Genomic DNA, 144,179 nt, shown 5'->3' on the forward strand with positions numbered 1-144,179 from the left:
AATTTTAACAGATGCTTTAAATCACCTGCCAGTTGGTCCTGCCTAGCAGTGATTCTCTGGCTGAAGCTGAGCATCCACCTTCTCATGCCACCATACTGGAACAGAGCAGCATGTGGGCCGTGTTGCTGTTGCCATTACGTACAGGCTCCTACAGCCGTAGGTCTTCCTGGGAGCTTAAGCAGATTCTGGTTTTTGTTCCTGCTGCCTCACGCTGTCTTTGATCTGCAGTTGTAGCAAATGGGAGAGCATGGCTGGTGATCCTTGGGTCTCTGGGTAGCAGGAGTTTTGGAGATGAGATGTTTCTGCTGGAACAGAAATAAAGAATGATACACAAAACCACTTTGCTCCATGTATCTCATGCTGTCTACAACCTCGGTATGCAAAACTGATCACCATTCAGTTTGTGGTGCAGACAAAAGCATCAAGCTGAGATCAGCAGAAAATATTAAAAAAAAAAAAAAATCCCATCTGTCAGAGCACATCACAGGAGAAACTATTGCTTGCAGAAGTCTACCCATGCAGTCTCAGCAGTTGGTGTAACCAGGCATGTGGATGTATATTGTCTTCAGAAAAAACAAATATTTCTCAGTTAACCCTGTACTGGCAGCAACAGCAAACCTGGTTTCTGCTTTTCAGTTTTGCATTCCAAGGGAAGATGGGGAGCAGTGAGGCCTGACTGCTGTGGAGGGATGCCCAAGAGCTGTCTAGTTCTGTGTCACAAACGCTCTGCACCAGACATGCTTGGAAGCTGTTTTTCCCTCACGTACTAATCATCTTGGCTGGTTCTCATGTCTCTTCCCCTTCACGTTCCAGTGAGAAAACACAAGGGTGTCTAGTCGGCAGAGCAGCCGCTGGAGCCGTGTGCTGGGGTCGCCTGGGTGCGCATCTGGCTCCCTCCAGCTGGCTGACTGCAAAGGTGCTTGCATCTGTAACTCCTTCACAGTTACAGAAAGAGGAGGCCACTGGAGAGAAATGTGGTGAAACTATTTTCTTCCTTATAGCTGCCAAAAAAAAGGTTCTTGGGTCCTTTTAACCCTTCAGAAAGCAGTTTCTGTCACAGGCTTGGTTTTGTCCTGCTTGCAGGGGTGCCGTGTCAGCGTTTAGATTGTCTCGTATTTCAAAGTGCTGATTCAGTTGTCCTTTTTCTCATCAAATATTGCAGTGTGTTGAGTGGGTTCTGCCTAGTGTATAAGCACAATCATTGCCTTGCAGTGTTCTCATGCAGGAGACTTGACCACCTTTGGCTCTCTGAACTGCTATAACATGGAATTTGGGAGTTCAGTGGGGCCTAGTCCGCGTGCTTTCAGACACAAGTGATCAGAGGATGCAGGTTTGTATCTGAAAGCTAGGCAGGATGGCATTCCGCTTGCCTGCTGTAGTGTGGGCTGTAAAATAATTACTTCCTCAGAAGGGATGTGATCTTGATTAGCTGGAATTAAGAGAATAAATAAAGTGTCATTTCTAGTATGTCGCATGGATGTGCTTCTGTGCATCTCAGAGAGGTTTAAAGCATGCCCAGAGGGTCCTGTCCCTGTGCTGCTCCACACCTGGACTTGGAAGCTGCATGCTGCTGGGCATGCACCGCTGCAGCCGGCTGCGAGGAGGCTCGCAGGAGCGGTTGTAGCGGATGATCAGCTTCTGCTTGCTGTCTGAATGCGTTTATTTCTTGTGCCAAAGGGCTTCAGCTCTTCTAAATGTATCAACTGTGTGCCATATGCCCTTGGTAATTCCTGCCGAATTTTTATTTTATGTATAGTAAGTCCATACCACTCTTACTGCATTCCTGTTTGATTTTAAGTTGGCAACATATGCTCAGATACTCTGATAATGTTCTTTTTAAATACTACTTTTTGTATAGCTGTAATTAAAGACAGAATTTGCCCTTTATAACTTGTTATTTCGGGAGCTGGAGCCTGGCCTGCGCTGTTGTTGCTAGCAGGCTACAAATGCCATTGTCCTGGGAAGCCGAGCGCAGCCGGTGGCGCTGAAAGGCAGCTCTGGAATTTTACTTGGCTATTTTTAGTTGGTGGTGAAAAATTGCACTTCCAACACTTTTGAATCTTTGTCAGTGCTTAAATAAATCAAAGGGCAAATCCTGACTTCTTGCTAATGAGCAGGACGAGGAGGTGACCTTAAGCTGCTGTGGAGGCTGAGCTGGTGAAAAGGTGAGGTGTGGGTCGGCGGGAAGAGCTCCAGCTCTGCCCAGCTGGGTGCTGCCTTGCTTGGAAGGGGAAGGGGCTGCGAGGGCAGCCGTTACTATGCTGGGGTGGCTCCTGGTTCCTTTCTCTTCTCCCTGTGCCCCTTTCAGGGCAGGTTCCCCTCATTTCCCTCTGCTTCCCTGGGTCTCCTGTGTAGCTCCATGGTGGTGCTATTGGTGTAGGTCTGTTCTCTGTCGAGCCATGGTGGTGGCTACCCTGGACATGGTGGCTCTTCAAAAGCCGGGATCTGGAGGCAGGAGCTCCTGAAGGACGCTGTGTGTAAGTCCGGGGGGCTGAATATCAAGCTGAAATGTTTTCGATTATTCCCTTCAACCCCAACCACCTCCACAGCTGTAAGGCAAAACCAGCTTCTAACCTACAGTTTCTTCTTTCTAATGCCAGGGCAGGAGTTTCCTGAGAAGCTGCTTCATCTCTTTGGCCACCAAGTTTCCACACTGGCACAAAGAACCTCATTCTCTGGCAATAGGATCCTCACAGCTGAGTTTTCTTGTCTTGGTGTTCCCTGCCATGTGCTTGGAGAGCTCCAGGCTGCTGCTGCTTTGCTGCTTTCTTCCCCGGTGCTCTGACTCCAGGACTTGGTTTGAATGGGGAGACCTTTAACTAGGCTTCATTGTGGCTCCCATAGCCTCCAGTTACCTGAGAGCTGCTCTGCACATCGCTTTGGCTCCAACGGGCCCATGGAGGTAAGATGGTACTAAGGGCAATGGCTCCTGGAAGGAGAAGTGCAGTGACCCTGGCCATGTGCGGGCTGTGCAGCTGCCAGAAAATCACGGCCGTCTCCAAGACACCCTGAAGTGTCCCCAGGGGAGGAGACCCACAGCTGGCTCCAGCCGGACTGACTGCCCATGCTGATGGGTGCTGCACAGCTGAGCACCCTGGGTGAGCCCGCAGCAGCGGGCTACCACAGCCAGTGTGCACTGCCTGTCTGCCAGCTCCTGCCCTGTCCTGCTCCTGGGGCTGGCAGCTGCTAGAGTTGGTGAGCTGGAGGGTGCTGCTGGATAGTAAAGCCCCAGCATCACAGTAGAGGATGCAGCACAGTGGAAGATGGTGTCGGGAGAAATCAGAGGTGGCGATGACTTGCTGTAGGACCACTGATCACCAACAGTGATCCCATTACACTCAGGATGCTGTGGTTCAGTCCATCGTACCTGCTGTTGTCGGTGCTGAGGTTCCCCCACTTCCTTCAGCCCACCGAGCCTGGCTGCTCCTCTGGGGTTATCTGCCCCTTTTTGGGATTTGCCTGGGTTTGGAGTCAGGGCGCTGTTCTGAACATCTGTGTGTGGGGCCCTGTGCTGTGCTGGGAAGCAGCTGGGCCCCCACAGCCCCACGGGAGGCTTGCCCTGCCCCTGGGCACAGTGCTGGGCAACCCCTGGGCACAGTGCCGCAGACAGAGGAACTTCACCCACACTCACAAAATCCCTCTGGTTCTCTCTAGCTGATATCTTGGGAACTGCTTTCAGCCCAGTTTGCTGTAATTTAGTAGAAGAGTTCCTGAATGCTCCTGTGTTGCTGCTCATGCTGCTCCTTGAAGCCCCCTGGGGAATGCTAAACACCGAATGATGTTTAACTATCTGATCTTGTAAAAGGAATTGCTCTTGCCAAATGTAACCTCATGCCTGCGCCTCTTGCTTGAGCATTTCTCCCCACGTGCAGCCACGTAAAAGCTCTGTCACATCTCCTCTCCATCTTTGTAGACTAAACAAGCCAGCTCCTTTGGTCCTTCCCTGGGGATCAGGTTGCACCGCGAGTCTCTCCCCTGGCCGCACGCCCGCTCGAGCATTTCTCACTGCAAGGGGCTGGGCACAGGATCCAGCCAAGGCTGTGCAGGGCGCTCAGCTCACACACTTCTCAGCCACGGGTGGTTTTAGGATGGTGTTGGGGTTGCACAGGAGGACACTGACTCGGTGGACTGGTGTGCGGGAAGGACACGCAGAGTACAGACCTCGGGCCACAGACACTCCCAGTGCAGGGGACCCCGGTCACGGGGTCCCCAGCTGCTTTCTCGCTGCTGGTGCCCGGCTGAGATGGAGGAGCCTCCCTCCTGCACCTTCTTGCTTTTTTCCTGCTGATGTGGTGCCTCCAGCTGGGCACGGGGAGGCAATGCCACAGTCCTTATCGCTGGGTATTTTGTGGGTATCTGCCTTTCAGCGCAGCACATGGCTCCCACGGCTCCCAGGTTGCTCCTCCAGGCTGAGATCTGAGCTGTGCTCAGAGAAGCCGGAGCTGTTCAGATGCCTGGAAACATCCGTGATTATGTTAGAAAAAGGCAATTTAGTAACCAAATGAGATCCTACAGGTCACAAACTAAATGCTGCCTCCAGAGAGCTGGGAGTATGCTCCCTGGCACTGTTGGAGGCTTTGGTGCCTTCCCAGGACCATTTGGCCCAAGACAGACCCAAACCCATGTATGCCAGCACCGAGCAGCCATGCCCCCCAAGCCAGCCACGCTCTGGATATCAGCACCTACCATGAACTTCCAAATGCTGCTCCCTGAATTTGGAGCCCCTGCAAACCACCTGCCCGGGCGGGGGGGCAGTCCATGTTCTGCAGCTTTCTCCACCACCCTCATCACCCCTTGTTCTGCAGGATGTGGGCATCCCTGTGGCTTTGGTGGACATCAATGGATTGAAGCCATTTGGGTCAGCAAGCAAGATGGGAAAAGTTTACTTAGAGTTCGTCTCTGTTTAAAGAAAGGATTTTCGTATCTATTTAGTGATTTGCAAGGTTTGCTCAGTGCTTAGCTACACAGAGGTATCTGGAGTAGTCCATGGGACCCCCACCATGGGGGCAGGCAATGGGCACAGGCAGAGGGACCACTCCCGCTCCTGAGGCCAGTTTTCATTAAGAAAAAAACTCCAGTTCTACACTGCCCGCAAGGACCGCCCAAGGAAGCTCCCACTGACTCAGTGCCTGAGGAATGCGGCAGGTAGCCAGCTGAAAGGACAATGTTCATGCTTTGCATACAAGATAAAGCATGAGGACTTTCCTTGTGAAACACAAGCATCAGAGGTGTAGCAAGCAGTTGCCGTAAGCTGAAGTTGGCTGCCTTCACTCAAGTGCTGCTTGGGAGCCAAGAACATATTTCTGGAGGGTGGGGTGGGAAGGGAGGATGTTTTAAACCTGCATCACAGGTGGCAGCGGGCCCTCGGGACTGCGAGCTGCCAGGACACCTCATGTACCTCTGTGCTGGGGTTTTTGCTGTCATTCCCACTGTCTGTCACACAGCGAACGTGCCCTCTCTCTTCCTCACCCCTCTGCCTTTCGCCACGCTGACTTCTAGACTCCACTTAACCTGCTTATTTTGTATGCAGGGATGGATTTTGGGTGCATGTGTGGCCGAGTAAATCTTAAACATCTCCTTCTGTGTCCTCTGTGCATCCTGGGTGTGACCGAGGTCTGTGCAGTTTTCCTGAGCACATTTAGGGATGGCAAAGACATGCTCTACAAATCCAGGGAGGACAGGGGACCTTCTGTAGGCACACCATTGCGTTTCTCTCTCGAGACAAGCCTTGCTGCACTTCGGCCCGGTTTGGTTTAATGCCTGGGTCATGCTTGTTTGCTAGAGCAGCTCCAGGAGGAGTGTCCCAAGGGCATAAGGAGGGCGCCGAGGCAGAACATGCATGTGCCTATGGTGCAAGGAGTGTCAGGAGCTGCCCCCCAGTATTGGCTTGGAGCCACTCCAGCACATCGGGGGATGCTCCATGTGGAAAGGGCAGATCCCATGGGGCTGCTCTGATGGCTCATTAGTTTTCGTGTAACATCTTATTTATCTTGAGTATATCAGATCTTATTCTTGGAGAATGCAGGGGCTGGGTTCAAAAGACTGATACACGTGGGAGGTGAGTGGAGATGGTACCAGGGCCAGCTCTTCTGCTGTGAGCGTAGCTGAGGGTAGTTTCAGTTAAATTAAACTTATTCTCCTGCCCTTTTCCGTGCTGAGGTGGAGATCCTCTCACTGCTGTGGTTTGAGAGGTGCCCACGTGCCACATCACCCCCCATCTCATCCCCTGCAATACAAGCTACCAGGGATATCAAAGAGCTGCCGTAAGTATGTAAAAGTACACCTGAAACTCAGAACTGCTGTACCTAAGCCTCTGTCTGCAAAAAGCTGAATTTCCATTGGTTTCTGGCCAGAGAGAGGGTGTGGAGGTTTCCAGGGCTCTGCATTGCTGTAGCTCAGGGGGCTCCCAAGTGGGCTCCTGAAGCCCAGGCTGCACTGCCTGGGGCAGAAATCCAGTCTGCTGGGTGCCAGCTGGGAAAGCAGGGTTTGGGGGGGAACCCCAGGGCACTAAGTCCACACAGTTGCAACACATGATAAAAAATAACCTGAAAATAAATTCTGATTAAAACCAACAAAAGGGCTGGGGCTTTCCCTTTCACTTGCAAAACCAATGGGTGGTTTAATGCCTCACTGCCCCAGTACTGGGAATAAACAATTGCTTTTGTTCTCACTTTCTTGCTAACTGGTTAACTGAGCTGCTCGTAGTCCCTTGCTGTTTTGCTTAGGTAGGTGGATGTGCCTGAAGGGTGCTGCATTGTGAAGCAAGTCTGTTCATAGCTTTATTGTCATCTCCCAATTGATTATTGGCTCCATGAGGCTGTCTTACAGTTGGCAGGACACCAGCTTCCCAAATGCCACCTCCTCCTGTGCAGGACAGAGCCACCACTGCCTGCCTTCACCCATAGGAGCTACTTTCCTGCTCTTACAGTCAAAATTGTATTCTAAGTATGTTGTCTGGTCCCAGGCAGTCCATTGTCAACTCTTCTGTCTTGCTGATGGGTCTGTAAATTTAATTAAATACTGAGGACCGAGCTTTGCTGCATATTTGCCATATACAATCCACTTCTGGAGGGCAACAACCAGGTAATTGCGCAAACCTAAAGCAAAGCTGGGAGCACAGCGAGCTGCTGCTTGCCCTATGGTCTGGCACCTCTGCCGTTCCAGCAAGGAGAATTCATTACACTGGGGTGAATATGGTCAAGTTCAAGCCGAGCCGAAACAAGCTGAAACCAAGAGAAGTCCTTTGGGTTTGTGGTCGGCTGATAGCAATGGCACTGCCATATTTGGTGCGTGACAGGGCTGCATCGCAACCCGCCTCGGCACCAACAACTCCAGGCTGAGCTGCAGTAAAGAATGTTTGGTTCTGTTTTCAGATGTTGAAGTGACAGCAAAGTGGAGGGTGATGTGCCAGGCGAGGGATGAAGAAACCTTTTTGTCCCATCTGAAAACACAGGTGAGAGCCCTGGGAAGGCTGCAGAGCAAGGCTGGCTCGGAGGTTAAAGCAGGGATTTTGGTGCTGTTTTTTTTTCTCTCCATCCAGCACAAGACGAAAATACATTTTAATTTCTTAAGCATCCAAAATATGCTGAAGGTGTCAAGAGAAAATAAAGACATTGCTGGAATAACCTGACAGCGTGTCTACTGAGAGTGTTTGCGAGTACAGAAACAGATGTATTGCAGACATTCAAGGCAGGAAATAATTAATTAGAAGGGTGCATAGGGTTTGGGGTTGGTTTTGTTTTGTTTTTTTTTTATGTTGGGGCACCAGAGCTTTGAAACAGCATTTCAGTCACCCCAAGGTGTCTCTGAATGGTGCAGATAAGTCAGGAGAGAAGCTGGGCTGGGAGAAGATGGAGCAGGGGCCAAGGATCGCCATGGGGTGCCTGCCTGCCTGGGGCAGCCCCCCTGCCAAGGCCAATGGGGTTTCTGGCAGGGAAGGATGCATGCAGTGGGGCTGGGGGACGCTGAGCCACATGATTCCCCATACCAAGCTCACACAAGGGGCTGCAGGTAACTCTGGCCTCGGAGGTGCTGTGCAGGGCAGCGCAGCTCCCACCCCAGAAGTGCAAGCAATTGTTTGAACAAAGTGAAATGTTGTCAAAAACCTCAGTTAAAGGGGTGCTACAGTATGTAATAGTCTCAGGACTGGGCAGCTCTGGTGAACCAGCTGGTTTCAAATACGGTTTATTAAAATTTGGGGTTGTATTCTTAATAATCAAACACTGACAATGTCTAAACTACACCCAGTTTGCAAATATCCTTCTGAATTGTATGAGCTGACCTTTTTTTTTTGGTAGTTTTCATGTGACAGGAAATGTATTCCATTTTCAAGACCAGGTCCTGCCGTACAAGGGGGCTTTTATATTATTGGATTCACCTGCCTGTGTATGAAAAGAGCAACGATGTGCTGTTTTCTTACACCTGAGAATGGTTTCTGGGTTTTTTGGGAGACCTGAGGAGCGGTGCAACTTGTCTGACCTGGACGAGTAGAAGACAAGAGGGTCTGTGGAAGAGTGTGAAGGAAAGCAGTGAACCTGCAGGATGCAGAGGGTCAGATGTTAAACCACGCTTTGGAATGGGATCTTCGGGCTTTCTGATCTTTGGACCACAAATCACGTCCAGCTTTATCATGTGGGATGTGTCAACTGAAGCAGCACAACATGAGTGTTGCTGGAGAAGGTGAGCTGCAGCCATGAGTCACAGAATCCAGGCACCGCAGCTGGCAGCCCTCTCACTGCCTGCACCTGCTTTTCCTCTTCCTTTCTCTCTTCCTTATCTCCAAATCTTTATCAAACGAACAAAGCCACAGGAAAGAAAAACTGGGGTGCTGGATTGGTCGGGAACGTGGGTCCCGACCAAGCCCTGTGTGCTCTGTGGGCATTGGGTGCCCCATCGCCCCACAGCAGCAGTGCTGCCTGTGCCATGAGCCCCATGTCCATGTCCTCGTGAGCCCCGTGGCCATGCGAGAAGCAGCCCTGGGACAGCCATGTGGGTTTTGCTGCTCCGTGTCCCATGTAGTCCTATGGCAGGCGACACCTCCTCCTTCACCCAAGGATGTGGGGGCTTTGCACTGATATTTTTTCTTCTTTATTTACACATAGTGGTATTTTGAGCCCCACTCACTCCTAACCTCGTTATTTTCGGTGCCGTGGCAGAGCTGGATAAGGACTGGCTGCTTCCGTTTGGGTGGCGCCAGAGTTAGTGCATCTGTTACTGGGCAGGGGTAAGAATCCTTCTGAACCTGCTCAGGTTTTTTCCAGATCTTTAAAAAAATCATCAAACCTGGTGTCACCCAATTTTGGCTACAAAATATATCTCTGAAGGAAGAATAAATGTTTTCATACTTCAAGTGCAGTCATCCCTGCCTTAAGAAGAATGTTTATTTATATCTTATTCCTACCAGCTGTAAATTCAATAATTATTTTTCCAGCAGGAGCATTTGAAATGTATCTGCCCTTGCTTTTCTTGGGCTGTAGCTCGTTACTGGCCATTGAGTAACCTCTGATCCTTATCCAAACAGCCAAATAAATGATCATAAGATCCTAAGAGGAGGGTTTTAGTGAGTAGACTATGGTAGGCTGGGGATTTTGGGAAGGCATCTGAAGTTTGGGAAATGGATACTCACGGAGCTGCCGGAGGATCCGAGCAGCGAGCTCCTGCCGGCTCCATAGCAAATCCCAGAGATTGTGTCGTTTTGCCACTGCCTGTCTCTCATGTTTCTTTTTTTTTTTTCTTCACCTGTCTGCAGCCTTGCTGGATCCCAGTGGGACTGTCCTTGCCTGTGGGTACAGAGGAGCCTGTCTGCTAGGCACCCAGGCCGGTCACTTTTATCCTCGTCCTGTGGGTGTCTAACACCAAGGGGGGGCCCTGAAATAAGAGACAAGCTGACAGGATGACTGCCATCTGACTGGGCTATTTAAGGCCTAAAAAAATTGCAGAAGATTAAAACAGGCTTAGAAATAAATAACTTTATACAGAAAAGATTTGAGGAGAAAAAAATTGAGTTGTGTTCTAACTGGGAAATATTTCTATGTTGTGTCAGTCCTAATATCCTCCCCAGGCACTTTGGGGTGCTGGTCCGTGCCAGCGTGACCTGCAGACAGACCTGCCTGTATGGGAGGAGGGGTTGGAGGGGATTAGTGAGCAAATCCTCTGTGGGGCTGGGCAGGCTCCGGGGCCAGCCACATGGCTACCTGCTGGGCTCCCCCTGTGCCACCTGCCTGGTCCCGACGCAGTTTGCCCTCTCCATGTGTCTCTCCTGGAAAATATCTGTTGAAAGAGGAATCCGGTACATCACACAATGAATGTAAGGAAATATGGCCTTAAAATGATTGCTGAGTTTCAGTATAGGTCCCAGCCCAGGGCTGATGGTTTGGGATGTGGCTGCCTCCCGGCACATCCCCAGCTCATTGGGGCAGCTTCTCGCCCCCTTGCAAAGCGGACATGGTGACTCGGATGCCTACAGCTTCTGGAGAAGTGCTGGTCTTGGGACCCACAGTACAAGCTTTCCAGGTTTTTTTTTTAAACACACAATTACTTTTGCTTCATTATGGTGAGGATGAAATCAACCTCAATTAATTCTTGCCCCGTTGCACAATGTGGAGGTATCTCTGGTTTGTTGGTGCTGGTGCTTTCCCTCTTCCACTTCCCCCTTGTCCTCAACCTCGCAGGAAAACTGGCAGAGCAAGTCCTCTTAGGCTGAAACTGCCCCACCACCCTGGTGTGCTTCCACCTGAATAACATCATCGTGAGAGCTTAATGACCAGCTTTGTACCTACTTTGCTGCTGTGCAGACAGGTGACAGATCTGTCTGTAAAAGGTTGTGCACACATGCACACAGAGGAGTTACTGATACAGCGTCAGTGTCAACCCGAATTCAGTGCACACGCCCAGAGACGTGCTCCTCAAATTATTGCAGTCATGCAGTTCACATAGTCATGGGAATACAGTGCATGGCTTAATCAGAATCCAATGGGTTTTTATCTCGGAATAAATTGATCAGAAACCTGATTTTTCATCCATCCCATTAGACCTTGCCTTAGACGCACCGCTCAGTCCTCACAAGTTCTTAAGTCATGAGTTGCTCAGAAACAATTTTACCTTAATTTACAGATATAAGGATCGATATCCCCTGCTCTTGCTCTTCTTGGTGTTCTGCACTAAAGCAAAAAATTTGATTTTTTATAATGCTTAATTATTTTCAACACTCTTCTCTTTCATTTATATCATAGAAATTGCTTTTTCCACACGATTAAAAGCAGATTACAGCAACTCAGGTTCCATCCGACAGCTTGTGCCCGTTTCAAAGACCGATGCCTGCTTCTGCAAATGTCTGTTGTTGCCATGCATTAATCATTCAGACTGCCAGAATGAGACCACAGATTTACTCTTTCTTCAAATAACTGGAGGAATTTTGCCCTTTCTTCTCTCTCTTCCCCACCCCCCTTTCCCCCTCCTTCCCTTTTTTTATCTTTTTCTATGTCCTGGGCACTCCTTTCCCTATTCATAAAACTACCCTGACTGTACAGCTGTACTTCGGAAAGCGCCACATAAAATAGTATTGTGGTGGTTAGTGAATCTTTTCCCTGATTATATTTAGACTGACATGCTGATTTTTTACTTTGGTGTCACAAAGAATTATCTGCTGCCTTGTTTGAACTCTAGAGCAAACATCTGATAAGAGGGAGAGCAAAAGCAAGCTGGATTTTGTCCCACCTTGTTCTTGGTGACACCTTTGCGAGCTCGCCGAGGTCGGTGCCATTACACAACGTGAAGGACGGGGTATAATTTGACCTGTAAGTCCTTTGTTATAGGTCGTGATGTGAAGGAGGAGGGAATTCAGCTCAGCTGTCAGCCCGAGTGCCCAGGTTGGACGAGAAAAGTCATTGGATGTTTTTTCACATGGAAATGGAACATGTCTGACTAAGGGTCAGCAGGTGCTTGCACAGACCAAGCTGATATTAGCACTGGTGTGCGAGTTCAGGCTTTGTAGTCCCAGTTAGAGGGACTTTGGGGCAATGGCATGTTTGGCATTTGCTTTGTCCAGAACAAGGTAAATGTGGCAGCTTTCAGGATGCATCAAAGTTTCACCCCCAGACTCTGAGCAGCAGCAGTTGTTTGATGAGGAGGGAGACCTGCTACTCTTTCTTTACATTTTAAATGCTATGAAAAGAGTGTAGACTTCACTATAAGTATTCTTTTAAGCATTTTCGAATTAATAAAATACATTCCTGCTGAGACAAATGTCCTGTAAAGCAGATGTGTTGTCAGTAAGAAAGGACTTTGTACCATCTCCATTTGTTCATATTCTGTTTCTTAACCATTTGGCAGAGATTTAAACAGGTAATGGGAAAAAATGCTTAGTGTGACGCTACCGAGTCCATTTTCTTTGCAAGCACAAGAGTCGCTAGTGCTGTGCTGTTACACCAGATTGCTGCTTATGACATTTTTGCTTCCAATTGTCAATGCCTACAAATGCATTTGGTCCCTGCTGTGTCATCAGAGCACAGCCTGTGTGCCCTTGGTCACCCAAAGCACCTGAGCTTTCAGTGTTGCTGATGCTGTGATCCCACCTGATGCTCATTCCAGCTGGCTGCCGGCAGCCTAAGCCCACAGATGCTCTGTGCCTCCCCACGACAGTGGTAGCAGAGTCTGGCAGCATGCCACAGTCTGCCAGGAGGATACAGTCCCTGAAGGCTGAAAAAGCTGCTCGCTGTGAAGGGTTGAGATTAGCTAGATGGAAATGCCACCACCTTAGCCAAGTGTTTCCTCACAAGTATGGCACATTTCCTTTTCAAGCTTTTGTATTTGACCCTCTCTGTCTTCACCAAACAAGACCGAAAGTTTCCACTGGCAAGGACAATCTGTTTATTTTCCAACTGCTGTGCCTGCTGTTGGTCAGCATTCAGTAAATAACCCCATTTCAGTATAGCCCTGGTGGGTTGGATCTTCACATGGTATGGGGCTGGCCTGCTGAGCAGCTGGAGCAGCAAAGCAAGCAGAAATAGGTACTCCGCTTAAAAGCAGAGACTTGATTGCCTGACCAAGTGATGCCAGCAAGGCAAGTCCTGCGGCACCTGACTGGACAGAATGGGACTTGTTAAATAAAATTCTTTATTAAATAAACAGCGCAGCATGCAGAATCAGCACGTGATTCTGCGTATCGTAATGCTTTCCTAATTAAGCACAGTTTGCAGAAGCTGGCATTTTTCATGGGTTCTGTTTTCATTTCTTAATGCTACTTAAGGAGAAAAACACTAGGAAAAAAACATCACCTCTTGATAGTTTGGAAATTCTAAAAACCATCATGCTAACAAGTTTCTGTGTATTCACTGTTTTATGGGGAAAAAAGGTAAAATCAAAATAATGTTGGTGCTTTAGTTTGTTAAACAAATGAAGCCCCATTCTCCCACCTCAGGGACTTATACGCTCAGGGACTTATCCACCTCAGGGATTGATACGCTGCATAAACCTACAGACCAATTCAGACCACTGTCCCAGGCAGCGACGCCTCCTCCCCTGTTATGCGGTGGCCGTGCTGGAGCTCAGGCAGGGAGGCTTCCTATTTCCCAAGGTACCCAACTTCAACTTCTCTTGGGTTTTTTAGCTGTCATTTGGGAGTCGGCAGGTAACACCCAGCTCTGCCACCAAGAAACTCAGTCAGAGGTGCTGTAACAGTTTGCGGCCAATAGCTACAAACCCAACCAAAGTACTGGTCTTCATGAAAACATTACCCTTTGTAGATCCTAATATAAATGTTACTGAGACATTGACTCGGTCGTGCAAATGTTGGGCTTCTCCTTCTTACCCAAGTGTTTCTAGTTTTTAATCAAGAAAACAGTCCTCAGCTGCGGCAGAACGACCAAGCACCGATTTTCTCTCTGGGTGTGTCAGAAGGACGGCGAGATGCTCCGCAGCTGACGCAGGGGTTCTCCTAGGAGCTGGCCGCCCCAGGGTTTCGCCCTCCCTCGGTCTACGTACCTAGGGTCGTAGGTCGTCCTACCTCGGTCTATGAAAGTGAAATTAAGCCAACTCTGGGTTCAGCACTAGGAAATTGAACCTGGCTGAGACAGCATGGATTCACTGCGAACGGGATGAAGTTGTGTATCGAAATCTGTGACTTGGCAGAGCCGGCCGGGATACCGGGAGGGCGGAGACGGACGCTGAGGCGGTGCGGCGGGAGCCGAGCGCGCGCTGGGCTCTCAGAGGCTCCGGCCCCCCGAGGTCCCGCACCGCACCCTGCGCCGCCCCCTCCTCCGCAAACAGGCGCCGCAAGAACGGGCCGACAGGCTCGCGTCAGTCGGCTCTGCGGCCGCGGAGAGGGCCCGCGCGCCAGGGGGTGACGCCGTCGTCCCCCGACCCCTTCCGGCCCTCCCCGTTCAGTCGGTCACCGCGGCCTCCCGGTGGCGGGAGACCTCCGCCGCTCCCAGCACGCCCCGCGCAGAGCACGCCGGCAGCTGTAGCCTGTTACTGAGAGACGGCGCGGCTGGAGGCGGGCGTTTCTCTTCTTCCGGGCGCCGTGACGTCCGGGAGGACGCAGCGTGCGTGCGTCGGCGCGTGCGTGTGCGCGGCGGGGGGCGGGCGGACGAGCGGCAGCGGCGGCGGCGGGGCCTGGCGGGCGCGGGGAGGCGGCGGGGGCGGGCGGGGCGCCGCGGCGGAGCTGCCCGCCGCTATGGAGCCCGACTCGGTCATCGAGGACAAGACCATCGAGCTGATGGTGAGTCACCCCCGCCTCCCGCCCAGCCCCCTCCCCGCCGACCCCCCGTCCGCCGGCAGGCCCCGCCGCCGCGCCCGGGCCTGCGGGGGCCGCCGCCACGCCGCGAAGGTGACTCTGGCGAAGCCGCCCTCGGCCCCGGGCCCGCCCCGCCGGCGGCGCCCCCGGCCCACGCCGCGCCCCGCTCCGCTCCTCCCGCCGCTCCCCCCCCCCCCCATCTGCCGGGCCTCCCCGCGCAGGCCGGGCCGCCGCGAGCCCTCTAGTTGCGTTAAAAAAAAAAAGCCTCTCCTCCCCCGCCGCCGGCGGCCCCCCCTTTGCCCCCTGCTGAAGGCAGAGCCGGTGCGGGAGGCATGGAAAATCGCGCTGGTGCGGGCACGCTGCATAAACCGAAACCGAAATGCCCCGCAGCACCCCGGCGGTGCGGGGCTTAGGCCCCGCCGCCTCCCCCCGGCTCCAGTCCCTTCTCTCCGGCCGGACCCCCCCGGTGGCCCCTGCGAGAGGCCGGCGGGCCGGGGCTCCCCGAGGCGGGGGGTTCTGCGTCCCAGCGCCAGGACGTGGGGCTCCTCCAGCAGCCCTGTCGCTCGGGTCGGTGCTGGGGGCAGCCCCCCTCCTCCCGCGGCAGCACCGGGCCGGAGCTGCGGTCCGGCAAACGCGGTGTTTCCTAACTAGACCTAATTGGCGTATTCGTTACACTCTCTAATTAATGCTTACGCCGCTAAATTCGCGTTAGTGGAGAGGCGGCTAGATGGAAGCAATAGAAAGAGGAGTTTAGGGTTTTTTTTTCAATACAAGCAAATCTTAGGTCTCTGTAGCCGTTAGGTCTCTGTATTAGGTGCCCCTAGTTTTAATTGCCTCTAGGGATGAATAAAATTTAGGAGCTGAGAGAGAATAATAATCAGTAAATATCTTCCCATTTATTTGTCATGGGCGTAACATGCTTTCACGTACAAAATTTCATGCAATACTGCAGAACTAAGTGGTAAAACACAAAAATTTGTTTTTAAGGCACTTCGAAGGTGAGCTGGGCTCAGTGGAGACATTAGATGGGAATTTTAGCCAGTAGAGTTCTTGCTAAGCTACCTGATCTGGAAAATACAAACTTTCTTTGAGTGTTTTCTGCTCTCAAGAAGCAGAAAATAAAAAAAAAAACAACACACCAAAACCCAAAAAACCCCTTGCAATTCGTTCTGTATTTGTCTCTGATCACTGAGGCCAGGAGCTTAAAAGCTGTTCTTAGCAAGCCTCCTTCCCTGATCCCTATCGATTTGGTGATCTTGCACTGAAGCGTGGATGACATCAGAACTGTTTCCGTGTTAGTGGACTGCAGCATCGAGGATAAAAGCTGGGGGCAGCTGTGCGGGTATCCGTTTCAGGACGTATTTCCTACAGAAAAGATGTCTGCTAAATTTCTGAGGTCTAAAGTGAGTTCTAGTGGCTTTTTTTTTTTTTCCTACCTGGAACAGAGAGTTACTAATACTCCTCAGCCTGGGGTTATGGGAGGTGCTAAAATAGCGTTTGAGGCTGGAAGGTATGCTTGCCTTGCTCAACTTTCCTGCTTGTCTTTTTGTAAATTCTCTCCCGTTTCAGAAGTCTCTTCTATTTGGGGCCAAATATGTTAGCAGGTGGGAGCAAATGTAGCCTTTGCTGATAACTGTTGTACCCTCTGTTTGCAGTCAGACCTGGGAAATGTGATAATCAGTGCAAACGTTGATGGGTTATTAAGATTTTTATTATGTAGTAGGAGGTTTAAGAAAGAATTTTATCTTTCACAATAAATTAATAAATATAAAATTTTAATACAACAGGCAATTAATTCTGTAGCTTCCAGTACAAAATGGTACTCTAAAATGTAGTTGGTAGCTGAATTTAATTTCAACCTTAGGGAAAGCTTGCATAGAAACCCTTATGTTTGAGTGTAAATGTTTCACTAAAATCATTGAAAGTCGTTCCTAAGTGAAGACATGGCTCGAAGGTTTTGCCTTCTTGTGTGTTGTGCAAGATAAGAATCTCTGGAAGGTTTGTTTAAATACACAAAGCAGAAGCTGTATTGACAGAGTCTTCAGTCAGTGATTTCAGTATTATATGCTAACTCTTGTATCGGCTGTTAATGCTGGTGGCAAACACCCCTAAGCCAGGGATCATCTTAGCGTGTCAGACTTAGTGGGCTGCTTTTCTTTTTAAGAGTATTATTGTTTACTAAAAGCAGGATGTTTTATGCCTCTCTTTGATACTGGAGATTGGTTTTGGTGTGCTTTGGGTACACGATCACTCCCCTCCAATGCCAAGGATGAATCTATAGTAAATACAGGAGCAAATGTATTATGCAAAGGTTCTGAGGAGCAAATACAGTATAATTCTGAGTGGCTGATAAACAGGAGATAATGTGTCAACATGTTAATTGCGTGGAAGTTTCAGAACATGATGTCCTAGCCCTCAACTGTGCCTTCACTGGATAGATCATTTGCATTTATTTAAAGAAAAATCAGTCATGGAAATAATACTGTTCTATTTTTAAAGCTGGAATCTAAGAAAAATATTTTAAGGTTTCAGAGTGACAACTTCCATTTGCTGTATAAAGTTTTAGCAAGTGTTCTGAAGTCGCTGTATCTTTTAGGGCAGCTTTAAGGCTTTGCATGTCCTGTTCTAGTTTGTAAATTGTGTATCTAGTTGTTTTAATGGCGGTGAGCAATTGATTTTGTGATGACATTTCATGGCTTTCATTTGCAGATGGTATCTACCTCTACGGGCAAGATACCCACCCATTGCGTAGAGGTGATTTCATGAGGCCTCAAAGTTTAACTTGGCTTGGCTGTGGGAGGTCCAGATTTGGGCTAACAATGGATCTGACGGGGTTGTTTTTGGTTTATATACCTTCATACTTAGGCTGTCTCAGTTAAATGCTTTGCGTGAGTGGGCAAACTATTAGAAAATAAGTGGTAAGGAACTAATGCAGAACAGATGGAGGGCTAGCCAAAACGATTGAAAGGGCTCTTTCTTCCCCAGGTTTTGATTTTCTCTGTGAAATTAGATAACTGTAACCTCTTTGCTCTTTTAAAGAATCAAACTTTCCTCTTTTGTAAGGTGAAGGACCATCAACAATGCTTTGCGAAATAGGTTGGTTTTTTTTTACGAGCAGACTAAGTTCTGTGTACAATCTGTATTGTTCAGTTGCATCAAACCTGTATACGTATTTGTCTTCGATACCTGCTAAAAGCTTTGTCTTTCATTTTCTCAGAAATCTTAGCTGAACCATACTTTTGTTTTACCAGCAGACTTTCAGAGTTAGGGGGTAATTAGCTCCTCAGTTTGTATTAAAATGTTTCTAAAAGGATACATAAGTGTGGCAAGTATGTTTTTTATACAGGTTAAAAAGTTGTGTGTTTATGGAGTGAACGACATGCAGCATAAGATGCAGATAGTATTAAAAAAACAAACAAAAAAAAAATCCCCCAAACCAGTTCTATTACTCCCAGTCTGTTGTACCCACCAGACACCTATGGAACATGGTTACCGAAGCCGGAAGCTGTGTGTAAATTCTCTCACTTACTGAGCTTTTATAATCATCTGCCTTTCCACTGTGTCCTTGATGCGCGTGCTGTTCTCCAAACACAAATCCCCCTGCTGCAGAGTTGGCAGTTTAAATTCAATATAACACTGCTCCGTGGTAGTAACTGAAAGGGTTACGGAAAGACCATGCCTAGGAATAAAACCATCAAGCACTTGTTTACATTGAATTATCAATTCTATCTTAGTTATGTACATGGAAAAATATTCTTCCTGATATACTACCTTCACTGTCTAGAAAGTCTCTCTCTGTCTCTCATAAGTGTCCAGTGTTTAAGTGCCTCTGTAAATAATAAATGAAGAACTATAATTGAATATCTTGCCAAAAGTCTTCCAGTTTCTCCTGGCAGAACTTTGATTGTTCTTGTGAGCTGAAGGTCTTCAAATTCAAAAGGTAACAATCTCAGAATAAAGTATTTCATGTAGGCATGCCCTGCCAATAGCAACTTCTCTAAGTTGTGCCAGCAGTACCTGAAGTTCCTTGGGTTACTGCAACTGGAGATGGCTGTGCCCCCAGACTAACGCTTTACAGTGCAAAATAAATCTTAGCATTCTGTTTGGAAACTAAAATACAGCTGCTGTATGTATCTCAGGCTATAACGTTCTGGCTTTTTTCTTCCCTCTCTGTCTTAGTCATTGCAAGCGGAGCAGGCAGTTACATTTTTGTGATTTTTTTCCCATGTGTTCTTAGAGGACTCCTTCAAAGAGTCTACTTCTGTAGCAGTAGAGATACAGAGGGAATAGGCAATAATCATATTTGCATCTGAAACAAAGGAGGTACTGTTCTAGCTAAAATGTGACTGGTTCTTCATCAAAGGCTGGGAGTAGATGGAGAGTTAGTAAGACATTTGTAAACCTGTGTGTAAACTAGTTGTGCTTTCTTCAGTAGGATAACAATCTACTTGCTTTGCAGTTATCTCTCTTTTCTATCTTCAGTAGCTAAATTAGAGAGCTGCATGTCAGATGTTTAAGCATGCAGTTGATGATGTGCTGGATGGTTTCATGCATGGGGGGGAGGGAATGGCTAGAGCAGGTATGTAACAAGGTGGTGGTTAGGTGGTTGTTGGGAAGTCACAGATGATCCTTTGGGGCAGGGGAATGCAAGATCTGTGCTGCTGCTGCACAGGCTATCAGTGACAGTCACATTCTGGAGGGTGCCTGTAAGAGGCAGGATGCAAACATAGAGAATAGATTGCTGTGACTTTGGCAGCAGTGCAGAAAATGGAAAGAAAGAGCTTAAGAAAATTAATTGGAGCAAGACAACCAAATTCAGAGCCAGCAGAGTGATGATGAAATGAGGGAAGTGGACAAAGAAGTGTGGAAAGCTGTATCTTTTCGGAAGGGTTTGATGGAACAATAGACTGAGAGGGGAAATGGGGTGGTGAAGGGAAGAAGAATACAAAGATGCGGAAGAGGTTACAAAGTAAAAAAATTACCTGATCATTATGGCCACAGCCAACAGCTTATACAGGTGAAGGAAAACTGCAGATGCTCCATTTGTAGGGAAAGTTCTGAAAATAAATTGCTTTTAGTTCTTAATAGAAAAATGTTAGTTTCTTGGGGAGACTAAATGCTGGTGTTTCACCAAAGGCTTTTTAAATCTCGTCCACGATTCAGAGACTCTTTTTCGCCTCACAATGCAGTTAAATTTTCTAACATTACTAAATTTTTCAACCTTTGCAGCAACGCTGAGCGAGTAAGATGCAGCAGAAAAGTTCCCTTTCTGCCTGAAACATGTGTACAGCTTCCTGTGCCCGTGAGCACTGCTGGGTAGTTTTCAGGGTGATGAGTTGCCTGTGAGCTCTGGCTTGGGACCGGGAGGTCCTGAATTGTGCTCATAAATCCAGTGTCCAGGTGTCGCCGTGGAATGATATCCCATCTCTGTGGGCATGCTGGTATGTGCACCAGCTGTCCTCTCTGAAGTGTTATTGGGTTGCTCCTTTAAAAAGTTGTAAAGCATGTGTATGCCATTTCTGCATTTCAGACCGTGCTGACTGTATCCCTTAGGCAGAGTTGTTGAATGTTGCTAAAAATGTGGGTCACCCATAAGCATTGCAGTAGCATCTCAGGAGACAAACTGCCTTGTTATGAATTGTAGCCTTAGAGAGACTTGGGAACGTTTCTTGAAGGATGGGTGTACCTTTTCATATCGTGTGTTTTCTAAAACACCTTCACTACCTGTTATATCAACTTGGATGTATGTCTTCTGATGCGTTACATTTTATTGCTGCGGAGTTGAGGTCACTGTTTCTTTGGCATTTTCAGTTTCATCTTCCTGTGCTGGTTTGACTGCTTGTGCAGCCGCGTGCAAAGTGAGATTGCTGATGGGCTTAAAATGAAATGGATGTTGCAGCAAATGTGCCAATGTGAGAAGAATGATGTGTGGGAGACAATAAGAGACCATGGTTATAAGAGGGCTGCTCTGTTACAAGTAATTCTTTTGTTGCAAGGGAGAAAAATAAATTGAAGGCAAATGAGAATATTTAGAGTTGTTCAAACTAATGCTGATTAATAACAATACTTATGTTCTAGGTTTTTTTCTCTGGCACTGTCTTCTTTATACTAATGCCACTGTTTATGTTGTTCTATAATCTGATTTCTCGATTCGATTTTTTGTAGTATTGATAGTACTTAATTATTCACAGAAAATCCACTTTTTTCTGGAAAATCCCTTCCTTCCCCAGTTTATCGGTGTGTTTATGACCTCAGTGGCGTGACATCTGACAGCCTACTCCATTTGCCTGTACTACTTCCACACATTTCCTGGTATGAGTAGTGCACAACCAAGACCAGATAATGAAAAATAACTCAATGCCTTTCGTATTTTAAGAACAAAAAAGCTCTGACTCTTTCTGGAAACTTAATTTGCTTATCATGCAGGCTAAATTTACAACGGGAGCATTTGAAGGCGTGCTCTTTCTTTATGGCGTTGTTAATCCAGGTCCCCTCAGGACTTGCATCCCTCTACTTCTGCCCCAGGAAAAGAATGTTTTTATTGGGGATCAAAGAGTAGTTCAGCTTCCTGGACCCATTTTTTTGTACAAATACAGGCAGAAATGTGTAAGATGTAGGTAGGTACCTGCTTGCCAGGAATAGGGACTGATATGCTTTCTGGTAAACTGGTAAAAAAAGCTTTTCAGATCAATCTTTAGTTGTGGCAATGCTACAAGATTTTGTTTTGTTCATCGACTTGGAGGAAAAACACAACTATATATTCAGTGTTACAAGTTGTGGGGCTGTGTTCTGAGTTTCATCCTGTTGAGGAGTTCATGAATACATTTTGTTCCAAAAGAAGTTGTGACAGCTGGCCTTCTTTGGCTTTTTGAGGCATTAGGATGCCTTGCATGGTGATACCTTGTTCAAACCTTGCCTCCTTTTCAGTCATGCCAATTTAAAGATTTCAGACAAAAATACATACAGCTTTTTGAAAATCTGTACTCAGAATCTGTTGCAAAATTTGAGGTACAATTACAGCTTGTATTTGATAGAGAATCTTTTAGGCCGTTCTATTTGGGCAGCAAAGGACTAGCCAGGGGAACTTTATATTCAGGCTGTCTCCATTCCACCAGTACTTCTCTAGACAAAAATCAGACCTGTGCTGTAACACTTGCAAAGACATAAGGAATGCCTTCGTGGTGAAGTGCCTCTCCTTCCAACACCCTGCTGGCTCTGTTATGACTTAGCAAATCAGTACATTTATGTAATTTTGATAGCTGGCTTCTTACCGAGCTATGTTGTACTCTCAAAATTCTGAGTCATATGCCTTGACATCTTATCACTTTACTTGGCAGCCTTAAAAATCCTAGATTGGACACAATATCAGGCTCACAGAGCTGCTTTGTCCTTGAAATGTCACCATATAGTTGACTATTGCTTTACTAGTGGTAGAAAAGCGGAAAATCACCCCACGATGAAGGTGCTCCTTTCTTTGGGTAGCTCTGGGCAGTCAGGGACATGGCTGTCCTCATCAACACAGTTTCTTGGCACAGCTGTGAACAGTGGCAGTTTCTCCCACCCTTCCCTGAGCTGCTGGTGCTTTGAGATGTGGGGCACAGTTGTGGAGGCTAAAGAATGCTTGGTTCGGAGCTCTGGACGGGTTGGAGAGCAGACGAAAGAGTGAGAGACAGCAGTGGCATACTCTTCTGTGGGTGTTGCAGCTTTATGTTCAAGAAGACATTGCTGTTGCTTCTGGCTGCTGTTAGGGGAAATTTTGTAGGCCATATCTCAAACTTTTTTAATATCTGACTGGAAGGTGCGCAGTCTGAGCCTTCTAGGGTACTCTTTCTGTTAGACATAGTATAGGCTTTCTGCAGACTCAGTCTTCTCTTAAGTGTTATTGTTAAAGCTGCTTTAAATTAGTCACACTCTAAATGTACTGCTGAAAGTACTGGATGAAGGCCTTTTATCATCTTGCTCAGTAAGAGGTGACTTCTTGTCTTAGGAGTGGCATGTCTTGGCTTACTCTCTTCTAGTTCTAGATTGTTTTCCAGAGACACAGTGATACTGAAAATTCACTGAATTCTTTGCTGTCATTCAGATAAGTGTCTTGAAGAATCCATCTTTGTGCTGCAGATACGTAAGGCAAGTTGGATCATTCTGAGTCTGGAAACAGGGAAATAATCATTGCAATAAAATGCTTCAGAGCATGTATACGGCCAATTAGGAGAACTGTATTGGACTGTTTTGAGAACCTGTGTGTTACCATTCTGGCAGTTCACAGAGCAGGCGTGTGAGGTGTAAGCTGGTGGTTGAAGCCTTAGCATTGGCTTCGTTATTTGCCTTGTAGTTTCTTCTTCATCTTCCCTCATCTTTGCAAAGTGAGCTGTAGCCCCAAAACACTTGTGGATTGGGTGATTCAGGGCAGGGGAAAGAGCAGTTTCTTGTCTGTACAGCCATTTCTTTGTCTTAGATCCACCAATCCAATGACCCCACTAATGTAGTCATTACTGGACTGGTAAGGTGTCTAGGCTGCCTTGTCTCTCTAACAGCATTAGGAGTACGTAATTGGGATTTCGTTCAAGAAAGAAGTAGGTACACCAAGCTGAAGATGATTGGCTGCTCTCTTTTAACAGACAAGTCTGAGAAGGAAAACCCATTCGAATCCCCTTTCATTCTGGATTGGTGGATCTGAAGCCCAGAAACAAAGTTTCAGGTAAGAAGTCACCCTGTACTATATCTTGCTGCTTCTGCTTAGATGAGTTTGTCTGCAAATTCAGTATCTTGCTTTAACTGCTTAATGTCCCTCAAGTATTAGAACACACCAAGTTAGCTGCTGAGGTTAGGGTAAGAAATGGCATATTCAGTAAATCCATGTGCGCTTTATCAGGAAATCGCAGATCTAATCTGAAAAATGAACCTAGGAACATACAGTATGTACTTGTCTTCTGTGGAGCTGGAAAGCAGTATCTACAGGTACAGGGTCACTAAGCAAAACGTTTAAAAATCCTGTTTCTGACAGGGGAAAGCAGCCTTACCAATGACTTTGTTGAACTTCTCAGTTGAGTTTGGGAAAGTAATAGCTATCCACTCTGATTTCTAGCTACCTTCTCTGAGTTCATCAGAAATTTAGAGAACTCCTCTAGCTGTTTGTAGTACAAATTCCAGTAGCTTTATCCTCCTGAAGTGCCATTTAAAATTCTGTTGTAGGCAGCACTTGGAGTCAGCCTTTTAAATCCTTCATGAGATTTCAATGTTCTGTTCCTAGCTGTTTTCAAAGCATAGTTGATCCAGTTGTAAGGCATGGTTTTCAAGAGGAGCTTTAAAGTTATAGTGGGTTTATTTCAGAGTAGGGGAGTACGATTGTATTTTGAGTCACATTCATCTGAGATTTGGAAATGACTGCAAAAGGCTATACCATGCTATCTTAAAGATAGGTTTGGAAGGTGTTTGCATTACGAAGGAAAGCTGGGTCCCTGGCTGATAGGAAAATACAGTTGTGAGTTAAGTATCTGGTGTGAATGGGTGACCTGCACCTCTCCTAATACCCAGCTTTATTGTAAGTTAGTGCTTTAATGAACTTGGCAACTTATTTCTAAAGTTAGTACGAAGCAGTGTTCCTCACTTCTTTTTGATATTAATAGCAATAACACTAAGCCGCTTGAGTGTTCTCTTTTGTAGACACCTATTAAAGCGAATGTTAAGGCCTCAATATTTAATCTACCGTAGAAGAAACTCTTGTAGGTGCTGTTGATCTCATGTATTGTTCTAGCTCTGTGTTTGTTTTGCTGGCGTGATATTTTGTGCAAGAATTGTACTTGAATTTAATTGATTGATACATAATGAATTGTGCACAGGGTACTGTTGTTTTCTGGTTTGATTTATTGAGTACTTGAATTTTATTTGGTCAGGGTGGAGAAGTCTTGGGCATGCTTTTTAGTATAGTTCTTTAAAAAAAATCTGAGGGAAAATCTAAGGGAAATACGCATTAACCTTAGTCTGACACATTTCTTGCAGTCTCGTCTAATATCAAATTGAGTTTGTCCCACATGCCAGTCAGACTCACCTTGGAGTGAACACTGCAAAATAACATCTTCCTGTGGAATATTTGCTGTTCAGGGTGTGCCGCCTTCTAAAATGAGAGAATGGGGAGGCAGAAGTGAACTTGGCATCTTTAATGATGAAAACTGAAAAGAGGAAATAATTTAAAATACACTGAGGGGGCGAAAAGAGGAAGCATAAATGTGTACTCCTGCTGATTAAGATCCCTGATGTTATGATATTTAATATTGCTTAACCTTTTGAAACATGACAGTCCTATCAAAGGCAGTAGTAAAGCTAAGTTGAACTTGAGTGCAAGTATATGCAGATTGGAGGCTTAGTTCTTGCCCAGGTTTTAAATCTTATATTTCAAAAGTAAAATGTAAGTCAGCTATCAAAGGCTATGTAAATACTCCTCTGCAGCATTTGATGTACAAACCCTGACTGTGAAGCTAGCATTTCATTATGTACTGAGCCTAGATGTCATATGCATTTAAACTCTTCAAGTTCAAGTGCATGCTGCCTTGTGTACACTAGATTTTTAGATGGGTTATTGTTTTCAGATTATGTTAGGCCTTGTCCTTGAAAACGTAACACAGAAAAGAGTCTAAGACAACTTTTAACATTTTAGACAAATTTCAGCCACATTTTTAAGTGTTTAACTTATTCACTCAAAGTTTCTACTATTGCAATTGGCAGTGCTAGCTCTCTTTTCACTGTTTCTCTTCTCTCCACTCCCGTTATGATTTACTGTGAGCAGGTATGCTACTGTCTGTAGATGTCTAACACCTCTGTTCCTGCTGTGTAAGAGCGTAGGAAAGCCATTTTCCTCCTGAAATGGCCATAGGATATGTTAATGCAGAAGGGAATATCACACTTCTGGAGTTTTGAAACCGCGGAAATTGGGATGCATGTACATGAAGGAAGCAAGGGTTAATTTAAATACTGTGTGTTTTGGAAAATGTAGATGACTTCAGTTAACATTCAATGTGACTTAAGTAAACTTGCTAGGATTTTCTTCCTAGTCTTTTATATCTTCCTGAAAATGAGATACTGCATCTCATGAGGCTTATTCTGATGAATAAATTGTAATGGAGTAAGATTGTTGTTATATTCAAAGAAAGCGTTTAATCTTTTCTCCACTGAACCCATATTCCTTTTGTAGCATTCATTTTGTTGTAGCAAACGCATACTTTGATCTTCAGGAGCAGAGTGGGACTGCGTTATCGATCACCCTTCTGTGAATTCATTGTCCTTTCTAGAAGAGCGGTGTGGTAATAAGGAGAATTTATCTGATAAATTATTTTCCCTTGTCTTGCTTTAAATTTCCTGATTCCTCACTTAGTATTTTTCCCCAAATGCAAGAAGCTTACGTGCAGATCCTGAACGGCTTTTGGAAGGTTGTAACATTGAATGATTTTTATTTTGAATGGCAATCACGTAGCTGAACAGTTTTTTTTCTAATGGAAGTGTGACTTCGCTACTGGTTACTTTTTTTTTAGAATGATCTGATAATAACAAAGGAATAATCAAAACCATTTCACAAGTCAAAATGAGTTTACTACTCTGTGGACACTTACTTTTGAGAAATTAACTTTTGCATTTGTAGTTTGTCGAAGGGCAGAAATGCAAGAGTAAATTACATTTAAGATAACTTTCTTGACCTAAGAATGTAGCTGTTCTTAAATCAAAGCAGAATGCTTGAATACATATATAAAACTCCATGGATTTTGGAAATGTATGGTATGAATGGTACTCAAACAGCCTTCCAAATCAGACACTCAAGACTGGATGTGAGATTGCATTTTGGATGTGGAAAAGGTAGTGATGTGATGGCACCGATTCCAACAAACTTGTATGGAGCATGTGAATACACTGCATCTCTCAAGGGACAACTTGGTTTTGAAATGAAAATAGGAAGAGCACAAAGTACTACTGTTGGTCTGATGTAAATTGTTTCTTTGTTTTCAAATACCTCAGCAAAGATATTCAGTGTTGTGCCAAAATGTGCAGCGTAATGAATGTGCTATCATGCCAAGCCAGGCTGTCGCTTGTGGAACACGCGTATTTGTTACATGCATGCCCCCACACTTTATTTCCAATGAAGTATTCACACTTAAGACTATATTTTGACATTTTTACTTTTCCACCTCTTGCAAATATTCAGATGACTTGTACGGATACATAGTTGGTTGAACACTGTTCTGCTTGTCACTGTTTTGAATATATCACTTAAGGTAAAAATACCAGGTAAGATCTGGATGATATCCCAGCTGGCAAAAAAGGTGATAGAGTAGTTGGCAACTATTCCCTGCCAAGTGTAAAATAATACTGAAGGCCTTTGAACAATGTTACAGCTTTATATATTTTTATATTTTATTGTGGTTAATGCTGGTTTTTGAGAAACTAAGACCTGAGCTTGATATTAAATTTGACTTGGGAACATACAGCTTTCATGAACAGTCATACTATGTTTAAGTTTCCTTTTCAGAGTACCCCTTTTCGTAGCATTAAATCTGATCTACCGGGGGATGTGCCTGTCCTTCCCATCCATGGAGAGGGTTTTAAGTAACAGCAGTTACCCCATGGATTTATCAATATTAAGTGTTAATGGAAATAAAGATGTATCAGTTCTGTTGGTCCAGGCCTAGGTTAAAGTAAACTAAACAGTAAATTAGCAGTGTGGTATAGCATGTGAGTTTCTTGTAGCGAAAAACCTGAAGAGAATTCAGAATGAAGGTTGAAATTCTTTGGTTGTACCTTTTTTGCCAGTCTGAATCTATGTTCGTAGCCCTGTGGACATCCAGAACATGAACTAACCATACTGAGGAGCTCGTTTGTTGTCATGAGAAAGTTGAAAAAAGCATTCCAGACCTTAGGATTTGCAAACTTGAAAGATGTGTTAGCTTCTTATGATGAATTTCATTTTGCAATAAACTGCATGAGAAAAAAGTTGTTGCAGGAGGAGTAAATTAATATAATTAGTCATGCTCCTTGAAAAAATGGAGTAAATTAGCTCCCTCATTTGTCTTACTGGATTTTTCTTTGAAATTCTGAAATACCTCCCCTTGCCAATCTTTTTTGGACTCTGTCTAGAAACTGATTTTCAAAGCCAAGGATATTTTTGCCTTCAGAACAGTGTTTCCCAAACTGTAAACATACAAATAAATTTGATTCCTTAATTAACTTGTATAAATAAAATTCATGTGATGAAAAATTCTGAGGTCATAATTTTAATACTTTATAAAACTTCCAGCAGTAAGGCATGGTTATGCATATGCTGTCATTTTTAGTTAGGACATTGCAGTATTTCCATCACTGGATATCAAAGGTATACTAGTTCCATCAGGAACACAGGCTATAGTCCATATTCATTTCTTGAGCAATTTAGTAGGCTTTATAGGATAAATGGGGGAATTTTTTTTTAAGGGGTAAGAAAGTGTGAGGATTTCTGTTTGAATGTAACTCTTAATTTCAAATGCATGGAAATGGAAGGTTTCTGGACAGTGCTTAAACAAAATAGCAGCACTGTACACCAATGAGAAGTCCAAAGTGAATGAAAACTTTGGATTGTTCAGAGGCTGATAGACTTTTTTTGGTGCCTCTACCCTAAAGGTCATCACCTACAAAGTTGACTTATTGGAAGAACTCTGTGCATGCTTTACCATAAATATAAGAAGTTCTTAGCATCTGACCTGTAAAGATGTTGAAGCATATTCTTTTTTTTTACTGATACTACTGAGAATTTAGTGTTGAATACAAATGCAAGCATTTGCATAGGCTTCTTAAATCTGAGATTTAAGATCAAAATCTAAATATTGAAATGTAATTCCTCAGGCTGGACCACCGAGGCAGCTCTTTGTGTGTAGCATTAAAACAAAGCATTAATAATAAAGCTAATGAATGAATTTTTTCAAACACAGGGCATCTAAAAGATCCAACGAGGGTTTCTCTATTTGTCTTTATTCTTTCAGCATCATTCACTCCTTGCCATGAAGCTGTAACCCCCTCTTTCATCTGCTAGCTCCTCCTCTGCAAGTAGTGCATTCAGATGAACACACAGCTATCTTAATGTGAGTTGCGCTGCAAATTAGTTTGTTCCTTAAAATTTGAGTTTTGATTGGCCTTATCTTAACCTGTGTGGTTCTGGTCTTGATGCTGGTTTGTATGTACATTTAATATTATGACCAGTGTCATTTCCCCATTCCCAAACTGTATTAACTAGTGCTGCAGCTCCCTGGGAGCCTGATGAAAGGTGAGTGGAAAGTGGAGGCATAAGTTCAGGTTCTTGTTATGCAGAAATTAAATCTTTAGTCCACTATTATGTTTTTACTCATGACAGTTCCTATGCAAGCAGGGACAAGAAATAACATGTCAATGAAACACACAAATATTTGCACATTACTGTTTTAGTGTGAAGTAGAATGCAATATTTAATTTGTAGTATTATGCAATATCATTGCTACAGCTAAGTATCCAGTGATTTTTATAAATCCTTTTATTCAGGGTTTCGTAATACTGAGAAACGTTTTTGTGTGCTTAAACTTGGCATGGAAATGGCCTCTGTGTCTAATGTTATTTTGAAATAAATTTAAAAATTCTTCCCAATTTACCCATGTTTCTCTTAAGTTCTTAATATTCAGCTTATTCAGCTAGAGTAGTTGCTAAAAGAAAACACAGTCTAATAACCTAAACCAGTGATTTTTAGCTTATAATTTGTGGATTCCTGTAGGTGTAGATTCATTATATGCAGAGTGTTGTAGATCTTATCTGAAAATCTTAGGAGAGAAATTTGTTGTGTTTCTTGATCAATGACTTCTGCTAAGTGATCTGAGCAGAACTAAAACTTTTACTGGGCTTGCGTGTTAAAAATGCAAAAATTTATTTGGGCTTTAATAAACACCTGCAGTGGTGCACTGAATTTTAGTGTTTCAGAGCTGTGCCATTCAGGTATTGTGCCAAATAGGATTAAATAATGAAATAGATTAGAAAAGAAGTTTCTTGAATTATATATGCTTGTTTTGAAGCAGAGCTGTAAATGGTCTATATAAGATTCTGCATCTTTAATATAATGATCAGTGGGTTTGAACTGTACATCTTATCTTTAGAAATATAAAACAATCTTTTTTTTTCGGTGTCTTGTTGAAATTAAGGTAGTTTCCCCAGCATCACTGGTTGACTATCTGAGAACTAAATTGGAAGTGTTTGTGTGAGGATCCGTTGAAGTAAATTATTGCAATGTAATTGTAGATATACTGGATTAATTACTTGATAGCTAAGTGAAAACTCACATTTCTCTAAATGGTAATAAGAAACTTTTAATAATAGAAAACTGATTTATTTTTATATTGCAGGAAGAATAATACAATAGTGCATAAATTTATTTTTACCTCTGTATGTAAGGTCTATGCACCCACTCGTGACAGCTGTGTAATATAAGACATCCATATGGAACTGCAACCTTCCTGCTTGATAAGTGGAGAGAGAATTCCAGTGTATTTTGGTTATGCTAGTGTTGTTCTTCTGTTTTTGGTTTAATTTCTCTCCTTAGCATGGAGACGAAAATAGAGGCTTTCTTTTGTTTTATTAATAAGATATGAAATTAAAAAAAAAGATTTTTTTAACCTCTTCAGGTGCTCTAGGCTCCCTGCTTCCCAGCACAGTAACCACTTTCCCTGAGCCTCCACCTCTGGTTATTCCGCTTTAAACTTTGATCCGTGTGGGATTTTTGTTTTAAAGATTTAGTGTGTGTTATAACTAAATTGGAAGCCTGTGTGAGAAATAGTGAAAACTAAGTCTGTGCCAAATTTTAGAGCTGGGTTTGTGCACTCATCGATAGTGAGGAACTGAATCCTTTTCCCAACTGTATCTGATGGTAAAACAGTGTATGTACTATTATGTCCTTAAAAGGTATGGTGAAATAATACCATGGAGCTATAAAAGGTTTGGGGAGTCTGTCTCATTAAATTTCTCCAGCTTCAGAAAAGAAGCAAAAAGGATTTCCTACCTTTTCCTAACTACTAGTGTCAGCAATGTGGAGTCTGGTAGTTAAGCTTGGTTCTTTTTGGCTTGGGTGGTGGTATGAGTAATAAACATAGGGTATACTTTGGCTTTAGGATACCCTCAACTGATGATACAAATGTTTTTCCCCAATAACCCATTTAATCAGGGTACCATGCATATTGAGTAAGCAGAACTTGGTCTTGCAATTTGAACGTAGCTAGGTGTCATTCCTCTCTAAAAAGTACTTACATTTTTTGGTTGTCAGTGTCCCAGCACATAGACTGTAACCTCAGAAGTTAATGTTGGCTCTGCTGTTGGAATAAATAAGCACAAATTGTTTGAGAAAGTTGAGACAGTACAGGGTGCCAAACCTTAATGACTGAAGCGCCTCCAGGTTGTATTCTAAAGACTTGTCACCCTAATGAAAAGCTCCTGTGCTTCTGTTCCCCAAGGGTGACTGCAGAGGCAAAAACCTCGCTAGCAACTATGTCCAGGCCGGTTTGCTGAGTAAAGCACCTTCCCCCACTGCAACAGAACTTCTTTTGTCAGTAGCAACATGTGGATGCGTTGCTGAACTGATGGACCCAAACTGTAACAGCTCTGATACTGCTGGTAGTAAGTTGAAATGTTCAGCTGGGCACTAAAGGCAAGCGGTTGCAAATGAAGAAAATCAGCTCGTTATCCTTGATAGGACAGAGGGATGGATGGCTTATTTTCTGAAAAGGATCTTCAGTTGTTATTTTACCCTTGGCTGCTAACCTTGTGCTTAATGTAGAAATAACATAGATAAGTATCCACGTTAACATACTAATGAGTTGCCTGCCTTGAGTGATTTGTTGTGGCATCTAACTGCTTCTTCTCTTCCTTCCTTTTTGTCACCCTGCAGTGTTCTGTGCCAAGGTCTTTGTGGCTAGGCTGCTCCAACCTGGTAGAGAGCATGTGCGCACTGAGATGCCTGCAGAGCATGCCCAGTGTCAGATGTCTCCAGGTGCCTTTCTTCTTTCTTGTTGTAAATGTTATGCGTATGCTGTTGAACATTTGTTAAAACTCTCAGGACTCTGTTTAATCAAATTGTTAAGTCTGCTAAATGTTTTTTGTGCATCCTTTTCTGAAATCTTCTACTTAACTGCATTGTAGGAGTGAATCTTAAGAGGGCTTTCTGTACAGTAGGCACTTGTGGGGGGGTGGTGAGCTTTTGTGTTTTATTGCCTGTTTACTGAAGTTGTGATATAAGTAGCATAGTTGTGCATGTTGCCTGCTACGTTTTGCTTTCTCATTGAATTAAAAAAATTAACATAATGAGCTTTGCCATTTCTTTTAAATTGCAGTAAACTGACTAGCCTGTAATATCTGTGTGATTTAATTTAGAAAGGATAAGCTTTTTATTTTCTAGTAAGTGTGATCCTGGTTATAGCCTTACATTACAGTCATTGCACATGTTTGAATGCAGAATAGTTAGCATGGAGTCTTGGAGCTCTTTAGGTTACTCTGTTAATTTAGCTTCTGAACTTTTAAAAAGTGAAGAACAAGGGATGGGGGCTTACTCTGCATAGAAGACCACTAAATCTCAAGTTCTCTGTTTTTCTTATAGTAAGCTGTTGAAGCTGAGCCTGCGTCATTTGTAGATGGGGGAATTGCTGCTGTTCCCTCACTGGTTTCGGAGGGATTGAAAACGATAAAAAGGGAGACTGATACCAGTTAACAATTTTGAGCTACCAGGATATTTGCCTCGGAAAGAAAATTTAGAATATGTGGAGTAACTGTGTGGCAATTCCTGAAGTGTTTCTGAATGTAACATTTTTAGCAGAACATAACTATTATTTAATATTAGTATCTTTTATAACATAATAGCATTATTCAGTGTTTCAGTCTTTAATGTGCACAGAATGAATACTTAAAAGAAATTGTTTTTTGTGAATGAAAACTTTGAGGTCAGTCCATTTGAGTTCAGACACTGGAAAACATGAATGTCATGCCTTAGAGAGTAACCACGTGTTTTAAAACCTCTCCTCTTGCCTGCAAAACATGGCCACTTGAGTTCCAGCAAATTTGCATTTCAGAATTAAAAATTTATTCAAAACTTGTGTTAAAAGTACAAGAATTTTTTCTGTTTGAATGCTTTGTTTCCAATTTTGAAATACTATTCAAGGGGGGGGAGTCCCGTAACCAAGATAAATGTATAGATGGATAATACAATTTTATAGAAATGGGCACTGCATCATGGTCAAATAATAGTTACAGTAGATGCTTATGATCATGATAGTGCAAGTCACAGAGGCTTGGTGTGTGTCTTGGGAATATTTACAAGCTAGTTCTAATACAAGCTCTTCCTGCTCTTTCCCTGATCCTCAGCATTTACCCCCTCACTGGTAAAGTAAAATAAAACTCTTTTCAGTGGGAATTCTGATTTTTTTTTTTTCTCCTGAGACCTAACTTGTCAGTGGCCAAAGAGCATCTCAGAATTTTTCAGCAAGTGATCATAGTTGTTTTTAAGATAACAATGTTGGGAGTAGTTGGATGTAGCCTGGTGGGATGGCCCAGTAATCTTTTCAAGGCCTGTTAATGAGCCCTGGTGAGGGATATGAGCAGTGAGCTTGAAACAACTGCTGCTTTGTTGTTATGAGGCTGTTCTTTGGTGCAGACCTAGGGCTGCAATCCTACGCTTTCATGCTTAATTTTTTTTCCTCCTCTCTACCTGACTTCTGGATTTGTGACTATGCCTGATTGTATAAGAGAAATTTGAGAACTATTTCAGGATAGGAGCAGGTTTGCTGTTAACTTTTTTTTAAATGGTAGGTGTAGATCTTGGTTTCATGGACCTTGAGGCTTGGGGAGGGCTAGCTGCTGGAGCCAGCATGAATTTCAAAAAGACGTGCATTTCTGCAAATAGCTGGTGTGGGAACTGCAGGGACTCCTTAATGATGAATCTGAGAACTTTGACTGCCCCGACCGAGGTTCTTATAAATCGGCTCTTTGGAAATTTCTTATCAGTTAGCACATTATAGCAAATGAACTGTTTCTTTCCCAACTGAACTTTCTGTTAACATTACAGGGAGAAAAATACATATATTTCATTGAAATAATAGTAAACCTGTTTATTGTGAACACTTTTTTCTGTCTGTTGCAGTATCTATCAGTAGGTTAGTTAACACAGTGGTTAACTATAAACTGAACAGGTGAAGGCTAAGGCCAGGTGGTAAACTAACTGATGTAGAATACATTGTATTACAAACTTCTATTGACAATATTGATTACGTGACAAAATACAGAACAGTTTGTTCATGAACATACTGATTTATACACAAGATTTTTTGCAAACCTGTTATCACACAGATGTGGTGTCATATATAATTAAGAACAATAGCTAATGCAGCTGTTATGTCAGGACATGCCACTTAGAAAAATTTCTCAAACCTGTCTTGTTTTCAGGAACTGTTACGGATCTGTCAGCTTTCATGAAATCCCCATTTGAAGTACCAGTTAATTTGTGAAGTTAATTTTTGCTCCATGTGCCTATAAGAATTTAACAATCCCAGAACATTTTAAACTATATAATTGTAGCAGCTAATGGCAAACAAATTCTAGTAATAAAGTATGTCACTGCAAGGACAACCACATTGTTCGAACTGGTGGGATTGCTTTGAAGCTGTCAGGATCTCAGTGTGTGGAAAGAAATAACTTCATGTATCCAGCCTGTTGCTCTTCAGAAGCTGCTGAGGAGGGATTTCAGCAGGGCGTTTGGCCCCTCGTGTGTTGCAGGGCTTGTGCTTTTCTGCTGCCTGCACCCTCCTGATGGGTTGTGTGGAGAATAAGAGGGATAGCTGTCCTATTTTTTTTTTTAAAGTCTGCTTTTTGTAGAACTGCAACCAGGAATAAGAGGTTTTAAAACTTTCAGAAGCATCTGTGGGAGATATTTAAAACAAAAAACCCAAAAAGGTTCTCCTTTCAGGCGTGTGACTCAGTGATGCCTGAAGGGGAACTTGGAAGTGAAAGTGACACCAGCTGCTTTTCCCCATTTTTTTTCACTTTTGCTACCATGACTTGCACTTCACTGTTTCCTGAGCTATAATCCCACATGTAAAAACAGGTAGGGCTTGTATATCAGGAGACCTTAGTTCTGTAGCACACATTCAGTTAGCATAATGATGATTAATAGGAAGTTTTAGAAGGGAAATATAGAAGCCCTTTGGTGATTCACAGAATTTGTCTGGCAGTTGTATCTGTTCTGTGTGTTGTATGTGTAATTAGTAAATAGACTGGGGGGTGGGGGGGAATCTAGTCTTAAATCTGGAGCCTTGTAGAATTTCCTCAGGAAGCTCTTATTCAGTCTTAGTGCTTTTTCAAATGTTTAGGCTTCAAGAGTAATCTTCTGTCAGTCTGAAAGGAGAAAGCTGAGATTAGGTTTACTCTTGCCTTTGCATAATGTTGTTAGCAGTCATGAAACCGAAGTAGGCTTTTCTAAAATCAAGCTGTAACATTTAAGCAAATATCCTCTGATGCCAGTGGATTGGAGGTAGTGTTCCAATTCTCCGCACTTAGTCTGGTTTTGTATCCTGTGCATTTTCTTACACAATAAAATACCTTCATAGTTCCTGCAGTTTACTGGAGAAATATTTACTTTATGCAGCTATTAGTGAATAGAGAAGAGAGATAACTTATATTTAAAAAAATATTTAGTCCCATTTGTGGTCCTTAAAGTTTGCTCTCATCTATTCTGATTTTCAGCATAATTAATATTATTTGGAAATAAAGTCCTTGGCAATTATTATCACTTGTTATTGTTGTATTGAAAAGCGTATATTAAATGCCAGTTCATAATACTTGAAACTAGTATAGATTATGAGGCATTATTTTTAACTATTATATTCAATAATGTTTTTGTACCAAGGAGCTTACCATTATAAACACACTTGAATTCAAATAGCTACTGTTTTCATCCTCTTTATGGATTTGACTGCAAGACTAAAAGCATGTTGGTCTCTTATTTAGGTGTTTAGATAAACTGGTTCTGTTACCAGCTGTGTAATGCAACCGTATGGATACATCAGCTTCCATAACTTAATCCTCATGAAGCATTGCAGTAGTTTTGAACATATTTTGTCACGCTGATTTGGGAAATAGCTCCAACAGCACTGTCATGCAAAGAGAAATATCCAGTGTTCTTAGTTCTGTAAGTAAACATCTCCAGTGTGAATTGAAGACTAATCATTAAGCAACAGCAGATAAATACTCAAGCATTGCTTTGAATTATTGCATCATGTAGGATTTGATGAAATAATGCTTGGGGAATAAATTATTAGATAGGTGTAATGAAATTAACCTAGTAACCAAATACTGCTCAACCCACTCTTTATTGTATTCAGTTATGCTTTTCCTTGACTTTTTTGAGATCATCGTATCTCTCAAAACTCTGCTTAGTTTTTCCTTGCTTATGTAGACCCACCCCAACATATTGGTTTTTTTCTATACCTTTCCATTTATTGTTCTTAAAATTTTCAGCTTAATTGTATTTAGCACCCTGCTCTTCCTTTTATATTCGCATGTGGGGTATATAGCTTGGAAGCTTTAACAGGGGACTGATGCACTACAGGAACAATAAACTTGTCACTTCCAGAGCTTCCAGTGTGAGAAGTGGACTTGTTCCTCCAGAGGTCAGATCTTAAAATTAACATAGGGCCTTTTTCAGACTTGAAGCTACCGCCTCCTCCCAGCCCATTCGTCTCATGGTCCGTAGGCTTGCGATAGTGCGCGTTGCTTTACCTGTCCTTTATCCTTGACTTCTGCACAATGGGATGTCCAGCTCTATAGGTTTTTCTTCATCTGCGTTTTCATTCTTACACCACGTGTCCTGGTGATGGACAAGTAGTAGAAAGGTGACATTGGCTTAGTCTTGCCAGTGTCGTTCCTGCTTATAGATTAAAACAGGAGTGTATTGATTTCCTCTCCATAACTGGAAGCTGTCTTCAAAAAAACGTGGTCTTAAAAGCCTTTTGAATTGGATGATTCATAATTTATTACTGTTCAGAAGAACTTACTATTTGCCGGTGGCATGTGGGGTTCTGGAGCATTAGGGTTTTAATATTTATTCCTTACAGTAGCATTCCCTGCAAAGGAAATAATTTCTTAGCAATAAGGAATCTCAGTGCTATCACAGCTGAGCTGGGGCACAAAGAAGGAAGTTTATCTTTCTATTTATTGATGAGATAAAATTTAGCATTGACTTTCTTAAGCTTCTGTTTGCTATTCTCTATTAATTTTGAGCTTCTGTTCGTTGATGGTTCTATTCAGATTACCAGAAGAAAATACAACAATGGAAACTCTAGTTGGAAAAAATTGTATTTGAAAATGAAGTCCTGACTTACTGACATGAAAACTCCAGCATTCTTTTTCATAGCAGTACTGTCATTTTCACAGTACAAATTCAGGCACACACATGAAACAGTATTCTTAAAACGTCAATGAGTGCAGTAGATGCATTCTGCTAAAACCTTTTCCTACAGTGCATGAAATCACAAGTCGGAAAATGATGAATAGCCTGTCGCTGTGTAGTCTGCATCCTTTTGAAAATTCTGTTGTTCTATGCAGCTGTTAAAATGAGTTGTCATAGCCAGACAACTGCTTTGCTTCTTCTGTCAAGTATTTGTAAATTACTTTGAACCTATTTGACATGCTTTCTGGTATTTTGCCTCAAAAGAGTGGGACTGTTACCATTTCTTTTTGGAAACAGTCCAACAGGTCCATTAAAAAGAAATACATATTTGATGCCTTTTCTTTGAAGGAACAGAGTGTTCTCTCCAGTATCTGAAATGTTTGTGCTTGTCCCTCTATTTTAAACAGATTTCTTCCTGAGATGGAAAGCTTTAAACCCAAGTATAGTATTGTAGAAGCTATTAAAGATATCTGTGCAGTAGGCCTGTTGCCATTTTGTGCAGTGAGATGGCCTGAATTGCCCAGTTCGTAGATGTTAAAATGTCCAGTTTCCATTCTGTAAAGCAGCAGTCCTTCCCAGTATTGTTGTTTCTTCTAGCTGAAGCTGGAGTCTCCTCTCAAAATTAATGGCAGTTTGGATTTTGTTTTCAGCAGTTTCTTATAATCTTGGTTGGTGGGTTTTTTGGTTTGTGTGGGTTGGTTGTTTTGGGGGGATTTTTTTTTTAGTTCTCTATATGTGTGTGTTGCAGACTCTGAGGACTGATGTGACAGCTCAATTTAGTGTTGCTTGCATATATTACAACTGTTTTGCAAGTATTACCACATCTCATTTTACTTTTTTCCCCCACTTTTTTTTCCTTCTCCCTCCCCTTCCTCCCCGCTCCAGTGTGTAGCCGTCCTGGTGGTCTCTGCCAGACCACACTGCAGTATCTCAGTGCACTTATTGTAGTGGAGTGCCCAAGACTGAGGCCAGTACTCCGGACGTGGTCTCAGGAGAGCCAAGTACAGCTCTCCCTGCAGTCTCTTTCAGTGACAGCATCTTGTTGCGGTGCTTCCTGATGGTGCAGCCACGGTTTGTTGCTAGGCCTAGACAGCAATAGTAAATGTAAAATGCAGGGACTGTTTTGGTTTGAGTTTTTTTCTCCCCCGCTAAGTATGATTTATTATCTGAAGGAAAGTGTGCGATAAGCACTTTTATCAGTCATCCTTTGTGTATTTGAGTGCTTTCAGTTTTATGACTTTATTAACTAAGCCTCTTCCTTCTCAGAGGCAAGAAGAGAGATCTTCTCTTTATTGGGTCAGTTCATATTGTTTATTTTTAAGTAGAAGAGTGTGGTTACTAGATTACTTTAAACTTCAGCCAGTGAACTAGTGTTAAGCTACAAACCAGAGCTCTTCCTCTTTAGTTTCCTTAACTGAGGAGCTAGAAGTGTGTTCCCTGATATCAGAAGACAAGCAAATGGACTAAATATCTGTAAGTTCTGGTTCCTGATTTTCTCCAGACATGACGCATATCAGTCACTTATAGCTGACTATGGCTTCTGCCTGTGGGGTCCGGCTGTGTTCATTCTGGTCTGTGGTAAGCGTGTGGCAAATGGCAGCTGCAGGCTGGGAGGCGAAAGGCAGGCTGCGAAACTGCTGTGCAAGCTGGGGTCATCTGCTGTGTCTTCTCCAGGGTGGGGCTGCTTGAGAGCTGCGAACTGCTAACCTTTCTGCTTGTGGGTAAAGAGTTTTGCTGGTTTAAACAACTTTGTATATACGAGTGCTGCTTTTTTTTTTTATTTCGTTGTTTTGAGCAGTTTTTAGAGAGCACTAAGGGTCATACTCTTTGTCCCCATGTGGCAAGCTTGCTTGAACAGAAGAGTGACTTCTTTCAGGAGCCTGGTTCTCTTTCTAAACAGCTTTTCAAGTTATTTCACCTGTGGCTGTTAGTTGGTGGGCAGTTCTCTCACCTTTATTGTTGCTTCAGAAGTTGCTGGTATTCAAAAGTCATTAATTTACTGAATCAGTAATCTCTACCATAGAGATTAGGAGGAAGTGGTGATGTGACTCCCTTTTGAGATATTTCACTAAGCTGCTGTCTGCTGCAGAAGGGACTTCTGAACGTAGGATAAGTAATGTGAGTTTAGAGATCTGGTCGTTATTCCTTTAGGTGACTTGCTAGCCTTCTGCTAGTGTTTCTCTTGTACCATTTAGTCCTCACAGTCTGTCGTCTCAGATTGGGAAGGATATGTCCCTAAGGAGGCAAGGACATTTCTTCATGATGGCTTCATGTATCAACACAAGATACTAGGCCTTGCCTTAGTAAAGCCAGAGCCATTGCTGCAACAGATGAGCATAATTTCAAACATAAATTCATGTTCCTCAGAAAAGCTAAGCCAATCACACTAAGCTTAATATATTTCACAAGTAGTGGGCAGGAGCTGTTATTACTGATACCTCTTAAAATGCATCTGCAGAAGACTGTGTCTTGGAGTGGAGAGATGTTGTTAGACACACCTTTGTGCTTATGCTTTCTCAATGTCCTTTGGAAAAGAGGACTTTTGCTGTCTGATTCTGTTATGGTGCAAAGAAATTTGCTCGGTCATGTGCCCTGCTCTCTGCCTGCCTTCTAGTAGTGCCACACTTAGGCTGGGAGGGAGCAAAATCTTTCTTAGGAGAAGGAAATGCAAGGCAGTCTATTCCAGGTATATTTGGTATAGTCCTTTTCCTTGCAAGTATTTGGTCTATTTGCTACACAAGTTTTCAAGGAAACAGAAAATTATAATAAAATATTTCCTACCAAGATTGAAATTACATTTGTGCAGTGTCTTCATGCAGTACTGTCAGATTTCTTACCAGAGTGTCACCGGCAGAAGGATCGAGTGCCTTGCTTGTGGAGAATTAAGCAGCAGTCTTGATATCAGTGTTAGTAATGATTTTACCAATATTAATATTTCCACTGTAAGAGTCGTCACCATAAGGACATGTATTCTTTCAGTGTGAAATGTTCCTGGGGTGCTTAACAGGCAGGCCATTCCTAGGCTTCCTTGGGCCTCCTTTATTTGCAACTGATGAGTTGCCCTGTAGGCCTTCAAGGCTGTGGCATATGAGAGTCTTCACATAGGTGGTTTGGCTTTTGTGATCCTTTGAAATTGTGGTAGAATCCAAGTAAATCAAAGGAGGTGTCGGAGTCAAGGATGGGAGAGCTGTCTACAAACCCAACGGCAGGATTGAGCAAATTTTACCAATACCCATTTGTCAAGTATGGAAGAAGTGGTACAGCAGAGAAAGAAGAAACTATAATCAAAATCTCTTACTACTTAATATTTTTATGGCAAAATAGTCATGTTTGCAAAGCACCACTGCAGAAAGTCTTGACTTTGTGGCACATTATGGTCTCCCAGTACTTTGGACAAGTGAATTTTACAGATAGTTCAGAAGTTTTAATTGACACTGCGCTAGAGAAATAACACAGGTTGTATTAATCCCAACCTTTTAACTTACTTTTTAAGCATTTAATTCTGTTCAGTGGCATTGCACTGGTGTTTTTAGAAACTCTCATCTGTTGAAGCTGAACTCTTCGCTTTTTAATTCTTACATGTTTTTTTTGCATTCCTCAAGTTCACACATAATTTTTAATGCAATTATTAAGCTGGGCCTTAGGCATGTACTTTGGATCATTTCTCATATGGTTTTTGTATTTGTTTTACTTTTTTGTAACCTTTTTAAAGAAATAAACTGCTAAATATTTACTATAAAGTATTTGAATTCAAACATCTTTGGGTATGTGTATGGACACTTGAGTCCTTTTCCCTTGTGTGTTGTAACTGATAAATGTTGAACATCGTTGTACTGAATGCATATAGGCCATTAAAGTTTAAATTTGGTAGAAAAAACCCCCAACACTAATGAATAAAAGTGGACTTAAGTTTTCACTGTGAGTTATTCAGTAGCTAATAATTAAAAGCCCTACTTGAAAAATCACTTAAGGAAGGATCAAGTGAGGATATCTTTAAAGTTGTATAGATGATTGTAGAATTTGAATGCATACTTGAATTTTGAATATTACAGTACTTCTGTCTGCTTTTCAAGATGCTTGAACTGGAGAATTTATTCAAGGCATATAATACCAAAAAGATATTTAATGGTACAGGAGTCCATGTACAGTTCCGTACACTTAAGCTCAGGTTGTTAGAGCAAATGTAATCTGAAAATATCAAGCTTATATGTAAGTATGTGTTTTGGGAAAAATGGTAAGAATTAGGCCGAATGCCTTTGAATTCAGTGCCAGAACAGTAAAAATGCAGGATGCCTGCTGCTAAGTGATTGTTGTCACTTTACTACAGAGACTTTTATATTGTCCTGCAGTATCTATTAAATTTTTTTGAGCCCTGCTAACTTCAAAGTTATCCTTCAGTGCAGTTTGTTGGAAGCAAAAGCCCTTTCAGACTCTGAATTGGGCCACAGAAACCATAGCTGGCACTTTTGTATAATGCCATCCTTTTGTTCATAAGTAAAAGAAACATGTAGCAGTTTTCCTATTGAAGTGACATCAAACCCAACTGTCTTCAGGAAGTGAGATACGATTGCTGGCACGCTGTGGTGGTCACAGCTTTGGTTTCAAGGCTTCGTTGCACAATATGTTGGTTTCAGCTGTCCCCTGCCTTTCTGATCTGCTGCCCCATACAACAGCTTGCCACCTTTCATTTACACCAGTACAAGATGGTGTTCTGTAACGTAAAGTCACTGATGTGATACAGAATAAAAATAATCTTCCTGAAAGAGGAACATGAGATGTTGGGCAACTGTTCCTCCTGTTCTCAAATCCTTTTCTGTAGAGTCTTATAATGATGTGTTTTTTTGTATTAATCAACTGTAACTTGAAGTTGTAGGGAGAAGGGGTGCTGGCTTTACAGGTCAGGAACATTTAGACATCCATTATATAAATAATGTGAAATCTAAATTATACAATTGCACATTCCTTTTAATACCTAGGTAAAATCAGCACTTGAATGCAGAGTGTCTGGCTAACACTAGGTGAGGCTGAGTGGATATTTGAAAAAATGATTTGGGTATATTTTTACATCGTGTATTACTGAAAGCTTCTTTCTTTAGCTGAAGTTAGTCCACAGCCTTTTTTGAGATAAAGCTTTCTCCAGGCTTTCGGTTGCTTGGATATCAGCAATTTCAAAAACACAATGAAATTGTGTATAAGCAAAAGATTGTGTTTAGGAGAGTGAGTAATTGGGATTTCCTAAATAGTTGTGATGGACTGATAGAGTTTCATGAGTTGCCAAATCTGGACTATATTGCCATACATCTTTGGAGGAAAAAACTGAACTTAAAACAGCACTGGATTCTTTCTTGGAATAGCAGACTTGTTTTAGGCTTTAATTTTATTGACTATTTCATTGTAGTGGCTACTTCTTCTGTATTTCTTTTGTGTGCAAATACCTTCTCTTTTGCAAAAGACAAATACTGGAGGGTTACTGCAATTTTATTATTACAGGCTCCTCAGTGTTTTTGAGTAACCTTTTTGTAACTTTTACAGAAAAATTTTGTATAGAAACCTCTTCAAAATCGGTTAAGGCTTTGCTAATCCTTGGGGAAGAGCAAAAACCAAAGAAAGACTAAATTCTGATGTAGTTCTGTTGGGCAGGGGAAGTAAGGAGTGATATAGAAGATGAAGTGCCAGAATCTGGTCCTAGAAAAATTGGAGAAAATACATAGGTGTGCTTGGAGAAAAGTATTGAATGTTTAATTGAAGCTTATAGCTTCTTTTGAATCTCCAATCCTAGTATATTAGTATTTAATACCAGTGAATTTGTGGCTGTAGGCTTGTAGTTGTTTGCAGTTGCTTATTTTTAAATTATTCTTCAGTTATGTGCGCTTTGATATATGTGTGTGCTTAGCCATTTTTTTCAGGCTGGAAGTATGGGTCCTCTGCTTCTCTTCCCCTGGTCCATTTTATTGTTTTGCTCAAGGGTTAAAGGGCTGCAGATCTTTTCTAGATCTTTTCTAGATCTTAAGGGGAGAAAAAGGTAACAGGCACCAGTGCATGGGTTAAACAGTAGGGAATATGAGAAAAAAAAATTGATCGGATTTTGAAAAAATGGCTTAATGATCTTGGTCTTTAACTGGCTGCAGTGTCTGTATTTCTGAAGCCCATTAATGTCCTGATCTTCATACAGCTTTTTAGACACCTTTGTGCTGAGGGTTGTGCCTGTCTTCCAGCCAGCGTGTTGAGGTAACTAAATTTGGGCAGAGCTGGTTTCACATGGAACCAGCAGCAGAGATCTGAACCTAAATTTCCTCTGGGAATCTAGGAATAATCTTGAAGTATTTTAACTTGGCAGCAGGCAGCCAAGTTGCAAATGTAGTTAATCTTAACACAGACTAATTTATTTTTGATGAATCTGAAGTAATCTAATTACTAGTTTAGCCTGAAATTTGCTTCTGAGATGTTACTTGTTATACCTTTAATCTGAAATACTGTTAACAGGCTTATTAATTGTGCAGGAAAGAGTGGTGTTTTCTGCCTTGTTTACCCATGAACACAGTGCAGAGAAAAATGTACAACTTACAGCTTTTGTACACAGCTGTGTTGTACAGCATGAAGTGTAATTTGAATTTTGCCTTGCGCCTGACTTAGGGTGTCCACCCAGTGCAAACACTTCTGGTAACGATACTCCATTTGAACTACTTGGCTTTTAGGAGGTGTGTGCAAGCTGGCTCAGGGCTTTGAAACTGAGTGCTAATGTAGAAATACTGTGTTGCAGGGATGCATCCATTAGCTCTAAAATGTCTTGGCTGCTTATAGAGTCCTTGAAGTCAGCTGCTGTTTGTATGCTTAAATTCCTTGGTTAAAGTGGTTCTGATGGATGTACTAATTTGAGCAGTCAGCAGTGAAATGCAACTTTCTAAAGAGTTTGTTTTCCTTTTACAAGTCCTATAAATGAATAGATGAGTGAATGTGAAGAGGTTTCTTTGCTCTGGAAGGAAGAAGCTCTTATAATCTTGAGCCAGTATTTGCCCCTCAAGTTTCATTTGTGGTGTTTTTTATATGGGAAATAAAAGCTAAAGGGGCTCTTTACTAGGTATTGAGACAGTTTCTAAGGTAGTAAATCCTGCTTAATGTTTCCATTATACCGAAAAAACCCCAATTTTGACATATCTAATCCTCCTAGCTTCCTAATAAAATCCAGTTATTTAGGATAGCTTTTGGTATAGTTGTAGATGCAAATGGTCTGAACAAATCTGGAAGCTCTGAAAACTTGTTGCCTTTACTTCAGTAGTTCCAACAAGTTCACTGTAGAGGTAACATGATTTGAAGTTTCCCTGGGGTCCTAAATGTGCAGAGGAAAAACTGTTTTACTTAGTGATGCATTAAAATTAGACATGCAAATAGGTTCTACCTAAATAGGTTTATTTGGAAAATTAATTAGGTGAACCGTTAGCAATATTGTTAGTGCAAAACCAATAATAGTAATTGTAGCTGAGAACTTGAGGGACCTCCTCTTAATTAAAAAAAAACAAAAAGAAAACCAGTACCTTGCTCCTAGTGTCTGTGTATGTTTCTACAGCCAGTTTGTCACAGCTGTATTTCTGATAATTCTGATGTAAACATTTTTCTGTTAAAATTGTTATTTGCAGGCGGAAAGGATTTATCTTTTGGGATATCTGTACTCTAGAGTTGTGAAAGTTAATTCAGAAATGTTTTAGGAAAGCGATTGCAACCATTTGCAGTGATATCAATGATAAGCCTAATGATCACTTTAATATACCATTTAAGTATTGAGATTTTTCTGCTTTGGCAAGAAAGTGGATTACTAATGTACTGTACACATATAGTATCTGCCAAGAAAGGCCGAGTGACTGTATAGTTAAAGGCATGAACTGAGACAGCTGAAAAACAAGCCACACTTATAAGCTGAAAGTATAATTAAACCTCCTGTTAGGCTGGGGAAGGGCTGCAGAGTCCAGCTGGTTAGTAAATTAAGCCAGTTTTCATATGAAGTAAAACATGATCAGTAAGCCTCAGGTGGAGCATTGCAGCAAGACTTGCTAGCTGCCCTTACTGCTGGATGCTTTCACAACCTAAGTTTTTTTTTACTATTATTATTATTGTTTCAAAATTTTTTTTCAACTACCAGCTTGATATGAGCAAGGAGACATTGTGAAAAACATAACAGCAAGGCTTAACGTAGCCCCCAAACCTTGCCTATCTGAATTTAAATCTGCATTTGCCTTTTTTTTTGCAAGTCTGCATAAAACTAGTATGTGCTATTTTTGAGGGACAGGTGAAGAGAAAGTGATTAAAAAAATACATATATATATACACACACATATATATACACACACGTGAGGCTCAATTCAGCAAAACAGTTTGCATGATGTGCAAGTTTTGCAAGCCTTCACAGTTCAGTACTTGGAATGGTGCAGGGATGAGTCATCAAATTGCTATAATTACACAATTCAGTACTCATTGTCCTTGTAAATTCAACGTATTAATATAGGATGGATACAAGCAGTTTTTGATTACTGACTCTTTACTCCAGACACTCAGAAAATTAAATGGGTCTTAGGGTGTGTTTGAAACTGTTACGCAAGGACTATATTAGACATGATCCCACAGTACCTGTTGAGATAAGCCTGCCCCTAAGAAGTAACAAGCTATTACATATTTACAAAAAAAGAGGGGAAAAAACCAACAGAAACAACAAAAAACCCAACCCAAAAACAAAACAAAAAAAAACAACCCATGGATTACTCAAATTGGCCGATGGATCAAAAACATCATCCCCATTTAATTCTAGTAACTATACCTGCTGCTGAAAACACTGGATGTTGCTTGATTTTTTTTTTTCTAGTGATGTCTGTTTGCTGAGTGGAAATACATGCGTGCTTGAAAATAGCTGGTAGCACATTATTTTTGTTACATCCTAAATTGACTGCTAGTTTAATCAGTGAAATTTTTTTTTTAATGCTAATGTTTATGAGAATCTGTATTGCACTGTTTCTGAAGTTCTAAAAGCCAGCAGGGTGATTTTGCTCTTATGGTACTTACTTCATCAGCAGTTGTGCTTTGCAGGTTGGTGTATGAATTACCAAATTAACGGCTCTAGGGGGTAGTTTCAGACTGCAGTTTGTACATGCAACTGCCTGTTAAAAGGATGTGCCATCACCAAAAGCTCTGTGATGAAGTTGGAGCCCTTGCTTAGCGTTTCGTAGAATTGGATCAGAATAGTAATTGTGAACTGCTGATAATTTTCATGTGTAACTTCATTTTGAAAACAAGTTATGTAGTTTAGTCCTCTGGACACAGCCTATGCTGGTCTGACTTCTGAGACTAACTTTGTGTTAAGTCAGATATACGGAATGTTAAGAGAATGCAGTTAGATATTTACAGAAGATCAGCAAATTATTTTGTAATGAGGTTAAGGTGAAGACTGATAGGTGAGAAACAAGGTTAAAATAGTGGTACTAATTGCCAGTCATCAAAGCATTCGTGATTAATGAGAACCTGTTTAGTACCTGCTTGTATTCTTTTGAACCTGCAAAAATAACTGTTCTGGAACATTTAGGTGAAAAACTACGTGAAATTTTCTTTGAGCAGAGAGGCAGGAGCAGGTAACTGTTGTTTTGGGGGGATTTACTGATCTGGACAAAACTTTCTTAACAGTAGAGTAGGCCTTTGAGAGGTGTCAAACTGGGTATGTATAAATATTAGGTGTCTTAAAAACATCACATCTACAACTTGTTGTCAAACTACAGTGTGTGTTTTTAGAGACTTTAAACACAAACTGGGTAACTGTCTGCTGGCACTGAATTTACGCTGTCTTCTTGTAAACTTCTTGATGGTTAGTCAGAGGCCAAATAAAAATTATGCCTTATTTTCGGTATGAGGGTTTTTTCTAATTTTGCCTTCAGCTGTTGGATCTTGGTATACTCTTTTAGTATTTCAAGTATATTTTTGTTTGAACTTCCAGCAATAACTACACTAAAATAAAACCTGGCAACTGGGAGAATAGCTAGCTAGGTAAGAAATTATGCATATTGAGCTTAATTTGTGCAGATCCCTAGTGCTTACATAAATAGTTTAATTTAAGCTGAAACAAGCAGTTCCTAATACATATGTCAAATATAGACACATCCATGGTCAGCAGAGTTAACTTTCAAGTTAGAATTATAGAATACCTCACGTTGGTAGGGATCCATGAGGATTATCAAGTCTATCTCCCTGTTCCTTGCAGGACTACCTAACCTTGGAGTTTTGTTTTCAAAGTACTTTATAGTGTCACTGGACAGTAGATTGAGTTTATCGACCATCAAATATTTTCAGAAACTCTTTATTTGGAAATTAATTTGGCTGGGGGCTCTATTTTCTACTTTTCTCAAGGATTTTTTTTTATTTTCCTGCATAAATGTATTATCTCACTAAGTTAAAAAAAAACTCTGATATTTTATCTTGTTACATAGTTAATGGAGAAATAATGCAAGGAATAATTTTCTATAAGCAACATGAGTGAGGTTAAACCTGCAGCTAGAGGTATATTGTTGGTGGTCCTGTCTTCTTTGTGAAGCCAAACATATTTATTGCCCAGATTTGAATAACTGTCCATACCTTTTTATGCCTGCTCCTTTGATATGGCAATCTTTTATGGCATTCCTCTGCACATAGCCTATGGCTATGATTCTGAAGAAATTTTTTGAAGTGATGAATCTTTGCAGTGCTTAGTATTAGCACACTTTGTCAGTGACCACCTGTTTCTGACTTGGTGTTTGAAGCAATGTGTTTTTATAGACTGGTGTATACAGATTTCTGAGGGCTGTGGGAAGTAAGGGATTTGGTCCTTGCTGTGAGAAGAGTTGGTTCAAATCTTGTGCAGTTTAGGTTTGTGGTTCTCCAACTTTGTTCAGAGTTCGTGCTATGGTACATTGTTATTAAGAGTATCTTAGTTAAAAGAAGAATATCCCCTCTTATCCCTGATGAAGTATCAAGATGTTGTTAATAAACACTGTTTAACAGGCTCCTGGATTAGAAAATGGTGGCCATTATGCTCTAAGGAAAGGCTTGCATTCATTTTGAAATGCTTTAAACGATTCAGGGTTTTCTCGCTATATTAAAAGCAGGAAGCCATGAGGGACATGTGCTCATTGCTTTTAGATGGTAAAGATGTTTACCCAGCCTTCTTCCTTACTGATGTGGTCCAGTTGTCACATAGGACAGTGGATTCCTCTCCTCCTCTGGGTGAACATGTAATTAATACCTTCAGCAATCCTTGTGCTGGGAGAGCTGGTTTCAGAAGGCAATTTGAGTATACAGAGCTCAGGCTTAATCTGCTGTGTTTGACTTCAAGCTATCCAAGTATGTATTAGTTATATTTTATTGTTTCTTCAACTTCTCTAAAGTCAGATGTAGATGTGATTTGCTAAAGGAGGTCAGAGCATGTTCAGCTGAACTGTTTTGATTAGTTTTGCTTATTTTGTAATTTTAACTGAAATGTCCTGATATCTTTTCCAGGGAACAAGAATTTTCTCAAAAATTAAATTTTTGAAGTCTTGGCTTGATCTTTAAGTCAGGTCAGAATTACTGGTGTAGTCTCAAGGGTAGTGGGAAATAGGCGTTCTTGTTTTCTATCATATTCTCTTTCATTATGGCTGGAAATATAATAATTGAAGACGGGTGTTCTTTTTTCAAGGTAACACAGCTATTGTCCAGTTTTGTCCATCCATCCTTTGTATACTGACAATCCATTCTTTGGTAGGGAGAAGTGTTTCACTGAAGAAACGTAGTGAAGTCTGCTTTGCTGGATACTACTGCTGCTGCTTGTGTGTCTTGTCCCAGTTCCCAGGATTACTGCTATCTCTTTATAATTGCTGTCTCGATACTGGAACTAAAACTGGGTTAAAGAACAAAGCTGCACCATGCTGTTTCTCTTCAGAGTCAATTAAGTGACTAAAGGCACTCCCAAGTCCTGAAGCATGGTGGAAACCTAAGTGTTACCTGCCTGTAGCCAACACAAATCTGGTAGAAGTCTGGTTAGCCTGCACAGGTTTGGTAGATTTCTGCTAGGAAAGATACAGCTTTTTTTCATACATCTCATGAGTGAGATGAGCCTTGCAGGCTTAGTGCCATTCGTCTGCAGAAATTTAGGTGCTTTTGCCCCTAATGTCACACAATGTGGAACTACTATGCTTGAGATGCCAGTTTCAGTTGATACCAAGTGTCTAATGATCTTAACTGAAACTGATTTATGAAGTTTTATAATACCTACAAAATTTTTTGCCTTTAGGCAAAGGTTCATGGTTGTTTTCACTGTGGAAGGTTTTCATAATCTCCAAGGAAATGAGCTTTATGTAATTATGCTGCTTGTCAGTACCTCTTTCTCCCCAAGTAACTTCTGAACCTGTTTGCCATGTTCATCTACATCTCATAGAAATCCCAAAGACTTGAGGTATTGTGGAGCAGAAAGACTAAAGAAACCTTGAAGTTGCTGTAGAACTAGGCGAGGAATATGGGATGCAAATCTTCAGGAAACAAGGTTTTAAAATTCTACAGCTTGTAGAGCAATTTGTAAATTTTACTGCTATTGCTGGTTACCATTAGTAAAAACAAAGGCAGAGGCTTTCTTCAGTGTAACTTTATTCAGCTGAGTTATAACAACTATAAGGCAATGGAAAACATCTATCCTTAGACCCATTGTTATCACTTTGCTGTTGCTGCCATTCCCAGTAAGGGAGGGAGAGCGCTTATTGCAGGCTGACTAATTAAGGAATGACAGCTGGTTGGAAATATCATTCTACTTTTGCAAGAGCTGTGAGCAACTTAACAAGAATTTCTGGAAAAAATGAACTTATAAACAGGATTAATTGACAATATTTAGAAGCTACACTTCCACTGTGAGAAGCTGTTAGGCTCTTGTGGTTGTGGCGGTAAAAAAAATCAAGCCTGTTCTTCGAGTCTTCAAGTGCAGGTCAGTCATATTGCAGGGGCTCATGGCCCTGCCAGAGTAACTGAATGAGAGGTCATTGTTTGCACCAGGTCTTGATGCTGTTCAGCAGCAGAGCTGCAGAGAAATGGAGTGTAGTCCATGTCCATGTTAAATCCACTTTAAAGCTGCTTGGGAAAACTGCAGAGGCGGCCAGCACAGTAGCTTTATGTAGAGGGTGGGTGGGGTAAACAACAAGGTACACATGGAGAGAAGAAAACAACCTGATGGAGGGAAGAGTTGAATTTGTAGATGCTTATCTTCCTTCTTGCACAAGAGCTTGGGGGCCTTCCGCGAGGGCTAGTGACACCAGCTGTTAGGAATTTTGAAATTACTCTTTTGCCAAGTGCTGTGGATGTACAGGACAGATTAGAGTTGTCTAATTGCTTCTTCCAGACACCAGGACAAGATCCACTGATCATCTTTTAGTCTTCAGTTAGTGGGCTTAAGTGCTTTAGAGACACATTAGAGTCTGTGTACAATATGTAAAATTTGTTAAGTTATGGTGTATGTGATCTGGGGAATAACCCCAAAAGTTAAGTGTTTTAAGACAGAAGTAGAGAGAATTTCTTAGGAAGAAAAGATATAATAGGGGAAAAAAGCTATATATTTGGGAGTAGAAAGAACCCTCAAGCTCGAAAATATAGTAAGAAAACATGGAGTGAGTTTAGGATGGGAAAAGAGAAAAAGCAATAAACACACTGGTAGATACCATTAAATTAACGCAGCTACCTATTTCCCAATTAAATAGATAAATACAATGTTATTTCCAGCCTAAAACTCAATCCATGCAGTCTGCCCTCATGTTCATGGCCCAGATGTTGAGAAGTCATGGAGCTATCTCTCAGCACCAGTACTGCCTGTGCCAGGTTGCCCATTTGTGGATCTGAGACATTGTCCTCTTAGCCAAGACTGTGCTCTGATACTTTGAAGGAAGAGGTACAAGTGGAGAGGGGTAGGAGAAATGCAGTTTTCCTACTTCTCCCTTGTATCAGTGGACATGCCAAAGCTGTAGCATCTCCTTGAAGTCTGCTGCCTAGTTTTCTTTCTCTAGGCAGCAGCAGAGGCACGGTAGAATTCAGCAGGTGCACACTGAAGATAAAAACTTGCTCTGCAATCAATAGCCTAGTGTGGAAGTCTGATCACTTTGAAGTATGTGTGTTTGCACACTTTGCATTACAGTGCTGCTCTGCTATAGCTTTATTATATGTTCCTAGAATGAAAAGATGTAACATTTAGGAGACAGTTCTTTGCTAACTCCCTGGGATATAGGCTATGATCTGAGACATTTACCAATAAAAGAGTGGAAGAAAGCAATATCAGAGTCTCGCTGTGACTTAACAAAGGAAAGTTAAGTTGGGGCTAAATTGACGTAATGTGGGATTTCTGCCGAATATGCTGACCCAAGCCATCCATGTTTGATATTCTCCATGAGAGTTCCTGTTCCTTGCTCTTAGCTCACAGGATTGGTGCAAGTATTTATTGTTCTACTAAAAAAGGGGATGAGATGTTCCTTACTCATTTAAGCACATAGTAACTGAAAACAACATATCACTGTAATGAGTATTTATACACATTCAAATTTTAAAGTAAACTAAAAAACCCAACACCCAACCAACAACAAAAACACCCAACAACCCCCCCGCAAAAAAACAAACAAACAAACAAAAAAAAAAAACAAAAAAAAACAAAAAAAACCACACCCCAACCAAAAAACCGTGTGTAATTCCCTGGAGCAATGTTTGCTGGTGTGGGCCAGTTGGGTACCAGTAAGTCTACAGCTGATTTGTGCTCCCTCTTGTGGCACTGTGCGGTGGGAGAGCATCATTTGCACATTGTTTGCAGATCAGTGACAGTACTGGTTATGAACAATGTGTAGTTATGAATAACTGGAGTGACTCTCAAAAGACTGTAATTTTGAAAATGTGGAAAGGGTAGTTTACTTTTCCAGCGTTACTGCTCTATGTAGTCCAGAAACACTAAAATACATGTATCTGTGGAGTAACACAAAACCTTTACTGCCTTTGTCCATGTTCGGATTCCTCACTAGCCGTGTCCTGGGCTTGTATTTGTCATTATCATGTGCATCATAACCAGATAGACTTGACTTTTCCCATCACCCAGTGGACATAGTTTTCATAATGCAGTCTTGTCTGTGTTGCATGCTTTTTTATACCTAAGTGCAAGGCAGAAAAGGGTTCAGGGTAAACTTCAGACAAAGCACTGTAGTCAGGTGGTGGAGGAAGGCTTGCCTGTCAGGGTAATACTGTTAATTTTTCAAGTTTTCTGGTTTTGGTTTGGTACATCCCTTACACAAGAAAGAGGAGATGAAGTGGTAAATGCTTTTGAGGTGGAATTGTGTTTTGAATGGGGGTTGAATGTAGTTGTTAAGGGGTTAATCCATAATCTATGATGGCAAGAGTAAAGGAATTGTGTGACTTATTCCATCATGTGTTTTACTTGAGTGCATTGTTCCTCTTTCTGCTGAGACAGCTGGTAACGGGGAAAAAGGCTGAAATGAATACAGACAATGTTTTAAGACTTTCAGTTTTTCATGATAGCCCTCTGCCAGTTAGCCAGTGTCTCCTGGGCGTGAATGGCAGAGTGGACAGGGTTGGTGGGAAGCTAAATGAGCAGTAATTGTCTACGTGTGGGGTACCAGTGGGTAGGTGGAAATAGGTGGTAATGGTGGTAGGACAGCAAAAGGGAGCAGAAAATTAAAAAAGAAAAAGGGAAGAAATGAGTGAAAGATTTTGAAAAAGTGAGGTAAGCTCTAAAAGAAACATTTGCAGCTGAATGTTTATAGAAATTCTTACATCTTGTTCTTGAAGAAAAGCAAAGAAAACAGTAAGGAGGAGCAGTTATGATGTGGGGAAAGCACTGTAATTAAGTCAGGGTGAAGAAAGATGGTGAGTGCCAAGGGTTATAGGACACAGACTGTGGCAGTGAATTAGAGACGTTCTGCAGAGAACAGTCCCTCCTCCTTGTGGTGAGCTAGAGCTGGAAAAAAAAAAAATCATATTGTGTTGCATGTAAGTAGTGTATAGTGATTTTTTTTTTCTTCAACTAGACATATGCAATTTAACTTTGGCAGAAAGTGCTAGTTGATTACTTTGACACATTTAATTACTTTGGCTTGAGTAGGATGAAAGTGAATTTATTTCCCAGTGAGAAGAGCGTTGAAAGGCTACATGAAAACTTGTCAAAGGAAACTGAAGAGGGGTTGGGAGTTAACTTTACAGTAAATGAAATTGATAAATATGTCAGTTAAAAAGGGAATTTATTTACAATACCCAGGTTTTGTGGCCAGAAACATTTGATAATTCTGTTCACTGGGAAAATGAATTTTATCTGTTTAATTGATTTGCATTTTCATAATGCTTGTAGAGCAAGGAATTGCCATAGAATAAAAAATTGAAGTCATAATTCTTCTTTTTCTTCCTAGAACACGTCAGTAATGGAGGATCAGAATGAAGATGAGTCTCCAAAGAAAAATACCCTGTGGCAGGTAGGACTAACATTTGCATAGAAAGAGAGTTGGCATGTGTTTATATGTTCCTGCTTTTGAGAAACTTCCAAATCTTGCGTCTGCATAATCATCCTTGTATGTAGTTGACTGTATCATCCTAAAATTAGCTCAGCCTTCAAGTGAAGGATGACGCTGATGAATAACACTTGAGAAATTACTAGATCTTCTCAGATTTTGTAGTTTTTGCTGACCTCGAAGGGACAATTCTGCATCAAAGGACACTTGGGAGTACAGTTCAACCTTTCTGAGCACGTGACTGTCATTGAAAAGGAAAAATTCAACACCTTCTCATGGCAAGAAGTTCTAACCAATTTGCTTTGAACAAGTTTGGGAATATTTCAGAGAGCTGGCAGTTGTTCCCCAGCAGGCATCTTGGTCTCCTGAAGGGCTCAGAAGAGCCTGGCATCAATTTTTGGTTCTATTGACTAATTAGCTCTAAGTCCTGGGGTGGTGTTCTTGTAGCATCCTTAGTTGTATCTAAAGCTCCCAGGATTTTAACGATGTTTTTATGTGGATGCCCCAAACATTAACATGAGCTGTTTTTCAAAAACAAACTAAGGCCGTGACATCGTGTAATTCTCAGTTTTCACTTATAGACAAGCAGCTCAAGGCTGACATGAGGGTCTTGAATTTTTGTCTTAGGGTATTAGTACCTAACTTTGGTATGTCTCTAAATGTGCATTGTTTTAGCTGATGGAACCCATGTAAATCATTTGTGGGGGCAGACTGCAGTATGCAGTAGAGGCAAACTGCAATGTACAGCAGAAACCACTGGCTTAATCTGGAAAAGTTTGTTTTAAGAAGAATTAAATTTCTTGATGCTTAAATGGTAAGAGGTGTAAGGGAATTGAAGTCTTTCAGTGTAAGAAGTAACTTGCAATTATGAGCAAGGTCCTTTCATTCATCTTTATTTATGGAAGATGAAATTTGTATGGCATAACTCATAGCTTTAAGAATGTATTTTAGAATTTAATTCTGTTGATTATTTCTTTGCATCTTCTCACATTTTCTTCCTTGAGAATTCTTCTAAAGCTGTTCTTATTCTTGTTTATATTTAAATACTGATATTCCTTTTCTAAAAACAGATAAGTAATGGAACTTCATCTGTGATTGTCTCAAGAAAAAGACCATCGGAAGGAAACTACGAAAAGGAAAAAGACTTGTGTATTAAATATTTTGACCAGTGGTCTGAATCAGATCAAGTTGAATTTGTGGAACACCTTATTTCACGAATGTGTCACTATCAGCATGGACATATTAACTCTTACTTGAAGCCCATGTTACAACGGGACTTCATCACTGCGTTACCAGGTAAATTAATATCTCTCCTACAAGAGGTGCATTTATAAATACCTTTTTGTGTAATACTTCAGGTGTATGCAAACTTTTCAGAACATCCTCCAGTTTTAGATTGTCTTGTATAAATAAAGTGATTCCTAGTCAAAAGAAGTGTAGGAGGGTAGCTGAAGTAATTCACTTCTGTGATTAATTGAATTGGCCACTGGATGCCAGTGTTGTTCCATGTAAAAGTAGTTGTGAGTAGCATATCCTGAAGAATAGTTTGTGTTTAAATTGGAACAGTTATAAAAGTGTTATCTCTGCAAGCCCTGGTCTAAATTCCTTTTTCATACAAAGTCTTTAGGTATAGAAAATACTATAGAGGTGTTTTTGTTTGGAAAGACTTTATTATATTTTAGTTTTGTTCTAAGTTTCCCAAATCTTAAAAAGCTGCCTGCTTAGATGAGTGAATCAAATTTGTCTGGTCTTATTGCTGACTCAAGAGCAAAAGTGCTTGTGGATTTTTATTGTGTATTCAAGCCATTATTCCTTCCTTCAGTTGATCAGAACCTCTTCTGCCACTGATTGGTGTAAACCTGTATCAATAGTTTGATTGAGATCTGTTTTTACACTTGCTATGTGCAGTTCTTAAAAAAATATACAGAGCAGTAATAACTGGGTGTATAGAATCTTTAGCTTTCAGTCTCCTGGTAAGTTGTATATATTTTTCCATTAATTTCTGGAAGGAATTATATCCCTGGACTTTGGCTGCTGGAGAAGTTGAATTGTTTGTTTATTTGAAAGGTAAACATGGATGTTGTTTCCAGAGTGGGAAATAAGCATGAAATAAATGATCAAAATGTTCTGTTTGCTGCTGTCAGTACAATAGCGCAGATTCACCCCTGCAGTGAGTGAGTAGTCTGTGGATGTTATCCCAAGAATTCCAAGACATGACAGCAAATGCCAAGGGCAGTTGAGGAGGTGATACAAATCATAAAGGGAATCAGAAACCGGTAATTTTCTGAGCACAGGGACCACTGAAGTAAGGTTCCTTTAAAGGTTGGTCATATTACAAGCTCTGAAGCTTTTTTAGCCATTGGTGTGCTTAGGGTGGTCTCAAAAGTATGGACTTTCCGGGTATCTGGGACTGAATGCTGATTGCATGCTATGGGCTTCTGTTCTATGTAGTGCTGCTATGTTTTCACAAGATCTGGAGGAATTTAACTTTTGGAGGCGATGGGGGGATTTTGGCTCATCTGTGAAGCATGGTTGAAATGAACTTCTTAGTAGATGGGGAATGACGAATGTGGGGTAGGACACAGGAAGTTAACAGAATCTAATATATGCTCCATTTTCTTAAAAAACAGGCTTAAAAATGTGAAAGAGGTCTATGGAAGGGAGGGAGTGTCCTTTTCCCCCACATCTCAGTTTCATGGAAGTTATTTTATAGAAGACTTAGCACATAAAAATGTGCCCCTCATTTTGACTGGAGAGCTATCTCCTTTAGGTAGTGTGGCTGTTTCTGCCAGCTTGTTTTCAAAATATTGAATTTCGATTTCTCTAGGGCATATCTGGGACTAACTAAAAACAAAGTGAAATAGACAGTCATGGTCATCATATGCAAGTATGAGCTTCAATTATAATTTTATTTTGTTTGCTTTCATTTTATACCTCAGGGCTGATACCATGGAGATATACAGTTCTTTCATATGATATATTTATTCCTAAAAAATTTTGGGGAGCTGCATAAGCTGACACTTATTTACATGACATTTGTACATATAAAAATATATTTATAACTTTTGTTGCTTTTGAAGATGTAAATACTGGGGCCTGTTCCCATACTCAGCATTTCCTAAAGATAACGTGGTGTTTGAAAAATGTCTGTATAAATTTATGCAGGAAGTTAATCTGAGTTGATTGAGGTCAATCCCATGTTGGACTAACATCACATTAAAAGATAGCAATAAAGTACTACCTTTTAAAAGATAGTTTCACTTGTCTTAAAGAAGTGAAATTATTTTAAATGGAAATAGTTTCTGCTTGCTACTGTCCCTACTGAGTTTAACACCTGTGAGAATGCAGGAAAAATGGAAAAAGCTTGTATATGGCTTCGCTTTGCTTCAGTGGAAAAAAAGTGATAATTCTGTTGTACTTCTCTGTCAAGTGGTACAGAATGTTTAGTCTGCAGTGCCTCTTAAAAGTTGGGCTGTAGTCAGGGTCTTTCCTTTACTACAAATCATGATCCTGGCGTGTGGCTAGCTGTATCAGCTACAGCTGTATGGTGTATAGTTGTATCAGCTATTGCGAGTCCCATTGATCATGTGGCTCAGAAGTCTATACTCATCATTTTTTCCACATCTGCCAACGGTGTTTCTTCTAGCTTGTCAAAAACAACTCTCAAAAGGCAGCAGTGTATAATGGACAGCATAATTGCAAGGATAACTTGTCACCTCTGTGCTTTTGATTCTCTTAATTATCTTTAAGATGTTAATATTACTTGCATGGTCTCATCCAAATTGTGCCCTTTCCTGAAATGAATTACAACTTTGACCCTTGAGTACTACCTTGTCACCCTTGATTAAGAAAGTCCCTTCCATATCTGTTTTGTGTGTTAAAACCATAAGAGAACCATACACTGTGTCAGGCAAGGAAAACTCTGCCAGGCTTCTTCTGAAATTTGTTTCTAAAATAATAAGTCTGTGCAGTTGTATGATCTAAGTGACTGCTTCATATCTAATGTTAGTCAGTTTTCTAGAGTTGACATCCCACATTTGGGTTTCATTTTCATACAAAGTGATATTTACACATGGAGCTTTGAAATCCCTGTGGATTTTAATTGTTTTAATTTATTATTGAAAGTCAACCAAACCTTCATCTGGTACCTATAATCAACAACAGCTGTAATTTTTCATCATTTCTGTAAGACTGCAAGTGCTCTTGTAGAAGCATAAGAGTTGGGAGTTATGTTTTTCTTTGAAAAGTGTATCAATAAATCCTAGATGCATTTTACTAAATAAAATTGATAGATTTTAGTATCTATTTCAGAGACTGTTTATAAAACTAAACGTTCACTGTCTTTTAATGTAAAATAGGTATATGAAGCTATTTCAGGCCTTAATATGTCTTAAACTTAGTCCTACATGTTGTCTGAAATAATTATAGTGGGCATGTCTAAGTATCTGTGCTTTGGACCTGCTCCTACTATGTTAATTAGGGTAAATATTTTACTTCATGTCTTACTCTAATGTGAACAATTTAAATCTGTGCAATTTTGCAAGCAGTAAAAATCTTAAGAATAGACTTGGCAAAGCAAAGCATGTGTGTATTTGTGCTCAGTATGCAACTTTCAAGGCTCTTTGTGTTCACAGAAGACGAGATGGCTGTATTTTAACATCAGAAAGCACTTGAGGTTTTGACTTTTAAAAATCTGTTTTTAACTGTGACCAGTGTTATACAGAATTTTGAAAATTATCCATGTTAATAAAGGGCTTCTGCCTAGTAATTAGCAGCTAATCCTTACAACTCAATGAAATATTGGCTTCATAATGAACAGGTTGTACGTGTTAAAAGTGTACAGTCCCAGACTGATGTGCATACGTGTGTGTTATCGCTGTTGTGGATATGTGGTAGCTGATTGCAGTTAGCTTTTATTGAAAACCTTGGTTTGGTTCACTTAAACATTAATGAGCGTTTAGTAGTAGGATTACACCACAAGCAAGAGTCTGAAAAAGCCTTGCGTTAGTGAAGTGAATAAAAACAAGCTGAGGCTTGTCACTTGCCTTTTGTCTCTCCAAACACTTGGTCTAATAGTTCCATGAAACATCCTTCTGCAGATAGGCAGTCAAGTCAGCTTTCTTGAGAAAAAATTCCTAACCTGTAGAAAACAGGAGTTACCTTAGGAAGGTAGATTTTCCTTGTGCTTTGAGTTCATGTGGACATTTACTCTCCTTAGGAACTGTGTTCTAGCCCTGTCTCTGAATGCTTGGTATGTATGTTACAGTGAAACGATTTTCTTAAAAATTGGATTTTGAGAAGGAGCTGGGTCTTAGCCTGATACTTCTGAGTTCTGCACATGCCACAGAAAAGCACCAAACACATGGTAATACCCAGTCCTGTTTGCAACCTGGTGCACAGTCTCTGTCACACTGTTTCCCGAAGTGGAGGAGAGAGGCTTTGAGTCGGGATGCTGGGACCAGCTCTCTGGTGGCACGATGAGTTTTGTGTCTCTCTGAGGCAATGGCATTAATGACTCCTGGTGCCTCAGCAGCGGTTTGCTGGCTCTTCACCTCTGCTTCAAATCGTCTTGTTGACAGCCAGAAATGGCAACGTTGATCTCTCCAAGAAAGGCTTAATTTTTGGATGAATAGTTGGTGGTACCTTGGTTGTTTAGGTTGCATTTCTAGACTTTAAAGCATGAGAAGTGGCTTTGGATCTAGATTTCCACAACTGTTTTTCAGAGGATTGTTATGGCTCTTTCAAATGCACTTGGGTGAAAGACCGAACAATTGCAAAACGTTCCTTGTTTGTCATGTATCGGTTTTCTTAATCAGTCTGTGCAACTGCATTTAATCTGGAGAACTATATTTTTGAAGAATAGTTCTCTTTTCCTTATGAAATACTAAAAGGAATTGAACACCATATGCTGATGAATACACACATTGTAGTACTCAGACATCACATTCATTTCTAAATAGGAAATCATAAAACCATGGATTTAAATGACCCTATGTCTACCTCATGCTAAAAGGTGTTAGGGTAGAAAGCAAGCCCTGGTTTGTGCTGTCTACCATCCTGACTGTGATCAAAATACTATTTTTTAATGGTCTCAAAATTGTTATCTAAATCAAAATCTTCTGAAACTACTTAAATGACATGTACATTTTAACTCGCACAAAAGATTTAAAATGCAACATAGGGATTTATATTAATGGAATATGCTGTATGCTAAATATGAAACTCCTTAAGTGTTTGTACTTGATTCAAAAACACTTGCCTGCTATTGAAAAACAAGTGATGCAGTAGTCCTAACTCTGAAAGGCATTTCAAGTTCCACTCTCAAGCTGACCTGTTCAGTGTCTTGTGAAAGATGATACAGGTCTTCTAGAATGGGGGGGGGGGGGGGGGGGGGGGGGGAAGAACCAAAACCACCCCCAACAAAAACAGAGCTGTGCACTTGTTGAGTTCAAAGGATGCTGTGCAGTGTAGCCTTTTGATTAGGTTGGTTGTTGGTAACTTTACAGCTCCTCGGAGTTCTCATGTCTCTTTTGGGGGAGGATAATTATTTAGTTTGTTGCCAGGAGATGGCAGTAACAGATAAACTTTAAAAATATTACTTAGAGCATGAACATCATTTGACCATCTTTTATTTGTCTGTCACTTTCTCCCTTGGGAATTGCTCATTTCACATCTGACATGTTCATGATCTTTATTTCAAAAATTGCTCAAAACTGTAAGCAACATGTTAGCAATATATTCAAATGCCAGTGTGGCTACTTTGTCCATAACCTATCTTTATGTATATGGTTGAAGTAAGTGCAGAGTTATGGTTCGCTTAAATGCATTTAGCCAAATAGTTTTTCGTTTCTCCCTTCCAAGAACGTTATTGTACGCGTGTGATGATTGCTTTACAAAGTTATACCAATTAAGCAAAAATGTACTTCTTGGCTTTGGAATGAGAAATGCACCAGGTAGATGGGTGGGTATCTGTTCAGCATGGATCCTGCTGTCCCATCTTTACAGTTACTAGAGATATAGTGGTGTTTTGACCAAAATGTGCCTGCTAAGGACAGCTGTTCCTTTGGCTGTATGACTAGTTCATTTGATGAACTTTGCATCGTTCATTTGCTCGTACACCTGCAATCTTTCACGTGCATGATTAAAGAATTTTACACTTTAAAAGTGCAGTCATTGATTTCCCTGTCATCAGTGTATCTTGTGCTACTGGCTTTTCTGGAACCCAGGCACAGCTGGAGAATGTTTTTCTTCTAACAAAGAGGAATTGAGGTCATCTGAAAAGGTTCGTTTGATGTGTGCCTCTGCTCTTCTGCCATGGCACCGCTGATTAAAAATGCCTTTCATGCAGAAAGGACAGGACAGCATCCTTGTATCTCTGGGAGAGCTGGAAGCCAAAAGTCAGTGCTCTTGTTATTCTGCCACATTTTGCAAAAATACTGTTGGCATTGGAGTGTCTGCATCTCTTTTTAATAATTTCTGGGTCTGCTGGTTTAACTGTAACCTTCTTCGGTTTACTCTTAGTTTCTTCTAACAACTTCTAAACTTTGCAGTTGTTCATTTCTATATCTAATTAGTAAGCTGGAAATACAGTAGCCTGATGCTGTTTGCGCTGAATTATCATTTCTGTCACTTCTTAGCACAGCAGTTTCTTTTATTAATGATTGATTTGACTAAACATTCCTGTGTGAAATGAATATTAATATACCTTTATCCCTGAACTACAGTACACATGCAGGGAGGACAGTGAGCCCACTAACTTAGTACTCTGGAGAGGGAGAGGAGGGTGATCTAAGCTCAGATATTGTATAATGGCTATTGAAAGAAAAATGGTGCAGTGAAATGGGAGCCTTAAACACCTTTTATACAGGAATCTCAGTGTACTGCTCTACTAATACAGAGTTTGCAATTACGGTTTTTAATTGCCATATCCTCTGCACTGTTTGCTTTGGGAACTGCAATGCTTTATGTTGAAAATTCTTGCTCTTCAAAATGTAGCATGCTGGGAGCACATGTTAGAGGACTGTGTTGTATGATTGCAGCATTATGGATGTACTAGACAGTCACTTGCTCTGTATAGGTTGATCTTATGTTGTTGAACATGACTATTTTGTACTGAAGTCTAAAATAACTGTTTAATCTGTTTCTGCTAAAGCATGTGTGCCCTTTTGATCATAGCTGTAACCTTTGAAATCAGACAAATGCTCACTCAGCAGACCTGTTTGTTTTCTTTATTTTTATCTAGCTGTGTCCTCCACTTTGCACACTGAATGAGCTTGTCTTCTTGATACCCAAGGATTCATTATTTTAAACTCTCTAAAATGACCTTGCAATGATTATATTTTCCAGAAAAACCTTGAACTGTTTCAAATCACGTTAACATCACAGTAAGATAAATATATATCCTAAGTAAACAGTATTTAGAATCTCAAAGTTGTTATTTACTAGAAAGATCGAAATGTGGCAGACTGGAAATCACTTTCACAATGTATTTAAATGCCTTGGTATTTTCAAACTGCTGAAGTAGGAGATGGCATAGCTTAAAGCTGCTCTGAGACATGGCATTGTTAGGAGAGGATTTGCTGGTTTGGAAGTGGTTAGATTTGAGATCCACCAGTTATTTGGAGCTTGTTACCTTTCAGTTGTTTGGTTACTTGTCAGTTATTTGAATCTGTTCTTATGACTGCTATTGGAAAACTTGTATAAACCCAGTTTACGTTGCAGGAGAGTTCACCGTTCTTTAAAGCCTTTTTGTAGTTCTATAAACTACATAGAAGAAATGAACAAAAGCTTTTCGCAACTACATGTATTGACTTCTCCTTTCTATTGCTGTTTGTTTTTTATGAAGGCCATGCTGAATTTAACATGGAGTGGAAGGCTATATGAACACAACTTGTTAATTCTTTAAAAAATTAACAGTAGTTTCTTTGATTTTTCTGGACTATTTGAAGCCTAAAGTAGGCTGTCATGAGATAAAGTGGAAAATTAAAAAGGTCATCATCTCCTAGTTTGAAAGATTCTTTTCATGCCTGGCCAACTGGCATACGTTATTCACGAAAACTAAGTTATTCTAGATCTCTGATTTAGTGGCATTTTTGGGAAAGCAAAATTGCAGGCCCTTTGAAATAAATAACAGACTTAACAGTGATTCTTTTTTTTTTTGGTGGGACTAATTACACTGTAGTTGGAATAAGAACAAGAAAAGTTTGACTGCTATTTTAAATTTAGTGCAAGTATATTATCTAAGTGGTTTTTATGTATGTAGCTTTACTCAACTACAATCATGTTTTCAAATCTAACACCTTCAGCAGGAGAGAAGATCTAGGCAAAGACCATAAGCAAATGCATGCAGTGTTGCTCCTCTTATGTCTTGATAGATCTGTGGTGGCAGCCTACTGGATTAATCATCTTTATTGATGTACTCTTTCTATCTATCAGCTTCAGCTTGAGTGCCTAGCGCTTTAGGATAAGTATTAACTGATATTCATTAAATAATATATCACAGCACATTACCTTACACAGACCTGGATCAATGGGCAGGACCCCAGTTCTGGTATATTTAAACTTCTGCTGGCGAGTTGAGTGCATTGAATGTGTAAATCTAATCCTGTAATGATATGAAAGGATCACAGGGGTTAATAAGCTGCTCCTGGTAGCTAGGATCTTCATGACGAAAGTCAGTGTTTCTCCAGTCCACTGTAACTGTTGCTTGTTTAGCTACAGAGCTTATGCTGCAGGTGCAATTAGAGCATGAGAGTTGCCCAAGCAGATGTTGCTTCTGCAATGTCTAAATACCGCCAAAGGGCTTTCATCTGGAGTAATGTTGTTTTACTTGGGAGTTTTCTTGTGGTACATTGCTGAACTCATTCTCTGACCCAGTAAAGCTAATGTCAAATCAGCAGTACGCAAACTCACACATCACTGTAGTGTGCCCCAAGGGTGGGAGAGCAGCAGATGCAGGAAAGATGCAAAGACAATATCTGTTCATATGGTTGTGGTAAATACATTGGGAAATCTTTTGTGCAGCTAAACTACATTTACTTTGCACTGGAATTTATGGTGCAGAAGCTGAGCTGTCACCTCTCATTATTTGAGAGTTGCTTGACTCCTGGTGATCTTGAGGTTTCTTTGCTGATTCTCATACTAAAAACAATTGCATGCCTTGGCCCCCAAATAAATGCTATATTGAATGTTACTCTTGAATGATTTACTCAACTTGAAATTGTTTCAAAAAACTTGTCCCTCTTGAATTTTCTTCTAGCTAAAGGAAGCCTCAAACCCCCCAACTTCTGGTAAAAGTCTTTCAGTAATAATTTCTCAAAGTATGGAGTCTAGTGATGGTGAACCATGAATGTGGGAATAACTGCCTTAGATGTTAAATCACTGTTTGCAATTAACGAATTACTGTCAGACTCATTCTCATTGATTTCCTCTTCCTGCACCAGGCTGCAGGGCGCAGTGTCTCTGGCATATGCCAGTGTCTTGAACAAAATTCAGGAGCGGACTTGGCATTTGCAGATTGTAGAAAGAGCTTAAATAGAAAAAGAAGTCCTCACATTTGATGCAAGAAAGTTTTTGCAGAATCTTTGCTCGTGCTGCTACTGGATATGTCTGCATTTGTTCCTGTGGAGTCTTGTCTTTTGCTAGGTTGAATTATCTATTCTTACATGTAAAGCAATAGTAAAATAATCAATAATTTATCGCTGCTGCTTAGTAAAGCATCTGCTTGAAGGTGATCATCTTGGATCATGTAGCCTGGTGCATTATGTGCTCAAAAAGTCCAGGATTCTGCACCCAGAAGCAGCAAAATGCTTTCTGCTGCTTGCATACGATGCTGAATTTTGATTTGTGCTCATTCTCACTCTGTGGAAATGGGAGACCCCAGTAGGCACACTGGACTACAAGAAGAATAAGGAGTTAGATGTTTTGGCGTACCTGTTTGGATTAATTTGTAACTGGTGTTTCTATGTATCGTAATTTAATTATTGTTTTGCTCCAGTGCCTTAAAGCTGTGTTGGCTTTCTCTGTACGTATTGCAAAACTTGTTTAGTAGTTTACTGTGAAGTGATTGACATTTTGATTGCCTTCATTTCTTTGTAGAGCAAGGCTTAGATCACATAGCAGAAAACATCCTTTCCTATCTTGATGCCAGATCACTCTGTGCAGCAGAGCTGGTATGTAAGGAATGGCAGAGAGTCATCTCTGAGGGAATGCTATGGAAAAAATTGATTGAAAGAATGGTACGCACAGATCCGCTATGGAAGGGACTGTCAGAAAGAAGGGGTTGGTAAGTACCTTGAAAAATAATTAAATTTACCTTTTACAGTGTTCTCCTTCACGAATTTCCCTAATCATGAGCTCTGCCAAAAAGTAAGTTTATAGTAAATTGGTATCACTGAGATCCTTACCTCTTCCCATGGATTAGTGGGGGTAGCTATGGCGAAAGCTGTTGGCTCCTGTTTCTACTTTGGCTTTGTCTCCTGTCCTTTTTGTGCACCAGTGTCTTTTCAACACTTGCTTTCTTGCGGTAAGTCTGTCTGCAAATCTGTAGTTTCTATTTTGCAGGGAGAACTGACATGTAGAATCAGCTCACAAAAAGAAGCAACAACATGTTTTGCAGGGCTTCTTGAGTGAAGTATTTCCAATTAAACTTTTTTTTTCTTAAAATGTAAAATAGCTGATTGGGCTACAGAAGCCCCTCTCAGAGAAACCATTTATATCTCTGGCAATGGAGGTTTTCTATCCTTACGAGTATCTGAAGACACAGGTTGTTCTGCTTTAGAAACCTGCTTTTCTGTGCTCTCTAGTGGTGTGCCTAAGAAAATGCAAGGCATATTGTAAAGAGCAAGAGGACAACACCCTGCTGGTTAAAAGTCTTATGAAGCAGTGCACCCTAATCTGGAAAACCATAAGGACAACACCTGTTATCTGTTTAGTCTTGGGCATTTTAAATACAGCTGTCAAATTGTAAAGTCACAAGGATTGGAACGGCAATATGAAAATTTCTTACAAGTATTCTGTGAGAATATGTCAAGGTTTTGTTCTGTGCAGATTTTTAATTCCTTTAAAGTTTGGATTCTTTGTGGTAAATTGAAAAATATGTTTCTGGTTCTTTCTAGGGATCAGTACCTGTTTAAAAACAGACCAACAGATGGCCCCCCCAATTCATTTTACAGGTCCTTATACCCAAAGATAATACAGGATATAGAGGTATGTTTTCTGATATATAATATCTGGAGGAGAAATAATGTTGCATATTGTTAGTGTTTCAAAGATGGTGCATATTGGAGCAATGAAGCATATCATGTGTCTGTATCTTTACTACTTTGTGAGCTCTGGCTCTTCAGACAATGTAAAACATACCCTCAGCAACTTACTGCCGCAGTACGTGCATTAATGTGTTACTCTCTGTTCGCACCATCTTTTTTGTGTTTAAAGATTTTTGGAATTCTTCTGGGACTATGGATTTCAATAAAGTAGTTGTTTTAGGAAACTTACTACTCCAGGACAATTCCATGTACTGCTGAATGTTCTAGTACGTTGGTGATGCTCACTTAAGTGATCTGAGGGTTAACACCTGAAACACCAATTATTTAAAACACTACTGATTTAGTAACTTATTACTCCTAAAGCAGTTCCTGTTGCAAACACATCTTTCTTCAGGGTATGGATTCTTTTTCCCCTTGAGTGGTTTGATAAGAACAAGCAGTCCTGCAATGATAAACACAGTAGGGCTATTGGTGGTAAAAAGACTGTAGAAATTACTACTTTGATATAAAATTTTGCTTATCTTGTTTGAGTTACAAATTGGGCTTGCTCACTTCAAAATGTTTCCAATAAATCAGGATCATCTTGGTGTTCTGCCTACCAGCAGACAATCTGTCTTGCTCAGTTTGCTGTGTACCCACCACAAAACTCTTAAGTTATACCACAGACTGTACTGGATTTATTTCAGCCATGTGATGGATGTGAAATTATTTTCTGAAATTCATTAGTGGGGAAACACATGTTTTGATGTTTAAGACAGATGTGAACTAATGGAATCATTCTGCTGTGGCAAATGTGAGTTTATGTTGCTTGGCAGTCAGTAAACAAAATTACTCAAAACTCTTACCGTATCTGTAAAATGTATCTGCTCGAAAACATAATCAAATTTTCAAATATTTGTTTATAATGCTTGCTATGCAATTTATAAACACTTAAAGATAAAGAATTAAGCATGAAATGCAGCCTAGTCAAAATAAGATCAGACTTGATATTTACTTGTGAGTTGAATGATACCTATTTTATTTGGAGGGAGATGTCTACTCTCCGTAAGGAATGACAGAGTGATATTGCAATCATTGCAAGCCCGTGAGATTAAGGAGAACTCTTAATGTGATGGTTTTTTTCCTTCCTGCAAAAATCAGGCACTGTTCAGTAACAAAAATTGTCAGGAAGCAGTGTGAAAAGATGACCTTTGAGATGATGCAGAACAGTGAAGGTGGTATTATATAGCATTATTATGACCCAAATTTTTAGTTATTTTTCTGAAATTCATTTGTTTAGGTGTTAAGTGGAACATTAGTATAGGAATTACTATTAGAAATAGGAGTGTTCCTTAGAGATGTTCTGAGGCTATTCAGCCTTTGGCCTGTCACAATCTGCTATTTAATACTTTCATTCTTTAGTTGCTGTAGACGTGCTAGTACAATGCACAGAAATGAAGCTCCTGAATTGGACAGTTTTTGCTAGCATAAAATAAGCAGGAAAAAACCCAAAACCCTCAGGCGTTGCTTGTTACTAATACATTAAATATTAAATTTTTCTGTCTCTAAATATCTTGGAGCAGGAAATGAGTATGCCACTAAAAATATAGTAATGAACATGTTACATATATTTACTGTCATCTTGATTAAATTTAGTTTTTCAAGAAACCCTCAAATTAGGAGAAAAATTTGCACTGCACTGCCTGAAAAATAAGGACTTATATATTCAGTATGTACAGAAAATGCATCACTGTTTAGAAGTCAAGGAACACAGTTTTATAATATTCTTTTGAACCCTAACTTCCTTTCAGAGTTTCAACTAATAAATTTTTATTTTTCATTGTGTAATGCTCAGGTGGATGATGTGATAAATGTAGAATATGCAGAGTAAGGGGTTATCTCGTGTCAAGCTTTGAGATGGAGCTGGAACGGTAGAATGTGCTATATGCCACTAGTACTTAAAAATAGTAACGTGAGTAATGAGCGTGGGAAAAGAGTTGTCATTTCTGCGGTGTATGAGGAGTAAACTGTAAGCTGTTGCCATAGTTTCTGCTCATGTTCCAAACTGGCTGGTGATACAGCTACTTTTAGATATGATTTCCGTAGTTTCTATCTAATGCTTATATAATTAATGATGTTAGATATTACTGGGGTATGTGGGAAACTCCTGTGTGTTTCAGACTCGGAGGGAGGCAAGTATAGAGAAGCAGAATCAGGGCTGTTCAGGGAAAATATCCTGTAGTTCTGTACATCCTATTCCATGTTTGTGTCTTTAAACCTATGAAAAAGCTTTGGTCGTTAGTGGTTGTCAATCACTTGGGGTAGAATTTAAGGTATTAAACCTAACCTCAGTGCTGTCCATGGCCTGTGAATACTGTGGTAGAGCAGTAAAGCTGAAAGGAGGCAGGACCTGTCTGCTGTGGGCTCTCGCCTATGAGCTTCACTTTAGCAAAAGAAAGTGTAAGCCTCCGTTTGCCCAGATTCAGGAAACAAATATGTCTTTGTCTGGTCTTCTAGAGTGGTGAAGTCTCTCTTTGAAAACTAATGGCTACTTCCAGAATCATCACTTCTCAGTTTATACAGCCAGCGCATTTCTCACTCCTGGTTCTTCGAAATTGCTGAACTGGAGAGGGAAGGCAGAAGGATGGGGGTATTGTGCCACAACAGATTTTTCCCTGTTTACATATTTCCTTCGAGCCTTCTGAAATATTGCTGTTTTCCAGGTTTCCAACCTGGAGTGGGGTTAGTGTTTCTGCTAATAGTCAAGGGTCCAATAATTCTTCCACTTCCAAAAGTCTAGTATAATTTTTCTAATAAATCGCCCTTTGCAGCACTTTTCACAAATTGCTTCCCTAAAGGACTGTCGAAAGAAGCTTTTAACACTGTTTAAAAATGTGGATGGTGAGTAACAGTAACAACAAAACTGAGCTACAAGATGAGGAGCACTTCTTAACTTTTTCCTCCACTTATTCTGTTTTTAAGCCTAAAGTCGTGCTTTCCCCCAGTTTCGTACTTATTCCGTTCCTTCATTTTTTTCAAAGCAATGTGCAGAAGCTCTTAAATAAGACTTTCATTTTAGCTGTGATGAAGAATTTTGTATCTCTGAATACCAAAATGTTTTTTCTTCAAATATTTTCCTGGACCTTTAATAAGATCTTCCTATTTCTGTCAGAGGGTCAGAGTTTAGGGAGCTAGCAATGAGCCAAAGGCTACCATATTAGCATTTATAAAATTATATAAGTATTTTTATAAAACAACTATCTTGTCCAAAGGACTTGAATTCTTAATACAGGAAAGTGTAACACAAAAATCTTTTCATTCAGTATTTTACCCATGGAGCACAAAGATTAACCAAATTCTGCTAGACTGTTTCTAATGGTAAGAGATATTAATTTACTGCAGCTGGTACTAAACTGGGTTGTGGGTTGAGATAAGCTCAAAGGAGAATGCGCTCTTTCCTTTGGATGGGCTGACAGAATTTGAAAAGTAATCCAAAACCTGAATTAACAATTGGAAGGAAAAATGAAGAATGCTAAACAGCAAATTTGAATTCTTTCCCTTGGGCTCTATTTGCATTTTGAGTCAAAAGTCCATGCAACCACAAAGTGCTGTTAGCTGCAAGGTAATACAGGCAATGATTTGGCAAAGTGAGGTTCCCTTGCTGCTCTGAAAATTTATTAGTGCCAATACATGTTTATTTCATGCCAAACACATTTTAGGAACATAGTGTCACTTCTGAAATCATTGGATTTGAACATAAGAGGACACTTAGAGATCTGAAGTCAAATTCTTGGAAAGAGGTAGTTACTCTCCACCTCCACTGTGAAGCCAAATATTTAATCAGGTTTCATTTCACAAGAGGTGGTCCCGTAATTTTAAATGTCTCCAAGTCAGATGTTGAATTGCCAAGCTTCTTTAGGAGCTTTTTTTAAAAGGGAAAACCTGATTTGGGGCTTATCCTAGAAAACTGAAGCTGGGTTTGCAAGACCTTGTTTATGGAGATGATCTGATTGGTGCGGCGGGGTATCCTCTGCCCAGGTGCAGTCCTGAAGTGTTGTGGGCAAGGTCAGCTCTTTAAATGGGACTGTGTTAATCGGTACATTGCCAGGATGGGAAGTTTTAATACTGCTGATTCCAGAACCCCGAGTCCCTGGGTTTTTTCCATATTATTTGTGAAGCTTGGCCAACTATTCTGTTTTCCCCCTCAGGATTAGCACAAGTATCTATTTCTTGTGATGAGTTGAGAAGACCTATTTCATAAATGTTCCCTTTATCTATAGGCATATGGAAAGTGCCCATATCTTGTTTCCATGGAGACTTAGGACCACCTAATTAAAATGAGAATGATACGTGATTTTGCTGAAGACTTCAGGAGAATATGGCACAAGGCCGTCAGATAAACACCATGTGTTCTTCTGAATTTTGAGAAAGTTCAGATTTTAGGACTAAAACTGAAATGTTAAAGCCTTGGGAAAATTTGAAAAGGGGAAGAAGTCAGCTCTCACCCCGAGTCACTGCCAGCATTGGGAGAACTTTGTTTATAAAAGTTGCATTGTATAATTTTTGAAGGAGTGGTTTTGTTTAGTACTGTTCTAATTATGATGCTGGAGAAATTTTATGTGCGTGTGTGTGAAGAATCTGGTCAGCATTATATGCCTACAAAATTTTTCAGCCAGTCTTTGAAATCTCTACTCAACAGACACTTACCAAAAGACATTTCTTAAAAATGAAACTGGCCAAGGAAAGGAGAGGCTTTTGAGCAGCAGGGACAAAGTTTTTGTGTGCGCAAGGCACGGGTTTCGGCCCTCGTGTCTGAAGAGGACAGAAGACTCCTGTCAGATGCCCCTAGCACAGGATGGATCCCTTGGCTTTTTTGTTTACTTTGCTCACGTCACACCTACTTTTTTTCCACAAACAGGCATAAAAGGCTGCTGGTTTTCTCCTGCAGCTTTGAGAAGGGGGATTAATTGTTCCTATTTGAGTACTTTGCCCTGATAGGGCCTGATAAATACCTGTGTAAACTTTTTATGGTGTCATGCATAAATTATTGTCTGCAATGGAACTTAAAGGGTGCAATAATTTAGTTTTTCAGCAGCATTGTTCTTTGTCAGGTGTTGTGTATAGTCCAGGTGCGTGTATCATTGAAGTGCCTCAGAGGACCTCTCTCCATTCTCATTGCTGTTGGCTTTTGTTTTTAAGATTTCCTCTCCAGATAGCAGTACTTCTGTATCACTGTGGTCTAAGCAGGAGTCCACTTAAAGTTAGTGTATTTTGATGTTCCATCCGTAACATGAAAGCTTGATGTATTCCTGTCTGAGTGTGTTAGACCTAGTTGATTGAAGTTGGCAGAAATGGGGATCCTTTAAGAGACAACCATTGAGATCCATCCATGGGTGTTACTGTGATCACTGCAGCTGCAGAGATGAAAAAGGTTTTCTTCATCAGATGCTGTCCTTGGATCTCTTTTGGGATCTCATGCTTTGTAGCTGTGTTTGCAGAGGTGCTCGATAGAGAAGACAGACCTTTCAGGGAAGAGGGACTGCTTTGTTCAGCTGCATCCTCCTGTTGCAGATTCTCCTGAGCAGGAGTTGAGATGATTCTTTACTCCCGCCCTGTGGAAACAGAACAACTGTACCTGTCAGATCAAAGATCTAGCATGGCATCCAGTAACCAATGCACTGGGCAAAGCACGGGGATATGATGCAGCTACGCTTCATTTACGTGGGAGTGATCAGAGTATCTTATTTCCTGCCTCATTTTCTGTCTCCCTCAACAAATCAGTCACTACCACCATCCCGGGCAGTAAGATAGTCCTAATGCTGAATTACTGTTCTTTAGGTCTGAAACTTCAGTATCTGATTTGCTTATGCTCTCTGGTGTATACACCATTTTGACACTTAGAGAACATGCTGTCTTCTCTTCATGCTTTATAAAATGGTAAGTATTATGCTGTCAGCTTCCTCCCAAAGTGGTTTCCTATATTCCTTGTATGTCAGTGGTCTTCACTGCAGTTTCTGCAAGTCTTCTGCTCTTCCTCTGTAAGACATTAGGATACTCCACTGTCCAGATTTATCTTGCTCAGCATTGTAAGGTTGATCTGTTCTTTTTAAATGTGGCTTTAAAAAGGGTTCAGCAAAGCTGCAGCAAGACTCAGGAGTGGTTTTGCTTGGTGGACCTTTGAGCAGCTGCATATGTATTGTATCAGTTGCATACAGAAGGAGACAATGTTTCATCAATTTATATTGTCCACATTTGGATCTTATCTAAGCAGCTGTAAAAATTAAGAACTTAATTTTTAGGTCTCAAATTCTGCAAAAAAAAAAAAATCACAATTGAATTGTAACACTTGATAGGAAAAGCTTCCCATTCCTGTTTCTCTAGAGTTGTTTAGATTTTTGTACTTCACTGTTTACGGCTTTTCTTCTGGTCTTAGAGTTCATACTAAAAGTGATGTTTTACCCCAAACTGATCTGAAGGCCTGTGTAGTGTTCAGATGTGGAGTGGTTCTCAGTAGTACACTCCTAGCTTTTTGGTCTTGCTTAAATTTCAGACTGTTCTTCAAAACATAGCCTGAGTATCCTGTGATTTTAATAAATCAAGCCAGAAGCCCACTTTCAGTTATTGGGGTTCCCCCCCTTGCTTTTGTTTTTGTGAAAGTGGGCCTTTTTTATTTTATTAAATAAAAACACACTGAACTTTAAATGCATACATATGTGTAAAAATCAGCATACATTATGTGTTAGTGGGGTATAGTGAATCTGCATTTCTCTCTTTGTTAGTCTTGCTTCTGTGATCCTTCACAAAGGTGGCTTTTATTCTTACTTTACTCTCTGTTTGCAGGAAATGAGGTGAATACCAAAAACCAGCTGATTGCTGTTTTAAATTAATCTTTGCTTAGGTTTACTTCCTTGCATTTGTTTACTATCTTGCTGTTTACTACCTCTTCCCGTGTTACATGGCAAGAATTTCTTCCATATAACTTTTAGTGTTCTTCTGGACTTTCACTTATCTTTAATTGTGAATAATCTAAAGTATGAAGACTTCTTAGTAGTGGAAACATTATTTTGAGCAGTAGTGCCTATATTTTCAGATCTGCACTGTACAAATTTTAACTTAAACACTAAACAGGTCTTATATGAGGGACACGCTGTCATGCAGCTCCCAGTTGTATAGCTGCTGCATTCTACATTTCAAAGCATTTTGAGAGTAAAATCCAAATCTTGTCACCCTTCTGAGCCCTGTAATGTAGCATGAATCCTGTTGGTTCAGGTTTTTCATGGAATATGGTAAGAGAATTAATAGGGGAAGGCAATATATGTAATGGTAAAAGTAAGATAGTAAATGGCAAGATGCAGTGGTGGATGGTTTGCAGCACTTGGTGTTCTCTCTTCTGACAGCAGTGCCAATGTATGTTCAAGATGTTGGTATGGACATCTGTATACCCTGCTGCTTTATTCCAAAGACATGTTTACTGGCTCAGGGGACAATATGCTCAAGCGTTAGAGAATGTGTAATTAGGTAAACTGGCCTTCTGCCAAAACTCTTCAGCTACTCCGTTGAGATGTAAGCTCTGTAGAGCTTGCTGACCACATAATTTTCTTGCTCATCGCTTCCATTATGCAGCTGGTCTGAGGAGGAGGTGTTTTATGAAGGGGATATTGGATGCACTGCAAGTACTTTTTCTGCCATACTGCTTTGGCACAGGGATTTCGTTGCTCTTCATGTACAGCACCTGTCCCAGTGCTGATCCAGTTCCTGTGGTCTTTAAGTTTGTAGCTGGCTTTGCTGCTACATGCCTACCACCAGCACTTAGCTCCTTAACAGTGGTTTTTAGAAGTGATGACACAAGAAAGGTGGTGGCGCTTTTTACTTGCAGGGTTTTTATCCCTCTGCGGGCTGTTTTGGAAGGAGGCTTTGCTGCTGGCACATTTTGTCATCTGTTGCTGTGAGGCAGTCATCCCTGTGTGGTCAGAAATCTTGCGGTTTATGCTGTTGTGGTAATGACAGGAGAGCTAGCTCTCTGTGGATTATTCTTGAGGACCAGTTCAAGTCTTTTAGGTAATAAGATCACATAGCCTTTCTTCTTCAGGCTGATACAGAGACTAAAAAAAGCTCTTTGGCCTTCACTAACAGCAGCTTGGAGACCCAGCAGTGAATTCCAGGCTCAAGCTAGGGTCTAGGGAATCAGTATCCTTCAGGAGCTTGATGCTTCCCCCCAGCGGTTGTAGCATCTTCAAAGAGTCTGAGAGAGGAAAGACCCCAAAGATGCAGGGAGCCTGGTGCCATGGCCAAGCTGTCATTTTGTCTTTGCTTATCAAACCCTCTTTACTTCATAATGGATTAAATATTAAGCCCTCTCCACCTCAGTGACATAACGTCATTTGCTTTTGCCTTTCCTCTGCCAGAAGGAGGATTTTCCTTCTTCTCTTAGAAGAAAGCATTTGAAGAACAGTGGTTTGGATTTTACCTGCCCCTGGTGTAAATGCCTAATGCTTTAGGAGAAATCCCCATGTACATAAGAAATGGGTAGGTTCCTTTTTCTTTTTTCTGCCCCATTTGTCCTGCAAGAGAATTGTGCATTTGGAGGGAACAGAAACTCCTTGGTTTGTGGGATTAAGATAAACCCACTTACTCTGCAATAACATTCACAGGGATAAAAATGCAATTTTTAGCCAAGCGACTGAACACAGCGTACATTATCAATGGGGGAAAAAAAAAACCCTGTTCCTAGCAGATTATCCTTAACACTTCCAGTGTATAGTAAATGTTCCAGCTATCATTCCAGATGAATTGTCTCTTTTTTAACTGCAGCTTTGTACCAGTGAACATATTCTGGCATGGTCAAGGCTTGGCTATACCTCTGCATCTTGGGCTATTTTCTATCTGTACTTTTCTCTCTAAATGCCTTTTTTTATCCATTTATGCATTTCTTCAGCTGCCAAATGGCTCCCCTGCTGTGGCAGATGCTTTGGCTTCATGCTTGGTCTTTATCCCTTGTATGTCCAGATTTTGTTGGCTATACAGCATTTGTCAGCTACTTGCTGCTATTGCTCTAGTGAGTTTTCGGAGAAGTGTGAGAAAATTTTTTTCTATGTGTGAGATCTAAGGAGATGGTGTTCTGCAACATCTTGCTTTTAATTGTGAAAACCAAGTTTAGAGGCAGTTATCTTGGAGACTGAGGGGGATCTGTAGAAAATACAGTAGTGGGTGTTGCATGTGTTAGTATTAGGTCTGGTACCATAAATATGCAAATAAACCACGGGTCTCTTCAGCATTGACTCCCTGATGCTTGTAACAGTCCATAAAACACAGCAATGTCTCCCTCACCCCTTGTACACACATGCCTACCTACTCCGTGTATACACAGTTTAGTAAGATATCTCCTGGAAGGTGGTTGGAGATGAAGACTTTTACTAACTGCACTATCCAGTAACAACCAGAAATTTCCTATAGCTAGGAGCTTTAATGTGGTTGCCAGTATTGTATTAAACATGTTCTTTTTCAGAGGGTTCTCCAGGTTGCCCACCCACTCAGCTGTATTTAGTCATCTAAAATAATGTTATTTCTCTATACGTACACATCTGTTTTCACTCTATTGCCAATTGAAATGCTGCTGCATATTCTCTGTGTATTGTGGCTACTTTCCCAGCTTATTGAAAATTTACGCAGTGTAAGGGGATTTTACAAGTTCTCGAAAAACATGAAGTATTTTCCCACAGTAGCCACACCATATCATGTCTAAATGAAATGACATCTATTCACAGAATTAAAATGTGCACCTGCATATGACTGACTTATCATGCTTTCACAGAGATACAAAAAATTCTTTAGTTTCTTTTATTTGAAGCAAACATTTTCTTATGGGGAGCTTATTAAGCAGCTTCCGATAGTGAACTTCTAAGAATTAAGCCAGCTAGTGTCCTGAATGTCTGGTGAGAGTATGCTTTTACTGACTGCTGTTTTGTTTAGGAAACTGTTATAAGCAAAACTTCTGATTTGTGGTGTTCTGTAGCTATTGGTAATCACTGTCACAGGAAGCTGAAGAGTGAAAGTCCTCAAATAGAGTTTGAGCACTCGGCAGCTAGAGTAATCCGGTGTGTGTTATGTGCAGCTGCTTATTTCAGACCTTTCCAAGAGCATTGCTTTAGGGAAACTCTCCCTTAGACCTCATTCAACTCACTTAGAGTTGAATGTCTGAACATATGGTTTCTAAAACTATTTAAATTGGGTAACTGATCTGTCATGTTTTATCTCCTGTGTCTTCAGTGTTAGTACTGCATTTTTAAATACCTTGCCTTCAGATCTGTAATTATATTGGTTGATGCTATTAATGTCTAAAATCCTGTTTCTGAGGGTCACCTCTGTAGCAGCAAAGGAGATAAGGAGGTGCAGTTCTGCCCTCCTAGCACAGATGATAAATCTTGGGATAAAGCTTGAGAATTGCCTGTCGTTATTCCTCAAAACCTCCATCCTATGCTTTTAGCAAGTAGCATAATGAGCAGTGTGCTACCTTCGAGGCAGGAGTCCAAGGCTGAACCAGTGCAGTGTCACATTTGAACGTTTTAAGCCCAGTTCCCAGTCTGACAATCAGCAGTGCGCTAGCCGGCCAGAAAAGCAGATCCCTAACTGACAGATGACTTGCTATCTTAATTTCATTAACTTCCCCACCAAATTGGAAGAGAACGAGAGGGGATAAATAACTTGTCAGCATGCTCCTCTAGAAGCATCTCTTAGTGCTTGTGATTTAGACAAATTCCTGTGGCACATCAGGTTTGTGTTACATTATGACTCTGTGTAATTCTCTCCAGATTGCATAATGGGAGACAACTGCAGGAGCAAATGCCTGGAAAACAAAGTGGTAGGTTAGTTTTCCCCTGGAGCAGACGTGTTTTCCTAGAATCGGGACATCATAGTAGCACTGCACTCTTGTCTTTAGTAAGCGTTTCAGTTGTTCTCCGGTCTTGGAGGAGCTGTAGAGGTGCCTGCTATCGCCTTGAAAGTTAAGATTTGGTTATAAATACTTTTCCAGACAAAGTGACTGTCGATCAGCTACTCCCCAGGTTTCCTTGCAGTATTTGAGGGGATCCCAGGGAAATAGCTAAATAAATGGCCTGTTCTGGTGCCTATACTGAAAGACAGAAAGCATCCCAGCCTGTCTAGGTACTGCAGATGTTGGCCTGCAGTTCTGTGCGTGGATTCTCTTATGATTGTTACGAAGTTCCTATCCAAAATCCTGTATTTCTTTGAAACCAGTGTTGGTTGTCTTGCTAGTAGTAAAGCTGATTAAAACAGGGAAATCATCCTGGTTCTGCCATGAAATAGTTTGCAGCTTTTAAAGGCGTGTCAGGTCTCTTTCCTTAAAATATCTCTCAGAACGAAAATACTGAGAATTATGCTTCCACAGATTTTAAGGGGGGGAAAAAGTAAGTTTGGATTATTTGAAATCTTATTATCCCTGTTCAGTTTTATTTTTATCAGGCTTTAATGTGCTTAGAGGAGGCTTTCATATATCAAAATCCCTTTCTAAGATGCATAACAACAGTTAATAGGTGAAATGACTGGGTAGGGGAAGGAAAGGTCCAAGAACTCCCATAAACCTCCCTGTTGGACTCAACAGTTCTGTAATGTTAGTTACTCAGGTGAGGCTGAACGTGGCACCATATGAGCTCCTGGTTTAATCTTTGCTGCTTATGTCAGATGGTCCTGTAAATATGCGGGGAACTGAATTATTATGAAATGTGTATCTCTAATGGCTCCTTTCGAAATTCTCATTAAGGTCGGTTGACTGTAACTTTCACCACTAAACCCAGCATTTGTCATGACAGATTATAGAAGGCCTAATTCTAATTCATTGTGTTATGTGTATTTGGCGCAGGGGCTGGGGAGGGGAGAAAAGTTATATTTAAGTTTCACCTACTTCAAATTTAAGTGTGATGTATATGAAAGTGGAAAGATTGCTGTGTATATGTTGGAGTAGTCATGCTCAAGCATGCAGCGTTGTGCCTAACTCCTGATAGTTTCCTCTCTTGTTAGACTATAGAATCTAACTGGCGATGTGGGCGACATAATTTGCAAAGAATTCAGTGCCGCTCCGAAAACAGCAAAGGTGTCTACTGTTTACAGTATGATGATGAAAAGATTATCAGTGGCCTACGAGATAACTCCATTAAGGTAAACAGGTTTTTTTAGTCTTTTCCATAGAGGTAAACGGGTAATTCTGCCTTGGAAAGGTAGCTGGCTGCTTGTTGTTTCCGTGATGACTTTTCCTTTCTTCAGGAGACAATATTTATCTGTGCAGGGCTTATGAGGATGGAAATCTCTTCTGTAGCCATGCGAAGCTCTTGCCTGCACTTTGCTCTAGGAACTTTGAGGACTGCCAGCCAGGAGACTGATACTGCTGACTAAAAAGAAACGCTTGTGAAATCAGAGTTCACATAACATGAAGACTGCATTCACCACTGTCCTTAGTTGTATCTCTTGTCATTGCTAGTAATTTGCTTTCATGCTAATAGAGGTTGCTTTCACACTGATAATCTGTGGCATTCCCTTTTGCAAAACAGGCTTTTATCTTTTTGTGATTTTTGGTTATTTCACTGTTCTGTCAAAAATTTGCATCAAGGAGACTTTCTTAAGCTAAAAGGGAGGACATATGCCTACTGTTTGGACAGGCTGACTGCCCATGGAAGTTTTTTTCCCTTCCTTCTCTCTTGTGGCAATGTTCAAGTCCTGGATCAGTGTTCTTGATAAGCCATTTATACTTCTTATTTTTAACAGATCTGGGATAAAACAAGCTTGGAATGTTTGAAGGTATTAACAGGACATACTGGCTCAGTTCTTTGTCTGCAGTATGATGAAAGAGTCATTGTAACTGGATCTTCAGATTCTACAGTGAGGTGAGTGTTAACTTTTTGCACTGGGCATATTTACAATAATCTGCAAATACCAGAAAACATCCCTATGTGAATGTGACATATCACATTCAAGGTGTTCACACTTGGCAAAGAAACACATTTGATAAATGTTTTTCCAAATCTCAGTCTCATTTTTTTTAGTGTTAAGAATTTTGAAGGAACGTGACCTTTATGATTCAAGACATGTCCTGAGGTTGTAGAATGGCTGATAGCCAACCATACAATAATTTCCTCATTTAGGATTTGTTGTACTGCCTTCTGATATCTCTTAATTATGACTGTTAAGGGTACTTGGTATATATGGAGCACTTGTCAGACAGCAATTTTAATGTTACTGAGTTTAAATTCTTGTATGAATTCCATGGCCAGTAGATGTCCAGCAGAGATGCTCAGATACGGTTCAGTGGAAGGGCCTTGTCTCCTGGTGTCTTGCGTTGGTTTACCAGTGTCAATCTCTATAACACTTTTAAAAAATTAAGAATTGATCATAACACCCTCCAGGCAGTAGAAATTAAGTTGTGATTTTTCACTTCATGTAAGCTAGTAGGTAGCCCTGGAGGGTGTTACATCCCAGTTGTGACTGGTATGTGCTAAATCTGAATGGTGTAAAACTGAAAAAATCATATTGGGTAATATTTGCTTTGGTCTGTTTCATCAGTTTATACATCATATGGGTTTTAGTCATCCTCAAGAGTTACAGAATTGTGGTCACTGTTAAGCAGCCCTTTCTCTTAGCAGTGGGTCCCAGCTTAGGCATTTCCTGGCCTAATCGCTTGCTGCTGTTAATTGTTCCTTGTGAGTCTGAGATGTGAACAAGGATACTTTCCCAGGTGCTGTCCTCCTGCCTTCCCCAAGCCCTAAGAGGTGTTAAGCAACCAGAGCGCTTCCCATTAGAGGAAGTAGCAGACATGCACATATTTATACTTTATACCGTGCATAGACATCATCCTTCCTTTGGAATAAAATTCTTTTCTTCTGCAGAGTTTGGGATGTAAATACAGGTGAAGTTCTGAATACACTGATTCATCACAACGAGGCAGTGCTTCATTTGAGGTTCAGTAATGGCTTAATGGTAACATGCTCAAAGGACAGATCAATTGCTGTTTGGGATATGGCATCACCTACTGACATCACCCTGCGTCGTGTCTTAGTTGGCCATCGTGCTGCTGTTAATGTGGTAGACTTCGATGACAAGTATATTGTGTCAGCGTCAGGTGACAGGACCATTAAAGTAAGTTGGCAGAGCTCTAATCTAGGTCTGCATGCCTACCAAGCCAGAAAAGCTTCTGAGTATTATTCAACTCTGAATAGCCAAGTGGTTCTGTGCCTTTTTCTTTACCACTCGGTGCGCTGCTTCCTCTCGCTAGCTGTTAATGTCTTTATATGCATAGCTAGGCTAGTAACATTTTTGTGGCTTCTGTCATACAATTGCAAAAAAGTAAAGCCCATTTGCTGTTTGAACTCTGGTTTCAAGATCAGTTTGTTTGTTAAATGTGGCACTTCTTGTGACTTTTTCCAAGTGTTATTTTTTATTTCAACCGCAATCCTGTTCCAGACGTGAAATTTATCAGTAGTTGCCTTTCCTCACCATGCCTTCCCAGCAGCTCAGCCAGGCTCTGCCATGTTTGAAGAATTAAGAGGCTCTATTTGGAGGCTATTACATATGAGAAGATTTGAGTTACCCAGAGTGTATTAATATAACAAAGGCATTTCCACCCTTCCCTCTAGAACCAGAACTACCTTAGACTATGCCAAAAAGATCTTGGCAGTTTAATGTCCAAATATCTGCCAAAGATCCCACTGCACTCTGTTGGAAAATGAGCCACTGGGTACTCTACATTAGTTTCAATTACAGTTCATTAAAAATGGGCAAAGTTGATTGAATAATTCGTTAAGAAAGAGGCAACCATGAAACTTCTATAGGCCATGGTTTGGGCCTTCCCTTGCTAGTAGATTGCTAGCACTTTGGTAAAAAAATGTGGGGTGTTTGTGTATGGGATAACTTCCACTTTTAAAAATGGTTGCTAACTTAGCAAGATTCTGATGTAATCAAGTTTTTGAAATCATTTGGGGCAGTCTCCACCACTTGAAAATATTTTATATACACTCCTACCTAACTTTTCTCATTGACTTGATGTGTAATAGCAATGCCCGTGGCTCTTGTCACTGCTAGGTCCCCATAGCACCGTTAGTCCACTAATGCCAGGTACCCGCTCTTTGCCCATAAAAATATGATGTGAGTTTTCATTCCCACTGTCCAGCAAAGGTTAGCTTCAGACCTCTTCTGCTTATGAATTTGTAATGCCTTCCATTGAAATTCTAAAACCTTGTTTGGGCATAATTCTCAGAGGAGCGTTAATCCTGTTTCACAGGTCTGGAGTACAAGTACATGTGAGTTTGTTCGTACTCTAAATGGGCACAAGCGTGGCATTGCATGCCTCCAGTACAGGGATCGACTAGTTGTCAGTGGATCTTCAGACAATACCATTAGGTGGGTACCCACGAGCTGTGATCGGTATGTAGCAGTGTACACTTGCATGCATGAAAATAGGATTTCCCTGACCTTTGGTGCTGTCCTGCACTGCCGCGTGTGCAGAACATCCTTGGTACGTCTTGCTATTGGAGCAGATGATGTATGAATGAAACTTAACTCAGTGTGAGAGTAAACATATCACGTACCTGTGAAAAAGCGGGTCACTGAGGTTTATGTTAGAGATAGGCAAAACTTCTTATCTATTGCTGTGGTTTATCACCTTGTCTTCTGCTTGGAGGGATGAGAAAGATGTTGGCCACAGGTTTTCTTAATTAGTTTCTGAACCTCTAATCGTTGGTATATGCAGAATAGGAAAAAAGTGTATTAAAGTTTCGCAAGATAACTTCACATGTATCCCACCTTTACTTGTATGTAACTTTGAATGACTAAATTAATTTTTATATACTGCAGCTGCAACACAAACTTATCTATGAATTGCATGCAAGGAACAGCTCATGGTTCTCATGCCCTTTTAAGCAAATTATGTGATACCTCCCATAGAAAACCGTTTAGTAACATGCTTAAGTCACTGCACGTGAGGCTAAGGGACAGTGCTGAACCTGAAATACTCAGGCCTTTTCCTCTGTTCTCTTAAGGCTATGGGACATTGAATGTGGTGCCTGTTTAAGAGTATTGGAAGGCCATGAAGAACTGGTTCGATGCATCAGGTTCGACAATAAGAGGATTGTTAGTGGAGCCTATGATGGGTATGTTTTTGAAGGCCATTTAAAAAAAAATTGCCTTTTTAGCAAAGCATCTTCTGAAAGCCATTGAGCCTTGTGTTCTCTTGTGTAAGGGTTCTCTTCTGATTTGACTAATGGATCAATATTTACCTGAGTGGCTTCTGCTTGAGCATTTCAACACAGCCAGCTGCAGTTTTAAGTAGCCAATAATCTGCTTTTCTGGTGCTCCTTAGCATGCTCCTAAATTGTGTTATCACTCATAGAAAGTAAAGTTTTGTTTGGCTAAAGTGACGTTCCTTTGTTTCTTCCCTCAGGAATTGCTCCTTACCTGGTCCTGTGTGCTTACAGTAGTTTAGGCTTTCTATTTTTAGAAGACAGCAGCACTGAAAATGTTTGTGAACATAAATATATCCTGTGGGGCTCTTGGAAGTCTCTAGTGACCACTTCTGTTGGGTTGAGGGCAGGAGTCCCACTGTTAGTGCTTCTGACTTGCTCAGTGTTTTCATTGTGTAGTGGGTTCAGGACAGCTAACATCCACGTCTAATTTAATTTCTCCATTTCTTTTGCTGCCTGATTTGTACTTCAAGTGAACAGCAGAGTTACTGAAAACAGTTCTTGAACTGTGTCTCTAGACTTTTTGGGGGGGTTTTAGTGTCTCACTGGGGTTGGCAGTCCCAGCTTAATTCCCAGTGGTACTTTGCCCCTCACCAGTAGTGCGGTAAGCTTTCGAGATCTTCTGCAGTTCCAAAATGGCTTGTGCACACACAGTCAATTTGTCTTCCATATAACCAACCCGCTTGGTTCGTCACAAAGACATCAGCTGTGTTTGGTGCTAAAAACAAATATAAAACTATCTGAGTTTTACGAGATTTAGTGTTAGTATTTTAGTGAAGATAGATTCTAACATTTTCCTTGATCCTGATGAACTAGCTGTAGGGAAAATCTGGCATACTTCTCATTGCTTTAGATGTTTCTTTTATGCTTATACTTGAAACAATGCTTTCATAATGACCTTCTTGTTTTACATTATAGCAAAATTAAAGTTTGGGACTTGCAAGCTGCTCTTGACCCTCGTGCCCCAGCAAGTACATTATGCTTGCGTACGTTAGTGGTATGTAAAATTAATTCATTTAGACTTATCTGAAATATTTTATTTGTAATAAAATGCCTCTTACATTATAGTGGGATAGGGGAAAAACTCAGGATGTCCTGTAAAGCCTAGGCTGCTGCTTATTCTAAGAATAAAGAAAAAATTATATATTGTTATATCCTGAATGATTTGGTCTGAGCTTAAAAGAAAGATAAAGTTTTTCTAGTTTGAGATTCTTGGATACTCCTGAAAAAAAAAAAATCAGCATGACACTGTATCAAATAATTCTAGTTAATGGCGTGTTTCCCTAATACTGTTGTAGCTTCTTATTAAAATGAGGGGAGGAATCTCGTGAGCCTTTCCCAAAGCTTTCTCCTAACCGTTTAGTTTGGAAGGACGAGATGTGAAGAGGGAGGGGAGGTTGGCTTGAAAGGATTACCACAGGAACTCTGATCACTTCAGTGGACTATCATATTTAAGACTGCTGCTTCAGTTATATTTCTCTCTGTAGTGTGGGTTTTTGTTTATGACAGTAGACTTAATTAAAAATAAATTGGGGAAATTAAGTCATTGTTCTTTTGACTGAAATGTGCATGAAACTTTACTTCAGGAGTCAGTTTGACAAGCTAGTAGCGACCCAAAGTTGCTGTCTGTATGTGATGGTAACTGGCTTATTGTGCTTGGCCTTTCCAACACCTAAAGTGCTTACATGGCCAGATAAGTTTCTAGTTTTCTTTCTTTTCTGCATTGAGATGAGATTTAATTAACCTTTTATTCCATATGAATGCAGGGTATTTAGTTTTACTGAAAGTTGATTCTTTCCCTTCTGTGTGGGTATATGGTAGCTCAGATTATATCTTGGGGATCAGTCTGACAGCTCCTGTTAGTTCTGTAATGAAGGTAGTGTGCTCCTTTTAAATTTATTAAAAATGGGTAAGCAGGATGAAGAGGAGAACCTTTTCTGGGCCTCTTAGTGCCATTTTGAGATTTCTTGAAAGAGCTGACGGAGCACGTACTCGTCCACGTCTCTTATGGCAGCATTTGAACACTGTCTGTCTTGACCAGTAAAGGAGCCATAATGATCCTTTCAGCAGCGTCTTCTAGATGAAGCTGTGATGTGGTGTCCTAGGGCTGTACAAAAAAGGAGTTAGCAGCAGTGTTGAATGCAAATCTTGTGTAAGAGAGAGAAGGAGCCCTGGCAGACTGTCAGTGCCAGCCAATCTTCTAAATTGCTGCTGCTTGACTGATAGGTTGCTTTCGTCTTTAATCTCAGCCTCTATGGCTGGGCCCTCCAGGGGAGGCTCAGGGTTTACAAGCACTGGATTTGGAAGCCATGTATTTTGGAGAAAAAAAGTTACATACAAAATCAGCTTTTCTTAAACTTGAGTGTAATTATAAGTAAGAGTTTCTTAGTCAGCTTGCCAGAGTTTGAGTACACCATCCTGTGTCCAGATACATGTGTGAGTACAAATGAAATGAAATGTTATCGTCGTCTTGCCTTGCTAAGCTTATTTCGTATTGCTCACAGGAACATTCAGGACGTGTCTTTAGACTCCAGTTTGATGAATTTCAGATCATTAGTAGTTCCCATGATGATACAATTCTGATTTGGGATTTCTTAAATGTGCCACCCAGTGCCCAGAATGAGACCCGCTCTCCATCTAGAACGTACACTTACATCTCCAGATAACAGTCTGCACTTTACTGCCCTCCGAAGGTAGGTCTTCCTCTTTTTATTGGATGTATTATAGATATCTGAAATTATCACTCTGTCTGCAGCTTGGCTTAGTCAAAACAAGCTGGTGTTTTCCTTAAGAAAGTAAAACCTATTTATGCCACTTCTTTCACTGTTTAATGTTTGTACGGTCATGCTTCAGCTTATAAAACTTGTCATGTCATGTTACCGTATCCCCTCCTATAATCCCTCCCATTTGTAATTGGATACTTCAGGTATTTTATATTATTAAGCATTCACAACATTCTTGGAAATGGAGGAGACTTGGTGTATTGCACAAGTCTTCCAAATATCCTGTGAAATCAGCACCTGTTAAGAGTTCTTGATGCGTCTGCTCATGACTTGAATCTTTATAATGAACATTTACTAGAGATGTAATGCATCTTTAGTAAACTGAACGCAATTGGGCAAACGTTCATCAGAAATGAGCAGTTCTGAGGTAACCACAAATAGTATGGAAAGCTTTCAGAACTAAAAATTACATCGCGTTAGGCAGCACAACAGCTCAGAGCTGTCAGAAATGGTGCATGTGAAATTTTAGCTATTTTGTTTCCATTTTTCTGCAAGCCAGCTTCATACAGTTCTTGAAGCACGGTGGGTAAAAGCTCTGCTGTAGATCTGTTTGTTACAACAGTGGATTCTTTTCCTTATGTCATCTGTGTTGCTGCCAACAATTGCACTTCAAACTATAAATAGGTGTGAATGCTGGGATGTGGAAACACAGAAATTGCCTTACCAAAGCAGAGCAGTCACCCCTTTCTCCAGTGCTCCATCTCTGCCAGTGCTGAGACTGGATGCTTCCAAGGAAGTGGAGACACCACAGCAAGAGGAGTTAGGAGTAACATTGCCCCAACAGGAAGGATTTGTTTTATTTGAAGTAGGTGATTAGTGGTTTGCTTAAGATTTTCCCACAAAGTTTCCTGTCTTTTTGTAAGCATGGATTCTCATTATCTATCTGTATAGGTGTATCCCTGCTGTGGCCAGAAGTTCCTAAGTTCTTTCCGGTCCTTCCGTAGGATCTCTGCTTCTGGCTAGGAAATACCTTCCCTTGTGAAGACACACTTTGCTTCTTTGAGATGCTGATTCTTAAAAATGCGGCATGCTTATGGGTGAAAGAAGACTCAGGAAAGCGTTGGCTGCCTTTCCTACTTACTGAACTCCTACTCATTTTAAAAAAAAACCCAAGATAATGTCCTCTATGGATATGACACTTGGATCTGTTGGATCGTTACGTTTCACAGAGGGTCAAAGCAAAAAGCTGGCCATTGCTGGACTGAGTTCCCTGTCATTCTAAATCTGTAATTACTTAATATAACGATTAAGGAAGAAGTCTTGTGCTGTGATGGTGATGTGCAGAATCAGGAGTTAATGGAACTTTCCCTTAAAACCACATTTTAAGAACACTGCTGCAAGGGTAGTTTAGTAAAACTCATGGGCTTTCTTATCCTGCCTGCAGTAGGACAACAGAAATCCGAAAAGGCTAAACTGTTAAACTTAATGTTTATGTACAGGGTGGGGATGTAGCTAAAGACACAACTTTCTGGGAGGTAAATCCTGAAACTACCCAAAGAGCCAGTGCCTCCAGCACTGCTGTGACTTCCACTTCAAAATGATTTTGATTGATCCATAACGATGTACTTGTATCCTTGCTGGGGAAAGCTTGGTGCTGTCACTGATGGTAGCATCCTTAGGGACTTTGTCCTGCTCCTTTTAAGACAGAGATACTGCTGTTGGCTTCTGTGCCTCCTGGGTCCATACTTAGGTGAACTTCAGCTGTGGAAACTCCAAGGCTTGTTGAAGTTGAATGGTTTTCCCTCTCTAATGGAAAACTTTTCTCCTTTCTGAATAATTCTTTTTTTTTTCCCCTTCTTTTTCGTCTTGCCTTTTCATACATATAGAATAGGCTGCATGAGTAGATGACAATAGTTTTAGGAACAACCTCCATCTATCTTCCAGTTCATACATCAGTACTTTCTTCTGTTAACTTACAAGATAATTTGAGATTGACAATTTTTTGTTGTTGTTTTTGTTTAAAAAAAATACAGAAGCATATTTGGCAAGCTTCTTGTATCAGTTTTGATTCATGGAAAAGCTAGACGTAGCAGGCCTTAAGCACAAAAGAAATTAGGAGTTGAATAAAATTTATATCCATTCGCTTGACCAGCAATTTGCTGGTGTCTTACCTTCCTCACTTGCCACATGCAGCCCACAAGACCCTCTGTCATTGAGGTTTGTCAGTGAAGTATGCCTTTGGCAGTGTGTTCTTCCGTTCAAATTCTGCACACTTGACAGTTTTGCACAGCTTATGTCTGACTTGTCCCATGATGCGCAACTGAAACCACGCAGACCTCCATATCGTGGGAGTTGTTGGTGTTGGTACTGACAGTCCCTTAATAATTATTTCCTATATAGGAGATACTGTGATGTCACTTTTTGACAGGTTTGTCTGACTTCAGGATCAAAAAAATGTAAATCTACGTAGAATATGGTCAAACAGCTAATATTTCATTATGACATTTAATGAAATAGTTTTATATGCTTTCAAACATTATAGTTTTCTGAATTTTGAAGCAGCCCTGTACGCTTTTTTTACATGGCTTGCAATGTTATGCCTCTTCAAAGTGGATCATTTTTGACAGTCCTGGCAGTTGGCTGCGAGAGTTTTATTGCTTTCTGTTGAATTCCTGTTGTTTATTGTAACATGATAAAAATTGTTACCATATGATAGTCTAATATTCTTATATTAAGCACTAGGGCTTGGGCTGGGGGAAGGGTAGTCAAGGGGAAGCGCCTAAAGATGTTTTAACCTTTCATGGGAATTTCATATCAGAAGAGGGTAGTTCTCCATAGTCCATAAAAATGATTTTTGGGAAGTGGCAGGTAAAATCAAAGTTCAGATTTAATGACACTAAGAATTTGCCCTGGCTCCAAGCAAATAAGGGAGTCACGTGGCTGGAAAAGGTAACGGAAGTATAAAACTACTTGAGTATTTTGTCTGTTTTCTTAAACTCATGTATTAAAGCAACTGAACTGTGTATCCTGTGCAAAGCTTGCTCCTGCACAGTGTGGAGGAGAAAGGAACATTTTCTTGCAGTTGTATGTAGGTCACTGTTTCGGTAAATAGTGTTCAGCAAGACTAGCTGGTGGTTCACCTGTTGGTCCCCAAGAGGGTTGTGGATTCTCACTACATGTAAAAAAACTGCCAAGCTATAGGTGAGACCCAAGGGACTAGTGCCTTTGAGAATCTTGCTCTTCAACTGAATTCAGAGCACATGCCACAGCGAAGGCAATGTCCTCTGGAGGTGCATCTCTCCTTGAAGGCAAGACTTCTAGCACAGAGGGAAGTATTTAAGGGCGAGCAGCCCCTTAATGTATTTAATTGTTGCAGATGTGTCGCATAAGCCTTACTCCTTGCAGGTGTTTTGCCCTTTTAGTTTCAGCCTGGAGTGCAAAAGATGGTGTGGGCCTAATCTCCTCCAGATGTCTCCAGATGTTGCTTTTTGATTTGTATCTCTGTCAGTTCAGCTTGTCTTTCCTCTTTTGCAGGGTTTCACAGTCTTGAACTACTGGATTTTTGGCTACTACATGCCTGAAGATGTTGATTGACAGCTAAAGTCAGAATTGGTTCTATATGCTGTGTAGATGCAAAGCAGCACAATTCTATATCTAAATTTCTTAATCTTTCCTGCTCTCAGTGGTCGTCTTTGAATTTACTACAAATTCACTGACTTCAAGTAGACGAATTTCCGAAGCCTGTCGTTCCCTGCAATGAGAAATCCAAAGCTTCACATGTAAATTGTCCGTAGAAACTGAACTCCGATGGCTTGTTTTTCAGAAATAAATCAGCAGTCAAGAAAGGACTTGGCCTAATTTATATTGCTTTGCACTTTTGTCTGACTTTAAAGAAAAAACATTCTCCAACGAAATTTGGGTGCCAAACACATACCCAGAATGTACAGAGCTTTGCTTTCAAAGTCACCGTTGTCCTTTAGACTTAACCCTCATGACAGATTCAGAGCCTGGTTTTTTTTGATAGGATTGTACGCTGGACTCGGAAATATTTCTGAATTGCTCAGTAATATTTTTGGATTACAGTTTACTCGTTTCCGCACCAATAAATTCTTTTAAATTAAAGATTACCTGTAATTCAGGCTAGGTTATCTAAACTAGTTGTATAGCACTGTCTTTTCCTTTTAACTGTGCTCTGTACTACAGCCGTCCTACGCTTCGTAATGTTTGGTATACTAAAACCTTTCCATGTGTGCTTGCCTCATTTCAAATACTGTATAAGCATGTAGATATAATGTACATAACTGTAACCTCCGGGTGCTAGGAGTCAGGATTTCCTGACACTACACACTAATACAAAACGTGGTAGCGCTTGGCAGCAGGATGTTCTAGCTACTGGCACTGTAGGGGTTAATATGAGTTACCTGGACATTGTCTCTGCAAAAGGAGGTTTTCAGTATTCCTTAGGATTTTTTTTAATGGGAACTACATATTTTAAAATGTAATTTCTGAACTTTTTAAAAATTAAAAAATGTTTAATTTATGTTCTGTATCTTATATTTTTGTGCCGCAGTATTTACAGAAGTCTTTCTTTTAACACCAGTAGGTCCTCACAAATGCCTATTGATGTCCTTTAGCATTAGTTTGGCTGCTCAGTGGAGAAGGTGCCATGGGCCAAAGTGAAATTTATTTATGTTTGATTTGTAACACTTCCTTACGGCGGTGTGGAGTGGAGGTCCCTTCAAGTCAAAGCTCCGGTTACCGTGCTGTTTTTCTTTTCCACAGCTATCAGCTGTGACCATACTGCGATGTCCTGGTCATGGTTCCTCTTCGTTAGCATGCTTTTACTGGGAAGTCTCAGTTTTTTCTTCTTATGTTGTCATAGTCTCTCCTCTAATTTATGTGGTCATGTAAATGCTACAGCATTTTTCTTATGTCAGAATAAGACATGGATAAATGCAAACATTAATATTTTATCTGCATTAAGCGTGTGTGACCACGGCTGTCGGTGGCTTTTCTTTAATGCTTCTGTGGAGCTCAGCGTGAAATCTGCCTGTTTTCCAGGAGGAGATGCGTGCTAGCACAGAAATGCATTGTTATTCCTTTGATTGTTTGTATGTCGTGTGTTTTTTGTCCTCTGGCAGCACTTTCTTGGGTTTGCATTTTTCCCTTTTACAGTCAGAAAGGTTAGGGGACATCCGACTGCCGAGGGATCGCCCCGCGTTACCGGCGGAACGGCTGCAGTTCGACGCGCCGCTTCAGAGAAAGCGTGTGTCGAGGCGTTACCAGACTGTTACAGAAGTGCGACTTGAGGTTTTCTCCTCCTCACCCTTCGCATTGAGAGAGGTGTTGGGATCAGTGCTTAAGTTAAGCTCCCATTTACATGTTACTATAACAATATTTATTTCATCGACATGACCGAATGTGATGAAGTACAGGAGATTAAAAACACTCTCCTAAGCGTCCATAAGATCCCCCTTTGGTAAACTTGACAGTAGTTCGTGAAAGTGTCTTACTTTACCCTTCTCATCTAATAGCTTTAATATTAAACTGTTTAAAAAGGAAAACCTGTCGCGGCCCTGAAGAAAAAGGTATTTGTTTCTGAAGAACGGAGTCCTTTTTTTAAAATGCATGTGTAAGATTTAAATTCATGTTTTCCCTTGGGAGATACTGGTATTTGAACATGCGGTCTGAACTTCTTCGTGCTTTGTGTAACACAGCAGTGGACTTTTGTGATTGGCACCCAAGGAACTTGACTCCTGGGATTAATGGTAGTGATCCTGGCTGCACTCTGGACTTTGTTTTGCTAACCAGAATTGAGCAACTGTACATTACTGCTATATTAATGTTTCAAAGCACTGGGATAGTCTAATTCTAACTTGTAATTATGTTTGCCAATTATATGTTTGGAAAGTTGGTGTATGAACAGCTTCTTGAAACTGTTAAATTGTACAGATATTGTTCATGATCTAAAGCTTTGTACTGTGGAATGTGCTTAATAAAAAAAAAAAAAACCAAAACGTTTGAACTTAAGTTGTCAAATGAATGGATAAGCAACGTCACCCAACGAGACGTCGGTGTTCCGCATGAGTTAGTGCAAGCTCAGCGCGCAGTTACGCTGACCCAGAGCTCGTGTTGGTGAGAGTTCCCGTCTGGGAGGCGTTGGGCGCTGGTGCAGTGGTGCTAACCCCATGGGTGCCTTTCCCCGGCCCTTCCGCAGCGCCCAGCGTGAGGCACCTGGCTACTGGGCCAAAGCTTTTCGAGTCCAAACCGCGTCTGCAGTGGCCCCGCTGCGTGCTTTGGCCTGGGTGCGTGCAGTTCCGAGACAGGTTTTTACCCGTCCGTTGTTATAGTGCGCACTGTGGGAGGATGCGGTGAAAAACAGAGCTGAGCTTGTTCACCCATCCCAGAGGAACTTACCTCCTCTGCTTTGCCGCAGCACTTGTGTCACACGTCAGCAGAAACATCGCAAGAAGAATTTTTTCCTTAGCAAGAATGCAGATAGAATTTTTCAAGTGTTACTCATTTCCTTGGCTGCTAAAGCAATCTGTGTTTGTGCCGTGAGCCCAGTGCAGAGAAAGGGTCTTCTGGTGCTAGCTCTGTCTCAAGAAGAACTTTTCCTTGGGTTTCCTTTACCTAATGTGCAGTGACTAGTGAGAATAAGTGATCAAAGTTCTTGCCTCTGCTCTGATCTTCTGTTATTAGTGTTATTTGTGAGAAGTTTGCTTTTAAACAATTTGAGAAGTTGCCGCTGTGTGGTTAATGAGTTCCTCCAGTTCATTTCTGAATGGTCAGACCAGGAAGCGAGTGATCGTGCAGATCCTCTGCTGCTCCCTCATGCCACTGGCAGAAGGGGAGCGGCCAGCAGCTTGCTGGCTCATCAAGGTCCAGGTATAAGGGCAGTGGGAGGTGAAAATCTCGTTAAATCATCGTGCTTGAGCCGACTCGGTGTGCCAACCGTGGGGCTCACCAGCGACCTTTTGAAAGCGTTGGTTTTGGTAAGGTGTACATTGGAAGCACTAACCTGAAATGTGCTCTAAACTCTGTGCTAAAAATATGAACAAAGTTCTGGCTAAGTACTGGCAAATGCAGCCTTCAGCATGTCTATCTAATACAGATTACTTTTTATTCTTTTTGGCCCGCTCTGACGCTTACTGGATAATTTTCAAAGCAACTTTGCTGCTGCTCAGGTTGTAGCTGCGCTCCAGTAAGAGGAAAGCAAGTAAAATCTCATGTATTTTCTGTTGGAAGTGCATTGTAAAAAGCAAAGCCTTGCTGAACCATTTAAATGGGTTGTGAATGTCTTGCTGAACATCATTATCCAAATAAGCCATAAAAGCTCTGTGACACATTGGCTAAAATCTGGAGTGTAAGCTTTGAGATCAAACTTTAAAATTCATTGTTATCTGGGTGGCCTTTGGTTTTGGTTATTTTGTTGGGTTTTTCCCTTGCAGTTGTAACCTATTTAAGTCATCTGTTAATTCCCACTGGAGAACTTCATAGTGAAGTTGCGAGGCACCTCTGCCGGGTGCTCCCACCCGTCCTGCCGTGGTCTGGGGCCCCTTTGGGCTCTACCCGAGGGTTGGGAGCGATAACGCTGTCCCGGCCGTGACGCCTCTGTGCTGCTGTGAAACACCCCGGGAGCGTGCGGGCCGGGGGGGCGGATCAGGGCCCGTCTGGCCTTGGTTAAGGAGAGGCCATGGGGTGTTCTCAGGTTGCGAGGTATGAGGGAGCCCTGGCCGTCAACTGCACAGTGGGCTGGGCTTTACCCCGCCCGTTGCCTTACGGCGGTGCAGCAGCACAGGGCTTCGCTGTGTCTTGTTACCTGATGCTCTCGGGGTCGGGGAGCGGGGGGACCCTGGGCTGCTCTTGGTCCTAACTGCTGACCGCTTTCAGTAACCGGGCAATGGGGAAGGGGGTGCGTGTGAGGTCCCTCAGTGCCCCGTCTTGCGTGGGGAGCAATGTTTTTATCAGCTAGCTGTGTCACTGCCCTGATTTGCGCTGCGTGTTAGTTTACTTTCTGCACAGCGGTGGATTTGCTTGCTTCGGCACGGCTGTGGGCATTGTTTGTAAAAAGGATTGGAGAGGACAAGTGCTCAACAAAAAACAAGTTATTTTCATGCGATTCTTTTAAAACTCTCATCTGGAGGCAGGCTGCAGTGGGCTGGGCTGTTGTAATTGAGCTGTGACTCTGGCAAAATGGTTTGGTGTCGGTGGCTCCCCTGGCTCTGGTTTTCCCACCGGAGTGCGGATCTCCAGCCTCACCTGTTGCCCTAAGGAGGCGGCTACTCGTCTGCCACTGCTAGGTTTGGTTGCTATCACGTGGCAGTGCGTGCAGGGAAGTCACTCTTGGCTCTTCCACTGTGTCAGCCCTGTGAGGTAAGAGATTCACAGCAGACCTGCTGCCTGGAGAAAGGCTCCCCCTGAACTGGATTCAGCTCAGCCTGGGCTGGCTTGGAGGCTGGGGCTGTGTTGATAAGCCTAATTTGGTACCAATGCACATTAGTCAATGGGAAGCGCGACTGAAAGGGGGTGGTGGGAGGGAGAGCAGCAGGATGTGCGTTCGTGGCCTGAGCAGGAGATGTTTGGGCCTGATATTACAAACTGAGTTTGTTTGACTTTGCTGAACCTCTCCCCCACTGCAGCATGTCTTTTCTTCCCAGATGCCTGCTCTTCATTTACCTCTGCTTCTCACCGTTTTCAGAAGCTTGCTTGTTTGGTTGGTTTTTTTTCCTTCTGAGCAGCTGTGAGATGGAGAAGACCCAAGTGGGGAGTGAGAGCAGGGCCGCTGGAGCTGTGGGAAGGAGGGTTGCGGGGTCCCCACGGGAACCTTGCAAAGGCAGGATAACTAGCCAGGACCAGCGTGCGCAGGGAGCACTGAGCTGAGGAGGAGCACCTTGCCTTCCTGTCCTGTGTGAGTCTGGTCATGTTTCTGTGGAGGCTGATTGCGCCCAGCCTCCTGCTGTGGGGCAGCACCTGCCAGAGAGGGCAGTGGTTACAGGGAGTGGGTTTCAGGTGTTTGCTCTTGCCTGGCTGCAGAGGCTGCCCAACATAGCCTTGCAGCTCATGCTGGCAGGCACCAAACCTCTTTGCTATGCTGGAACTGGGAGTTTTTAATCTGTGTGAAGATAACAGGCCTGTTCTGACATCTTTCCAGTTCTCCACGTAAGCTGGAGGGTAAGTAACACATGTTTCTGGGACGGATCTTTCTGTCTACGTATGTGTGATCAGCTCTTTAAGCTGCAGCTTAAAGGTACAAGGTACGATCTGGGCTTGAATAGTGTAAGGACAGCCATAAGTCATAACAAAGTTTTGCTAAATACTTAAAACGCTGTTAGAGTGAATGATTTCCTCTAAGGGTAACTGTTTGCCAAGCTCTGCACCCTGTCCTGTTTACTGCCTGGAGCTCTGGTGCTCTCTCAGCCAGGCTGGGCAGCTGGACCCACTCACTGTGAGCTCAGCCCAGCACCTGTGTGATGCCTCCTTTCTCCCTTCTTGAGATGTTTTACTCCGTGTTGCCTCAGTTGCCATTGCTGTGGCTTTTATGCTACAGCAGGATAGCACATGTGGCACCGAGTGACAGCTGTGCAAATGCCGCTTCTAACAGAGCAGGGATTGATTGTCAGCAGCGAGGTGGCTCTGGAAGCATTTGCCTGATTATTAATAACTATTTCAAAGGGTCTGTCATCTCATGGGCTGAATTAAGGAAGCACGTAGAATGAGTTGTTGGCCTTTCTTCCCAAAGCTTTACAGCGAAGTGTGCAGACACTATGCAGGGAGCATTACAAAACCTTCCTGTGCCAAAAGCATTGGCGGATCTTACTCCTCTACCCTTCAGGGGAGGAGGGACGAGCCTGCTTGCTCTAGGGCTGGAAGTGCCCTGGTGAGAGCAAAATGATTTGGGTCAGGGTAAAGCAAACTTCCTTCAGTGTGCAGAGGTGAACCTCCCTTGGAGCTCTCCCGTGTGCGGGTGCAGTGTGCTTTAAGTGTACCTGTAACAGCAAACTCCCCAGGCAGGGCTTTGGTGTCTCATTTCTCACTTGTTCCTATTTTTGAGCTCATGCATTCATGATTTTGCTGGTTTAAGTCCGCTCTGCGGGTTGAAGGGCTGCAACTTTCAGAGCCCAGGGGTTGGTGTGTGTCAAGGCAGCCACTTGGGCAGAGCTTGGGAGAGGCTGGGGGGATTGGAAATGGTCCCCCCAGCTGTCCCTGCCTTCCCGGGCAGGCAGAGCAGGAGCTGAGCGTGGGAGTGATGCACTCCTTGTCCTACTTGCTGCTGAGCTGAGCCAGGCAACTGCTGAGTTTGAGGCCAGTCTGAGGGATTTTCAGGTTTCATACTGCTGTTTGTGGCAATGAAGGCTCAACGCTGTGAGCTGGCTGGGTGTCGGGGAAGAGCACTGAGCACCAGTGCCCCATGCCTGTGCCTCCCTTGGAGCACCTGGGGGCTGCATGGCACTGTGTAGGGGTGCTCTTGGTCTGCTGTGGCTCTGCACCTCCAGACACATGCCGGGCCATGCATTGCAGAGGCCATGTGCCATTGGGTGCTCTGGTCTTAGATCAGAAAATGACAGATGATAAATGAAAAGATAACAGCAAACCAGGTCCCTGCTGAAGAGAACAGGTGCTGAGCAGAGCTGTCGGTCCCTCTGCCGAGGACAGGACGTGGCACTGAAACCCCAGCAAGTGGCACAGAAGAGTTTTGGGGAGTGCGATGGGATGTGGTGGGTGACCTCCAAAAGCCATGGCTGAACGTGGCCCAGCTCCTGGAAAGGAATCTCAGATCTGTTACTTGTACAGGGTGTGTGAGGAAAGCTTTAGAAGCTGTTCTGGGGATCAGGTGGAAGCAATCATGGAGGCGCTCAGGGCCAGCAGTGTGCTGTGAAGGGGAAGGAGGTGGCAGCATGTGGCCCCTCCTACCCACGCCCACAAACCAGAGCTGCTGGGGGCAAAATGTTGTTTTACCCTCAACCCCTTCATGACTGAGGCGGTGTGTGGCTGTTGGCTAGTAACTAGGACCTAAAAGGGCCAGGGAATAGCGACAGGAAGGGTAGTGCTGAGTGCTTGCACCCTTGTGATGTGCTCTGAGGGCCCAGGAAGCTATAGGGGACCAGGACCTGTGACCAGCTGCTTCTGCAGCACTCTGGTCCAGCAAAGGCTTTGGTATCCCTGCGCTTTGAGGTGGTTTCCAAGGGTTGGTGCTTCCTGCCAGTTGCATGGGGCTGTTAATTGTGTCAGGGACCATCTTGTCCTGGCCCCTTTCCCCATCCCCATGGCAGGAGCTTTTCTGCTGCTTTTCCAAAGGATGTTCCTTTTGTCCCCATGGGCTGGGGTTTCCCTCTATCCTCCTGAGTTCCTTCAGCCCTGAAATCCACCCTGCCTGTGCCCTCATCCCAGCGAAGTGCCACCTCCCCCCTCAGCATGCTCTCGCACCTTTAAACAGCAAAATTATGGGCTGAGCTCTGCCACAGCCTGCTGGAGAGGGCAGCATGGCTGTGCATCTTTAGCTGCCACTGCACAGAGGTTGTGGGTCCCTGCACTTGGCACCCACCGCCCCACCTGGGCCCAAGGGGTGGGTGCTGCCAGCTCTGCCTGTGCCCCTGCCCGTAGGAGGCAGCCGCTGCTCTCCCCTTGCAAGAGCTGCTCGGCTGCACTGTGGAGCCTTTGCTTGCACGAGTCAAAAGCCTCCATGAGGATCGGAAACAGCAACTTTACCTTCTGGAGAAGTGCGAGGGGTGTATATTTTTGGAGGTTTATTCTTGGTACTTGCTGGAAAGGCTCCACAAACAGCAGCAGCCGCGTGTGCCAAGAGGAGAAGATGGATGGGGGCGAGTGCCCACTCCGGGACACGTTTCCCCTCTGGATGTGGAGAACAAGCTGCGAAATGTTCCCGCTACATGTTTATGGATCTGCTGCACAGGCGGATGTTGCTTGGCTCTGGCCCGCTCGTGCGAGGTGTGTCAGTGCAGGAACGGCTTCCCTTGCATCCGGCAGCACAAATGGGGCAGCTGCGCTGCCACGTGCCAGAAACTGCCCCAGCCTCTGCTAGCCAGGGTGGTGAGGCAGCCCCTGGCTGGGTGGCCCTTTTTTCATCTGGAGATAGGTCTCGGTAGAAACAGCTTTCCTTGTCTGAGATTTAAAGAACTGCAATTTCATCTTTTCCTTGGCACAGGCCAGTGCAAATAAAGTAAGATGCGTTTGCATCTCTTGACAATTTTTTTCTGCAGTTGAAAATTTTGTATTTTCTTTTCCTTCTTTTTTTGCCTTGAAGGAGCCCTTTGAAGGTTTTATTTTTAATTTCCAAGCACAACATGCTCAGAAGAAAAGCTTGCGTTTTTTTCTGTAAGCCTTCCACCAAGAGCAGCTGGCATTTCCATGTCGGAGGAGCGGGTGAGCTGGGCACCAGGGGCTTTGGCTTTGCCAGATGAGCCTCTCAACCAGGCAGGCAATGGGCAAAGAGGTGGTGCCTGCCTTTTGGCTGAAGAAGATCACGTGGTGCCTGCAGAGCCACCTCGGTAGCAAATGCTGCTCCTGAGCTGGCACATCCCTCCAGCAGAGCCTCTGCTGAAAGGAAAGGTGCCTCTTCTACAGCCAAATCTCTGCCTTGAAGAGAAGAGACCAAAGGTAAACTGACATACCAGGCTTCTGCATGCAAATCTGACAGTGCTTGGGGCATGCGGAGCAGGGGAGGGCTCTGCTTCTCCCCGCTGCTGGCAGCTCACAGCTCTGGCTGCACAGCCACTGTTTGCCCGGTGTCACATACAGCACAGCCTGTGATGACCCAGTGATTACTAAGACATGTCCTCACCTGATCTGGGGATAACCCTGAAGTCTTGCTAGAACAGAGCTGTGAACAAAAAAGAGGAGTGTTGTGCTTGGCCATGGTGTGTTTTTCCAGGTTATCTCTCCTACTCTCGTCAGTTTTAACTCGTTTATGTTCAATTAAGTACACTTAATTTCACCTTGAATCACGGGTTTCTTGTTAGAAACGTGAGCATCTCCAGAGCACCTCTGGAAAGCAGGTATTGAGCTGCAGGATGCACAGCGCTCAGCCAAGTGCCCTGGGCTTTTCCCAGGTGGTGGTCGGTCCTAGGTCAGATGGAGCCTCATCAGACTCAAGGTGTTGGGATGCTCTGACCAGCAGCTCTTAAACAGTAGCAGGAGCTTTGCAGGACTCAAATGGGGCTGGCTGCCGGCTTCCCCCGACTCTCAATGGCAAGGTATGCCTGCTCTAATTTAGGAATCGGTGAGCAGTCCATTGTGCCAGTTCATTAAATCTTGCAAATGGGAATGTTTTTAAAGGAATAGTGTGTTCATGATTCAATTTAAAAAAAAAGGAAAAAGGAAAAGGCTAGAGTAATTTAGTCTTTTAAGGTTTCACAAGCAGTTCAGTCCCTTAGGGTTTCATGAGCATGAGTACTTTTTTATTTTTCAAATGAGTGAGCTGGTATTCACAAGAGGTAGGAAAGAAGCTGCTGTGAACACTCATGCTTTGCTTTTTAATGACAGAACAGCCTGTTTAAGAAGTCCCACGTGGCTGTTAGTTTTGTGGTGCAATTTCTTTGGGGAGGGCTGTGGTAAGCAGCCACGAGGCTTGTTCTCCTCTCTAGCTCTCGGGGGAGTGAATCCCTGGAGCGGTTACTCCCCAGCAAGCAGCCGCTGGGGCTTGGACTGGGAGCTTTAAAGGGATTTGCCTCTGACCTGTCCGTTGCTTTCTCTGGGAAGGGGCTGATGCGTGCTGCGGCGGTCACCTGGCTCTCAGCTGGAGAACCTGATCTGTTGGTTTGGGCTCCATCTTACCTGCACCTATGGGGAGATGCTCCTCCACTTACCTCCTGACCCTTCCTCTGCTCCCTGCAATGCTCACTTGTTTCCTGCAGGTGAAGAGTAGTAGGGACAAAAGGTCACAAAAGGATTCAAAATTTTATCTTCTGGGGTTCTTTTTTGCGTTGTGTTTTAGTAGCTTTACTGAAATTAATCTGTTTTTAAGGAAGTTAACTTATGGCAAATACGTTTCTCTAACATGGTTGGTGAAATCCTCATGTATTTTGTAAAAAAAACCCCAAGCAAACAAAAACCAAACAAAAGCTGTAGAGAGATTTCAGAATTTGAGTCTTTCAGCTGAAAGGAAATGCCTGGACTGCTGGAGCTGGTGCCTTCATGTAACTCTTTATGCTGCACCTTTCAGCCCAGTCTTGAGAGAGGCCGTTTCCCATGGGAGCCACCTGCTCCACATGGAAAGCAAGTTACGGGACTGAGTTCTCAGTGCTTTTCCAAGAGAATGAGTCCAGATTCATGCCTTCAGCATCTGTATTTTTACAGCACCAGCCACACTATCCCATTGGATCAAGATCAAGTTCCTTAGTCCTTATTTTCAAGGTGTGTCATGGTCTGGGCTATGGATTTCTGACAGCCAAAAGCTTCCAGCCTGAATTAAACAACACCGCATCACTGGCAGTGTGGGTGGGTAGGGCATGTCCATGCAGGACATGGGCGTTCCTCCGCATGGCACCAAGCGCCTGGGGGATGTCCAGGAGCAGAGGGGTGTTAATAGACACTGCTCTGCCCCTCCTGAGTGCCACAGGGAGCCTCAGGACCAACTTGCCCTAAAGAAAGAGCATAGGAATAATGCAAAAAAATAAATTCAGGAAAGATCCTCTTTTCCACCCCACCCCAACAGCACTTTTCCTAAAACTCCCGGGCCAGACCCAATCTACAGGAATGCAGCCCTCCCTCGAACATGCTGCTCCGCTGGCAGAGGTGGAGAGAAAAAGCACCATGTGCCAGACACAAGCCGTGTTGCTTTGAGCTCCACTGAAACAGGCTGTCATCATCGCTGTGGTTTAAAACCCACCCTTGGGGATGCTAAAATTGTGTTTTGGTTGCTCTGTCTTGGCGTGATGGGTTTTTATTGTGATCCAGGCCCAGCCTGCTGAGCAAACTGCTGTGCTCTGTGTCAATGGCAGGTTTTATGTCCGCTCTGTGCGGTGTCGGACCCCGTGTTCCTGCAGCCTCCCTGTGCCACTGCTCTGGAGCAGAGCACTTATTGGCTTTTCCAAGCTCCAGCTTTTCCCTGGATACTTTAAAAGCATTTGTGCTATGCTCTGTGGTACTGAAATAGGATGCAAGTCAGTTGCTAATCACTTACATACCAGGATAAAACGCTGTTATGGGAGGCAAAGGCTTAACAGTAGTGCTAGACACTTTTTGTTTTCCAATACAACTGGAATTCAGGACATAAGATGACAAAAATCAGCACTAATTACACAAATCTATCACTAACATCCTCTTTGAAGACCTAGTCAGGAATGAGTCTGGGTACTGTAGTGGGATGAAGGCCTTAATTGAATCTAGATGTCTCTTAGATGTTTGAGCTCACTGAGTTTCCCTGGGTGTTTCCACTATCAGTAAGTATGTGGTATGTGCCCACTGAAAGATGTTAGTACTGGCTGAAATAGTTAATTTTTATCCTTAGAAGATTTTCCTTCCATTTTAGCATTTAGATTTTTTTTTTGTTATTCTAAACAGTAATTTAACAAGTCAAAATTACAACTGAACGAAAGAGATTCCACAGAATTTTCAATGTGGTTTATGCAGCTCTGCACAAAATAATTGGATGTATCCAATAAGGCATTAGAAAGAATCACTTTCTGTCTTCTCTTTGATAATGACCTAACGCTGCTCCACTGCCTTGCCTGAGCACCATCAGCGCTGTGGGAACAGTATTTAGTTACGGCTGCATCTGGAAAAGTTTGGAGTCCGACCACCCTCTCTCCCCGTATCGTCTTTCCTACTGTCTGATCGCGGCTGTAAACCTGGAGCAGCCCTCGTGGTCGGGTAATCCAGCCGTGTCAGAGGAATGCAGGTTGTTCTTGTCTGTGGGATTTCTGGTATCAGCACAATGAAGCCTCTTGCCAGCAGATGAACCCGATGGTCTTGCAGGTCTTTCCTGTCTAAACACGACGTCTCTGATGAGTTTTGCATGTGTCTGCACTCTTCGCCCTGCAGCGTGCTCGTCTGCATTGCGGCGGCTCCTCGGAGGTGGCGTGGGGGGAATTGATTGAGAAAAGGTGCTTGGAGTACTCGACACACGCATCGTTGACTCCAAATCCCCCACGCTGGTTTGGCAAGTGATAGGCAAAGACATCCTGACGGCTCCTCCCCAGCGCTTGTAGGCATCCGTTTATCTCGGCACACGCTCCTGGCTAGCTCGCAAACCCTTGTCACAGTTTACAGCAGATGCCACGAGACTCAAGCTGTGAAAGAAAAAGTCCAAACCACCAGCATTTGGATTGAAATGCAAACATTTCCCCTTGAATGGGATTGCATTGAGTAAGGAAGAGAGCCATGGGGAAGTGGCCAGGGTGGTGTTGCCCCAAACCTCTGCTTCCCCTTGGCAGGGGGAGAGAAAATGGCTTACTGGTTTTGCACGTGGACCCTTTAGAGGGCGATGCAGGCGTAGATGGGCAGGTAGGCCTTGGTGCATGGTCTGGCTGTGATCTGCCAAGGACCCTTCGTACACAGAATCACAGAATGGTAGGGGTTGGAAGGGACCTCTGGAGATCGTCTTGTCCAACCCCCCTGCTTGAGCAGGGACACCCAGAGCAGGGGCACAGGAACGCATCCAGGAGGGTTTGGAATATCTCCAGGGAAGGAGACTCCACAACCTCTCCGGGCAGCCTGTGCCACTGCTCTGTCACCCTCACAGGAAAGATGATTTTTCTCATGTTTAAGTGGAACTTCCCATGTTCCCGCTTGTGCCCATTGCCCCTTGTCCTGTCATTGGGCACCACTGAAAACAGCCTAGCCCCATCGTCCTGACACCCACCCTTTAGATATTTATAGGCATTTATGAAATCCCCCCTCAGTCTTTTCTTCTCCAGGCTGAACAAACCCAAGTCTCTCAGCCTTTCCTCATAAGGGAGTTGCTCCAGTCCCCTGATCATCTTGGTAGCTCTCCGCTGGACTTGCTCAAGCAGTTCCACATCCTTCTTAAACTGGGGGGCACAAAACAGGACACAGCACTCCAAATGTGGTCTCACCAGGGCAGAGAAGAGGGGGAGGATAACCTCTCCCGACCTGCTGGCCACACTCCTTTTAATGCACCCCAGGATACCATTGGCTGCCTTGGCCACAAGGGCACATTGCTGGCTCAGGGTCAGCTTATTGTCCACCAGCACTCCCAGGTCCTTCTCAACAGAGCTGCTCCCTAATCCTCATCCTGCTACTCCTTGGCACAGTGTCCCATCCCTCTGCAGGCCCTCTCTATTTGATCCTGGCCTAGACCTGGCCTGCAAATAAAAGAGGGGTGCAAGGGGGCATGGGGATGGGAAAAGCAGAACAGTGGCTCTAGGACTTGGTACCTGTTGGCTGGGGAGCCCACCCAGGCGCAGGGCAGGAGAGAGGACATGCTTTTTGGTGTATATCCCATGGGAGCCTTGGCTGCATCCTTGGGTAGGAGGTAACCTCTGCAAGGACAACCTGTCTTCAGCTGCGAGCCAAGGGCACAGCTCTGCCAGGAGGTAGGTCTCTTCCCACCATGTGGCTGGTGCCTGGCGTGTCCAGACACCATGGGCAGCAGCCTGTGCAGGCCAGGCAAAGTCATGCCTCTCCCCAGGAGAGCCAATACGGGACAGTTCAACAGGAGGCTGAGCCATCACACCCATCTCTGCTTGGCTGTGATGATGGGAGGCTGCTGAACACCAAACCCTCCTTCGGAATCAGCTTCTGCCTGCACATGACAGGGGTGATGCTCCACAGCACCTTGAACCCACTAGAAACTGAATGCTGCCATTAACATCCATTGGGATGGATACAAATGAATATGAAGCACTGGAGGGCAGTGGAGAGACAACCTTCTCTTCAGTGATGTCTCCTGCCTCTGTGCCTGGTTGATAGATGTGCTTCAGAAGTAAAGTTCAGACCAAAAGCCAAGCATCCTGGGAGCCACCTGAGCACAGCCACCTCCATATTGCTGGTCCAGAGAGACCCCATTGAGGACAGACGATGCTTTGCTTGCTAATCGCATTTCAGGACATATAATCCTTACTTCACACTTTTTCCCAGACAATATCTTTCCATATAATCTTAATGATTCCTGCTGCAATAACAAATAGGCAGCCCTGAGAATAACTTCACACTTAATTGCTTGTGCCAAGAATCTCACCACTTGGCCCTTCTTTGGGTGTTTTCCCTCCAATCCATCTGCACAAACAGAAGTGGGCCAGTTCTGTGCCTCAGGAATGAGGAGATAAAAAGGCAATAATTTATTTTTCCACCAAAGCTAGAAGTATTTTATAGAATTTGCTAAAGTTTTTGTTTCAGGAAATTTCATCATGTCTCCAGGAAAAAAAGCGCCTAATTGGCCTCAGATTTTCTAACTCCCTTTTCATTTTTGTAATATGAGGAGGTCTAGGTCATCTCAAGGTCACTGCAGTTAGTGTTGCTTTAGTGCACCTCTGTGGATACCTCGTTTCTGCAGCAGTTTTTCCTTTAAAAACAGCCCTAGCCTGCTGCTGTAACAGCCACTTTCTTTGGCAATCATTTGCATTCCTTTAGCATATGGAAATATTTTTTAAAACACATACCAGTGTATGCTGCCTATAGGTGAAACTCTCCATCAGAAACACAGTAAATGCTTCTAAGCTTTTTGAATGTTGTTGTAAAAAAAAAAATCCCTCAGATTTTAACAGAAAGCTGCCATTTCCCACTATCTAGATTGGAATCTTAGTTAATATCAAAATAAAATGATGGTGGTTATCAAATTAATAAAAGTGTTTCACTTGGGAAAAATTTAATTTTACCACCCTCCCAAGACTTCCTGCTGTCTTGATGTGTTGGCTTACATAGCTTCAGCTGGTAAGTTCATTCCAGCCTGGGTTTACCTTGATCTTTCTGATCTATCATCTCAGCAAGGCTGTGCACTCTAAAGCTTTTACCTTAGGAAAAAATGTTATCTGGTATTTTGAAAATGGAACAAATGCTGAGTCTGTATTTGCTGTAGAAACATAGGTTGTTTTTTTTTTTAAATGGTGTGTACCTGAATGACCAGATTTTTCTGAACAGATAAGGCCAGAAAAGGATGGGAGAAAGGAGGGGCTAGCCCTGTTCCTTGCTAAGGAGCTGCAGCATGGAGGAAAAGAGCAGTTTATATCTTGGATAAAGTCTGTGGCCGGATCAGTGCACTGCATTAACCTCTGTGCCAATGCTGTCTACAACAAGGCTTTCCTTTAGACAAGATCATCTTAGGCTGGAGTTACTGCATGTTCCAATTTTACATTTATGGCAAAACCAATGCATTCTACATGTACCCCCAGGCGATCTCCATCTGGTTTTGCCTCTTCATGCTGCTGGTGTCAAAAACTGACAAAAATTTTCAAATTCACAAATGAAAGGACCAAAAGCAAGCATACTCATACTTCCTGATCCCACACTCAACACACAACACAATCTTTTAAATTTTCTAGTAATGCTGAGGAAGAACAAACTGCCTTGCTCTGGGAGAGAAGAGAGAAATGGAAATGGAAAGCATGCTCCTTAGCGGTCTGCCACAGCAACAGCCATGGAGAATCTTCTTAAGTGTGGGAAAGGCTTGGTGGAAATACGGACCAGCAAAAAGAGCAGGGCCCAGCAGCAAGCAGCTGCCAAGTAGCTGGGCTGGTTAGCCTCACCATCGCATGCATTTGCCAAATTCATTGGGACAGCTGCTGGACTAAGAGGCTGGGAAAGGACCTTAGAAGATGGTGATACTACACCAGGGAGTTTAACTGTAAGCAGGACTTAGAAAAAGATTTGTGTGGAAGTGGTTGTGTTCCCAGGGGAGATTTTTTTTTTAGGCAAGCATGTGGCTAAGCAGGGTGCCACGCTGGATTCCAGTAGTGGTGTATCTGTATTTATTTTGTTTGTTTGTTTTTTAAAATAAAGGGGCAGGGGATGTATAAGAGAGGCTGTGCTGCAGTTGGAATCTCTTGCTTGCTGGAGATACACTGGTCCTCATGTCTTCCCAGCTCTGATTTCGGGTCGCATCTAGCAGTCCCTCTGGAAATGTGACAAAGGCACAGGTCTGGGGTTGTGTGTGAGTTTGCGTTGTTCACCTTGAAAAAATGCTGTCTTTTCATTCAGCAGGATCCTTGCTGCTCTGTGGAAAAGCTACTGTGTGCCCACTCCCAGTGATGCCTTAAGAGAAAGCTGTACTGGCCTGAAAGGCAAGAGAGGTCAAACTTTGCTTTGCTAAAGATCACATTTCAGCAAACGGAAAGGCCATAAATGCCTGCACTGGTTGTCCTGACAGGGGTTGGAAAGAAAATTGGAACGGAGGGAGAAAAATCATATATTCAGGGCAAGAGCAGCAATGAAAGCAACACCAAAATTAGCCCTGCATGACCAGCAAGGCACATAGTGATGCTGAAGAAGAAATTAGCTTTTCCTTCAAAGCCATGCTTACAGGGCCTTGTTTGCTGCAGAGAGGGACTGCAGCAGGCATGGGGTTAGCAAGTGCCTGAGCTAATTTGCACACCTTGTCAAGCATGATAATGCTGTCACATTCAAGCACGTGCTTGCTCACATGCCTTCCTTATCGCACCTCCGCTTTGAAGTTACTTTGGAAGATCTTGGTGAGCAGAATGTGGGCTTTCCAGAACAGAGGGAGCAGAAATATGCACCCTGTTTTATTTTTATAAGAGAAGTATTCTTGGTCCTGTTACTGGGCAAGAAAACATGCTGGATGACCTCTTGAGTGTTCCTCTCGTGTTTGCTGGGATGTATGCAGTCCTAAAACGCTGGTATTTGCAGTTTTGAATCTGCATATATGAACTGGTTTCTTGCTTGTACTGTGTTTGTCTCTTCTGTACTGCCCCTTCTGAATATTTACATATCTGAGGTCTTTTTCCTTTGCATCATCCTTGGGGAAAATATCAAGCCTGCAGGCATTTTGTACTAGAAATGTTGTACTTTAGATATGAGAGGGCCCTGTTTGACACAACCGCAGGATGTAAAGGTGTGGACAAAATGCCCTAAATTGCACAGTGACCTTTTATTGCAATGACAAGCAATGCCATCAAACAAGTACAACAAAGACCTGCCTGTGCTGGTTGTTGGTTTGTTTTGCTGTGGCTCTTTTGGAGTGTATAGTTATTTTGTATGGATGCAAGAAGGAAAGCAAACATAGATATTGTATTTAGTAATTAACCTTAGAGCAGCATAATTTCTTGGGAAACAATGCCTCAGAGCAGCAGCAGAACAGACTTAGAGCAGAACTTCATTCTACGTTTCTCTTTTATTTTGTGTGTCTTTTTTTGCTTATTCTCTGCTTGCTGTTAATCTCAAACGTACCTGTGTCAGTAACAGTGGTTTTGGGGTCTCCATGTGCTTTACTAGCCTTCTACAGGTGAAAGCCTTTTAGTAAGTCTGGCTCTGTCAGGTTATTTCCTTGGCACACACTCTGCCATGATACCACTTCAGATGGCAAAGTGGTGGGGTAAATATCCCAGCCGTGAGGAAGGGCTGGAGTTGGGTTGAGTTTCTGAGCAGCAAGCAGGAGTGTGGGCTGGTGGGTAGCCTCCACCCGCTCGGAGATATGGGCTCTGCTTCAGTTTAGATACTCACCTGCTCATTCATGGCTTTACATGAATCATTTCACTCAGCCACAACAGGACCTTGGTCTTGCTTAGGGGCCCTTATTCCACAACAATGTACAAAGGAAAATTTTGTAGCTATTATTCCAGGGCTTAAGTTCTTTCTCTCATGACCAGACACATGGCCTAATATCTGTTGGCAAGATGGGAATACAAAATGCAACACCATTATAGATGATCTGTTTACAGCTGAGTATGTGCTGGTGCTGATCCATCTCTGTTTCAGGCCATGTGACACTTGGGGTATACTACGAGGGGAGGCCATTTAGAAATCAAGGTTGCAGAGCAACGCACTTCTACTGATGATCTCGGATAAGATCTTTTGCCCTCATGGTTTCATTTTTCTCTCATATCTGATGACCACTGTGAGGCAATAGCAAGCCTGAAGCCAGGTTATTAGTTTTGAATGGTTAGTTTCACCAGAGTTCAGTCCTCATTTAGGGACCAAGTTGGACGGCTGGATTTTCAAAAGGGCTCTGTACGCCTGGTTTCACATGCTTTTGAATAGATGAGATTTGTACGGGGCTGAATTTAGCAAAGCTTTTGCAAATTGTGCCCCACTTGTGGTTGCTGAGAGGTCCAAATCCTGCATGTTGATAAACTCAAGCGTCTTTCCCAGTGGTGTGGGACCCTTGTATCCAGCTGGTTTTCTGGTGAGCATGTCGTGATTTGTTTGCACCTTCTGCTTCATCCTTACCATGTTTTTTCATATTAGGCAAATAATAGAACTGGCTAAGATGCCAGTAATAAATATAATCTTTTTCTTCTGTTGATGAGTTTCCTGCAAATACCTATTTCTAAGAGTCTGCTCATCAGAACTGGCTGAACACTCCATACAAATGTATTTCAGCTTGCAGAGTGCTGGTGAATTATTTGCCGTGACTAGCATTTGGCTATTTACTGTGAGTTATGCAGAGTGAGTGATTAATCATGTATGTTGGGTGCTTTTTTTTTGTTTTGCTTTTTCACTCCATGACCGGATAACTGAAACAAGAGGAGTGAAATGAGGAAATTCAAGTTGCCACATAAAGACTTCCAGCGCGAATGCTAGAGCCAACACACATTCATGTGAGAGCTGGCGAGACTTTTACTTCTTCCACCACCTCTATGACTTTTTGGCAATTCCTGAGCCCATTGCTGAGCTTTTAACTTGTCCCATGTGACACAATCCAAATATGCTGGGCCATGCTCCTTCTCAGTTACTGCAGTGATAGAACAGGCATCCAGATGACATTCCTCTTTAAGGAAAATTAGTATTTTTTTGTTCAGGAAGTTAATGGACTGGATATGTGTCCTTTTTGCTCAGCCAGTGCTGCAGTCCAGTGTGAGAAGAGCATCAGCATTCATGTGAACAACAGGGCCATCAGAGTTCAAGGTAAATGGGGACACAACCCTAAGGCAAGTTTTATTTTAGCTTATTCTGAGATAGTTCAAGGACACCTATGCCAAACCAGTGGTTTTAATTCTCCATCTTTGAGGAGAGTTCAGCACAAATCCAGCCTGATTCCCAATAATAAAATCTCCAGTGGGAGCAGTATGATGGTGATTGGGAAGTATATGTGGTGTTGTATGGGCTGACAGCATGAGAGCCCTTCTCAGCTGAGACCCTCTGCTTGCCCCAGTCACATACAGCCGGTGCAAGCTCTGCTTTAGCTGAGTTTGGAGTAAGCAAAGTGGTTTGTCAAACAGGAAAATTTGGGCACTAGGTGGGAACTAGTTTGAACGGAAAAGTTACTTGTGCATACAATATGAAAACTACTGGTTTAAAGCAAGTGGTGCAGTGACGTCGACGAAACTAGCAGACACATATAGCTGAAGTTGCTATTGCTGTCTTTGGATTTATATTCCCTGTATAATCAGTTTTTATTATTTATGTGTATACCTGTTCATTACCTAGCTCCTCCTTAGCAGCATCCCAGAACCTATTGCTTGTAGTTTGTGAGCACCTTCAAAAAGAACCTCTTCCAAATCCCTCCAACTTTGTCGGGGGATAATGACTCTGGAGTAGACAGGGTGTTTTGTCCTCATTTTAAACTCATAGGCAAAGATTTTGAAAAATGTCATGATTTTGGAAATCACAGTGGTTGAAGATTAATTTAGAGTAATTGTTGAACTACTTTCCAATCCAGGTATTGAATTTCAAGCAGCTCAAGTCATACCCCAAAATAAAAACGTTTAAAATTATTAGTTATTCTTGAAACGCTTACTTATGATATCTTCTATTATCTTCTTTCATTCACAGAATAAAAACCACATTCAGCTGCAACTGTCATCCAGGGCAGCAGGGGCAGCAGGTACAACACAGAAGACACCAGGAGTCAGTATTTTGGCAAACCTGGAACCCACATGCAAGATAAAGAGAGAGTAAGAAAAGGAGCAGAGAAGCTGGCACATGCAAGTCCACTTCAGTGCCTGGGTAGTTCTTCAGGTACATTCAAATCAATTTATACCTGGATCTTTGACCACATTTTTAATCGAGGTTAGTTTGTTGCACTCTTTCATTGCACAGTTAGTTGAGTGAGGGTCTGTTTTATGCTTCCTTCTTGTAATGCTCTGTCTTGACTTTTGAGTGGTGTGAAAGATTTGGACTACTTTTCTGGGATGTTTCCTTGATAGGGAGAAAGAGTGGAGTCTATTTTCAAAATCTTTCTATTCGTAAGTTATTTACACCCTTGGACAGGATTTTGATGGCAAAGCTGATGCTAATAGCAGGTGCAGATCTATTTTCAGAGCTACAGCAAGATCAGCACTGTCTCTCAGCACGTCCAGCCAACAGCAGTCAATTCTCTGCCCAAAGCATCCCATGACACTGCGATTCAGAGTCCTGACTCTTCCCCAGCACAAGACAGGGCCCCACTGCAGAGAACATGAGCTTGGCGCACAACTTGGAAATGATTTCTCTCCCATATATTCAGCCACCTGGCTCAGCTGTTGATTAAGTAGGTTGTTCTCCTTACTTATTTTTGGGGCCAGTCCAACTGAGATTGTCTTGCTTACAGAGTTGAAGGGGTCCCTATTTGCTTATCACACTTGAAAGGAATAGCTAGCATTTAGGCAGAGCAGGCACATCTCCCCTCTCCCCAGTGAAGCTGTTCACTCACTCCTAAAGAGCATGTGAGTTCAGGTACATTACACAAGTGTCCTGTCCCAGCAGCACACCCCCTTGGGAGCTTTCAGATAAAGCTGCTTTCAAAATTTTACAGAGAAATGAAAAGTTGTGTAAAATTCCAAAGGAAGCAGGGAGTATTACATTTTTCTTCAAAATTAAATAAAACCTCACAGTTTACTGGTATCTTTTTGGTTAGTCCTGCTACACTGCTTTATCCTGTTGGCTTATGCAAATCCATCACCATTGTTACAACTGATATTGTCAGGAATACACACCTTTCTTTTGGGAAATGGGCTGTATTTGTTAACTTGTCTTCTCCCTTTTGGCTTGGCTGTGAAATCATATAATAAAAATCACACACGAAAATAAGACCTTTAAAATTTCAGTTGCCGCATAATATAAGGAGTTCAGTGATATTGCTGATGAAATGGAAGAGGCACATTGCTGTGAAAATATACCATAACTGTTTCAAGCAGCTGGTGAAATGTGAATGTTTACCAATACGAACCATGTTTTAGTGCTTTAGTTTCTGCAGTTTGGTTCCAATGAGAACCAGAAATAGAGCAAAATATTATATTATAATGTATTCTTAAGGTAAGTGTAAGGAATAAAACTGGCAAGTTGAAATTTCGCATCTCCAGGGAGTATGTCCTATCCCTTGTCTAATTCCAGTGATTTGTGTGAAGCAAAGTTTCTTATGTTGGGGATTGCACAACTTTAGTGGTGTTACATGCAATTACCTTTTACTGCCTAGACAAACTGACAGAGCATTAACCTGAGGTTTTCCATGTAACGTTCCAGATGCATGTCCCCCTTGAAAAAGCCCATAATTCAGCTTATTTATAGCTGAATAAAAAACAATGCCTCCAAATAGAAGTCAAAGTTCAGAGCGATTGGCTAGTACAGCATATTAAAGCCTAGTTCTCAGCAGGTTATAGGGCTGGGGAGAGGCCATAATAGGATATTGAAATGTTTTTCTTTTTCAGACTTTGCAATAAATTCCTTGACATCCCGTTATAATTTTATGAGCTCATTGAGATTGTCGTATGGCATTAGCTCCTGACAAGCCTCCATGCACGAGGAGTACAACCCTGCGTCTGTTGTCCACATATGAGCAATGCCAGAGATAAGCAGGGTAGGTTTTTGACTTGTCTACCTGTGTGGAAGGAGAGAATTGAAGCAACCTACAACCTGCCCAACTGGTGTGGCATTTTAGGGCCACAAGGAGCTATCTCAGATCCTTTGCAAATGCTGGTCTGAATCTTGAATGTTGCTGCCAGTTCACACATGGAAACACAGGTGTGGAAGCCAAAACCAAAGGAATGAATATGTGAGCAGGAGCTTGCTGTCCAGGCTACACCAGTTGTCCCATGCGTGGACTCATATCACATGGTATTGCAGCCCATGGTGATTTGTAAACAGACCCACTGCAACATCTCACCTGTACGAACTGATTTTGCGTCTGTTTGGTTAAAAAAGCATTAACAGTCTGCCTCCTGTGCCTTCTCTAAGTGTTTTATGTGCTGCTTCCTTTCATGCAAAGTAAACAAGTAAATGGACTGAAGGGAATTTTCTATGTGGTAGTTATATACATAACAAAAATGCACATATGACCTGTCATCTGTTTCTTTTTCCCAATGAACTGCAAAATCAACACACACAAATATGTTTATATGAACAGGCCAGAAAAACAGCTGGTTCATCAAATAAAAAGGGGCATGCTTGGCTCTGCTAGGCCAAGTGTTCAACTGGATCCCATGTATTTATAAAGTGAGAAAGTTGAGCATATTTGAAAATGCAGGTGTATAAATATTTCTGCCAGACCTGTTGGAGTATTTGAAGTCTCCCTCAAGCCGCTGCTCTGACTCACCACTTTCCAGCGTGTGGGGAACGCTGCCGTGTGGGCAGCAGCAGTTCAGATCCCGGAGACAACCTTGGCCGCAGCCCTGGGACTGGGGCTGCATTGCCCAAGGGGGCTTTGCCTGAGGAGCACTGGAGGACACCCCCATGTCTGACCTCAGCCTGGCTGTAGGAGCACAATGGAGCTGGGGACAAGCAGCAAGTGAAGGCTGGGTAGAAGCTTCATCCAGGGTGGAAGCAGTAGGTTGACTCCATGGAGGTGCTTCAGGCAGATGTAGAGCTGACCGCTTGTTTCCTTGGCCTGCCATCCACGGAAGAAGGCTGCAAATTAACTGCCAACATGGAAAAAACCATCTCAGTTCTTAACTCTAAACTTCAAAGACAGTCATTATATTTAATGTTACAAACCCCTAATAATCCCGAGGCGGGAGAGCAGAGCAACAACGTTGGCATCCTGACACAAACTGCAGACGCAGTGCAAATATTATATTAGATACTTCCCAGCTATGACTTCCTCTGGGGCTGCTGTCACTGCTGCACGCGGAAAAGTAAATCCTTTCATAATAAAACATGTGCATGCACATATACACACGCGCACCCAGGCACACACCTGCAGAGAGCCATAACCCAGCAGTTGCATTACGCAGGCTTTCTCAGCAAAGCTCATGCAAGATCTCTGTCTCTTATAGAACTATCCTGTGGTTTATCTAAGCTGCAGCCAGCCAACACAGGGTAATATGCTTATACAAAATAAGTTTTCCAATATTTCATCTCCTTTTCTGTATGTAGCTAGTGTCCATGACTAAACAGAACAATTATTAATAGCTTTTTCTCAGTTACAGCCTTTTTGTTAAATGGGCCTTCTACGTGGAAAGTTTGAGCAAGTAATGAAGAACTACTGGAGCTGAAGGGACAGAAGCAAGTATAAGATCTATGGTAGAATTTGAAATCACAGTAATGTTTACCAGCCTGGAGCTCCAAAGACAGTTGAGCACTGTCAGACAGGTATAATCCACTTTGTCTTCAAAGAACACCTGGCAATTTTTGTGCCCAACTAAATTTTGCAGGCAAGCTCACTGAGAGGAAGAAAGGGAACCCAGAAGTTGGTTATAATATTAATGCTGTTTGACAGTTAACAAAAAAATATTTTAAGCTACAAAGGTGATGATAAACTTTCATGCCAGCACTAGAAGTGCTAACATTTCTACCAAACTCTGGTGACACTTTTACTTCAGGAGCCTTGTGAGAGTTCCCTGCCCCTGCCAGTTTGGTGAGTGCACTGCCTCAATCCTGTTACTAAAAGGCCAATCTTGACCTTTTTCAGTATTCCTGAGGGTAAAATTAAGTCCACAGGCAAATATGTCCTGGCGGAGGAGGAGCTTCAGCTTTGAAAAAAAAGTAATGTTTAAGACAAGATCTTTCTTTATGGAAAACTGTGGCACCACTCCTGCTTCTTTCAAAAGGAGCTGCGCCCATGGCATTTAGGCTACATGGCCTGTAAATTGCCTCAAACTGAACATTGATTTAGAAATTTGAGAATATTGTTTCTTTAGTTCCTGGTGAAGGAGCTCCCTACTGTGAACAATGAGATATTTTAGTTGGATAAAGGAAGTTACTAGTTTTGCCTTTCTTGTTACAAATGTTAGCTGAAGAAATCACACATGGGTGTTATACCATTAGAATTTCCTAACTTAGAGTTTCTTTTCATTATATTATTAGAATTTTATCATTATAATAAACTCTGTAGGCATCTTAGAAGAGCTCATTCAACTTCCACTGACTCTCAACAATGGCACAATAAAACCCAGAACTGGATCTGTTCCCACAAGCCCTGCCAGTTGCGCCTCTCCCTCGCTCATCATGACGCTGATGAAAGCCACTAGATGTCACTACTATATTGCACCAATAAAGTTAAAATAATATTTTTCTGGCAATAAATGTCCTGACTCATAAGGAAGTTGGGTTATAAAAGCCGTGGATAGTTTGGATTCCTTCCAGTTAAAAAACAAAACAAAACTTTTTTCTTTTTTTTTTTTTACTTAAAATATTGGATCCAAGTTCAAAACAGTCATTTAACAAATAACATTGACTTGTATTTTAAAAGGAAAAGTACTTTGAAGTTAATACCAAGTAAAGAAACATGGTCTGTGGCTCTGTGAACTGAGATGATGGGAAAAAATTATATCTGAAGGTCTACAGTACTAAAGACAAGGCTTGACTAAATGCAGGGTTGGGGACATTCAGGAATACTCATATTCTCTTGCTGAACCAAAAAGTGAGGCAAAAGGCCAGTGAAATAATGGTAACAGCAGTAATAATATTGTATATTTATATGGTGTCTTTCATCTCCCAGGTTTCCATGCTGCAGTGTCTAGCTGACTGCAGAGACAATAATCACTTCACTCACCACCAAGAAGGAGCCACCCTTGGCAAGGCCATGGCAGCTGTCAAACAGCACATTAGGAATCACCACTCCAATGCAAAATATCATGAGGGCACTTTTGAAGCAGGTAAAATGTATTTTAATGGGCTGGCTCTGCACTTGTCCATATTGCTGGGGCTAATTCAAGTCCTCTCATATGTTTCCCTCTACTGGAGAGGGGAGGGTGTTTTGGCTTTGTTTTGTTTGTTTTAAGACTTTGTTTATTGAAAAATTGGCAGGTGAGCTCAACTTTTTAACCTTTCCTGGGAAGAAAGAAATTTAATGTGTCTCAAGTGGCTACCTGATTATACCTTACTGCCTCCTAACTGAATCCTTATATCTTTCTTTTGATGTCACCTGGGCAAGAACCAGCCAGATCTGACTTACGCTGCTGCAGGTAATGAACATGCTGAACTCTTGATGGTGGAAGATGCAGAGAATGTCCTAAATTCTAATAAGAAAATGCTCAGCTAAGGTAAGGCCTCCCTTCTCTATCTAGGGAATCTCTTTTCTGAAGATGAAGAATGCAGGTTCTTTTGAGATGAGATGAGATGGGATGGGATGGGAGGAGAGGGGTGTTTTTGCCCATTCAGTCCTTTGCCTTTTGTCTACCAGTGATCTAGGCATCTTCATGCAATTTGGTAACCAGCATTTTGGTATGGATGTGAGAGCATGTTTTAGGAGGGCAGCCATTTTTGGCAGCATAGGATCCTGCCTCTGCTCATTCTTGATTTTGTTATCACAGTAGAATTAGCTGAAGATATTGGTAGTTTACAGAGGAGCATTTTACACTCTGAGGAACCTTAGTGCAGCTGCATCCTGGAGTGGAGCCCCATCCTTGTGTCTGGGTAGGTCATGCTGCACAGCGTGAGGTCTCATGGGCCTTTCACTCCCAGTAAACGTAGCTGCTCTGTGAGTCCTTGCCCAGAAAGATGGAGAAAAACTGTTCTGTACTACTGGGTGCATATGATCATTGAGAGAAAGCAGTTATGTTCCCTGTCAGGATCTGAGTAGTTTTAGTCTGTGTCCACTATGTAACACGAGTATAAAATGAGTGTTACCAAGCTCTGGCTCTCATCCACAGGGGAGGAGCTAGTTAACTGACCTGGAACTAGTGTCAAAGGTAGGTCAGATGTTTTTTGAAGTGTCTGGAGCTGGACTGGACACAATGCCTGAGAAAAAGCCCACTAGACATCAACTTTGCAGGGAAAGTGCCTACTGTGTGCCTACTCTTCTCTAATGATGCCTTTGTATTAATGTTAATTAGGATAATTTAGGTGGATAAATCTATGGTTTTGAAAGCACTTTGGGACTGATGGTGCTGTATCACTGCAGGCTTCTATTAAATGCCTGGTTTCAAGCAAAAAAACTCATCCAAAGACACTCACAGACACACACTGTAACTAAAACTGGAAGGCAAGCTACTCGGCCTCTCTCCTTATGGGGTAGTACTACAGAGTTCATACGTTCTAGGTCTAGGTAAACTCCCAGACAGAGAAGGAATGAGACAGAGAAATAAGGCAAAGGCAAGAATAACTCACTTCCCTGGCTCAAGTTACCAACAAAGGCATGAAAGCCTCAGCCTGTAGTATAAATTATGACCTATCAACTCAACCAGAGTTATAATAAGAAGGGAGGAATCAGATGAGTAAGGCAATAGGGGAAAAGCAAATACTGTGAGTAATGGCAACAAGAGGTTAGTTCCCTAGAAGTTGTCTAACCACATTAGATAGCACAGCTTAGTGACTGAGTCTGGGCCCAGTGTCTAGAGAATAAATCAAATGGGTTTTTTTGTTGTTGATAAAACATTTTCTCCACAGCAGATGGATTTAATATTTCCTGGATCCATACTGTTCAAGACTTGGAGTGGGGATGCTTTTCCAGGATTGCATTATTGATGGCTTTGTTTCCAAGGGATGCAAACTCAGAGAGTTCTCCCAGGACTTGCTGCTATAAACTGTTAAGTGAGGATTTTTGTCCATCTCTTCCCTCCATTTACTGACTTAAGTGCTTGCTCCTGATCCACTTCACTTCTCTGGGACCAACTAATTCCTCTCACTCTGCTATTTGCTTCTCTCCCCTGCTCCTCCTTCACTGTCACTTCCACACCTCTCAGCTGTCCAGGTTGTGGAGACTAGGCTAGATTTTGCCAGGCTGACAGTGGTAGCAGGTAGTGCTGGTGTCAGGGTACCACTGGGCTCAGTCTGCCAGTTCTCCTCCTCTTCAACTAGCTCCCAAGTTACTCTTTGCCCAGAGCAGTATGAATGGTCGAACATTACCAAAGCGCAGTGCAAGGAAGCAGATGACTCTGAAGTGCAGTATTCTCTTGGCTGAATGGCAAAGCTGAGGTGCATACAATCTCCTACGACACAGGTTATTATTCTTTTAAAGTGATGTAATCTTCAATGGCATTTTCCTGAAAGGTACCGCCCAAAATAAGCCTCTTTAAACTAGGTTCTGTGCATAAATACACCCACCTGGTGCATAAACACATGCAGCTGCCACAAGATCATGTAAATTCATAGGTATCAAGTGGTTTAAAGTAGTACGTTGCCAGCTTCTTCAGTTGAGTTGTGTGATCTGACCAGGGCTCTTGAATGAAAGAGATGTAATGCACCTGGGCAAACTCACTACCAAAATGCCTTTTCACATGTGAATTTTCATTCTGCCATACCTTGTCTTTCAGTTTTGTCAGATGGTACTGGATTTGCAAAAAACTCAAGCAGCATAACCTTCTAGTCCTGAAAATACATTGTGGGGAGCTCTCCCGTCCGTACTGTCAGGCTGTCAATTTGATCTTCTTGCTGACCAGTTTACACTCTTACCAAAGCTGAAATTCAGACTGTCTAGGTCAAAGAAGGTTGTTTGGCAAGTCTAGATGGAGGCGTATAGTAGACCAGCCACTACAGAAACCTAGCAGTGTTACAGAAGGTGGTCAAAGGTAACCTACTGATGCATATATATTTGTCTTCGGATAGACAAAATTTTAGTGCCCAGAAAATTGTGGGGCCTGGGACAACGCAAGGGTGGCTGTGTGCATGACAGCTGCCCTGCTCACCCAAAGGGAACTGCACCATCCCCATTACTACCAGCTCTGATTTGGCAAGCAGTTATTTAACATAGAAGGAGGACTGGGTGGCTGGGAAGAAAAGCCAGCTTTGAATGTGAAGAAAATACCTTTCCAAAATGGTCCATGACTAGCTGTAAATCCTTAAAGCCCATCTTTGCATATAAAATACACTGACAACACATAAGTAAAAAGGAGAGCACCCTTTTCATAGACCAAGTACCCCAATAGTTCCTGTAGGACATACACTGTCCCCCAGCTGAGACAAAATTTGGATTATAGTTTTTTCATCAAAAATATATATACAATTAAGAATCGAGTTTTTCTACAATGCTTTTGCTGTCCTTCAATTATATGAAAGGGAGGTCACTTGAAAATCTTTTAAGTAACATGAAAATTTAGCTGTTAGTGATCAGTTTTGGGTTTTTTTTTAACTAACTCATTAAGAGCAGCTGAATTTAATTTCTTACTCAGCCTGCAAATCCTTCCTCTTTGTCTATCTCTAGCCCAATTCCTCTTACTTCAGCACTTCCTGCTAGGTGCATGTGGTGCTTGGTGCTGGTTTTGTCTGGGATAGAGTAAATCTTTCTTCACAGTAGCCAGTGTGGGGCCATGTTTTGGATTTGTGCTGGAAACTGTTGATAACCCAGAGATGTTTTCATTCCTGCTGAGCAGGGCTTACGCAGAGCCAAGGCCTTTCCTGCCCCTCACCCCACTCCACCAGTGAGGGGCTGGGGGGGCACAAGGGGTTGGGAGGGGACACAGACAGGACAGCTGATCCCAGCTGACCCAAGGGATGTCCCACACCATATGGTGTCATGCTCAGCTTATAGAGCTGGGGGAAGGAGAAGGAAAGTGTGTGTGTGTGTGGCATTCAGACTGATGGTGTCTGTCTTCCCAAGACCCTGTAATGTGTGATGGAGCCCTGCTTTTCTGGCGGTGGCTGAACACCTGCCTGCTGATGGGAAGGAGTGAATGAATTCCTTGGTTTGCTTTGCTTGCGTGTGCGGCTTTTGCTTTACTTATTAAACTGTCTCTATCTCAACCCATGAGTTTTCTCATTTTTACTCCTCTGATTCTCTGCCTCACCCCACTGCAGGGGGACTAAGTGAGTGGCTGCGTGGCGCTTAGATGCCGGCTGGGGTTAAACCACGACGTGCTCACAAGACAGTGTTATTCCACAATGACTAAGTTGTTCTGAAGTGTGTTATGGTTTAATAACAACAGGAACTAGGTTTGCTGCTACCAAAACCATTTTATTACGAGACATCCAAAGACAAAAAAAATCCTCTTGTGTAATAATAAGGGGAAAAAAACTCTTTCCATCCATTTGTACAAAAGAAGCCTCAAGAGATTAGCACCATAATAAGAAGAAAACAAGCATGATTCAGTTTAGAAAAATGTAGCTAACATGTCTAAAGGAAACTGCAAGTACTTAGAGAGAAATTTGGGAAGCAGTATTATTGGACATGACCTGTGAGTTACAGGGAGACAGCAAATCAGATATTAAATAGATAATTATGCTTTTTGCTGAAATAGCACTGGCATCATGGGATTTGGGATCTTGTGTTCAGCCATGTGTGTCCCAATTGGATGGAAGATATGAGTGAGTTGGTGGGGATTAAGTAGCCATGAAAATAATCAGGTGAGGGAGACAAAAAAATTTGGGGAAATAATAAAAAAGAAAGCAAGTATTGAGAGTTTGACTAAGTGATGGCACAAGGAAGGGTGATGGAGTTCAAATATATGAAAGCCTTAGGAGGGAAGAGGAACCACACAATGAAGCACGTAAGATGGGATATCAAGGGTATGAGGAAAGAAAATTTTAGGTTGACTAGCAAGAGGGGACTGTGGAACCTCTTAAGACTCATAATGGCTACTCCATCCCTTCATTTTATTTAAAATAAATACATGAAAGTACTAGGAAATACCAGACTAAACAACATGCTTTGGGCAGGAATGGAAAGAAGCGCTAAGAAAGGAAAAATGAGGTCAGTCTTCTGCATCTCTGATTTCAGGACTGATTCAGTCCCATCTCCCTAAGGTACTTTGGGGTTATATTGTCTGAACTTCAGTGGATTAAAAGGTTGGGTCAAGTTTAGTGAGGCTTAGCTGAGTTCTCTCACAGAAGTGCTGTGAACTTTTTAATTGGGGCAGATAAGGGGTGATTGCCTCTGGAAAGCTTCCTATTTACTCAAAAGTTTGAAACAGAGGGTATAACCTCATTTCCCCATCAGTCCTTCCAGTCTTAGGCAACTAAGAGCTATACTCTCAAGGCTACTGCTGATACTGAGTTAAGGTTATCGTATTTAGTTAACAGACAGAAAACTGTAACATACAGTTACAAACATGAGCACATTGTTTCTTCTGTTTTGGCACAGCACCCGCTCTGGCTAGATATAAGAGATGAAATGACAGTTGAAAGTTACATATTGTTGATAATAAAAAGTTAATGGAATCTTTTCAGACCTTACAGAGAAAGTAAGAAGTGAACTTTGGTTCACTTCTTATTTTCTCCAGCCTGTTTGTACAGCTTTCCGTATTACAGAGGATATCAGATAAAAAAGTAAAAATGCTAATACTTGAGAAGTTTTCTGGTTGGTGTGACCTCTGTTTCACCTTAGTAGGAGCCACGGAGATATACAACCGGAAGTTTTCAAGAGCCTACAGTGCATGGGAACTGAGCCACATGACCTGCAAATCTCCTGTTTGGTGGCTTTCATACAGGCCGACAGCGAAGCAGACGGGAAGTGAGAGTTCACTGAGAAACAACACATCCTCATCAGTGTGCCGAGACGCAGGATGCCAACCTGAATTCCTGACATATTAGCATTTGAGCCACAGGCAACTGCCAATGGCTTTCTGGCCAAGCCAGGCCAAACAAAAAGTTCCTCTTGAATGTTAAAATTAGAAATAAGATATTACTCAGTTGGACATCACAATAATAGCAGTTGCTCACACTTGCTGGTAATCGTTCTAACAGGTTTAAGGACTAACTTTCTCCCCTCCTTTCCAGAGGCTGCAGGTACATGGCCTTATTTTAACCTGTCATGACTCTCTTCTAATGCAGTTGCTGTAGTATTGCACAGTGCAGAGTCTGTAACTATGAAACAGTAATGCCTTGTTTTCTTGGACTTTATAAGAAACAACAGGTAATTTTCTTTTTACTTAGAAGCCTTTAACAGAGCTTTGATGATGCACTGAACCTCTCATATAGTTGGGTCTATTACTTATATCTGTTTGGGGACAGGGGTGTAAAGAAAGGGGACGAGGAGCCTGGGGGAAACCAATCAGCAGAGTCAGGTGTCCTGTGGAGTTGTGCAGTGTAACGAGAAAAATAAACAACTGAGAGACAAGTAAGTCCTGAAGATTAATGTTGTTCGTAGCACAAAAAGGCTCTCTATTCCATAACTTCTATCAGCACAATGAAAAAGTTCTCTGTGTGACTGAAAATCACCTCTGTCCTCACATGCAGGACTTTGAGAAGAGGCAGACAGATGGGCAGGCACACACCCATAGAGTGCCTGGTGCCTTGTTTTGTTTTCTTGCTCTACCTTGGTTTCAGAGTTCTTTGTCTCTCTAGCATTGGTTACCACCTACCTAACAAAACAGGTCTTTGATGTAGAAAACACGAGGCTCTGCAGCTTGAAATAAAAAGCCAGCCTTGAAGCTAAGGCTATATATATGTGGTGTTGTATATGGACTTGTCCCAGGGGGAGAGTTGTGACATGCACCAAAAGCAAAATTTGTTCTTCCAGAGTTCAAGTCTTTTAGTTTAGATTAATAAAAAAAGGGTGGTACATTCCAGCAGAACTTGATTTCTCTGTCACTGTGGAACAATGAGCAGTTAAAGCTACATTAGCATCTGAACCTGGCTTGGCTGGGGCTCTCTGCAGCTGCAGATTTGAGAGCAACTAGAACTGGCTCTACTAGATATGACTGCAGTGGGAGTTTCTGGGGTGGGGAGGGGTGATTGTTAACTTGCGTTGAATATTTCTGGGTTATTTTTTCTTTCATTAATGGTAATAAAATGTTCTTTTCTTGCTAAAACTTAGGACTGCTCCAATCAGCAGCATGGGTGTGTAGTGGGGACTGCACTGCCTGGCCACTGTGATAATAGCTCTCTCATGTCATGGCTGGCATGCTTCTGTGCATGCATGCTCATCAATTTTTTTGCCATTGGGTGAGACTTCTACATCAAAGAGGTTCATAAGCAGAGCCTCCAATGTGTTTGAGGTTTGCCCATCACTGCATGATACTTCCCAAGAGCATATTTCCTCATTAAAAAGTAGCCAGACTTGTTCCTGACTGCATTATGGTTAGTTTTGATTCAAGGCTGCCTCCAGAATCAATGGGAGTGTGCTCTTGGAAAGTACTATACAGAGATGGGGAAACCTCAAACATTTTGGAGGTTCGGTTTGGAAACCTCTTTGGTTTGGAAGCCCACCAAAAGCATGTCATGAGATGGTTAGAAGGCTGGGTGGGGTTTACATCTGAGGATAGAGTGCAAAAGTGAGAATTGTTTAGCTTGGAAGAAGAAACGGTTGGAGAGTATGTGAGTGAGGTGTTTAAGAAAGGTACCATGAAAACTAACCCACTCCTCAAATTAACCTTGCTCCCTAATATGAGAGCAAGGGGTCAGTTAGCAAAAACGAAACAGGGAAAATATTTTAGCATGGACCGTTTAACCAGACTATTTAGAAGTCCTGATCTCCAAAGGCTGTAGTCAAGCAATTGGTACAAACAGCATGATTTAGCAGAAATGGCATTGATTTTGAGACTTTGTTATGTGCCTCTAAGCAAAGTTTTCTCTCCTCTATACACTCCCATCTCCTCTGTATGTCTTGCCTGTGAAGGTTATAAATAATAGTGGAGAATCAGTCCCAATTGTGTGTTTTTAAAGCAGTTCACTCAACAGGGTTTCAGTCTTGGTGGTGCACTTTAGGCTCTTCCTCAGTGTCTGATCTAGCACATATTTTTGTGTGGCTTTGATAGAAACAGTTGGGGCAGTCTTCGGACTGTTTAGGCACTTAATGATGACATTGGGTGCCTGATGGAATTTTTGAAAGTACCTACATGACAAGATCCTGTTAGGAATCCAGTATCCAGCTTCTTTTGAAAAGTCTGCCTGGTAGGTGTTTTCATCCCAAGAGCTTATACACAAAAACTTCTGGTTGCCTTCCACCGTGCCTCCCAGTAATACAACAGGTGTATCAGCGCCACCTCCTCTTAAGGGTACCTTGTGGTGGTAGATACATCAATCTGTGAGATGCCTAGATACCAGAAAAGAATTAAAGCTTAGAAAGATTGGATTCTGGACAAACTTAGGAAAGAAATCCCATTTCTGGAGAGTGTCTTTTCCTCCAGACCCTTTGGACTAGTGGTGGCATGAGAATTTACTCCAAGAACGTTTCTGGATAAAGTACCTTGCTGCTGAGTGTGTCATCTGTCAAATTATCTAAGTCCCCCCTCTGTTCTCTTCAGAAAGCTCATAATGCACTTAAATCATAGGAAGGGAATGTATGCTCAGTTAAATGTCAATTTAAAAAATGTAAAACATAAATGACAATATATAGTACAAAGCCAAAAAGGGGCTGAAAATACAAATCCAACTGAATAGACTGGGGTTGAGGGGCTAGTCCTTCCAGTAGCAGTGGGAGACAAGCTGCATCAAAATAAAAGCAACAAACTGAAGGTCATCCGTCTCCACTGGGGTGGTGGAAAAAACAAAGCAGTGTAAACAGGCAGTTTTGTGATGCTGACAGCCTGGGACTATTAATCATGGTCCAGATCTGTACTGACCTCTTCAGGGGTGGGGGCAGCGGAGAAGGGGAGGAGAATTTTTTGCAAGTATCAGCTTACCCTAAGGGTAAGAAATAGGGGTTTATACGAGGGTCTACTCTTAATCACCTTTTCCCTCTATCTTCCAGCCCGGAGCTCCTTTTCTGTCTGTGACCCAGGTGAGGCAGGACATAGGTAGTCACCACTGGCATGGGGAGGACAGTACCAGGCAGTAAGCTGCTCTGCTGGCACTGCAAGCTCTATTTTGCCTAGCCTGCTGACGAAGCCTTCAGTTGTTCATGAAGACAATATTGCTATCACCTGGAAATGTTTCTCTTAGAAACTATCAAGCCCCTACTAGACTTTGAGCACCCAGAGCAGGGCTTCAGAACTGCAACTTACAGAAAAATGCAGAGGTGCTTGGCTTATTGGAAAAGCAAGCAGCAAGGACAGTTTTAAAGTCTCAAAGGGCTGGAATAGCACTGCACATGGGTAATGGGTACAACTGATCCCTTCCCTAGAACAGGTACAAGCTGTGATTTCTTGAGACAGGGTTTCTGTAAAGCTCCTGTGATTAATGTAACTCGCCACTGGATGTCATTGTTTCTCTACAGGAAAGCATCAGGGACACTTTTATTTGGCAGTAAAATTGTTTTTATTGTCTTCTTTTTTTCCTCCCCCAAATAAAGAGCCTCACATATGGGATATTCAGGTGTTTGGCACCTTTTCCACTTGGCTACAGCAAGCTCAGGAACCAGATTACGCTTCTTGTTTTCCTAGGGTGGGGAAGGTTTACAGCCTTGTGATGAATATGGTCTATCCTCAAACTTGCAGCTATCGGGCCAGATCGTCAGCTGGTGTAAATTGTACTGCTCTGTTGAGTCAAAGAAGCAATGCCAATTTAAACAGGCTGAGGATCTAGCCTGCTACGCCTGTGTCTTTCAAGTCCCGCTCAGCTATAGCCAATCCTTCCTTCTTCCTCATACACCTCCTTCATGTCCCTGTGTCCCACCTTTTTCTTAGTGTTCTCTTAAACAGACCTAATCCTTTGTTTTCCTTTCTATCTCAGTCCACCCTTTGAAAATTCCATCCAAGTTTTGGTATCAGTCATTTTTCTATGTTCTTTCTGCTTTGGTTTGGATTGTCTGCAAGATGCCCCTTCCCGATGAAAATCTGGAAAGACAGGCTTGGAGAGCTGTTGTCAGCTGGAAAAGGAAACAAGTCAAATAAACTTAGCCCAGAATCTTGTCTAGCTTAACATCTGCCTTTGCTTTTTGGTTGTTCTGAATTTGCTTCTGATCCCATCTGGGCAGACTGGAGAGCTGGGCAATCACCAACTGTATGAAGTTTAACAAGAGCAAGTACTGGATTTTGCACCTGGGGCACAGCAACCCTGGAGGTACAGACAGACTGGGAAATGAGAGGCTGGAGAGCAGCTCTGCAGAGAGGGACCTGGTGGTTCTGGTCGATGGTAAGTTGAACGTGAGCCAACAGTGTGCCCTGGCAGCCAAGAGGGCCAGCTGTGTCCTGGGGTGCATCAAGCCCTGCATTGCAGATGGTCGAGGGAGGTGATTGTCCGACTCTGCTCTGCAGTGGTGCAGCCTCACCTTGAGTGCTCTGTGCAGGTTTGGGCACCACAGTACGTTAAGGATATAAAGCTACTAGAGAGTGTCCAGAGAAGGGCCGCAAAGTTGGTGAAGGGTTTAGAGGTGAAACTGTATGAGGAGCAGGTAAAGTCACTTGGTTTGTTCAGCCGAGGGAAGAGGAGTCTGAGGGGAGACCTCATCGTGGTCTAAAGCTTCCTCACAAGTGGAGGAGGAGGGGCAGGCGCTGATCTCTTCTCTCTGGTGACCCATGACAGGACCCAAGGGAATGGCAGGAAGATGTGCCAGGGGAGGTTTAGGTTGGATATTAGGAAAAGGTTCTTCAGCCAGAGGGTGGTGGAGCACTGGAACAGGCTCCCCAGGGAGGCAGTCATGGCACCAAGCCTGACGCTATTCAGGAAGCACTTGGACAGTGCCCTCAGAGATATGGTGTGAATTTGGGGTTGTCCTGTGCAGTGACAGGAGTTGGACTTGATGATCCTTGTGGGTCCCTTCCAACTCAGGACATTCTACAATTCTATGATTCTATGAATTTTCCACACCCACTCCTCCATTTTTCTTTAAATCTCAAAATAGATGTTTGGACAGGTATAACTGAAACATGGAAAATTAAAACTCTTCAGTATTAAACAAACAGCATGGGATTTTACCTTGTTAGTTCTTGGCATGGGCACAGAGAAGGTCTGGGAGGAGGTTAATTTCAATGTAATCAGCAGCTAGTCTACTGCTCAGGCTACCAGGTTTCCTGTTAATTGCTGCTGTCACAGCTGCCCTGGTGCCATCCCTCCACCAAAAAGAGTAGATTTGCTTTCTGGAGTATAAGGAACTGAATGGTGCCATTGACAGAGCATGACAGAATGGGTTCGGTTTCCTTCTGGTGAGTAATTTCCTTGGCATCCTTTTGCCAAAGTTCAGTATCATCAGGAGGCTCTCAGTCTTGATGGCTTACAGTGTTCTTATCGTCTTTCAATCACATTTCCTTAGCTAGAATGAAAAGTCAATTAAACCAGTTAATTACTCATATAGCAACAAACAAGGAAAACATCTTTCAGCATCGCAGTGATAAAACAGACCAATTATTTTTACTTTCTTAATATCTACCATATGTCCATCAGCTCGGGTAGAATATTATGTGAAGGATCTTGAAGACTGCTTTTCTGATAACAAGTGTGAGGGCCTGCAGGAGAATAAATGCCTGTTCAGTCCAACGAGCTGTCATTTGTTTTTTAATAAGTCTGCCTGCCCTCCTTGAACATATGCAGTGACAGATCTAATGCCACTTTACATTGTGCATTATCTTACTACGGAAAGGTGCACCCTAAGGTCCCGGGTTGCATGCACTGAAGTTTGGGATGAATCTCATTGTGCTCTTCTTTCTACAGCAAATTAGTTGGCTGTTCTGCTAGTAAAAGCACTGAACTGGGGCTAGAGAAAGTAATTCAAACATCTTGTTTCACTCAGGGTACTGGAAGGAATGAAGAGGAGATCCTTGCTGCTTGAAAGAGGGCATAGAAATAGCAAAACAGTTCCGTGAGACAGTCTTTATCCAATTCATGATAGATTTTTGGTGTAAGTGAAGCTAATTTGTAGGTAAATAGATGATGGAGCTGTTTGTGAACTACAAGGATTTAGGAGGTCTATGACATAATGAAACCATGCAACGTCAGAGTGCCCGATGACATATAATCAAATTCTTAGTTCCCCTGCCAAAAAAAAAAAAAGAGGAAAAAACCAAGACTTGGTACCTCCCACAGAGAGTCTTTTGGGATTAGATAAACTGAAATCTTATTACATTTTTAGGCCAAAGTGTGTTATAATCTCAAATGTGGCTGTATTAATGACACCTTCTTACCAATTAAATAGGTGGTCTGTGTGGGTTTGGGATCTTACTCACTGGATTAAAACCAAATTAAAAAATATTCCTAACTTGTTCTCCTGTTACCTTACCTAGTCATCAGGGCTGCAGCAGAGAGGGGTGTATTCTGCTCAGATTTTAAATCCATTTTATAATTTTAATTTTTATATGGAGAAATGGTGTCTCTGGCAGTGAGATGACTAGTGAACAAGGTACTTCCAGGGGCTGTTTGGTATGTCGGATGGAGCAGTAACTTCTGAATCCTTGATGACTAACGTAAAGGACTAAAGTCTTTACCCCAGAGTGCCTCTCAGAGGTCACCTTGTTTAAGAAAGGAGCACTGTGAGTAGGTGATACTATTGATGTGACGCGTTAGAGAGAGAGCCATCTGTATCGGGCATCTGAAGAAAATTAATGGTCAGAACCTCTATGATATCTGACTTCAAGTTTAGTAGGTTTGGGTTTATTGTTTATTTATCAACACATCACAGGAAATATTTGGAATAGATTTACAGATCTGAAATCACTGGTGAAATGTGTTCTAAAATAGATGCAAGAGGGGCTGGATAAGATGATTCATACTTTCAGAAAAAAAATCTAGATTCAGCAATATGAAGCCATGTATCTGAGGCCATTCAACAAGGAAGTAATTTAACTGAAAGCAGGACCTGTATTAGAAAGGGTTCTCTTGGTCTCTGACATGTTGTGAGTTTCAATTCTGAAGCCAAAATCAGTTATTTTACACTAAGAGAGTTCATTTCCTTGTTTATTTTGCCAGCTGCTCTCTCTTCTCATCTGCATATATTCTTTGGCTATTATGTCAGTATCTTTTGACGTAATGTGTTCTGGTCCTTGCTCATTAGGCAGTTTAGGGACCATAACCAAATAAATAATTGATAAGAGTGCTGAAGAGGGAAGACAAAAGGTATTAAAAATACAGTAGGACATAATCTGGTCTTTGTCATGGAAGGCAATTTGCATCTCAGCTCTGCCACTGCTTATATATTTATATATAAGAGATATTTATATAAATATTTATAAAAATTTGTTTATTCATACAAATACCTCAACTGAAAACAATAAGACAGCTTGTGTGGATATGGTTCAAAGAAATTTCTCCTGGAGTTTCTGGTTTGTCAACAAACAAACCCACCATCAACAATTGTTGCCATCTCTGTCCCAGAGTGCTTTATGGGTCAGGCTCCTCAAGGAAGCAGTTTTTAAGGACACTAAAATGGAAAGAATGAAACTTTTATTTATTCACATTTGGTCTGAAAATTGTCATTGTTTTGAGACCAGCTCAAAATTTTGTATCTACAGTGATTCTTCCCCTGTTCCTAACCATGTTGGCATTGCAAATCATGTTGCAGTTAGCGTTCTTGCTCAACAATCGGTATCTTGTAAAGCTGAAGTTCCTGCAGCATGTAACATACAGCTACCAGTACCCTAGGTAATAGGTTTCAGCAGAATGTAAATGTTGCAGGTATTTAACTCCAGTGAAATAAATAAGGATTAGGCTGTTTTGTAAATCGTAGCTATCGTGCCTGTACATTCAATTTGATGACTCACTGCTGTTAGCCCTCTGCCCAGGCTGGAACGTGGCAGCCATTATGCGCTAACAACTCAACACAGCGGTTTATTTTTCTGAAAAGGAGATGTGAGGAATAATTTGTCCAACTGAAGCTGCAAGGCGAGCCACAAAGGTGTTGACAAGGATTAACTTCCTGCAGCCTGGTCTCATGACCGCAGAAACATTTTAGTGAATCTTGCAGGAGACAACTGTCCATCAGGAGTGCCCTTCAGGAAAGCTAGCAGCATGGGCTTTTTCTCTCTGACTATAAAGATGAGACTTTAGAGGCTTTTGTCTGTGGCTATGAATATTTTAAAATGACTGGCCAGGATTGAGAGCTCTCATAGATGACTTTGAAAGCAGGCTGGTGTTCATTTAAACACTACTTGTTTAGTGTTCCTTTCTGCTCCTCCAAAGTGCAAAGGAGGAGTTCATTACTTAAATACTTGTGGTCTTTCAATAGTAGTGTGATACCCAACTCCTTCTGGGTGCCCTGAAAAATGTCCCTTTATGGTCCTGCTGAAGCTTGCTGTGCTAGCTGAAAGCAATTTGTCTCATCTCACATTCTGAACTCTCATGTAGCACAGCTACCCTTGTGCTAGCAACCAGCCCCAGGAGCAACAGTCCTTACTCCATGCTTTAAGAGAATGTCTGATGGCAGGACTACGCTGACAAAGGAACATCTCAGTCTCAGGTTTTTTGGGTAACAAATTAAACTTCTGCTTGTTTTCCCAAATTGTAGCTGTGACCTGGACATTTTGCAGCTGCTACACCATTAACTAGAAGTTCATAGTATTGCCAATAAAAGATATGAAAGAAATAATTTTCAAGTTGTAGATTTGACTTATCTTCGTGTTCTAGGGGCTCTAAAGTGGATTTCAATCATGTTAAGTCCCAGCCATGTCAAACTCAATTGCCCACATTAAACCTATTCCCAACTGCCTAGAACTCTTTTTGTGTCTGGAGGTCTATATAACGCTGCTCAGAGCTCTGACCTAGTAAATTTGCCCTATGGGGCTGTTCTTTTGATTTTTTTTTCCCAACACCTAAAAATCCAATTCCTTGAAACAAGTATTCAGTAAGAGACTCAGTGACCAGCTCTGCTGCACACTATGTATCATGGAAGGTGAGGCCAGAACAAACCAACTACTGCAAGATTCTAACTTAGACAAAACTGAAAGCAGCCCAAAATAGCTTAAACAGTAAAAATGAATGTGCCACTCTCAGGGCTTAAACACAGATTTTGATAATGACAGTAAAGGGCAGTGATGCATTTCTCTTAGATGAAAAAGGAACAGATGCACAATGTTCTCTCTGGCTTCTTTGGAAAAGCATTTATGAGCTCTCATGTTATATGAAGAAATGGGGAGCAATTAGCACTGAAGCCAAACTGCAACTCTCAGTCTGAATGGTACTTCATACACACAGACCCGCTGAACCCCATGATTTTATTCAAGTAATGAAGTGCTGCTCAGTGTAATTAAAGATTGCCAGCATTGGACCCTGGAAGTATAATAACAGCTTTCATCATGTAGTATATTAAAGCATGATGCAGGCTACAAACTAAGTTCTCTGTGCTCTCTCCTTTCAAAATGGAATCAGACACATTTTATGCTCTTCTAGGCCCAGTCTCCCATTTAGAAAATGTACAGTTTTGTTGAGCCAAGGAGCAACTACTTTACTAACAGTACTTAATATCATAATACTAAGGAGGGTACTTTCAACAGTTTGTATCATCCTCAGCTTATTCGCAGCTTCAGTGAAGGTTATCCTATTAGCTCTTGCTGCAGATGCTGTCTCCTCCTGGCCTCTGACAGCCTAGAACCTCTTTTGCAGAGCTCACTGACAGCATGAAAAGTGCAACTGTGACCACGAATGTTAAGACTGGCAGTGAAGGACTTTTTAATGGATGAGGTCTATTTTTCTTTCTGGTGTGACTCCATGCTACGATGTTACCCTGATTTGTCATGTTGGACCTCCTAGGTTACCTTGAGGACAAATAAACTGCAGGTGCTTCGAAGGGCCACCTGCTATGTCAGGTGGGATTGATGTATATGTCTGAAGTGCTTGCAAGTTTTATCCTTTTGTTAAATCCAGTGTTACATACGTTGCTGGATGTGCTATTGCACCATGTGTGTTGAGAAGTAGCAGACCTGAATAGCATACATGAGAAATGATGCACAAAGCCTGTGAGTTTATATACTCCCTTTTGGGCCAAATACTTTACTGAGGGGGATTATTGTGAGTTTTAACTTCTGCAGCTGTTTCTCTGTGCTCATAAAAATTCAAAGTTCAGTCTTGTGTTACACCGGGGTAAGCCAGATGTACTTCATGTTTCAGGTACTGCCCACTGAAAATTACTCTCAGTTCACAGCAGCAAAAGCATTGTGCAACCGGGATGAATTTGTCTTTCGGTGAGGCTCCTTGTCCTTATCTCTCTGAGTAACTAGTCCCAAACTCCTCTGACTATAAGATCTTTTATGAAATCAATTCCTTCCAGTATTGCCAATTTTTACAGTTTAATCACAAATCTGCTGGAGCTGGATTTGTGTACTGATGAAACCCATCAGTCATCACACTCTGTTCTTGCCTGACCTGGGGGAAAACATGGTTTGGGTTGGGTACCTTTCCTGCTTCCTTCTTCCAGCAAAATAGATGGGTGATGGGGAGAGCAGGCAATGCTTTGTCCTTCCCCTGGGGAACCAAAAGGAGTTGTGGAACAGGAGAAGGCGACAAAAGGAAAAGAAACCAGTCTTATGGGTGATAAAATATCTTTGCCCCTCTTTGAACAACAGGTGATTCTGCTGTACCCTCCTCTCAGCAGCAAATCCAGGAGAGAGGCTCCAAAGGAAAACAAACCATCTCTTAACTGTAAAGGGACAGTGGCTGGAGAACAGAAGCACAAAGACAAAATATTGGCTAAAGATGGAAGATAATTATGCAACTGTGAGTTTTGGGGACACCTAGCAGTCTTGCACATTCAGGCAGTACCTCGTGCCAAACCATAATCTTTACTTTGTTCCAGTGAGTTTCTGTGAGTGCTGCTAACACTGTCGAACTAGAGAGGAAACCAGGGGGGAAGTTTAAATGTCACAGGGTAGGATACAAGCTATTTTTAAAAAGTCTGTTGTTTTTTGAGCCTGAGCAGTTGCCAGCTGGGCATATCCCCAGGAAGGTGTGCGGGCACCCTGGGTCAGCAGGAAAGGCACAGCTGCTGCCTGCACCCCTCAGCTTCCACTGACCAGGAAACCATCAGGATAGTGCCAGAATGGAGCATTTCAGCTGTTTTTATCGCTCTGATGCACAAGTGCATGGTTTAAATGAGGGGCATTGTAGTATTTTTGTTACTTTACCATGAAAAACAGAGGCACACCCCATCCCCGCCCTGAGGGGAACCTTCCCCTCCACCCACTCAACCACCTCCTCCCAGCCACGTTTGCTTTATTACCGGCTGGAACTGAAGAACAGCTAGATAAATCACCACAGGTAAGCGGTGCACCGCCAGCAGCGCCCACACCTCTCCCGCACCGCTCCCACGGCTCCGCTGTGCGAGGGGCTGGAACGAGCCATCGTGCGGGAAAGGGTGGGAAAAGAAGAGTCGCTGGTCCTGGCGAAGCAGCAGGGCTAAATGACCGTCTGCTTAATCGCTCTACCTCGGTCGTGGTATTTCAGCGTGAATGACAGAGAGAGCACCCCTGTAGCGCCAGCTCCCTGTCGCCTCTTCTCCCCCCACCCCCCGCTGGAGCGGATGGTACCTTCCCGCGCGGCACGCACAAGTGCCGGCGGGGCGGGGCTTCACGGAACGTTCTGGGCAGCGGGCGTGGCATGGCCCCGGCCCCGCCCCCGCCCGGCAGCACGTGAGCGCGAGGGCGGGAAGGACGGCGGCAGCGGCAGTAGCAGCGGGGTGGGGGCAGCTCTGGGGACACGGGGAAGGGGACAGGGGCAGCACACCCTTTGCTGGCTCTGCCTGCGAGGCAGGTGCTCAGTGACAGCCTTGCAGTCTCTGAGTGTGGTTTTTTTCCTGTTTTGGGGGCTCTGGTGCCTGGTGTGTCAGTATCCCCCCTCCCTGTAGCAGGAGTGGGGGGGGCTTTGCTTGAGGCTATACATGTCTTAAACTCTTCTAACTCAGCTGTTAGTCTGTGGCTTTTCTGCTATTTAGGTTGGGCCATCAGTGTAAGCAAGTGTAATTTCAGGTAATACGTGTTAATTGCTATCTGAAGGTGTTTTGGTTTGGCCACAGTACTGTTTAGGAGGCAGATTTGTGTGGGAGGGGAGAAGCTGCAGGTTGGGTTGGCTGTGGCCAGGGTTTGGAGGTAAGTAAGTATTAAAAAACGTTTGTACCCAATATATCTGTTGAAAAGAAACAGTGACAGAGCTGGATTTAATTGTATCTGGTTTATGATCTGTTGGGTGAGTCAAAGGAAGGCATACAGTGTCCACAACTATATGCTCCACCTATGCAGAACTATGAAAAGATATGAAATTGTTATCACAATGTAGTAATAAATTAATGGTCATTATTAATTTATTATGTATTTATATAATTCATATACACTTAAAGACATTGTTTACAGTTTATGGAATAATTTCTAATAAGGCATAAAAATTAAAATTCTGATAACACTGGCTGGGACCAGGTGTTAAGGGGAATTGGTCTGAACTGATCCTTAAAGTGGATCAATTAGACTAGGTATTTTTCAGAATTAAACTTTGATTTCATGTGGCTTACTTTGTGATGAGATTTTTTGCTTGTTGGTTTGTGTTTTACTTTTTAAGCTTCATCTGTGGTTTAGTCTTTCAGGGTTGGCTTGTACAAGATAAATGAACCTAAAAAGGTTTCTTCTGAGATCTGTAAAAATGCTTATGTTACGAGTTCAGGTGCTTTTTTGAGCAGCAGAAAAATGGACCCTTAAGGATTGCTCCACATGTGTAAGAGTATATGTTAAGCCAGCTAGTATAAGCAATATCAATATGAGATTCAGCATATGCACTGTAAATAGTACTGAAGTCCTCAGAGTCTCTATCAGATTTCTCTTTGTTGTGGTTTAACCCCAGTCGACAGCTAAGCACCACACAGCTGCTCACTCGCTCCTCCTGCAGTGGGATGGGGCAGAGAATCAGAGGAGTAAAAATGAGAAAACTCATGTGTTGAGATAGGGACAGTTTAATAAGTAAAGCAAAAGCCGCACACGCAAGCAAAGCAAACCAAGGAATTCATTCACTCCTTCCCATCAGCAGGCAGGTGTTCAGCCATTGCCAGAAAACCAGGGCTCCATGACATGTAGGGGTGACTTGGGAAGGCAAACGCCATTGCTTCCAACGCCCCCCCTTCCTCCTCCTTCCCCCAGCTCTATGTGCTGAGCATGACACCATATGGTGTGGGACATCCCTTGGGTCAGCTGGGATCAGCTGTCCTGTCTGTGTCCCCTCCCAACCCCTTGTGCCCCCTCAGCTCCTCGCTGGTGGGGTGGGGTGAGGGGCACGAAAGGCCTTGGCACTGTGTAAGCCCTGCTCAGCAGGAACAAAAACATCTCTGGGTTATCAACGCTGTTTTCAGCATAAAACCAAAACAGCCCCATGCTAGCTACTGTGAAGAAAACTCTATCCCAGCCAAAATCAGCACACTGTTGCTTGCTATTCTCAGGGCTGGGCACCCTACCATAGACTCAGTCTGACAGAAAAGGTAAGCCAGTTTCCCCCCATACACCCTGAAAGTATCCAGAGGTTGCAAACTAAGAACTTGGCTAATAGATTAAGTTCAGTGTCAGATTAGCAGCTGAATGCTGAACCTGGCAGTGTCTCTGGTGCCACCTTCAGAGATTGAAGCCACTTAAAGTATGCTCTGAGTGGAAGACTGAGTAACTTGGACTTGAGGCTCTTTTAGAAGATCTTCTGTCAATTTTTCGATTGGAGTGGAGTTGTTAATGAAAGATGGGATCTTGTAAGACTTAAATTAGCATCCTGTTGTTGATTTTGAGAAGTTGTAGTACATCTAACTCCAGGCTTGGTACAATTGCACGTTGCAATACAAATTATCTCGTACCTCAGTCCTGTCTGTAACCATGCCCAAGTCCAGCCTCTGCCCTATGCAAACCTCTCCTTAGGGTAAGTGGTGCTCGCGCAGGTGGCACAGTGGTGTGGAGGAAGTGGCTTGTCCCCAGTGCTATAGTCTTTGTGGTACCTCAGTGCTCTGCTCAGTTCTGCAGGGTTAAGTTTTACTTAATTTGTGGGAGGCTTACAGGGACCATTACTTTGCTTTGGAAGACATTAACTTAGGAATGATTCCCATTTTTACTTGTGGACAAGCGCCTTTGTCTTTTGATCTACTCTTTTTCCTTCCTGACCTCTCTTCCCCTTTCCTTTTTTTGACAGTGTAATCAAGTCCTAGCAGAATAATGAAATTACCTCCGAGTGATATATTCCAGCACTGGAAAGGTAAGACTCATTTATAAGCAGCAGTGAATGGCTTTGTGCACATCTGCCACGTGCATACCCATCATCAGCCCTGGGAACATTGTGGGGTGACAGATTTTGATATTTTTGTTTGTATTATCAACTGTCAAATAGGAAAATAGAGTCCTCCAAAAAGCTGGCTTGTTGATAGTCTGCTCATGTCCTGTGCCACAACAATATTTTTCTGTGGCTTCTGATGGGAAGCTTATTACAGAGCATGAAGTGCTGTGTGGTGCGATGGCTTTTCTGGGTACTTTCTCAGACTAAATGACTGTCTGTGTGGTTGCCTGGGACAGATGACTCAAATGATCCCTCCCCTTCATATACTGGAGTACCAGGTGAAGCCCTGAGTCAAAGGCATTTGAGTATACAGGAAAAATGCCTTGCTTAGGTGGGAGGAAATATTGATTAAATGTTTAGAAAAGATCGTGTGAAGGCTGTTCTTTGGTTATGGTCAGGTTACTGACTTGAGTCAGACCTTGCAATGATGCATAGGCCGAATTTTGTTCTGATGTGGAAGTAAGTGGTCTTTTAGCAGATGAGGAAGTGTTTCTACATGTTTTGGGCTTTGATTTGTTTGTTTGGTTTGTTTTTTCCAGATCCTTGGTTCTTCATGGGTTAGCCAGTGGGGGCTTATTTATGGGTAGGGAATATGTGCTGGTTTTGGCTAAACCAAACAGAATATAATTTCCAGGTCCCAGAAGTGGCTCTCCAATTAGTCATCCTTGTGAGATACAGTGCTGAAGGAGGTGACAGCAGAGTGGTTTCCATGGCTGTTGCCAGGATTTGAAGGTCCCAGATGGGAATCTGACCAGGTCAGAAGGCAGCTTCCTACAGCATGTATTTTGGGGAAGGTGACAGAAGGAGAGGTGTGTGTGGACACGGTTGTCTAGGTCTGAATTTCTGAAAGCAAGTTTATTTTTTCTCCCTGTGCTTTTGAAACAGTGGTTCAGGGTAGTGAGAAACTCAGATTTGGAGCTGGTGTCACACCATAATAGTAAAATGATTTGCCTCACCTCACCAGTCTGATTAGAGTGAGAATCTGGTGTTCATGGGAGAGCAGACTTCAGTGGTGGTAGTTCTAGTTGAAGACCAATAAAGCACTTGGGGAAGTAATTTAACAATGAAGTAGTTTTATGATAGAGTTTTATAGCAGGACATTAATAAACAACATGAGCTTGACATACAGTAGTAGAAAAACGACTGGTTTGTCATGCTGTTATGTGTTTGAAGTCTAAGGATATGTCAAAAATAGTGTTTTCTGGCAGGAAGAAATATGAAGGTCTCCTGTTGTTCATGATGTAAGTAAAAAGATAATGTTCACAGAAAAACTGTGAGGCAATGAACAATTTTTGTAGGGTGTTAAATGAGGAAGTGAAGTTATGAACTCTACCCCTATGAATATGGCTCCTGCTGGAGGAGAAACACAATCTAAATGAATAAAACTTCAAAGTAATTAAAATACTTTTCTGGTTTTAAATTGTCTGAAAGTTCAGAGATGCTGATGCCTTGTTTTCTTCATAGAAAATATTTAAGGTGGCATGTTTTTAGGGAAGAAATAGTTGAAGGCACGTAATCAAGGGAGAGAGAGAGATGACGAAGTAAGTGGAAGAGCGATGTGACGTGATAGAATGCATTTAGGGATTGGTTCTTTTCTGCTGTCTCCCTGGAGCACAAAGCTTGCAACTCAGGTCCTTGTAAGCATATAAAACATTTTTCCCTCTTAAAAAAAAAATTTAAATAATTTTATATGGTGTGTGTAGTCCTAATAAGTTTGGGGGTGTAAATTTTTTTATGTGCATACAATTTTCTAGACTAAGTCTTAGCCTGTAAATTCTTTCCGATTATGTCTGCTTAAGTGTATATAACACCAGAAATTACCATTCTCTATATGCAGTGAAGGTTGTAAGGTTGTGTCATCTTACACTTACTGATTGCGTATTAGTATTATTGTATGCAAATTAGTATCATTACCCTATTTATGGTAGACCTGGATAAACCTGATAGAGATCCTATTTTATAGAAGTGGCACACACCTTCCCTTTTTATTTCTGTTTCCTCTCGAACAGAAGTGCTTTCCTGTGTTATTTTATACCAGGTGCTATTTCCTTGTCCTGATGTTAGTGTGGCATTGGCCTTACAGCAGTCCTTTGTTTACCCTGTTCCCTGATGTTTGCATGTTCACAGAAGTCTTTATCACTGGCTTCGTTTGGCTTGTTTTCAGGAAGGAAACCCCTAATACTTCCTGGGCTTCTACTTAAGGAAAAAACAGAAGTAAGGCCTGCCTTGGTTTTTATTTTGCTTCTTGCTTTTGCTGACATGCTTTACATATACAGCAACGCCCTGTGTGGACTTAAGGTGTTTCGGCCACTTTCAACTCCCACATCTTCATTTTTTTCCTTCTTTATTTAGTCCAAGTGGCTTCTGGGTGTCAATGGAACCTGCTATATTTAAAAACATTTTCTGATATAATGGTACTTTCCCCAATCTTGCCACTATTTCTGCTTTGTTGCCTTCATCCCTTCTACGAATTTGACACCTTCGTAATTTAATCTCCCAGTCAATGTTCCTTTACTCACATCTTGAGCATGCCAATTACATTACCCTTCTCCCTTAGCACATGTGCTTCTAATTCACTGTATTGTCACATACCAACCCCAAGCGTTGCTATGGATCACATTCGTGGTTCGGTCCTTCCTTGTCTGCTGGAAGGAGAGGGAGGTAGTAAGACGTAGCTCATTCACCCTCCCTCTGTTACCAGTGTGGGATGCTTCTCGGCGGAAGGGGGTCATATGACAAATCTTTTTTTGCTAATGACCTTCACTGGGGAAAACAGTCTTCCAGCTAGGAGTTTTTAAGAATGGGATCATACATGCTACCTTGTTTGGGTGCAAAAACGTAATCCGAAGTTAAAGGTTGTAGTCTTTTAATGCTGAATTCTGCCATTACTTACAGTATTATGTTCTACTGTTTGCACCAGTCAGCTGCTACAAAACAGCTGGCCATGCCGTATGGCTGCTGCTTCTCAGTGGGGGGAAGGAGAGTGCAAAAGATGAGGCTGCCTCTCCTGCCCTTGTTCTTAATACAAGTTGTTCCATGTGTAGCAGAGTTAGCGAATCCAGGCTCTTAATGATTTGTTTCCAATAGCTGGGATCTCTGGTATGTAAGAGTGAACTGTGAGCAGTATGTGATAAAGGCTGCAGTGTGAGTTCATTCCTCTCAGTTGTGAACATCTCTCTCCTATCTGGCCATGTGTTTTCATTACTTTTTCAGGACAACCAGTTTCAAATAAATTCAACAGAGATGTAGTAATGAATGACACAGGTTGTTGGGTGGAGCAAACAGACTTTGTGGTTGCTTAAACCTTGTTTCCTAAAATCAAATGCCTCCCAGTGTGGGAGGACATATGAAAAATATTTGCATAAGGGATCTACAGTCCCCTAATTGTGGCATTTTCCATGTCTCTCGAAACCATTTAAAAGCTCCTTCTGTAACCACCGGCTCTGTGGCTGTGGCATACTGGCTGGTATTTCTGGCCAGCACTGCTGATCTGGCTGACATGGAGGTCAGGTTTTATTCACACAGCAGTATTACCCATCCTTGACAGCCTCTGGAATGATCCTGACTCTGGAAGCTTCTCTTGACTTCTGAGCTTTAGGCAATACTGCTGGAGAGCAGAGGCCAAATACATATCACAGTTCAGTCAGCGTGACTGTTAATGTCTTGAACAACTTTCTTGAGGTCGCTTCAGTCTCCACGAACTAAAAGTTGAGGAGAGTAATTCAGGGGGTTCAGGACCCGACCGCGAAGGCCACAAAGCGTATTGGGTAAATACTAGAGAGCCGGTCAGGGTGTTCTTCATGAGTAATAGCACATTAACAATACGTATTGCACGTTAGTAGCACACAATTCTGTAGCTTACAATATAGATGAATGTGGCAGCTACCCCAGCTTCCTTCAGAGTTACAAGGTGTTAAGAGTCTTCTGTGAAATGCTGTCCCATTAAAGCTGATGGCAATGTTGGATGTACCTTATAGGTTGTATTTATTTTCCTGCGTAATTAGCACACTCTTTTATTGTCCTTCAGCAGTTGATCGCTTTCAACCTGGGGACTCTGCCTGTTAGGCTTGGGAGAATTCACAGGTGTTATGCGTGTAAGAATACGGTTATGAGAAGACATGTTAGTTTTTTGAGAGTGGATCTTTTTTACTGCAGTAATAAATCTTAAGAGATAGCAAACAATGCTGATTTATATGCAACCAGATTAAAGTTTGGAAATCAGAACATAATTGCTGGCATGCCTGCCTTCTTTGATCATGTACAGTGTTCAGCTTAGGTAATGACAGGCTTATCTCTCTATTTGAAAGCCAATGCCATGTTGCATTTACAGCTTAATACAAATAAGCAGAATTCTTTTGTGCTTCAGTGAGTGAGTGTAATTGCTGGCAGATGTGAGTTTTAGGTTAGCATTTCCAAATTGCGGACCATTTAGAGAGTTCCCCTGAAACCATGCTGCAGCCTGAGCCTCTGGTTCGGTGACAGGAGGGTGAAGGCTGTGCCACTGTAATACGAACGGGCAGTGGAGGCAAGACTTCTCCCTAGAAAAGCTAATGCTGCGGTACCTCTAATGTCTCACAATGCTGGCAGGCAGCCTAGGTGTTCCTGATGGAAAAATGCAGCTTTGACAGTTTCTTCTATGACTTGATCATCCAGATGTTAGTCCAGTTTACTCTCAATGCCATGCTGCTGTATTTTTGATAGTTGAGTATTACAGTAAAGTTTACAGCCTGTCATTCTGTTGTTCCAGAAACCCTTTCCTTGTCTGTGATGTTGGATCTTATATTAAAGTGTAGCTGTAAGAAAATCCTGTAATTTTCATTAAAACACTGCACAGGAAGGGGTCTGATTTATTGGCTTGAGTAAAGACTTTGTTCTCCCACCATGCACTTGATAACAGGGAAGTCTGAAAAAAAATTTCTGTGTTTTTATACACCGGTTATCTAGGATAAGTACTATAAAAATGCCTTGTCTGAGCTGAATACTATCAGATCCCTCTGAATGTTTTGACAAAATTGGGTGCTATGGTTCTTGCATGTCTAGAACTGCTCAAACATATTTTCCCCATCCTTCGTTCCTCCTGAGCCTTCCAGCTCTTGATGGGAGGAAGACTGGGGGTGCCAGAGTATTAACACTGAAAAGGAGGACTAGGTCTATGGGGGTAAGTAGCTTAACCCTCTCCTGAACTGCCCACAGTGCCACAAAATAGCCTGTGTCCCTGGACAAAAAAATCTCCAATTCCGTAGTGCTCAAGAGCCCAATTTGAACCTGAGCTCCCAGGGAGCACAGGCAATGTGGAGGCAAAACTGCATCACCAGTCTAGTTCTGAGGGTAAAGGCATTCTCCTCAAGCTGGGTTCATATGAAGTCAATATATAACTACTGCTAGTTCATTTCTGAGACAGTTGGTGAAAGTACTCTAAAATAGGATGATTTCACAAGTGAAAGTGTTCTGTAACCAGGCTGTGGAAGCTCTCCTGCTTAGTTACAGCTTCCTCTGATGTGGTCATGTCAAAGCTGGGTTGAATCTCATTGCTTTAGAAACCTTCCCTGGGATATAGGTAGAGAGAAATTATTACTATTTGAATTTCAGAGCAATGCCTTGAGCAAAAAATGTGCTGGGGTTCTACGGTAAAAACAAGATTAGCTGGATTAATAGCAGAGGTTTTTAGGAGAGACGGTAATGGATATATGCATCAACCAAGGAAGGATCCATATGTGTCAATCTTATATATAAATATGACAGCTGGAAGAGTAGTAAGAACAACCTGATTAACGTATTTGTGTTAGAGATGAAATGAAATACTCTGAGCTTAGAGATAAATTGGATGTAATTCTTGTCAGTATACCAGTGTATCAGACTGTCTCTGAAAGCCCAGCTTGTCTGTGAGGAGTTGCTTGTGTTCCTGTAATATTGGCCCTTGGTGATGCAAATAGCTCAAAGAAATACAGACATGCTCTGTATTTTTTCATACAAAATGAAGAATTTTCTTTATTATGAAGAGCAACATCTTCTTTCAGCTGCTGAAGCTGAACCCGTCAACGTCAAGTACAAGTCTGAAAAAACTTTTTATGGTTGAATTGTAAACTGCTGGAGATGCTTCTAATCGCAGTGGTGCTCTCTGGTTTAGGCAGATCCAATATGAAATTGCTGCTATAAATAAAGTTCTTCCACACTTGTTTTCATAAGGATGGTGTTGCACACAAAGCTTACCCTCAGCATCAGCTTTGAAAAAGTAACAGTGGTGCTTGGCTGCTGAGGGCAATCTTAACTTTTTTACAGTTGATAGTTGTTTCCCAGCTTTATTACATCATCGCTATTCATGCTGCAAGATTGATGTAGGAAATTTTGTGCAAATACACTCAGTCAAGAAGCCATTGTGTCACCATGAGCCCTTAAAGATGTTCATTGCAATGTAACATAATTGGCAAGGTCACCATGGAACAAACCTCTGTGATTTATAAGTTAAAAATATGAAGTCTTTAGGAAAGTTGGAGAAGTACGTTATAGGTCACCTTTATTTTTCCTACCATAGATGCCTTGCCTCACAGGATTCCTCTGTGTCACTATGTGTTACTGAAGTGAATAAAGAAGTTACTGTATGTTTAGCCGAGTAGAATATTTGATGTAGTTTTGGGGGGTTTGCTTCAAGAGGCAAATTGAAGGAGCACCAAATAAAATAGGAGTGCTTAATTAAAATGAATGGGGGTGTAAATTTTGCTGGAAAGAATGCATTTAATCAACAGGCAGCATAGAGAGATGGGATTTATTTATGTTGTAGTAGTCCCTTGAAATCCCCCCAGGATGTGTTGCCATTGCACAGGTGGTAGTATAAAATGTACAGGATGAAACAGTGCATGCCTGGAAGAGTCTACTGTCTAACTGAAAAAGAGCAGGAGAACAGAGGTTGTGATATTTACACTTGAAAAATAGGAACCCGAGTCCTGGAAGAGGTAAATGAATTGGCTAAAGTTAAACAGAAAGTTTGTAGTCGGCGAGAGAACAAGAAGCAAATCTCCTGCATCTCAGACAAGGCTTTGGCCAAAAGCTCATTCTCCCTCTTGATAAATGCATTTTGATTGCTAGTTGAACAAAACATAATGTGGCATTTACGTAAGATATATTTTTGTTCTTTTTAGGAATTGAATAAATCAGAATTTAATATTGAGAGCACAGAAATTCATTCTGTGCTCTTGCAAAATTTTCCTTCAGTCCCCTCACTACCAAATTCAATTTTTGAGTTCCTGTAAATCATTCTTTGAATTGGCAGTCAACAGAAATGGGGTGAAAAGCATACCGTCACTTTCTTCAGGTTGTAAAAGAAACAGCCCCTACTGAGTTTTTACTTGGGGATTGTTTTACATACACAAAGAAAACCGTGAAACTCTAAATCACTAACTGTGGTGAGCAGGTCAGCATCAGTCAGGAAACTACTTGTATACAATAGTGCTGCTGCCCCCTCCAGCCACACCCTCCCCACCAAACCAACCGCAAACTAAACTATTGTAAGATCTGTTGCTGTTCTTAATGTTTCTTTTTAATCCTGACCGTGTGTTTGGATCTTAAGAATTCTTTAATATAGGTACGTGCTAATTTATAACCATACAGATGTTGAAGATTTTTATTTATTACCTGGTAGAGAAGTAATCGAGTGTTGCAAGATAATGTTGAAATTTGTGGGTTCCATGAAGAATAGGAGCTGAATGCAGAATACGTGCTGCAGAAGCCCATGGAGAAAGCTGGAACAGTGAGAATTCAGAGCACTCTGATGATGCCAGCCAGCTCCTTAGACACCAGGGTTTCTGTCTGTTTTGAACTTAGTTCCTTCCCTTTTGAAATTCCAGATGCTCATTATCAAGCAGATCTGCATTAATAATTTGATTTTATTTTGAAACTATCTTCTTGCAAAAACAGCATTGTCTTTTGACCAGCTCTAATGTTGATTGAAATATGCAAACTAAAAAATGCCCGTGTTAAAACTTGTGGAAACTTGAAACTTTTGTGAGTATTGACATCCTTTGAAAACGTGTGGCTGCTGCTACTCCATATCATACATGTGAGGTTTTTTTAACTTTTTTTTTTTTTTAAGTAATGACTTCTATTTCTGATGGCTAATGCAAATAGCTATGTTGTAGTTTTGGACAGGTTTGTCAAAGACCCCAAACTTACAAACACAATCTGAAATTCAAACATATATAAGAAGGTTCAAATACTTCTGTGCAGTATTCCTAGAAAAACAGTTCGAGCAAAGCCAGTATGAAATTTTAGTCTTAAATATATTACAAGTGCTGCTGGTAGTGCTGCCTGTAATTAAGCTTGCCTCACATTTCCCATTATAAGACCCTGTTTTCAGTGGCATATAACTTTGCCAAATTTTAACTGTTTGGGCTGAAACTTTCCATGCTGAATGTCTGTCTCAGATGAATTGTTTGGAAAGCTTCAACAAAAAATGGTTTCACCATTTCTGGGAATGAAATTAAGAGAAAAATATTTTCTTTTGCCCATGCAAACTTAATTCTGGCATTTCCTAAGTTTTGAGTGCTTGGGTCTGTAGCCTTGATGTTTTTGTATATGTATGTTTACATTTCCTTCAGAAAAGGCAAGTTTATAAAACGATGCCTACATGGATATATTTGGATAGCTAGAAAACTTTTAACTGAACATGAAAACTGTAAATAATTTACTTAGGTTGGAAACAGTCTAATTGCATTGATTTATTGTTTATCCTTGGGCAAATTGCTTGAGGCCTGATTTCAACAGGCCCATGTTTCGTAAGGGACTGGACTATGGATTAGTTTTAAGACTGGTCTCTTAATCTAACTTTTATTTCAGTTCTTAGATATGAAGTATGGCTAATGCTGTCCTCCTCCACAGTTTGCTGCCAGGCTGAATTCAAGTTTAAAGGGCATTTTGATTTGAGTTGTTGGAATACACCCCAATATCACCCAAATCTGTTTCAGTAGCAGGCTTGATCTTCAGCTGTTTGAAGTGAGGTTGTCTTCTGCACTGCCCTGTGTGTCTCCAGATACTGAGACCATCCAGAAACCTAATTTTAGTTGGATCTCTGATGATTTATACTAGCCAAAATTTGACTTGCTATTCCCTAAGTCTCTCGCTTCTCCAGAGAAAGAAGTTAAAGGAATATCCCAAAGCTTGGACTTAATAAAATGGGAAGGAAAGAGAAACTGTAATAGGCACTCAAAATGCTTTGGAAAAAGATTGTTTTTTCCAGATGCATATAAAATGGAGAGGAGGGGTGAGATGTCAGCTGCTGTTATTGCATGTACCATAGTGCAGTTTTGTCCTCCTGGCTGCAAACTCCTTAAACAAGGAGTGAAGAACTCTCTTGCTTTTGGAAAACAGCTTAGCTGTTGTTTCTGCTTATCATGCTGGCTGGAATGATTTCTTTTGCTTGTGCTGCCCCTGCATTGAGCTGTTCCCTGTAGCTGTGTTTTTCGGTCCTACCTCCTGCTCAGGAAGTGTATCGGCTGGCAATCAGCCTCCAAGAGATTTTGGGATTTGGGGCTTTTAGCAGTACAGCCAGTGCCTTGTGGTCCAGCTCTGACTTTACTGGATGCTTTGGTTATACATAAGGTCGCTACCAGAGCGGGCACTACACAAACATGTAAAGCAACATAGCCATTGCCTGAAGTTCAAAATATAAGACCTGATGGATGCGAGAGGGATGGAGAGCTGCTTGGACAGGCCTCGAATTAGTCTGTGAGCCTTCAGTCAAAGGTGGAGTAGAAGCGGCACCTACTGCTGCATGTTAGAGTCCCTCTCAGGTGAGTGGAAACATCACTTTACCTTTATCTGACTTTAAATTGTCTCTCCTTGGTTTGAGCTAGCCTAGGGATATGTA

General features: G+C 42.2%; 1 protein-coding gene across 6 annotated transcripts; it reads left to right on the forward strand.

Moving 5' to 3' along the window:
* The first annotated feature begins 14,585 nt into the window (after positions 1–14,585).
* Positions 14,586–90,938, forward strand: FBXW11 (F-box and WD repeat domain containing 11). 6 transcript variants are annotated; one of them, XM_064458894.1, is made up of 16 exons: positions 14,586–14,716; positions 23,350–23,429; positions 28,729–28,827; positions 31,644–31,745; positions 53,606–53,668; positions 54,775–55,000; positions 64,802–64,988; positions 65,821–65,911; positions 77,983–78,120; positions 78,724–78,842; positions 79,842–80,091; positions 81,233–81,351; positions 81,990–82,100; positions 83,109–83,187; positions 84,695–84,883; positions 88,448–90,938. In XM_064458894.1, exons 4-15 carry the CDS (start codon positions 31,695–31,697, stop codon positions 84,854–84,856), a joined length of 1,596 nt encoding a protein of 531 aa, XP_064314964.1. In that variant the 5' UTR covers positions 14,586–14,716; positions 23,350–23,429; positions 28,729–28,827; positions 31,644–31,694; the 3' UTR covers positions 84,857–84,883; positions 88,448–90,938. The 6 variants fall into 6 exon arrangements, with proteins under 6 accessions (XP_064314964.1, XP_064314968.1, XP_064314965.1 ...); XM_064458898.1 differs by lacking the exon at positions 31,644–31,745; XM_064458895.1 differs by lacking the exon at positions 28,729–28,827.
* The last annotated feature ends 53,241 nt before the right edge of the window (positions 90,939–144,179 follow it).

This window comes from Phalacrocorax carbo, chromosome 8 (genome assembly GCF_963921805.1).
Source record: "Phalacrocorax carbo chromosome 8, bPhaCar2.1, whole genome shotgun sequence".
NCBI lineage: Eukaryota > Metazoa > Chordata > Aves > Suliformes > Phalacrocoracidae > Phalacrocorax > Phalacrocorax carbo.

What these genes read in the sequence shown, in the direction of transcription:
- FBXW11 (XM_064458893.1), top strand. Translation starts at nt 14,672, where the DNA reads ATGGAGCCCGACTCGGTCATCGAGGACAAGACCATCGAGCTGATG. An exon ending in ACAAGACCATCGAGCTGATG is followed by an intron (nt 14,717 to 31,643) that starts GTGAGTCACCCC and finishes GTCACCCTGCAG; the next exon opens with TGTTCTGTGCCAAGGTCTTT. An exon ending in AGATAATACAGGATATAGAG is followed by an intron (nt 65,912 to 77,982) that starts GTATGTTTTCTG and finishes CTCTCTTGTTAG; the next exon opens with ACTATAGAATCTAACTGGCG.